Here is a 137,855-nt window from a genome sequence, read left to right on the forward strand (position 1 = left end):
TCCTCACCTTAGTTTTCTTCTAAATAAGAATAAAGAGGAAATAAACTCGATTTTTTAAAACGATTTTCCCATTTCGAACTTTCCATTTTTAGAAACAACATCCAGCAGCACCTGTTTATGGAGTAGACAACGCACAGTTAGTATATCATACGGCTTAGCTCTCTTAATTAATTTGCTGCTCTTATCAAGAAGCTATTACATTAAGGGATTTAAAGGGTAAAGTTGAAGTTATTTTTCGACATTTTACTGAAGACATGATTTGGTAGACTACAAGTATTATACAATTAGCCAGGAGTAATTTCCATTCGTCGTCGCTTCGTTAGAACATACTCACCCCTTCTCGTCCAATGAAAAGTCCGTTTTTCACCCTCTAATTTTCATAGTACACGGTTTTCCATGCACTATGAAATGCTATACATGAATGACTTTTCATTGTCAGTTAATTATGAAAGTGAACTCTTAATAACTGCACTAATGAAGTGTACAATCACCTGAGGCATTTTCCCTTGGAAAAGAGCCTACTGATTAAAGATGAAAGAGCAAAGATTAAAATAAATTATTTTGAATATTGCACATTTTCATAAATGTTCTAATGGTACACATATATAGAATAAACAAAAACAATGGGGGTAAGGATGTAAGTAAAATAATATTTATTTATTATAAACAGGGCATTTGAGGGAATTTTTTTTCTTTCAAGAAAACAATTTCAGGCTGCTAATATATAAAGCAAAGGATTTTTTTACGGTGAACACAATACATATAAAGTTATCAATAAAAAAGTAAGCATTTAACGTTGAACGGTCTGAATTTAAATGCTTATACAGAGTTTTATATTTATAAAAAAAACAAATTTCAAAAAGGGGATTAATATAACATTCTGTTGCTTTTTAAAATAAGAAAATCTCAAGATATATTAGTATTAAATTTTACCTGAAGCAGAAGAAAAAGAAAAACAATTTATCCGTTCGGTCCTCACAAACTATGTCAGTGCTATTTCATTCCATCCATTGAAATGATGATTATCTATGTTTTGGTTCATTATAAAATGTGAACTCTTTTTAAGGTTTGAATATTACAATGGGAAAGGCTAATTTTGTAAGGTCACTCGAAAGTGTGAATATGTTCTAAATTGGTCAGACAATACTTGGTCATGTTTTATGAAGATTTAAGCCCTCGGCTTCGCCTTGGGCTTAAATCTTCATAAAACATGACCAAGTATTGTCTAACCTATAATTAATTTCCTCTTAACCTCTTTATGAGTATCACTGAATGCGGCTTATCATAGTTTTTAAATGCATTAGTGAATGAAGTTCAGTCTTCGATGATCAATCTGATCGTTACATCAACTGAGAAGTCTTAACAATATTTTATTTTGGGATGTTCAGTCTAAAAGTTAATTTTCAGTCTTATCCACTGTGGTCAATTCAGTACTGTTCCGGTCATTGTATTGTGATCAATTCTGTTGTGTTCAATAGCTTTTCATATAATTTAGTAGAGTGTTGATGTGTACAGGATTGATAGATTGATTGAATGTTGAAAGGATATTTATTGACTGCAAGCAAATTATCTAAACAGCACTTAAATTGCAGCTATGGATATGTCTGAAAATTGACGGAAAGACAAATGTTTTAAAATCACCAAGTGTCTACTTAACAAATGACAAGTGGTGGTTTAGATCATTAAATTAACAACTAATCAAGCAGGATAGATGAAAAACTAAGCATCTTTATTTTGTGAGAATGATAGATTCATTCTGGTTTTCCACTTATTTTTTATGACTCTATAGTTGGCCTATATTGTGTAGCTTCTGCACCACCGGTTTCATTTGTCTCAATTTCGCAATGGATATCATATTGTGTGATTAACATCATTTTAACAATATTTTTTAAGAGGTTTTGTGTAAAGCGTTTGAAATGACATTTTGTTTTTTAGTTGTTTTATCAGTTTTTATTTAGATTTCATATTTCTGTTTGTGTTGTCAGGTCCTCTGTGACCGACGTGTAGTCTTAGTAGTCCAACAGCTGTTTTACCACCCTGGTAAGACTGAGGTTATGAATTCGAACCCAGCACCTGGCTGGTGCATTTAGCTATATCTCTATCGACTTTGTATGTACTTTTTAAGCCTCATTTCAGTGGTTCTTTCTAAGCACTCCAGCTTCCTTTACCAATGAAAACTTGCCAATTTCTAAGTGGAGAAAAATAGCACCAACTATTTGAGTAAATGTTGGATTATGTAATTCACTCATTTGAATTCAGTGTAATAAAGTGTGCCATTACAACTACCCATGCTATGTTGGATTGACATGGACGGTCAATTGAATTGAAATGCTTTTCTTATAATTTGAGGTTTAACTCTCTGCTTTAATTTGATTTTTGACAGCTATATTTTGATTATATATGGACAATGATTTTAAGAATAAATCTGAGACTTAATATAAAAAGTGCATTTAAATGAGGACATATGGTTGGAACCCTAACCTTATCATGGGAACACCCCCACCCCCCTTTTTAAAATTGCTGGATCTGCCCCTCTTACTGTTTACATTTGTTAGTTGGGGTAAAAGTTCTCTCAAAGATTATATTAGATTTCCAACTGAATTTTCATACACAACAGGCGTTCATAAGTGTTTCTCTTTTTTTTTTTTACAGATTAGACCATTGGTTTTCCTGTTTGAATTATAGTTTGCTGTTCCATGTTGAAGACCGTACTTTGACCTATAATAGTTTACTTTTTACACATTGTTAGTTTGTGACTTGGATGGAGAGTTGTCACTCATACCACATCATCTTATTTCTAATTACAGAAGTATTATAATTCAAATCTGAAAGTATTTTGACAAGTAACTACATACACTTGACAAATTGAAAGAAAGGAACTGCCATTTTATCATGACTCAGTCACAGTGGTAATAAGCATAGAAAAAAAAGCTCTGGATTCATTACAGGTTCAAACAGTCACTAATGCTATTTTTGATGTGATTTTTTTGCCAGTTGAATGAGCAATGAGACACACATATGCAAGGTCATATCTTCTAAAATGGCAAGAAACAAACCATATTTTTAAAATCTATACTTTTTTTAATATTTAATAACAGAGGTTAATAACAATACAAGTAGCATTACTTTTACTCCTATACATTCACAAAAAATAAATAATTGGTATGGTCATAAACATGATAAACTTTGAATAATTGTGCAAATTCTATCAAATCCATGTTTAAACCTTTCTGCTTTACTCTTTTAAGAGACATTTGTCAAAATAGCAACAATAGTGACAAATTTTGTACTACATACAACATTTTACTCATTTTAATATTCAATGTACAACTACTATACAAAAAATATTCTGGACGGAGGCAATGAAGACAAAACTAATACACCATTTGATGAGAAAAATACATATTTCTAAAATAACTGTCTAACAGTTGCTTGATGCTGAAAGTATGGAATGCAAAAGTTCTAAATAATGAGGGGCCTGATGGTGCATTTTCGCTATAGTGGTCCGTTTTTCTACAGATTATTTTTTTTTTATATTTTTGTGATCCTTGATCATGGAAATTTATTTTCTGTGAATCGTGATTGACAAAAAAATCATCTAGTGAATCGTGATGAGACCCCCCATCAGGCACCTCAATAATATATGACTTTTTACACAAATTCATCAGTAATTTTTCTTTTTAATTTGGTTAAAAAAAAACCAATTAGTTAAAAATCTGAGCTAAAGAGCTTACATGTTTTCTTGTAATTGAATGCCTTTTTACCAACTTAAAAACAAATTTTATTTTGATATGATTTTGATATTCATTTGAAATGTTATTTTAATTTTTAACCAGAAATGTATTTAGCATTGGGCCTGACTCTTTTCTTAATAAGTACTGTTCATGCATCAAATTTCTTACACAGTATGATTTGAACATGACATTTTTAACTTTTACCAAGTGTTTATCAATCAAAAATTATTCTTAACTAATTGTTGATAGATAACAGTGATGAATGAATCCCTGATAATTTCTTTCCTGCTCACTTCTGAAATCATCAAAGATAAACCAACATTATTTTTCCAACTTTTCTAATTCATTTTTTTTTATATATGACCTTCAGATATCATCAATTATAAAATGGTGTCGTATATTTGTGATTTTCTCACATTCAATACTGCTATGAGTAGTCATATCTATCCTGCCAATATTCATCATCAGTTATATTTTCTAAGTCTGTAAATTGTTTTAAATGGAATTTCGTAACTTGATAATTAACCATTGTTCTGATAGCAAAGTAGCCACAAATTGCTTCAAACACTATAAACAAAGCTTCTACAATATGTACAGCACGCTCAAATGGTAACAGTAATGGCTGAGTGTTGAAAAGTAGAAGTAATATGAGTGGTAACTGAATCAGTACTGTCAACAACCAGGAACCAGCCAGCTCTGGTACCTGCAATAAATAATTGTATCATCAAAACAAAATGTTTTCACTGTAATTAGCTAACATGTTTTATCTTAATTGCAATTTCTAGCTTTTCAAAGGACGAAAGTTTCCAATATTTATTTTTTTACTCTAGTTTTATTTCATGAATGGTTGGTTTTCTCTTGTTTGACATCTAGACAAATATATTTTAATTCATAACTAGAAAAGCTTTGGGTTGTTGTCTCATTAATCTTCATGTTTAGTTCATATTATATATTAAAAGTGTTTGAAAAATTATGACAAATGGGCAGAAGCCTGCAAAATAAATGAAAGTATTATGAGGTTTGACATTAATTTGATCTTTGTGAGGTCAAACTAACTATCTATCAACAGAGATTTTGTCTAGATTCTTACAGTACATTGTGCAGACGAAGTCAATACATAAAAAAATCTTCATGTTTAATGTATGATGTTTGGCAATTTAATGTGAAAGGGGATGTCATATGTCACATATTTTTATTCAATCACCTAGTGAACAACTATGATTTTGCCCATTAATTTTTGTAGTGATTTGATTTTTGGTGTTTTAACGCCAGGTTTAAGCACTATATTTAGGCTATTTCCTGGCAGGCAGTTTTATTGGTGGAGGAAGCCGGAGTGCCAAGAAAAAAACACCAACCTTCGATAGGAGAACTGACAATCCTAGTCAATTAAGATGGAGTGGAGTGCACCTGCACGAGTGGGGTTCGAACTCACAACCTCAGTGTTGACTGGCTAGTGATTATAGTAGTGACTACTCAGAACACTCAGCCATTGAGTGAAAATGGACACTAGATTATTCTCAAACAGCAGGGATAACAACAACATTTCAGTAAAATTTTTAAGTCTGAAGGTATTTTAAATGATTTCTGTATATTACATAAATCTTACCCTTTCTGCTAAGTTGCCAACAAAACCAACATATAATCTGACGACCTCCATTATGGTAAATACTACATATATGGCTATCAGTAATATCAGATATAAGGTGGACAAGTAAGAAAACTGAAAAAAATATACCAATCACTGATTTGAAACATTTACGTTATAATAAAAATACAATCCATGGCAATATTTATAACAGTATAGTATAATACATCAACAAGTTCTTTGATTTTTTCAAATGATTAGGATTATATACTACATTCACATTTTTGTAAATTCAAATATCTTCTATCTAGAAAAATATGGCAAAAATTTGTATCTCAATGAAGTGTTTTCCTATAAATGAAATGCTGATTTCCATCAAATAGTGAAATTGTGAATACTGATTGAAGATTGATTTTGCTATCATGATTATAGCACATAAATTAGATATTTCACAAACTAATGCAGAGTTTGCATGGTACCAGTTCATTATACTGGCTTCTTGCCTTTCTTTACTTAGTTATTCTTGATTAAAAAAAGTACATGTACACTGAATCACAGAAGAATAAACATACATTTTGCCAACAACCCCGCCGCATTTTTGCGCCTGTCCCAAGTCAGGAGCCTCTGGCCTTTGTTAGTCTTGTATTATTTTAATTTTAGTTTCTTGTGTACAATTTGGAAATTAGTATGGCATTCATTATCACTGGACTAGTATATATTTGTTTAGGGGCCAGCTGAAGGACGCCTCCGGGTGCGGGAATTTCTCGCTACATTGAAGACCTGTTGGTGACCCTCTGCTGTTGTTTTTTATTTGGGCGGGTTGTTGTCTCTTTGACACATTCCCCATTTCCATTCTCAATTTTATTTACATCATAGAATAAAATATAATTCTGCAAGATAAAAAATACTATATACAAATGATATAATAACAGTTAACAAGTAACATAAACAGAGGTACAGTAAAAACATGACTAAATTAATTCAATTATACCATATAACTAGCTTTCTAAAAATCTCAAAATGCTTCTTCTCCTGATATTGAAATGATGCTTTTATACACACTAACATTTGGTTAATGTTCTGCCAAATAGATATCGATGGACAATGTCATGAACAATACTACACATGTAGAAAGACATACAAGAAGAAAATTAGAGAAATATGCATGCATACCCTTGTTATCTTACTTAATTCGTGAAAAAAACATTTTGTGCAAATAGAATATCAATATTGCAGATATTTACCTTTACTTCAAATGTGACCAGTGTCGCTGTTAGCCAGAATGGAGCATAGAAAATGTTAAAGAAAAGTGCCATCTGTAGGGGCAGGTTTGTAACATATTCATTCCCTGAAAATTAAAATAAAAATATGCTATAGTAATACTTAATTTGTTCAACATGTAGGGCTGTTCATTGTATTAACATACTGACAATCAAACTTACTTTCAGGATTAACAGCATCATAAACCTTATTGCTAGTTGTTAGCTGCAACCAAACTCTACAATAATCAGAATATTAAATTCATCACATTTTGCTTCTCTAAAGGGGGTCTCATTGGGGACACTGGAGTGCCGATTTTTTGTAAGCGTAACATGTGAAAGTCAAATTATTGTGTCTTGAAAACGGGAAATGAGTTCTAGTGGGACCCAGGAAATGACAAAAAAATGAGAATTGCTTACATACATAGTGTAAGCGGGATACTGGAATCTGACAAAACAGTAAGCAGGATCCAGGATCCCAACTCCCCAATGAGACCCCCTCTAAGATGGCTTCATTAAGTTCATTAACACCTGAACCTAGTCAATCAAACGTTCATGTAGATGAGATGAAATCTAATAATTTACATAAATAAAAGGGTACATATTTACTATAGTGCTGGTCTTTCAATCCTAATTTACAAATTAAATGATTCAGATGCTTATTTGTGTTTAAATCGGTGTCAGGATTGGAATCGAAAGTTGTTATGAAATTGTAATACACAGAAATGAATGCGGCATGCGGAGAATCAATGATATTAAAGTCGGCACCATTGGCCTTCAGAAGACGAAGTCTTCTTCCACCAAAAATTACACCTCCAGCTAGACCCTTTTGTTATCGACATAATTGATGTTGCCAATAATTAACAAGTTCCAGGTCGAATCTGATACCGATACCAATAGTATATTCACCTGTTACCTATTACCTTATCTGTATGTTCCGCATCTGACAGGCGCACCACCAAACAGTGTATTTAGGATTTTGCTATATACACAGGTCATAATCACAGGGTTGACACTACTAAATTCAATCATTGTCAAATTGTTCCCTATTATAGTATTTTAATCAGTAATACTTTCTAAGATAACAATACGAAAATACTAAAAATCTGGACTTAAATAAGGCGTATAGGTACAGTTTTCAATTTGTTAGCAGGCATGACGTAAAACAGCGAATAAAAGAATTCAACTTTATTTACAATGCTGTTGATTAAAAAATACTCCATTCCAGGACCTTTTGTTTTCCAAATAATTAATATTACCAATAATTGATAAGTTCCAGGTCGACAGGTTCAAACAGAAAGATTTTGAAAGCAGAGAAAACTGTGTATTTTATAATCTGCATAACTTTATCGGATGACAATGCCAATACTAAAATAAGGCTTACGAATAGTCATATACTTCAATTCAGTCATGGACCCGCGATATCAAAGATGTGTTCTAGTATACATATACTAGAACACACCCGCGAAATCGCGGGGAAATAGAGCGTATGTAAACTGTAAAAAAAATTATAACTTGAGAATATCAGGAGAGGTATCAAAAGTCAAAGGTACTTGGGGACTGGGCACATTTTTTTTTGCCCTCCCCCTATTTCCAAATACCGATTTTTATTCTTTCTCTTTTTCTGTATACTATGAACAAAAATATATCTACTATAGTTACTATATAAAACAGTCACTGATATATTAAAAGTCACCTCAGTAAACTATTGGAATTTAAAGTAAATTATAGCAAACTTATACAATTTATTCATAGTATATATGTATCGTGGCAGATCCAGAAATTTTAAAAAGTGGGGGCCAACTGACTGCCTAAGAGGGGGCCTGCTCCAGTCACCCTTCAGTGACTCCCTATATAAGCAAACAGTTTTTTTCTCAAAAAGGGGGGTGGGACCCCTGCCCTCCTAGACCCCTCCTCCTAAATCCGCCTCTGTGTGTGTAGTATACAGAAATATTTCAGTGACCGCTTTATCTATAGTATATGTATGATCATAGTATACAGAAAAACACAAAAAAATAGTGTTCTGTCTCAAGTACTAATTCAAATTATGTTTAATTTCAAAACAGGCCTAAAGGGCAGCGGAAGTCTTTTATATTTCTCAAAAAGTCAGTACGATGACGGAAACAATATATGGATGCATTTATTTTCGTTTTCCTCCCAATATAACCCAAACTGAAATACTTTAAGCAAGGATGATAAATGCTAGAACACACCCGCGAAATCGCGGGCATCCAAGGGTGGTTGAAAGTATGTAAAGTGTTGTAGGTTGAATTTTTGTAAAAAAAATAATGACTGGAGAATATTTCAGGAAAGCTGATAAAAAGTTATAGGTACTTGGGGACAGGACAATTGTTTTTCAACCCCTGCTCCTTTTATCCCAAAATTTCCATTTTTTTGTTTTCTATTTATTTCAATATGAACATACGTTTAGTATGTTATGAACATACATTACTATAAATAAAGTGTGTTTGCTTTTAACTATCAATTCTCAGTTAACTAATCAATCCACGGCGGTCATTGATATATTATATAGACCCTCTTTATTTAATATACTTAGTGACCCGATGAATTTTTGTAAGAGACTTTATGACTGAAGAATTTCAGAAAAGGTATGAAATGATTTAGATACTTTGGGACATGACAATTGTTTTTCTAGCCCGGCTCCTAATTTTTTCCTCAGAATTTCCTATAATTGCTCTTTTATTGATTTCAATAATGTAAGCGTTTATCTGTATATTATGAACATACATTACTATAAATAAAGTGTATTTGCTTTTTACTATCAACTCTCAATTTACTAATCGATCCACAGCGGTCATTGACATATTATATAGAACATCTTTATTTAATAAACTCAGTGACCGCAGTGGATAGTTAACTTGAAAATAAATGCAAATACACGTTATTTAAGTCTTTGGTACATTTATGTACAAAGTACAGAAAAAACGCAAACCGGATGTCTAGTCTGACTTAAAATTTCGTCCAATGACCGGACAATATCCGGATGCCTTTTTTCTTGTTTTTCTCCCAAAATAACTCAATCTGAATAATCATATAAATGGATGACAAATGCAACTATGCACTGTACCTATAAGACACAGAGGCGTGTTGATTTATTTATTGTAGAAGGAAGAGAAGCGACACACAAAATGAGGTCTTCTCGTTTAATAGTTTAGATATATATATATGTGCTGATTTACTTGCAACACTTTTTTTGCCTACTGCATCCTCTGATTTGTTTGGTATTGTTTCTGCATATTACTTGCTTCATGTCCAGTGGCAAATATTTCAAACATGTTCAAATACAGTAACATGTGCCATAACTTTGTAAATTATGATTTATTTTGACATAATTTTAATAACAGTGCATACATGTAAATAATTTCCAAAATAATAACCCAATGTTTGATTGACTAGGTTCAGGTGTTAATGAACTTAATGAAGCCATCTTAGAGGGGATCTCATTGGGGGGTTGGGATCCTGGATCCCGCTAACTGTTTTGTCAGATTCCAGTATCCCGCTTACACTATGTATGTAAGCAATTCTCATTTTTTTGTCATTTCCTGGGTCCTGCTAGACCTCATTTCCTGCTTTCAAGTGTCACGCTTACAAAAAATCGGCAATCCTGTGTCCCCAATGAGACCCCTCTTAGAGAAGCAAAATGTAATGAATTTAATATTCTAATTATTGTAGAGTTTGGTTGCAGCTAACAACTAGCGATAAGGTTCATGATGCTGTTAATCCTGAAAGTAAGTTTGATTGTCAGTATGTTAATACAATGAAACAGCCCTACATATTGAACAAATTGCCACCTTGAGGGTAAATATATATCAAAGGTAGTAATGGGGTACCCTACATGAAAATTGATGATATAAAACTATGCTATAACTTTTATGAGAAGCATTTACCTAAGTTGATCCTAATGATTGTACCAGAACGAGATTGGACAAATGATGATAAAAGAAGTAGAACAGTAGAAAGGTTCCTTTGTTGTGAAACGTAGCAAATATTGGGAGGTGTGATGATAAATGCCGAAATAGCATTCTTACTACATTGTATCATGTCATGATCATCTGTTTTGATAATGGTTTAATTGAATAAATTGTTTAGTGTATTTGATAAAAATCTGTAGGAAAGAAGTTCGAAAACAGAAAGGACTCAGGAGTAGAACCAGTAGTTAAGTATAGATTGTGAGGTAACCTGCTGCTGAAATCAATCTGAGTGTTGTGTTTCAACATGATTTTTACATGAAACTACTGTACCAGCTAAACCTTCACAGAATAACAGGATTTTAACTAAGTTTATTAACCTGTCTTTTTCAGTTGGTATTGTTGTGGATCCTGTGCATCTTTTGATATGGGAAACAACACGTCAGTGAATGATGTGACCGTTTTTCTTAGAGATCTCCCCAAAAGTGGAGAATCCATGTTTACCTTTTAGCGGGGTATGTCACATGATGTAAACATCCGGTTTGCATTTCAATATTTTCGTAATTTTATTCAAAAACATTTGCTTTTTTAGTTTACAGTATTTGATATTTTCATACTGAAAAATGATTTCAGAAATAAAATTCAAAACTTTGGAAGTAAAGTTTAATTTTTACAAAACTGTGAGATTTTTCTAATGACCAATCAAAATTTCGCACCAAAGTATGTTAATACAATGAAACAGCCCTACATATTGAACAAATTGCCACCTTGAGGGTAAATATATATCAAAGGTAGTAATGGGGTACCCTACATGAAAATTGATGATATAAAACTATGCTATAACTTTTATGAGAAGCATTTACCTAAGTTGATCCTAATGATTGTACCAGAACGAGATTGGACAAATGATGATAAAAGAAGTATTTGATAAAAATCTGTAGGAAAGAAGTTCGAAAACAGAAAGGACTCAGGAGTAGAACCAGTAGTTAAGTATAGATTGTGAGGTAACCTGCTGCTGAAATCAATCTGAGTGTTGTGTTTCAACATGATTTTTACATGAAACTACTGTACCAGCTAAACCTTCACAGAATAACAGGATTTTAACTAAGTTTATTAACCTGTCTTTTTCAGTTGGTATTGTTGTGGATCCTGTGCATCTTTTGATATGGGAAACAACACGTCAGTGAATGATGTGACCGTTTTTCTTAGAGATCTCCCCAAAAGTGGAGAATCCATGTTTACCTTTTAGCGGGGTATGTCACATGATGTAAACATCCGGTTTGGATTTCAATATTTTCGTAATTTTATTCAAAAACATTTGCTTTTTTAGTTTACAGTATTTGATATTTTCATACTGAAAAATGATTTCAGAAATAAAATTCAAAACTTTGGAAGTAAAGTTTAATTTTTACAAAACTGTGAGATTTTTCTAATGACCAATCAAAATTTCGCACCAAATTTCAAACAAGCGGAAACCTTCACACGAAAACGTAAACACATGAAACAGGTCGATAAATAATGTCATAGTCTGCGGTAAAAAAAAAACCAATCACAAAATAATCTGGTAAAATTGATTAATGGTGATAATGAATTATAAGTGATATAAGCCTATATGTTACGAAAGAGTGATGGGAAAAGCCTGTCATGCACCCCCTTTAATATTTTTAATTTTCATATAACTATGTTAAACAAGTGTGTACTCATACCAATAATCTTACATCTTGTGGTCTCAACTCACTTGCCTTCTTGGTATCTTATTTCTTAAAATATCCCAGTAACACATCTTATCACTCCTTGCTGACCTAAGAAATATCTGTCCCACTCGATCTATACACCTTATCGCTATTTGTCTGCCATTACTGGATATCACACAGGTTCCCGTAAAATTTTGACGTCACAATACAAAATATCTGACGCCACAATGGAAAAGTGATTGTTATCATGGTTATATGCGTCAAAAGTTCAAGCGGCCGGGTCAGGCGGGATTAGTGATAAGGTGTATTGACGTCATACAACAATCACTTTTCCATTGTGGCGTAAGATATTTTGTATTATGATGTCAAATTTTACGTGAACCTGTATAATGTCCGGTTATCGTAATGGCAGACAAAGGACAAGGTACACTAAGGGCCGTATTTGGCCCCCTTTTTTGTCAATTTTTTTTCATCATGAAATAAACGAAATTATAATCGAAAATAATTTGCATATATCTGTTCTTTAGAAGCTCATGCGGATTTTAATTTTTGGTAAAGCAGAAATCTGATTTTGAGTTGCTTAAAGTTACCTAATTACACCAAAAGGTAGCAAAACGTTGATTTTTGGACTGAAATTCTTCGTTTTTAAAGGCCTCCGCCAACGTGAGCCACAGAAAAGAATGGTGATGAGGATAGCATTCAAACAGAATTTTCAGATAATGAAGAGAAACTTTTGGCTCACGTTGGCGGAGGCCTTCAAATATGTATAAAACTATCTCCTAAAAAAACAACAACTTCGCCGTAATAGTAAAATCGGAGCGAAATCGGAGAAAGGGCTGAAAAACTCCGCATTCAGCTGTGATTACCAGACACCACCAACTACATCAAGAATATTTCCAAAGGTGAGGTTTTTAGTTTTGAGATTTGGCAATCATTCTTCAAATTGTATTTTTTTTCTTTTTATCAATCTAGATTTTGTTTATCCAATTTGGATCAACAAACAAATGGTGAAAACGTATCATCGGCATTTGACACACACAATAAACAGCCATTTGCATGTGTATCTGAGACCGGTTGAGTCATGATATATATTAAAGCTACAAAGAGTTTGAATGATTAAATAATTTTTCGTTTCAAGTAAAAAATATACTCAGAATATGTGAAAATTGGGAACAAAATATCGGTCCGGTTGCGGACGACTTTGAGAAATTGACTACCGCCGAAAACAACATTTTTTGCTTATCCTTAACCGGAGATTTTTCTAATGAGTTTACATGAAAATTTAACAATTTTTGCAAGTAAAATAATTTCCAATTTCCGTATGAATTCGACTACAAATAGAATTAACTGAGAACATAACAAATAAAAAAAAAACAATAGTGATAAGTATGTCGTTTTACACAATATTTGTCATGATGACAACGTAGTCTAATGGGAACACCGTTGCCTTTTGTCCGGGCGTCCTACGTTCGAATCTCATTACAACCATTACTATTTTTTTTTCATTTTTTTTTACTTGTATCATTTTATCATTTTATTTTCTTTCAAAAAAGAAAGAAAAGCAGAAAAATGCTCGAGTTCATGATATAATAGCCAGCATTTTAGTCTGATTTCTAAACATAAAGTTTTAGTCACTTCAAATGGTATGCAACAGATTTTTATTCTAAGTTTGAGCCTCATTCAATTTTTTTTGCCCTTGGAATCATTTTTTCAATATGGGACGACATCAAAAGATCAATGAAGTATAGCAAACTTATATCAAATAACTTGGGGAATGATAAAATGGCTGCTATTTTTGTTTCTTTGACTTCGATTTAACATGTATCCCTATTGGTCAATCATTTTTCCCAAATTAAGTTAAGGGAGTTGGGGAGGGGGGGTGGGGGAATCAGTGGAAAAACTATGTGAATTTTTATCCTACATTGAACTTTTGATTTCGTCCCTGAGAGAAGTTGAATAGAAGTAATTTGAAGAAATAATATTACAGCCGATTTCATTGAGTGTGTAGCCAAAGGTAACAGTGGCGGATCCAGGGGCTAGGGTGGGGGGGCGGGGGGTTTGAATCCCCTTTTTTGGACGATCAATGCATTTGAAAAGAGGATAGTACACCTGACCTAATAATGACTGAATGGTTCAGCTAACAAGCAAGCTTACCAAAGATATTACCTTTGCCTACACACTCAACGAAATCGGCTATATATAAAGGGAGTTCATATATAAATTGTGGATATAACATAGTTGTTTCAGACATACACGAAATATTTTAAGGTTTAACTTCTATCAACAGATAACAGTAACATGTTTTTAAAGATAGATTTTCCGGCCCTTGGTTTTTAAAGTAAAAATGAAAAAATAAATATATATACATATATCATAACATAATTAAACGTTACACAAATGCTCAGACGACCTGATGTGCAAGGTTTCATATAATATATATTTTTCTGTCTTATTACAGATATAGAATTGACATCCTGATTATGTAAACCATGGACACCACATAACATGCATAATGAAATTCATGGACGTTCGTATGCCTGTTTTCGAAAATGGTATAGTTATTTTGTTAAACTTGTATAATATATAGATATAGGAAGATGAGGTATGAGTGCGAATGAGACAACTCTCCATCCAAGTAACAATTTATAAAAGTAAACCATTATAGATCAAGGTACGGACTGCGACACGGACATTGGCTCACAGCGAACAGCAAGCTATAAAGGACCCCAAAAATTACTATTAGACTTAATACTTAATCACTTTTGTTTGAAAAAAAAATTCTCTCATATTTCAATTTGGCTCTTATAAATTCGATATCAGCAGCATGACTGTTGTAGTCTTCGGTCACTTTTTTATCAATTGTATTATAATTCAGAATGTGAAATACATGTCTGTAGCCGATGCCTCCTTACTATATATTTTACAAGATAAGATAATGTAGCCTTTTAAGGCTTTTTAATAAAGATAAATAATTTTGCAGCCGCTCATTATATATTAGACATATATTTCGATATCTATTTCAGGTACATCCATAAGGGGTTACAGTATTTACATTGATAAGAATGAAGAAACATAAGGAATGGTAAATATATACAACACTATTTTTTTAATTTTTTTATACATATTTAACAAAACTGGTTGCAAGGGTCTTCTCGGCACAAGACCATACAATAAGCACAAGTGTCCGCTGGATTGAAATGATTCGGCATTGAAGGTGATCTGCTATTGAAAAGATGAACAAAAATAATGATATAAGGGAAACTTAATGTTGGGTTAATGTCAATAAGAGCCACCATTCAAACATCACAATGTTCTAAGACTGTTACTGCATGTTTAAATATATGCTGCATGAATATGCATCTCGTATGGCATACTAGACACTATACAATTAGTCTTATACAGCATATCACACCCGGTCTAAAAGAGGAACTATATTGCATTCGCCTTGTCCATCTGTTAAATATTCAAACTACCGCGACTGTATAATAGCATAACGTTCTCGTCATTATACTTGTGTATAGATACATTTGATTTCTGTTGATATGGGTATATTACGGAAAATATTGTTCCGAGCTGGGTAAAAAGAGGTATGAACAACTTCCACCCTCTTTTTTGAAACTGGCTTAATCTGCTCCTGTTTTTTGCATTATGGTTCACAGGAAGATAAATTATACAACTAAAAATAAAGGTTAAATTAGAGTAAACGGTTTTTGATTAGATAATTAAAATAATTTCTCCTTCATTTTCATTTTTAGGTAATGCTGTGAGGATGCCTACCCCACGAAATTTCAGTTGCATTATATGTATGAAAACGCATTTAAAAGAGACAAACCGACGAGCAATATTTAATTCTGGATTACGGAACTATGTAGAGTCAATTTTAAAAAGACATGTGTACGAACATGACACAATTTGCTTAAAATGTAGAACAAGAATTCAACGAGAAATTCAGGCTAACAAATTAGTTAACAATGTGACTGTTGCAGAAAAAAATAAAAGCAATGAAAAAAAACAAGCAAGCTCTGGAGGCGTCCTTAGTCCAAAAACCATACAACTTCCAATATGTTCTACCACAAAATCACACCGTATGTGTATTGTTTGTAAGAAGCAGAATTCAAATAGGCATAAACTTATTGTTGTTCCCAATGAAGCCAAGACACAAACATTTATAGACAAGGGCATCTTTATTTCCACGAACACTAGGTGTTGTTCTGATCACCTTGTTGGTAAATACTTCAAGCAAGAGGCTCTGAAAGCATTAAAGCATACTTCTTCGTCGACATTCTTCAACCGTACGGATGTAAACAACTTGTTGGATAGAACCAGGTCAATGCTAAAAGATGTTGGAAAACTTAATTTCGATGTCCAGATAGCTATGTCAGATGACGATTTTGTTAATCTCACTGGACTCACCAAACAACAGTTTGACGTTGTCGCCACACATGTTACAGACTTAAGAAACTCTGAAGTACGCTCAATAAGAACATGTCTTGCTATTCTCCTTGTAAAATTACGCACTGGATTATCGAACACAATCTTGGGAACTCTTTTCAGCCTTAAGTCCTACAATATACGGCGAGCCGTACACTCAGCTCGAGAATCTCTAATCAAAAATTTTGTTCCATCATTTTTAGGATTCAACCATATGAGTCATTCCGTTTTTGCCCAGAGTCATACAACTCCAACTGCCAAAACATTGTTTACAGGAAACAATGAAGACACAGCTGTTCTGATCCTAGATGGGACATACATATACATACAGAAAAGTTCATACCACAAGTTCCAGAAGAAAACCTACAGTATGCACAAAAATCGACCTTTAGTCAAGCCCATGATTATAGTTGGATCTGATGGCTACATTTTGAGTGTCTTGGGGCCATATTATGCCAATGGCCACAACAACGATGCCTCAATTACCAAGCATTTATTTAAAACCAATGCTGAAGATATAAAGAAATGGATAAAGGACGATGACGTATTAGTAGTCGACAGAGGTTTCAGAGATGCTCAAGCTTTCCTTGAGAGTTTGAACTTAAAAGTAGAGATGCCTTGTTTCATCAAAAAGGGACAAAAACAACACACTACCGAGGAGGCAAATTCTTCACGACTTATAACAAAAGTTCGGTGGGTAGTTGAAAGCGCCAATGGACGCATTAAACAGTGGCGCTTTCTCGACAAAGTCGTTTCAAACCACTTCGTTCCCTATATTGGAGATTTTGTCAGAATTGTTTCTGCATTTATTAATTGCTTCCGGGCTCCACTGATTAATGATTTTTGCAATGAAGAGATCGGCCAAACTATGCTGGATAAAGCACAGCTTGGTAACCAGGTACAGAAGTATGTCGAGGACAATAATTTAATTCGCAAAAAGGCTATTTATTCTGAAGTAAATGGCACGGAAAACGTTTTAGATTTTCCTAAACTTACTCTCCAACAAATCAGAGATATTACAATGGGAGTATATCAACTGAAGCAAGCCCCAAGATATACAGAAAGCCATCTATCTGATGACAATTACATGCTCCAGACTTGCCGTGACCGTCCTAATCTATTACGAGTAAAACTAACATCCAGACATTCGTCCTCAAGAGTGTACAGCCTATGGATTGAATTTAGTGGAGATGAAGTCACTGGTTGGTATTGCACCTGTAAAGTTGGCGCCCGGGTGGTTGGTTGTTGTGCGCATATTGCATCTACAATGTGGTACCTTGGTTATAGCAGGTGGGAACTAGAGACACCAAGCACGTGTAAATATGCAGATTCAATTTTGAATGCAAAAGATGTGCCACTTGAAACAGATTCCGATTCTGATAGTGACGGTTTCATTGAGGAGTGAATCTCTGACACTCATATTTATTGACAGACGTTAAGATGTAAATGCATATAAAAAGTGAATTTATTTAACAGGGGTGGGTTTTTTTTATTGTTGTATTAACAAATGATTTTTTTTTTCGGAGATCAGCATCCGATTAAAATTGTTCTTGTCTTGCGGAATTCTTTTAGATTTTAATGTTGGATACGTTTTTTCTCGCTGATCGTACATACTCTACTGTTAATTATCTGCTCACTAATTAAGAATAAGAATGTGTTTGTACACATTTTTAGTCACATGTCAGATATATAAAAAAAGAAGATGTGTTATGATTGCCAATGAGGTTAGATCCACGTGAGTTTTAGTCATAGCTTAGGTATCAGTCTTTTTGCTCTTACTGAACATACTCTACATTAAACAATATTTAAATCTAAATAATGAACTACAATTATACTGAAATAGAAGATAGTTTGGTACACCTTGTCAGCAAATCTGGTTAAAGTTTTTCCTCCTTGGAGCTGATTGACGTGTGATAATCACGTGTGATGCTATGTGTCTTTAATAAACAAGACTTTGGTCACTTTGGAGATTAACCTGTTTATGTGGTATTACGTACATATATACAAAAAGAAATGTGTTGATATATGATTATGCACTATGATAGGTTTATCTAATTACCTTCACTTTTAATACAGACATCCGACAGTTTTGATTCAGACCAATGGCGTACATTTTGTTGTCCATATAACACTTTATCTTAAGATGCTTTTTACACGTTTCTGCGTAATATATACTTAACCTAGTAAGTTATACCTATTTGGCGGTTTATACTCTATATTCAGATTGTTGTCTCTTTGACATGCACATTCCCGATTTCAATTTCATCTATATGCAGTGGAACTTTTTACAAAGGATGATTTTCATTGGTTCCACGAACATTTACAGAACATTGTGTAATTTTGTCAAAGAAAACTGCCTGTTATTTCATTATTTATATAATTGTTTGATCATTGAATAAATCAATAGTTCTAGTAATGCATTCTGGTTTTTTTAACTTAACTGCTATTGTACAAGGACTTAACATAATACTTATGATATAATGATAAGAAGGCCTTGAGGGTCATAATAACTTTGATTTTTTTAAATTTTTTTTTTTAACTTTTTCGTAAGACTTTATTATTTGTTGGTTGTTTTTTTTTTTTTTTGTTTTTTTTTGGGGGGGGGGGGGGTTGGATTTTTTTTTCGTTTAGTAAACACCAAGCTTCTTCCATCCATAGTTGGATAGTGATAAATGTACAAAATATCAAAACCGTATAGATGACAAATTAACATGAGAAATGTACAATATCAGCGTAAATCATATAGAGAAAGGTCGTTGCTACGCAATGGATACGGTTGCTAGGTAGTTTCTAAGCATTAAAAAGCTAACAAAATGTAAGTTATTTACAACTATCATGTAACCACCTAACAATAGATACCTAGCTTTGGTCAACACATGAGGGGTTGCATAAACCTTGAAGAGAAATTAAAGGCTGTGGTTGGTTAGTATACAGTGCTGTTGCTAAGGGTCATTCTGGTGGCTAAGATATGATTAATACTCGTATTTAATAATTCAGATAAATGAGACATTATAGTTAGAGATTTCCATATATGTATTGTACAATGATACATTTTTATTCATATAAAAAAAGACACATTTTTAATGAATATGGTTAAAAAAAGACAATAAATAGCAGATTTTAAATCTGTTGCTAGGCAACCAACAAATGATAATTACAAAAAAAAAATGGTCATTTTTTTAAGCTTCTATATTTAGTCTATTAAAATTATAAAATTCAATTCATTTGGAGAGGGGGCCAAAAATGACCCTTATTGTACCTTGTCCTTTATAGGAATACACCTTATCGCAATTTGTCCGCCATTACTGGATATCACACAGGTTCCCGTAAAGTTTTGACGTAACAATACAAAATATCTGACGCCACAATGGAAAAGTGATTGTTGTATGCGTCAAAAGTTCAAGCAGCGGGGTCAGCCAGGATTAGCGAAAAGGTGTATAAGGTGAATGGTAGTCTGATCTGTAATTTTATCCATTGTGTCCTATTAAAAATTTGACATCTTTACTGAGTTAATTTGCATGGCGGTTGATGCATGCATAGCTGGAGACGCATACCTTGTTCATTTTCCTGGTTGCATATTCCCTCAGTGACACCTGGTGTAACTGTTGATTAGGACGTAAAACTTGTCATGAATATGTTGCCATTTTTTTAATTGTTTTACAATCAAGATGACAGGATTCCGGTTGAGGCATATGTACAATTTTTGAAAATTGATATAGTTGGCAGGTCTACATGGTCTCTTTAGGTAAAATGTTGCCCTTTATTTACCCATACATGTACAATGACAATGTATGTTTGCGCCACAACACAAAATATCTGTAAATCAAATTAAAAGTTTACATAAATACATGTATGTATGCATTTTTTCACTGAAAAGAAATACCCATAAATGAGCATGATGAGGATAGTTCCAGAAGTAAGTTCCCTATTATAAAGTTGCAATCTATTGATTTACCCTTACATGTATGTGGGAATTTTGAAAATCAATCAGAACAATCACATCATTTTAAAACAGATAGACACTTAAACAATTGACAACAATCATTTTTCATTGCTTGCGTTATATATTTTCCCCAATGACCTCAAATTTTTGCAGCCCCTTTAAACATTCATGAGGTCTGGAAATGATAGACAAAATTTTATAGCTAGCCATAAGATGTATTTTGATTGATGCTATAAGGTATATTTAAACCATGAATAATTTCTTTCTTCATGTACATTGTACTACATATACTGATATATGTAGATTAATACTTTTTGGGATTTGGTGCCGTGGTGAGTGATTTTCTGATTTGGAACTATTCAGTTAAATGAATCCAACACAGAATCTCAAAAGAGATTATTTGCTGGTCTGTTCATATCCTGATTCCACCTGTAACCATAGGTCAGTCTTATCAGGCATTTTCCCTTCAGTGTACTAATTAAACTTTTATTTTATTTTGCAAACCCTGCATTTTTATTGTCTCAAGTGGAGAAGTATTGTAACATGCTTGATGTAGTACTATCTCTATGTAAGATATCAAACTTTATCATTATTGGAAAATCAGTTCAAAGGAGTATGTTCGATAAGGTCCTAAAATGGCCCACTTTTTTAGCGTAAATTTTAAATTCGGATTTATTGACCAATATCACGATAAATTATAGCTAATACATTGACTAGATAGGATATAGGAGCGCATACGTCGACAACAAAGATCTTTTAAAATAATGTTTGTGAAGACATTTAACATGTCTTATTTGAATATTAAGCTTGTCGACGCCTGCGCTCTATGTTTCCTGGTCCTTTATTTGGTTGAAATCCCGCTGATTTTGTCAAATTTCACCAAAATCCCTTATCTTGACCGTTTTGGAATGTAAAAATCGTTGTGTTAGAATTAAACTTTGACAAAAACAGCTCTGTTTAACTTTTTTACATGTCTTTAAGACAACTTAAAACAATTATTGTCTTGTAACCATGAACTTTATAATTGGGGCCAAATATGGCACTTACCGAACTTACTCCTTTCATGTCATGTGTATGCATGATGCAGTTTTGCTGCATTATAAAATATTCAGCTATCAAAATTCAATACTTTTATTCACGATGATGATGTTTTTTTTCCAGGTTTTGAGTATACTCAAAGACAAGACAAAATGTTATGAAACTCTGAATATAATGGAATTACAAAATAAAGAAAATGTCTGCCAGTTTGAAAAGGTACTCATATTCATTTACAAAGATCTGGACATTTTTTCACCTTATTTCGGTCATTTTGAGATAACTTAAAAGTTGGTGCCCTTCTTCAAAAAATGATTGTCAAAATCTCATAACTGAGTATACTTATACTCGTAGCCTCAACGAACTTGTTCAACTGTTGCATTGCATTTACTTCATGAATTTTCCTACCATTATCCTAAAATCCTTCAAGAGCAAGAGCTTATAGTTTAATAAGAAGGGAACGCAACAGTTTGAAAATGAAAAAAAATTAATGACTCAAAACTATAAATTTGTCAGACATTGCTAACGTTTCTTTCGATTTTGAAAACAAAATTAAAACTGGAAGTTTTGCGAAATACTAAACCGAGTTATTCCTGACTCATTTCCAAGATTAGTTTTGTTTATAAAATTCACAGGAAATCATCAGCGTTTTAATTTACCAAATACTAGCTTTTTTATTGCCTAAAGCCAATAAACCTTTTGTTCAATACATGTATTTAATTTAGTTTAAAGTTTTCAATGTATGTCATTGATATATTACCTTTTTTTTTTCTTAGACTGTTATGGACGTACAGAAAATAACGAGGACTCCATTGAGGACACCTCTTCATGATGTTAGAAATCAGGATGTAATTAACAGAAGTTTAAAAAAGACAGTTCTTAGTCATGTGATAGCATCAGAGCCATCTTTGAAGACACCCACCAGAAAATCTTCCAAGTGTGTATTTAAAATGCATTGATAACAGTATACCAAATGTGTCATAATGTAAAAAATAGGGGGATTATTGTAAAGTATTTTATCAAGTTACATGTGATGAAAGTCACAAAATGTAAGGAATAGGGAGGCTAATTATAAAAAAAGAAGGTGTGGTTTAATTGCCAATGAGACAACTCTCCATCAACTCTAGATCTCCATAAGAGACCAAATGACACAGAAATTAACAACTATATGTCACCATACGGCCTTCAACAATGAGCAAAGCCCATACTGCAAAGTCAGCTCTATAAAAGGGCATGAAATGACAATTTAAAACAATTCAAACAAGAAAACCAACTGCCTAATTTATTTACAAAAAATGAAAGAAAACATATATATGTAACACATAAACAAACAAAAGTTCATACTTCAAACTTTAATCACTTTTATATCATTTACAGATAATCATCTAAAATCAATCTTGATATTTGTTGTTATGAAAATGAAATATACATTTTTAAATTTTAAAGTTTAGGTTAATGATGATATTTTTTCATGATTTATTTTTGTAGAATAAGGCGGTCAATTCTTGTGTACCAAGACAAAGAGAATCAGCCTGAAGAAGAAATAAAGAAATTAGCTTTTAAGGAAGTGTCTAAAGTCATCAACAATGCTCAGCATGTAAGTCATGTAGGGCATTGATAGGTCAGACTACTACATCAAGGAATATTCAAGATAATTTATATTTTGAGCGTGAAGTATTGCATAAGGTGCAAATTTTCAAGATATACCCTTGTTATTGTTACCTTTAGAAGCAAACGATTGGTTGATTTTGAAAAGACCATATCCATCTATAAAAAAACTTGAATAAAAGTCCATCTTGACTTATATCTACACAATAGTGATCCATTTGATTTGTGATTAAGTTCAAATCAAAAATGATAGAATTCGAACAGACAAGTGATGAAGGTGGTGTTTGCAGTGACTCTTTTACTTTACTAAGTTGTTATTATATGTAGAATTCTAATTGAAAACAAGCAATATGTAATTACTATATAAAACTAGAAAAGTACATTTTATCTGTATAACAAAGAATGAAAGATAATCATGATAATGTAGATAGTTAAACAAACTTATAATGATCTGAACTGAATGTGAACATATTTATTTTACAAACTTGCTCTATAATTTGTTGTTAACAGATCAATATATTTTCAAAATTGGGTTAATCTTTTTAAACTTTTCTATTTACTTACAGTTAATTTGTCCGCCTGTAGTTAATGTGGTACCAGCTACACCAATATGTAATAAAACAGTATCTTACAGTCCTGACAATGTCAGAGATCTACAATTTGACGATTGTCAAGTCACTGAAGATCTCAAATCAGCAGATAATGATCAGGAGACTTCAAGCAGAAGCAAGATATCTATTAACACATCACAGCCAGTGAAGACAGATGAATCTGAGGAACTGCAGCCAACAAATATTGACAGTGATTTATATGCAGAAAACAATCATCAGATTATTGTTGACAGTGATATTTTGATTGGTCTTGAAGAAATTTATGGTGATGTTTACACTGACAGTTCAGATGTATTATCTGAAGCTGTCAAAGACTTAAGCAACACTGAGTTATCTCCCTTGCAAAATTCTGTTACAGACAAGAATGGAAGTGACCACACATATGCTGGGTTCTCATGTCACATGTGTAGTGTTGATGACAAACATGATGTCAATGAGTGTGGTACTTCTCCAATGACACCTGTTTCTAAAACAAGTACTGAAACTTCTACTGAAATGCCATCTCTGCAGGAGACAGGATGTTCACCTCTTGTTAAAGAAACCAGAGACATTGGTTCTTTGGTGGAAATTAGTACACATGACATGGCATGTTCACCCTGTCACACCTGTAGTGTGGAGCAGGAAACAATGACGGAGCCTGTCACACCTGTCAAACTACCAGAGATGTGTGACATATCAGTCCAGCATTTGATTGACACTGTCACATCTGCATGTTCTCCAATACCATGTGACATGAAATCTACAGCATGTTCTCCAATAAGCAATCAGTTTACAGCTCAGTATAGTGATGACAGTTGTTCTGTTTCAACAATGACAAATGCTACACCTGTAAAACATGACATGGCATTACAGGTATTTATTGTTTTGAATTTTTTTAAAACCAGTTGTTAATAAAATAGTGTATGACAAATTAAGATCATGAAGATATGATATATATATCATGTATATCACAACATTTTATCATCTTAGTTATCCTTTTAAGGAATAAATATCTTATAATAGGAATAATAAAGTACCTCTGAAAAAGCTCTCTCCAAAAAAGAAAAAGAAGCATGAAAAAGATGTTGACAAATGATTCCCATAAAAAACTTACAGCGTTTGAAATTAAATTAAACTTGGTTTTCAAACATGTAAAAGTATGTTCTAATGTGTACACTGATACCTTCAAGCTCATTGATAAATACAAAGATGTATCTAATTTTTTGCATTTTGTATAAAGCCTAGTTCTGTTTTCAGGCAGTGCCAGATACAAGGTCTGTTTTATGTTCACCTCTTCAACCACTACAAACCAAGGACTGTGGAATATCTGCCACGTCCACACAGTCTGATGTGATGACCAACACGGTCATTGTGGAACAGATGGATCAAGGTGTGGATGTTCGTCCAATGATGAACACAGGATCTACGATGACAGAATACCTCTTAGTTAACAGTGAAACATCAATGACACCTGTTAAACTTCTCAATAAGAAAGGACATAGGTAACAAATCAGCTAATTAGAATCTGTTTTATAACTGGAAAACAGTGGTATTTTTATCAAATGCATGTGTATTGAATTATTAAATAACTGCTTAGATGTACAGTCCATTCCGGTTATTTGCATAGCCTATTTGTCAGACGAAATTATGCAATAAAGCGGAGTATGCTTATATCCGAAATGCCAAAATACGGAGTCAAATATAAACATCGATAGAGGAAATCCTGAAGAAAGATGAACGTCCATAATCCACTTACAACATATTGAATGATTATTTATTCTAATAAAAGTTATTTGTCTAGTGTTGTGCATTTTTATTTCATTGTTTATTCTTTCAATTAAGTTTATAAACACATTTAGTTAGTCTTTAGTTTTAGTTTATTTATGTACCGACTTTTCCTTTACCTGAGGTACGAAAATAAAATTGTTCTAAAAATAGATTTGTTTCTATAACCCGGATGTACAAATTATATTTTTACGCTTTGATTAAAACAAACTGTTGAACAATGCTACACAGTTTACAATCATTTGATACAATAAATGTGTAATGAACTGCCTTTAATGTGCAGTATTTACCGATTGCACAGTGATGTAACACTGTTACAATAACCTCGTTAGTTTTGTATACAGTATGCAAAGCAGTTTTAACAGGTAATGGGGCCCTGCACGGGTTATTTGCTGGACACGAGTGTTGAAAGTGAGAAAATATAATAATTTTAAGTTTATAATGTTCTTTTAAAAAAATATCAAAAATGAAAGATTGATGTATGAAATTCTTCAACCATATATAAATGCCCTGTAATATTTAACATAAATGTAGATCATCCCATGCCAAATTACGAGATTGCACATTGGATAATGATCGATAATTAGCAGGCGTTATTGTTTTAAAAATACTCCCAAAATGTAATCTATGAACAATGTTTGAAATGCAATCAATAATTAACACCTTTTGAGATAGAAGATCATAGAATGGTTGTGTTTTTACAACAATCAGCTGATTGACATCTTTATGACCTCGAGGCTTAAAATAGAATATGGGAAACTTTACCTGTGTACACATCGAGGCCTTTTTTATAATCATATAAACACGAAAGAAACTGTTTTAAAACTTTAATTAAATAACACAGAAGTAAATGTGAAATAATATAAAAAAAATATGATGCATTCAAGAAAAATATACTAACCAAATTGCTGTTTCCGGTCAAAAATCTCGTCAGTTTTAAATAAGCATATCTAGCTGGCGATTATTTTCTATGCAATTAACCGAAATGCCACTTGAGGGGCTATGCATATAACCGTACAATTTAACATTAGATGAATGGGAAATGGTTCTGTGCAGGAGAAAAGTATGCAATTAACCGAATTATGCTATTAAGCGGTATGCAATTAAGTGGAATCGACTGTAATTGTTACTGGCAAATGGTTTGACTTGCGACATATCAAACAGGGTTTAGCATCATATTACACATGGCACTAACAGTAGTTGTAAGTTGGAAATATAGCATGTTGTTTATATAGGAATTGTAAATTTTTTATGCAATGTTATGTTATGTACGCAATTTTTACAGTTATATAAAATGATAAAATAAACATCAACATTGTATTGTATTTTAAAAACACGTTGTCACATAAAAAATGTTGAGTAATAGTAACACAAATATTTTCAACGATGATCTTAAAAAAAGAATACATTTCTATAGACTAACACACCAACGGCATCATCTTAAATACATGAAATAGCACTTTTTATACTCATTACAGTAGGTGAAAAACAAGAGTTACTCTATATGCAGTTTGAAAACTAACACACTGTATTTAGCCAACATTTGATCTGCAAATTGGTAGCCAATTATGTTATTTTTGAAACAAAAGTCATCAAACTTGTAACAAAAGAAATTTGAAATACTTGCACAGTTCTTTATAAATTATTACTAATTATTTTTTATTATTCTTCCTGAGCATGTATGAAATATTTGCCACTAGATGTTAAGCAACCAACAATCATCAATCTTTATTTATAGGATAACAGCTGATGAGATTAGGAAGCAGCATCCAAGAATCTTGGCCAACAAACTGGACACTTATGCCCTGGAAGCTGAACGTTATAAACTTGATATAGGGAAAGTAGAAAAAGAAAGAGATCATTTCAAGTCTAAGATATCTGAACTAAAGGCAGTGATTAAGGAGAAACAGAAGATTGTAAATGATAACCAGGGGAAAGTGGATCTAGAGAAAAAGAATTTAAAGGTATAAATACTGTTCATTTATTTACAATCGTGAATTTATAAAAGAATTTGCCAGTTTTTGTTATTATGAGAAAGTCTTATTAATAACGTTATTCAGGTCTGTCAGAGAAAAAAATTGCCTTATCCAGCAATATAGGTTATATTTTAATTAGTTAAGGAATAACTACTGTAGTTGAAGAGTTGCCACCGTCAATTGTAGATTTGACGGTCGCAAATGCAGTTTTACTGGCGACTCTTCAACTACAGTACTGTTATTCCGATTCTTATGCATTACAAAAAGAAAAAATACGATAAAACTTGAAAAAATGTCTAAATTTGTCAAATAAAAAAAAATCCGCGAAAATTCATGAATGATTTTTGCACAAAGACGTCATGGCTAAACGTGACGTCATACAAATGAAAACTTACAAACTGGAGGTTATTACGTTACCTGTACGCTTCAAATTCGGATAAAATTACATTAAAACGGCGAATTTGAGGTAGGTGTTGTTTAATTTTCTATTATATAGTAGTAATCGAACATTTGTTGATTCATCAATTCAAAATGGCGGGTCCCTCCTTATTTACGCCTGGTCAACTGTGGATTAGACGGCAACTTTTAGCTAATGAAAAAAATTGTTACATCCAAATTGCATTAGAATTTCAAATATACTACAATAATTATTTAGAAAATGTTATTGTGTTTAAACATTTTTGTTGGTTTAATTTACATAGAAATCCTAAAAAAGGTAATATTGGAGGTATATTTAAATTAATCTTAAGAATTATGATCAGTAGAATGAAATTTTAAAGTACTGATATTTGGAGATGGATGCAAGGTAGAATACTCAAGAACTAGATATTGAACGATTTTGGGTTAAAAGCCTAAAATATATGGAAAATATGATCTTTAAAATAAATTATTATGAATTTTTTGACAAAACTTTTTATTCAGACTCTACATACATAATGATTTAGATTTATCTAAAATAGAGATTGAAAAACTAAATTGTGCTTCAAAGTTTTATTCCCATATTCATGATAGTGTTGAACATATTCTGCTTATTCACCCTTTCTAGGAAGAGTATGAAGAGAAAATAGAAAAATTAACCAAATCCCTTCAGGAAAGTGAACAGATAGTTAGAGTTCAGAAAGAAGAAATTTTTCAGTTGAATGCCAGATCTTCAGAAGAAAAAGATCAGTTTGTGTCAGAAATTGAAAGTCTGAAAATAAAGTGCAGTGGAATGGAAATACAACTGGTTGATTCTACAAAAAACAAAACCTTTGAGGTATTAACAACAACAAAATATTATTCATCCATGATTTGTAATGTAACTCTTAAACAGTTGTTTGGTACTTGAAGTTCAGTAATAAGCATTCATACATACAGAAAATGTATCTGACTTTTAACATACTATTTACCAGCTTGCAACTGATAAGTGATTCATCTAGCATGAACTATGATGTAATTTGACAATCATCTATTTAAAATAAAATTAAAAAATTAAGAGGGGAGATAATTCAGGTTATATATTTTTTTTAAAAACAAATTGAATAACCTTCTTATATTGAAACAAATTATTAAGTTCACTGTTAATTAAGTGGTTATTACATACTTTAATTCTAAATTTTTCAGCAGTCATGTGTAGAACAGCAATATGTGCTTTTTAAAGGTGGAATAATTGTCAGAAAAAAAATTAATGCAAATCCATATTTACAAGGGAGATAATTTACAATTGTTGTATATAAAATGAAATGTCCTGAAAATTTATATTAAATTGGACGAACAAAAAAAATGACAAATCTAAATGTATTTTGAAATAACAATGAATAAACTGAGCCTGTGGTTTTATTGCAAGTTACAGATAATATTGGAATTAAAAAAAAAAAATTGTGAAATTTTTCTTGAGAATGTGTACACCTTTCTAATGTGAAGGGTGAAAAACTACTGTTATTAATTTTCCTCAATTTTTATATTGAAAATGATCATACAAATACAAATTGCACTTTTGATACTATCAGAATAAAACGAAAAGGCTATGCTGCATGATAAACATATATAAATAACTACAATGTCATTTATGAAATATTATCTTTTACTGAAAATAGCTGGATATATATATATTTGAGTTTGATGCTGGTAACTACGGTTATATTTACATGAGTTTAACAGCTTTTTTATTATTTTAATATTGCAGTAATTGAAAGATTTATATAATTATAGATTGCCACTTTAAAAGAAGAACTAGAACATAAACAGAATGATCATCAGATGAGAAGTGCTCATAATCTGATCTTAGAATTACAGACTGAGTTAGTAGAGTATAAAGAATTAACTGACAGTCTCAAGTTAGCAGAACAACTACAGGTATCATTATCATATGGCTTTATAGTTCTTGCTTATAAATGATGGTAAAATTCTGTCATTAATTAATAATCCAATGTCTTCTTGAATGATTTAAATAACATTTAGATTTATACGATGAATTATGCTAAGGAGGTTCGCTACTCTGTTTAAAAATCACAAGCTTCGTAAAAGACTGTTTAAATTGATTGTTTAAAAAATAAAGAAACTAAAAAAGCAGAAAAAAATGGAGGGTCAGTGTACTTGTTTTCGAGATAAAAGCCACTGAACATTTGGCGGGAAATAATTCTCTCTAGATTTTTCTTACATTTAACATTGTCACCTTTTTTGTTTAAAAAACTATGAAAAAATAACAAGGATTTTATAAGATTTCATGGCTTTTTAAACTATATCATATGTAATAAAAATATGAAAAGAAAAATAGGGGTTAGTAGGCATTTTTTTTTAATGCTAATACATGGATAAAACCATTCCAAAAATCTGGAAAAATTCAAAAAATAGAGGAGCAAACATCCTGTGCAACCAGGTCTTGGAAGCTGACTTGTTTAAATTTTGTAAGGCTTTTTCAGCTGTTTGCCCAGTTCTGAATGTCTTATAAGTCCGAAAAAATAATAATAGCTATGTGTATGCTTTCATGTGTATCCATTCGATGTATAGCATTCATTGTAATCAATAAACATATAGATTTTGCTAATGCAACTAGTGTGATACAATATTTATCCACTAGAAACTGTTAAATTTTCAAATTTTAAACATGAGGCTCTCTGAGCATTTTCGATATTAAAATAAAAAATAACTGTCAAGAATGGATGAATATCGTATTGCACAAGATTTGGTGGTGGAATCTGTGTCTCTAATGATTTGAGACAAAATGCAGAAAATCTTAAAATCATTCTTTTTGAAAGACCTGCAAGAAGATGTGTTCTTTGTACGTGATGTCATCAGGCATGGTCACCTTTTTTCATGATGTCACAATAGGAATTTAAGAGGAAAGCAAGAAAATCTGATGTCATAACCAAATTTTGACCAATGAAGAACTGAGATCAAACGAACCACAAGTTCTATAAAAATAATAATAATCAACAGGTCAGGAAAGGATAAATCGAGTAAGAATAAGAGAAAGGACTTTATAACTGTGCCAAAAACATTTTACAACACATCATTTGAGATGGAAGACAACTTAATCATTTATAACTGGTAATTTTATGTCAGCTGCCAGGTAGATCAAATTGCTATTTTTTCACCTAGTTTTTCTTTGAACATTAGTTGATGAAAATGTTTATATTTCAGAGTGAGATACAGAAAGTTGTATCAGATAATTACAGAAAAGTCAGGTCAGCAGCTGACAGATTAATGAACATGAAGAGAGGAGTAGATGTACAGGTTTGTATAGTTAACTTCTAAATATCCAGGAATAGGAAAGTGATGTTCTTTGAGTTCACCTCTTGTCAAAGGATGTTTAGTTCTGAGGTGATAGGCAGATTTTTTTCTCTCTAAATAACTGAAACTTTGCTTGGCATACCATCATTAACAGTATGATAGTAACTTTCTAGAATGGATTAGCTCCTTATTCATGTTTTCAGGCTGTAATACATTTTAAAGATACAAATTTTTAATTCTGATACTTCAGAACAGGCTTTGATGAACTTTCTTTTGTAGCATTTTTGATAAACATATTCCTCCTTAATAGGGACAAAAATTATTATATAGTAAAGATTGCAGATTTTTTTTATAATATTTACATGGATTTTTGCATTAGAAATTTTATTGATAGTGTATTTATCACTACTTTTATTGATTTTGATACGGAGTTCCTCATTCTAGTTGCATGCAATTTCATAAAAATCTGTGTGCCATTTACATACTAGTTGCCTAAAAATACATAAGCTAAGGAACATGAATCCTGAAGCATGATGAATTCAAAATAAAACATAAATATATAAGAAACTAATTAAAACCTAATTCTTTTAAAGAGACTTGAAGTTATGCAAAAACAATGTGAAAATGAGAAAGAATGTGAGAGGTTTGCTACAGAGAAGAAAAAAATGGCTGAAAATTATAACAGTCTGAAGAGTACTCTAGAAACCTCTAGGTCTAGTATGATGCAGGTAAAAGAAAATGATTAAAAAAAGATTTGGGATTTTTATGGCCCTGTTGACTTAGGTTGGGTCATAAAGTTTGACCCTTGTATGTCATTTAGATAAAAAATTTAGATATAAGAAGATTTGGCATGAGTGCCAATGAGACAACTCTTCCTCCAAGTCACAACTTGCAAAAGTAAACCATTATTGGAGCCTCACTGAACAGCAACCTATAAAGGACCCCAAAAATTGACTAGTGTAAAAAAAAAAAACCCATTTCAAATAGTTTGAATATTTTCATTTGATAAATGTAAAATCTTTAAGCTTGGCATATTTTATAAAAATTTAAGTACTAGTAATAGATAATGTCCAAAAACATAATTAGTTAGTAGGCACAGCTACATAATCTTAATATCCTCTGCAAAATTTATTTTGGTAAAGAAAATTGGTTCTAATGAATGTGAATTTATACATTTACATGATACATTATAATATATCATCAATTTATTTTCAGATTGAAACATTGTATGAGAGTACATCAGCTGATCTGTTAAGTGCCTCAAACCAAGTACAGACCCTGAGTAGAGAATTAATGACCACAAGATCAGGTATGTTTTCATCTTTGTGGGTTGGAAAGTACGATTTAAGAAGGATTTATTTTGAAAATTAGACTAATCACATCAGTGGCTGCAATAAACTCATCTTTCAATCCAAACTATGTAGGTAAATAACACATCTATAAATGAAAGAAGTCTTGGATATGTATAATCTTTTATTCATGCAACTAATTGTGAGTCATTGAAGTTTTAAAGCAAAGGTAGTTTGGAATTTTAATGAATTTTATGGAAGAAAATTAATATATTCATTTCTTACTTTTGTACTAAAAGAAGACTTCTTGAAAAAAAGGATTTCAATATTTTCCTGAACATGTACATAAACGCACATATATCATGCTTGACCCTAATCTTTGTTGTAATTTTTGATTACAGCATTAGAAGAAGCCAACCAGGTAAAACAGTCACTAGTAGAACAGGTAGATGACTTACAAGAGAACGACAAGGCTGCAGTCCAGGAAATATCAAATCTCAGGCACATAAATGAAGCTCAAGAAAATGAATATCAAGACTTCAAGAAATGGTTTGTTTTGGGGTATTTTTGCTCCACTTAAGAGCATAATGTTTTTTGGTCTGTGCTTCTATTTGTTAGTCTTTTTAGTTAGATATTTTGTGCATCCATGTACTGTGGACACATTCAGTGTTCTCCCCAGGCCCTTAAAGGACTGCTGGCCAGCAATGTATAATTTTCTACCGTGGTGGTATCGTTCTTGCCGCAATTGCTAAACACACCTAGATGTACATTTATGCAAGTTAAAATCAATCTTGAAAAAAAAGTAGGACAGCACAAAAAAAATAAGTCCAAATTACAAAATCACATTATTTGCTCAAATAAATAGCCTCTAAAAATTTGCAGAAAAGAATAATAAATCTTGGACCAAATCCCGGGGGGTTACTTCGTATAATTTTAGTGGTATGAGTGTGCCGCAAAAACAGGGTCCCTTTTTCATGCACTGCTGGTTAGAACAGAGTCCCTTTTTCATGTCCTGCTGGTTAGAACAGGGTCGCTTTTCCATGCCTTGCTGGTGAGAACAGGTTCTTTTTTTAAACAAAGGTATTTGTCTAGTACAGGATCGCTTATTTAACTGTGTAAGATACAGTCTACAACCCAGGTCTAGAACAGCTTCTATTTTATACGGTCTACAACAGGGTATACATTTTCTGAGCGTGTCTAGAACAGGGTATGTTTTTCAATATTTCTGTTTAGAACAGGGTATGTTTTTCATTGTTTTCTGGTTAGAACAGGGTACGATTTGGCAAGTGCTGTCGGCACAGTTATACCCAAAAGGATAGTCAGTAACCCCCCGGGGACCAAATGGTCATTAAAGTATTTCAAGATTGTCAGTCCCAGATAAGGCCTAAAATAAAATTTCATTTGTTTGGCATTGCCGCCCGACCCACTGAAAAACTTGCCGCCCAAATAATTTTATTTGCGTTTCAGAATTTTTTTTTTTATTTATTTAAAAAAATCGAAATTGTGCCAGAATTTGATCATATCCGCCGAGTTTGTTCCTGGCTTTACTTATTTCAAATCATGATCTTAAAAGCGCTTGCCTTACACTGTATTGGGAGCAAACATTTAAATGACATGGAAAAGAAAAAGTCTGCCAAAAAGTAATGTCAAAGAGGCCGGCAGGGGAAGGCATCTCCCTATGCTGCAATGCATTGGTTAAGGGAGATGGATTTTATCAAAAATCAAATTTCAGCTATTCTTTGAAAAAAACGTTCTGAGAGACCTTGTAGAGGACTCAATTTTATCTTTTGTAAAGCAGAAACAGATGATTTCTGCTTGACTTTGTCGCTTCATGAGATAGAAGTTTTTCACCGGGACATCACAGAACAAATATGCGTGGCTCTTACATTTGTTGAACTTATTAAATATTTGAAATTTATCATTGACAAATTTTCCCTTGAACCAGAGAACAAAGAATCTACTATAGTCAGAACCACAATGATGCATTCAAGATAATTATGGCTGTAAGCACCAAAGCTTAAAGACCATAATGATTTACAGGTTTATAGTAGTTTTGTACCAGTAGATGCTAGCCTGGAACAAAACATACATATTTTAAAGACTAGCATCTTGTGTCAATTGAAGTTCTTCCCCCTTTTCTTTCCTTTCTTCTTAACATGAATAAGATAATTCTTAAAACATAAAAGATACTGACAGAAACATATTTATAAATGTATCCAGTGTACTAGTGATGAATAAAATCCCCTCCTTTTCCACAATTCTAAGGGCTCATTAATTTATCTGTATTCATGTAATGCATGTCCAGATTTCTGTTAATCAAACAAGCATTACAACCCATAATTTATTTATCTGCAAAAAATGTCTGTCCTGCTGCATATTTCCATTTTGAATTTATCATACGTGTTAAACCTATCCCTGAAAAACCTTGCACTTGGATAATATTAGTATAAACACCATGTCTATTTGTGCCAACCTTCCAAATTTTTAATATTTTGCTATCCTAATTTGGAACAGATCCTTTATCCTCAAAACTTATCAGGGGAAGTAGGCATGTTTGTATGGTAGTTCGTCACACCTTACATGTATGATTACTAGCCTCCAGGTATTGGTTTGAGCCCTAGTTGGGCAGTTGCAAAATTAAGGTTTGATTTTCATGTCAGATGTGATAAGGTTAGTCAGTTTCCTCCCACAGGTTGGCATTTTCCTTCAAGTACTACGGTTTAGTACGGCACTAAAACTGACTGCCATGAAATTACCCATATGGTGTAGAAAGTGATGTTTATAAAACCAAAGCAAAGTTTTAAATCTTTGTCCATTTGTACAAGGAGCCGTAGTGGTTGAGCCATTTAACTTATGGTAATTTTACCAAACTGTGACCACAACTTCAAGATGTGACATCAGGCCTCTGTTCAATGGGCAGTCCCACAATAAAAGTTCAATTTTCACGTCATACATCTTATATGGTTAATTTGTCAGTTTCCTGCCTCAGTTCTGTGGTTTTTTTCTGGGTACTTTGGTTAACTTTGCCAATAAAACTGACTGTCTTACGTGAAATTATCCATATGATGTAGAATGTGACATTGATGGTTGACCCCTTTCAAAGAAACCACCAGCATGTACACACAACAATGCTGCAATGCTTTAGACAACATTGATCTGGAGACTTCATGATTTACATGTATAAGGCTTTTAAATGTAAAAAAAAAAAAAAAAAATCCTACCTACCTACCCACCTGCTGATAGTGTGGGTCGGCAATGCCAAACAAACAATTTTTTAAGGGTGGCCTAATGTAGGGAATTTGCTGTCTGCATCAGCATGGTGTTTAAAAATAACTTAAAATTGAAATAAAGTGCAGGCATCAATATTATATTTATAATGCCCACATGCATTATCATGACAATGCCTGTTGAATTTCCTACTATAGATTGAAAACGACACATGATTATTTTACACAAGAACAAGTTGACTGTAGATCTAATCTGACACAATATGTATTGTAGGTCAAATGACAATGAAAGGAAATTGGCTAGTACATTAGTTATGTTCCAAGAAGAAAAAGAGAGGTAAGAATATTGTTAGTCATGAGAGTAATAAATGGTAAAGTAAATGAGATGCTCAACAGTTTTTATGCTCCCATTTATGGGCATTATGTTTTCCCGTCTGTGCATCTGTTTGTCCATTCATCCGTTCCTTCTTTTGTTCCTCCGTCCGTTTGTCCCGCTCTAGGTTAATTTTTTTTGTCAAGGTAGTTTTTGATGAAGTTGGAGTCTAATCAACTTGAAACTTAGTACACATGTTCCTTATAATATTATCTTTCCAATTTCAAAGCCAAAATTAGAGTTTTGACCCCAATTTTACAGTCCACTGAACATAAAAAATGATAGTGCGAGTAGGGCATCCATGTACTATGGACACATTCTTGTTAATTCTGTTTTCCTTTGCATTGATAACGATTTTTGAAATAAGAATATTGTATGATTTTTTGCAACTCCATAATCATAACCATGGTTAAGATTACGTAACAGTCCATTATGATAGAACAACTTAATTGATGCAACACATGAAGTTAGTAATCAGGTAGCAGTATGCAGTGCATGCCTTTTGTCAGAATAAATTGATTCTGATAGCAAGATTGTACTTGAAGGAAAAAGTCAATTCGGTCTGAAGACAACTTGGACACTTTATAAAAAAATGGCTTTACATTTAAACTCTTGTATCTTTGTATCTGTGAATATATTGAATTAGAATTTTATATTAGTTGTTCGTGAGTTAAACATGTTAACACTTTCCAATTTTGCACATTTGTATTAGGTTGCATTAGAGATTCTCCAAAATCAAAGTTCTGAATAATTTTATCTGGTATCGGTCTGTTGTCTTATGATGATAATTTTAACGATTCATCTACACTAATAATAGTAACTTGTTTAATTTTCCATTTGATAGATTAGAGCTACTATCAGTGAACCTCCAGCGTACTGTGGACTCATTAAACGAAGACATAGATACTTTAGAGAATGATCTGTTTTCCACCAGAGAATTTTCATCAGAACAAGCCTCCCAACTTGTCAAACTAGATGAAGATTTATCCCTGGCTAACCAAGAACTGAGTCATACCAGGCTGGAAAATATGGAATTTAGAGTAAGTATTTGACTATTTCCTGCCTGTAGTGTATTTTAAGGTAAATTAAGTAATTGAAATATGGATATAGATACTGAAGTTAGGGTTCAACTTATGAAAATATGGAGATGTGGTTTAATTTGGCAATGAGAAAACTTTCCACTCCAAAACAAATGAAATGGATGTAAGCAATATCTTCTTCACTGCAATATAAATTCACCTTTGATGACTAGTATAATATTAAAATTACATCACTATATCATGTATATAGAGCATATTAGGAATATTGACACAAGTCTTTTAAAATTCCTTCTCTGTGTTTATGATATTGTTTATATTTAGCAGTCCTAATCCTGTTTGACCTAAAGCTGCAAGAGACTAGTTATAATAATGATATTCAATAAAAAAGTGTTGCCACCACATAAAAAAGGAAATTTAAGTAAATTGGGAAAACATCAGGAAACTTTGGAAAACATAGTAAGAATGTAAACATGGATACACAAAATAAATGGATATGACCAAACTTTGATATATTTGTAAATATATTTTCTTTAGGATAGTTTGGCTGTGTTCAGAGGAAATCAGGACTATTTGCAGTAAGTTTTAGATAAATGTGACATGGTTTATTATGATTCAGTTTATGTAAGATTGGGAGAAATCACTTATCATTGGCTCATTATAATAATGTGCTCTTCATGGTGTATGTTTTCATAAGCAATGCAATATTTACTTAATTTTGTCACCTCATTTATATAGTTTTGCTACAGACCAATTTCTTTGCTATTATAATTTCACAAAAATCAAGACAAAAGGTAGTGGTTACCTCAGGCATAGATAACCTTAGCTGGATTTGGCAAAACTTTTAGGAATTTTGGTCCACAATGCTGTTCAACTTCGTACTTTATTTGCCCTTTTTTTAACTTTTTTGGATTCAAGCGTCTACTTTTGTAGATGAAAAGTGCGTCTGGCGTATATATACAAAATTTAGTCCTGGTATCTATGATGAGTTTATTCACACACACCTATACTGGAACCTCTAATATTTACACTTATCAGTCACTTCAACTCACTTGTAATATATTTCCTTTGATCTTGTTGACTGATGTTATTTTCAATATTGTAATGGTGAATTCTGCAACCAAAAAAACAGACATTATAAAAAGGAGATTCAGTTTGACAACCAATGTCAACCTCTGAAGAACAGAGTCCTTACTGGTACTTTGAGAATATGGTGGGGTTCAACAATTTTTTGGTGCCCTACCCATCCTCTTTTTTATGCCCCACCTACGATAGTAGAGGGGCATTATGTTTTCTGGTCTGTGCCTCCGTTCGTCCGTCCGTCCGTCTGTGCCTCCGTTTGTCCGTCCGGTTAAAGTTTTTGGTCGAGGTAGTTTTTGATGAAGCTGAAGTCCAATCAACTTGAAACTTAATACACATGTTCCCCATGATATGATCTTTCTAATTTTAATGCCAAATTATAGTTTTGACCCCAATTTCATGGTCCACTGAACATAGAAAATGATAGTGCAAAGTTCAGGTTAAAGTTTTTGGTCAAGGTAGTTTTTGATGAAGTTAAAGTTACATCAACTTGAAACTTAGTACACATGTTCCCTATGATATAATCTTTCTAATCTTAATTCCAAATTAAAGTTTTGACCCCAATTTCACGGTCCACTGAACATAGAAAATGATAGTGGGAGTGGGGCATCCGTGTACTATGGACACATTCTTGTTCTAATCTGAGACAATGGTGTTACAGCACAACATGAAAACAAACCAAAAATCAGTTTGAAAGTGTGACTAGTAAGATTGGCTCTTAGCATAAAAAACAAACTTACCAAAAAAAAACTTTTATGAATGGTAAAGACAGCTACTAGAGAAAAACAGTTGAGCACTATAAGAGTATAAATTTAATCAAGAGAAAACCATGAAGAGCAGAAAGTTTGACAGTCTTACTTATATCAAAAGTATAAAAAAGGGGCAATCACGCTACCTACAAAACAAGAAAGCCATACCAGTATAAAACAAACATTTATTTGAACATGTATTACCCTTGAATGACATTGGTATTCAAACAACCATCTGTTTAGATGTGTTCAAAATCTGAACAAGTGAATTAAATATTTTCAAGGATTCTAAATTTTGTTATATCATTCATTGGAAGTGGTGTGTTGATAAACTATTTTTAAATGAGTTGTCTAGTAAAATCCAAATTCTTATTTAAAAACTCATTCTTGGTTGTCTGTTCAAACCAGAATAGGTTTTCAGGCTGTATGAATTTAAGATGTAAACTGTTTACTAAAGAAATCTTATTCTATTTGGTACTTTTGTGTCATTGTAGACAGGGTATTGATCTAGCAGAGAGTGAGCTCCGAAGAAAGTCCTCTGAACTTGAGACCCGGAAGGCTGAGCTAAGGGAGAGCACTTTCTTATTAGTGGAACTGGAAAACAAAATGGCTAGTTTGTTACAAGGTTTGAGGAGCAGAGCAGGACTTGATAGATCACATATAAATGTATGATTGATTTTATTTGTTTTAATGATACATAAGCTATGAAGTTGTTCACATAGTATCATATACATTTAATACACTGGAAGAAGAAAAAGAAGTAAAAATATGTCCAAGCAATTTTATTCATATTCCGAGTTTTTAGTATGGTGACAATTACTTATTTAGTGAAACACTTTAATTTGGAAAAGGCTGACTCGAACTTTTACCTTATATTTGCATAGATATTATTTGGGTCTCAAATCAATACAAATAAAATCAAGAATCTGCTTAAATTTTGGTAAATTTTAAGTCTTATGTGAAAAAATAAATGAGGTTATGGGGCAAAATATTTTACCTTGTATGGTAAGGAAAAACACCTAAGGAGTCCAAACATTTGACACAAATTCCGAAACCTCACCTAAGTACATCCTTAAGATCACTGTTTAAAAAAAAAACTGACCTACTAACAAATAAAATTTCCACAATGACATGAAGACATGTACTTGTAAAATAAACAAGATTTTTTTATTTTAGTCAAGTCCACTAACCAGCTGTATGAAACCAAGGTTAAAACCATCAGCTAAGAAGTCTGCAAGAAAGACACTAACAAACAATATATCAGACTCTTGTCGTAAAACCCAGGATCGGTCATTCTTATCTATGGTCATTAAAGCAGCAGAAGGCCAGAGTGACAGTGAATACGAATCTTGTAAATCTAGTCCCAGTGACAAATCATCTAGGAGTATCTCACCCTACATAGAGGGTGTCACTCCATTTGATGAAATGTCCACTATTTGTGAAAAACTGAAAGACAGAGACTCCATTGAGGAAAGTCCTAGCGCCCAGAGTAGGGATAGGTTAGGTTTTTCTAGGAGAAATAGTGCCTTTGCCCCAGTAAGAACTGGGAAAAGTGTAATCAAATCGAAGCCTGGACCATTAGATTCTACGATGAAGAATATCAGTGTTATGTCACAGTCACAGTTAGAGGATACTAACCTAAGGTTGGCTGAACAGATAGAATGTATTGGTGAAACATTTAGTGAAATTATTAGATGTGCTAGTATCATAGAAAAGGCTTCAAGGCTTTCTATCGATGATTTACAATTAGAAAAGTAAGTTTAACTTTTACATGTGTTTTACCATATTTATGAGAAAAATTTAATGTTTGTCTCAAAGCTAATTTCTTATATAACACTGTTTACTTTACCATTATTTTTTTTTATTGTAAATGGTATACTAAAGATAAAATGATATAAAATTGAAGGTTATACACAAATAAGGAGACGTGATCTGATGTCCAATGAGATAATTTTCCACCAAAGATCAAGGATAGGGATGTGATACTAAAGGTTACTATATTGTCTTAGATAATTTAACAATGAGCAAAACCTACACACTATAGTATGGTATTATGACTAGGGGTAGTGAAAATATTTTTTTACTCTCTTTTATGCTTTTCTCTTTCTTATTGTACATTTTCTTTGTAATTTACAGTAAAGAATTGTGTGAACAATTAGATATATGCCAAACATCAGAACAGAGAACAAAAGAAGAATTGTCCTTGAAGAAAACTCATCTTACTGAAGCAGAGGCAAACATTTCCACACTGACAGAAAACATTACAAGTCTGTCTGACAAGATAGGATTCTATGTAAAGCAGGAGGCAGAAATTAGTGTAGGTGTTAGCCTAATATTTATTTTATTATGGCTGTTCCATAAAAATAACCTGTTCCCCCCGCCCCAGGGAAGTCATTTTTAAAATTTTATGTGGGTGGTTGTACTGGGGTTATTTGAAAAACCAAAATGCAAAGGGAGTGGTGCTCTAATTTATTTTTATTTCTGTGGGTGGTGTGGGTAGAAAAAAATGTGGTCCCTTGGGGACATGGCTATTTCTGGAATAGCCATAAGAGGTTATACAATCAAAAAAGAAGTAATACACATTCTTGATTTGATCTCTTAAGGTGGCTCCTGGGTACAAAAATTTCAGCAAAAAATTAAACCTTTTTTTCATAACAAATTTTCTTTATTACACTGTTAGTTATTACTTTATGATATGGTACAAAATCAACCCAAAAAATCGATTCGGTTTGGCCCCAGATGACTTTTAAAATGTATATATCATCGAAAAGCTCCAAATTATCTCCCTTTGGTGAAAAAAATGCCAATTTTTGGCATTAAATTTAAAATATCTTTTTTAACTCATCGGTGACCTATATTTTTTATTATTGTTTTCAAATTAGCTGTACATAAACTAAATAATTGTAAAATTTAAGCGATTTCTGTAATTAGGTTATTTTTTTATTTCGATATTACCTCTATTTCTCCTATTAGTTCAACAGAAAAAAGAGACATTAACAAAAATGTCTGCTTTTTCTGGAGGCAGATTGTGAGCTTAAATGAACAGTGACCCCATTTTCTTATTTCATTTTTCTGTTAAGTATATGATAAAGTTCATTTATAAAAAAATATAGCGAAATCCTATATTAGAAAAAAAAATTGATTTATACACAGGAGCCCCCTTAAACTACTTTTTATTCGTCAAAGAGTTCTTTTTTCATATGTTTGATGAGCCTCAGTCATACTTTGTGTAAACAGAATATTACAACTTTCTCAAAATATTAGTCAAACTGATATTTTAGGCTTCATTCAGTTCAAAGTCCAATTTAATTTCTCCATCCATTTCATTATTTCATTTCTTTGATAAAATTACCATGTTAAACTAAAAAGGAAACATCATATTGTATGTATATGAATTTCAATTTTGACTAATTTTGGTCAAACATTAAAATAAATATTTATATATATTTTATAGTATTTGAAATCCCACCTTTCCAATGCAAAGTCACAGATTGAACAGCTAGAGGCAGAAAAACAGATCTTATCTGGTCAGTTGAAGGCCGTACTGGCAGGTGTGACAGGAGAACCAACTTGCAACTTTGCTAAATATCACAATGATATTACTACTCTTAAACTGAAGGTAAACATAAATAATAAGTAGCTAAATACCTTAACCATGTAACTACACATAAACTGGAAGTCAACAAATAAATCAAGTCGCTACTGTTGTGTTTAGGATGAATATGTTGGGTTTTATTTGTGGATTGAGGAAAACTTGCATTTTCTTGGATATTAAAATGATTTCATGGTCTTGCCCAATTTTGCATACATGCCTTTAGAAAATGTGTCATTTGTTGTACATGTAATTTTCGTGGTTCACCTGTACCCACAAAATCCACGAAGATTGGTATCCAACGAATTATAATGAATTCACAGTAGATTCCAGCACTACAACAAGTGTGTTACAATATTTTTCCGCTGGAGACAGTTATTTTTTTAACATTTAAAGCGTGAGGCTTGCCAAACTATTTAAATGATTAAAAATAACTAAATTGAGAGTGGAAAAATATTTCTATATACACAAGTTAAACTGGTGGAATGGGTTTCTCTAATGACTTTTATCCTCCCCTTTCAAAGATTTTCAGAAAGTTGTGTTCTTTATATGTGACCATCAGTCATGTTCGCCTTTTTTTATGACATCACAATAGGAAAATTCAGAGGAAACCAAGAAAATCTGATATCATATAATTAAATTTGGAACGATCAATTGCCGAAAACAGATATTTCACAACTAAAGAAAATATTTTTCTCACATCAAGTAAATGTCAAAATTTGCAAAAGTTAAAAGCATAAAAATTTAACGATTGTAATTAGTAATTCTTTTTTGGGTATGAGCAGTAGACAATTATATATGGTTTATATAAATGGAAAAGATAATCTTTTGCATTGAAATGGAAATAAAAGTATTGTATTTGAACACTTTTGCCAAAAAAGCAAATAAGGTTTTGGTATATGATTGTCAAACTATCCATCAAAGACAAAATAAATAGACAGAAGATTAATGTCCATCTGGGTTTAAAAAAAATCAACACAAAAACAACTACAAGTAAAAACCTGATATAAGAATTCAGTCATTTTTTGGAATTGATATTTTCAAACATATATTCTTAAGGTGGTACCCAACACTTTCACTATAATTAATTTGGCTCGTTTAATTTTCATAAAATTTTGTCAAAATATTTACTTTGACCCTTTAACAAAAATATAAAAATTTAAAAAATTTTGAACCAACCATTTTGTCAGAAAAATTATACTGGTTATATAGCAGTTTGACAAACACCAATTTTGATCATTGAGAAGCTTAATATTCCCTTTACAACACAACGTATTTAAACGTTAAGCTGACTTTACAGAGTTATCTCCCTGTAGTGTTAGGTACCACCTTAACTGCTTTAGAAATACAAAGCAATAATAACTATTAAATGAAGATGAAAATTATATTTAATTTATTTCAGATTCAGAAATTAAAAGAAAAGGTGAAACAAGGGGAAGAATACCATGAAACTTTAGCTATAAAGGCTTCTAAGAGGGTAAGCTGAAACAGAAAATATCATGCATCTGCTTTGAAGTAGAAATGTATTGAATGTATTTTCTACAATCAAAAGTGACAATTAAAATTGTGAATTAAATGGGGAATATGTCAAAGAGACAACCTGACCAAAGAGTTATACATTTAGTGGGAGGTGTATACTTCCATGACATTGTCTGTCTATTCATACTTTTGACTTTTTGTCACATATTTCTCAGCTTTTTAACTCACCTGGCCCAAAGGACCAGGTGAGCTTTTCTCATCACTTGGCATCCGGAGTCGGCTTCGTTAACTTTTACAAAAATCTTCTCCCCTGAAACTACTGGTCCAAATTTAACCGAACCACAATCATCATTCGGGTATTTAGTTTAAAAGATGTGTCCAGTGACCTGGACAACTAACCAAGATGGCTGCCATAGCTAAAAATAGTACATAGGGGTAAAATGCAGTTTTTGGCTCATATCTCTGAAACCAAAGCATTTAGAGCAAATCTGAAATGGTGTAAAACTGTTTATTAGGTCAAATTCTATCTGCCCTGAAATTTTCTGACCAATCAGGCAACACGTTGTATGGTTGCTACCCCTGAATTGGTTATTTTAAGAAAATTTTGCAGCTTTTGGTTATTATCTTGACTATTATTATAGATAGAGGTAAACTGTAAACAGCAATAATGTACAGCAAAATAAGATCTACAAATAAGTCAACATGATCAAAATGGTTGCCGTTTATCATGTTTATAGTCAATTTTTAAAAATTTTCATAAATTTGTGTAAATTTTTGCAAAGTATTTCCCCCTGTTACTACTGGGCCGAGTTCATTATAGAAATATATAATTGTAAGCAGTAAGAATGTTCAGTAAAATATCAGTAAGTAAGATCTACAAACACATCACCATCACCAAAACACAATTTTGTCATGAATCCATATGTGTACTTAGTTTAATATGCAAAAAGACCAAGGTGAGCGACACAGGCTCTTTAGAACCTCTAGTTATATTAAGGAATGATTCAGTATTTGGTCTACATCTGAATTTTCAGCTTAACAAACCTTCACTACCATTGATAGTTTGGATTTTCATTATACCCACTAAACATCCAAATTTTTGTAAATGTCTAATTAGTAATAACATATATGGTATAAAATTGAGAATGGAAATGGGGAATGTGACAAACACCAACAGGCAAAAAACAGCCAAAGGCCACCTATTTGTCTTCAACACAATGAGAAAATCCAGCACTAGGAAGCATCCTTTAGCTGGCCCCTAAACAATTATGTATACTAGTTCAGTGAAAATGGATGTCATACTATTATTAAAACTTCAAACACACAAAATGAACTATAACAAAAAAAACATTCAAGACTAACTGAGGCCAGGGGCTTCAGACTTGGGACAGGCACACAAATGTGGCAGGGTTAAACTTGTTTAGTGAGATCTCAACCCTCCCCCTATACTTTTAGCCAATGTAAAAAAAAAATAATCAAAGCAATACACAGTTTAAAAGAAGTTTGAGCCCGATTTCAGAATAGGTAACAAAAGAAAATAGGCAAAATTACAATGATATATAAATAGGAACACCTTGCAAATTTTGTTATTAATAATAAAATTTATATGTTTTTAGATAAAAACTTTAGATGAAAATTGGAAGAAAGCTGAAGAGGAAGTGTACAAGTTTGATCAGTTAGTGGATACAATCAGGGAGGTAAGTCAAAAGAGGAAATGTACAAGTTTTATCAGTTAGTGGATACAATCAGGGAGGTAAGTAAACATAGGAAGTGTACAAATTTGATCAGTTAGTGGATACAATCAGAGAGTTAAGTAAACATAGGAAGTGTACATGTTTGGTCAGTTAGTGGATACAATCAGGGAGGTAAATAAACATAGGAAGTGTACAAGTTTGATAAGCCAGTGGATACATTAAAGGAGGAAAGTCAAAATAGGAAGTGTACAAGTTTGATCAGTTAGTGGATATAATCAGGGAGGTAAGTCGAAATTGGAAATGTTACACGTTTGATCATTTAGTGGATACAATCAGGGAGGTAAGTCAGAATATAAAGTGTATGAGATTGAGGGTTAATTGACTTGAAAGACTCATATTTTGTTTTCAAGAATGTAAGTATAATGTATAGAACATTGATTCATGTGTTTTATAGGTCATTCAATTTTATTTCTTGTGGTTAATATTTTTAAGAAATTAAGAGTAGTCTTTTAACAATTTCTCAATACTTCATTAAAATTGTGAAAATGAAGCAATTTTTATGTTTTTATTTTCCAGACTTTAATAAACTCAGGATTGATACCAAAACACAAGGAACCATTAGCACGTATTATTAGAATGATTGATGGATTTGAAAGTGTGCAACCAAAACCAGGTCCATTGAAGCCAGTAAAGACAGCTCTATGGTAGTTTACTGGAGTCATCTAAAGACCTTGGAAAGCCAATAACAATATATACCTCAGATCATCATCATTTAAATTTACTACATCATTATAGCTTTTGTAATATAGAAAAGCTTTCAGTATGATTAAGGTGAAAGTACTTATTTGATAGTTACATGAAATTGAAGGACCTAATTTTTCTTGGTTAGAATTATTTTCTGACACTAAACAAACATTCAGAAATTAGAAATTTTATATTTTTAGTAATTTTAAAATGTAAATTTGCAAAGGGTCTGTTATGTTGATATAATTTTAAATGACTTTTTAATCTCTGAAATTTCATGAGTGCGTCACTTGTAATACTAAAACCATCAATTGGTTGGGTTGTTGTCTCTTTGACACATTCCCCAATTTCCTTTCTTAATTTTATTCCTTTATTATGTAATAATTACATTAGATGTATGTTTCATTATAATATTTTATTCTGATTGGCTAACTGCACATCACGTGTTATTCCGTAAGCAGTTGCATTGCTCAATACAACTTTTCTCTCATGATAACACATGCTCCAACAATAAAGTGCACAGGTGAATTAAATAATGAAATATATAAAATTCGTGTTTTCATGATCATAGCTAAAAAATGTAATTATAAGTATTGAATGCTTCTTTTTGTAACTTTATAGGGTTGTAAAAGCGTTGACCGTGCGTACATTTTTAGAATGAAGCGCTTCTGCGCTTCATACAAAATGTATTTCGGTCAACGCTTTTACTGTTTACACCCCAATAAATTTACAAAAAGAAGCATTCAATTCTTAACACAGTTTTTATCATAAATTACTATAAAGGATGTATTGCACTTTTATTAAAACATTATTTTTGGTGTTTATTCACAAAAGGTAGCTTGAACAATTATAGGAACTAATCAATTAAAATTTTGTGCATTGTGCGATTAAATTTTGCATGTTTCATTGGAATTACAAATTAGTATAGTTTTTATACAAATGAACAAGATTATGTTATTGTTTAGAAATGCATGTCACTGTTCAAATTTTTAATTTTTGTTGACTTGAGGGACACAATTGATTTCTTTGTGTCAAACAGGAAATCTTATCTAGTCATTTAAAGAAAGAGTTATGCAGTGATCTGAAAAAATGGCACATAAAATACTTCATATGTTATGTAACTATAAAGTTTCAAATATTCAGTGAAATATATCATTGGAAAAACCTTAGGATTGATATATGGAATTCAGGGAAGGCCAGAGTAACGCCTATATTATAGAAACAATTTTGAAGAACGGCATGTATTTCATAGTTAAACAGCCAAACATAGTGCAAGTTGTCTTCCCTTGGTTCAACGTCGTTTTAAGGAACAGTCCTCACCCAATATATCCTTGTAAATTTGATGATTTCCATTTCAATCTACACATCCTTGTACTTCAAGCTATAAATGAAAGTAATATAATAGTTATTAATAGAAACCAGCCCCCAAACCACATGTTTATTTCTTTATGTAATAACCTTTCTTATTTCGTGTAAATACTTGAATACTACATGTATGTATGACTTTCTTCAACTTTCAGGCAGTATTGTTCATATAAATGTAAATCTGTAAATTATTCAAAAGTATTTAAAATTAGTATTTTGTGAAATAGTGTTTAGTTATTCTTAGGTATTCACACTGTCAAACAACTTATATAAACATATTTTAAAGGTATTTATTAAAAAGGCTGTTTTCTGCTCTTTGGTCAGATTGTTTTCTCTTTGACAAATTCCCCATTTCCATTTCCATTCTCAATTTTATCATGTTTACGTTTTAAAAACTTTTAACATTCTGACATTAATGCATATTATTTTTGTACAATCATGATGTAAATATTTATTTTTACTGTGTCATCATCTGTCTTTTGTCATTAAAATGAGATAACCTGTTGTAACTTATAGAAATAAAATATCTGCATTGTAGTCAAGAATCTGTTTTATTTATAGAAGGAGCCTCTGTGATTGGGTGGTCTTTGTTCATCTGTTTTATTTATAGAAAGAGCCTCTGTGGTTGGGTGGTCTTTGTTCATCTGTTTTATTTATAGAAGGAGCCTCTGTGGTTGGGTGGTCTTTGTTCATCTGTTTTATTTATAGAAGGAGCCTCTGTGGTTGGGTGGTCTTTGTTCGTCTGTTTTATTTATAGAAGGAGCCTCTGTGGTTGGGTGGTCTTTGTTCATCTGTTTTATTTATAGAAGGAGCCTCTGTGATTGGGTGGTCTTTGTTCATCTGTTTTATTTATAGAAGGAGCCTCTGTGGTTGGGTGGTCTTTGTTCATCTGTTTTATTTATAGAAGGAGCCTCTGTGGTTGGGTGGTCTTTGTTCATCTGTTTTATTTATAGAAGGAGCCTCTGTGGTTGAGTGGTCTTTGTTCATCTGTTTTATTTATAGAAGGAGCCTCTGTGGTTGGGTGGTCTTTGTTCATCTGTTTTATTTATAGAAGGAGCCTCTGTGGTTGAGTGGTCTTTGTTCATCTGTTTTATTTATAGAAGGAGCCTCTGTGGTTGGGTGGTCTTTGTTCATCTGTTTTATTTATAGAAGGAGCCTCTGTGGTTGGGTGGTCTTTGTTCATCTGTTTTATTTATAAAAAGCCTCTGTGGTTGGGTGGTCTTTGTTCATCTGTTTTATTTATAGAAGGAGCCTCTGTGGTTGGGTGGTGACTGTCTTTGTTCATCTGTTTTATTTATAGAAGGAGCCTCTGTGGTTGGGTGGTCTTTGTTCATCTGTTTTATTTATAGAAGGAGCCTCTGTGGTTGGGTGGTCTTTGTTCATCTGTTTTATTTATAGAAGGAGCCTCTGTGGTTGGGTGGTCTTTGTTCATCTGTTTTATTTATAGAAGGAGCCTCTGTGGTTGAGTGGTCTTTGTTCATCTGTTTTATTTATAGAAGGAGCCTCTGTGGTTGGGTGGTCTTTGTTCATCTGTTTTATTTATAGAAGGAGCCTCTGTGGTTGGGTGGTCTTTGTTCATCTGTTTTATTTATAGAAGGAGCCTCTGTGGTTGGGTGGTCTTTGTTCATCTGTTTTATTTATAGAAGGAGCCTCTGTGGTTGGGTGGTCTTTGTTCATCTGTTTTATTTATAGAAGGAGCCTCTGTGGTTGGGTGGTCTTTGTTCATCTGTTTTATTTATAGAAGGAGCCTCTGTGGTTGGGTGGTCTTTGTTCATCTGTTTTATTTATAGAAGGAGCCTCTGTGGTTGGGTGGTCTTTGTTCATCTGTTTTATTTATAGAATGAGCCTCTGTGGTTGGGTGGTCTTTGTTCATCTGTTTTATTTATAGAAGAAGCCTCTGTGGTCGGGTGGTCTTTGTTCATCTATGGTGATCTCCAGCCTGCCAACACTAAGATTATGACTTCAAATCCTGATTGTCATATAAGAGAGACCTGTGAAAGATACAAAAGGGACATTGAAACTCACAATTCAAAAATAAACTGACAATTGAACAAAAAGAAAAAAGACAAACAGACAAACAACATTATACAAAGCACAACATAGAAAACTAAAGACTGAGCTGAGCTATCATGTACTTAAGAAGGGGTAGGTAGATCCTGCTCCAAATTAAAAGTAGCACCCGTCATGTTAGTACAAACCTAGTAATAAGTCTAATTTGTGATAAGGTGTATTTAGATCTTATCTTTATTGACTTGAATTGCCAGTCATCGGTACATTTTCACTTTGAAACTTGCTATTGACTTCCATTCTAACTTTAGAATTGAATTGTTTAACAAATGGAGTGTTGCTTGCAGATTACACTTGGCCATAATATATCTCATCACAATAAACCAGCAGTGACACTTCCATTTTCATATAAATTATTAAGAAACCAAGGTTTCAACTCGCTCAGGCAAAGTTGACCTTGGTTTGCTTTTGCTTTTATTTTTATATGCTTGTTCTTACTCTCTAGTAAAGTTTTGTGTGCATAAATGTACATTGTATTACTAAATAGTGACAGCCTCTTTTCATATATTTGACCCTTTATTCTTTCGAATCAATGTGTTGGTAATGATACTAGTTGCATAATTCCATGATGGATTGGTATGTTGCTCATATACCCAGGGACAGGTCCTGGGATGTTGATTTGCAGTTTGTGAGGAGTCTTCTTTGGTGTCTGGTTGAGGGTTGTCTTATTAGCAATGAATCATACCACATCTTCTTATTTTATTATTTTAAAACCTTTATGAGTTGTGATTAATCAGGAGTCGACCATTAAAAATCTGCCATGAACACCACATATTAAAAGAAAAATCACTGATGAGGTTCTTAATCTTGGAAGGGTACATTCACATTTGTAAGGAATGCTTCAGCTAAGTTCATAAATCTCAATCCTCCCCATTTAAATCAGTTGAATGACATAAGGGTATATCAAAGATCATTCAAAGTCAAAAATATTGCAGATGTATTATTGACTTGCAAGTCAATAATTCAACCTCATTTGACTCTGTATTCATTTTTGTTTCATTTGACCCTATTTTTATATGATTATGTAATCTTTTACAAAAATATTCTCCTCTGAAACTACTGGACCAAATTTAACCAAACTTAGCCACAATCATCCGGTGACCTAGCCAACCAAGCAAGATGGCTGCCATGGATAAAGATAGAACATAGGGGTAAAATGCAGATTTTGGCGTGTATCTCTGGAACCTAAGCATTTAGAGCAAATCTGACATGGCATAAAAATGTTCATCAGATTAAGGGAGCTACCATTTGATTTTTATGGGGGGGCTAGGATGAAAAATTTTGTCCTGCATTTTTTTTTAGCTGTAATCTCTGTCCTGCCTTTTTATTTTTCACTCTGTTCGGTCCTGCATTTTTTTTTTTAGTTTATCCTGACTTTTTTTTAACCTAAATTGTCGTCCTGACTTTTTTTTTTTGCAAGTGTCTCATCCTGCCTTTTTTTTTTACTCGAAACTCCTGTCCTGCCTATTTTTTTCAAATTTCATCCTAGCCCCCCCATAAAAATCAAATGGTAGCTCCCTAAGTTCTGTCTGCCCTCAAATTTTCTGACAAATTTGACAACCCGTTGTTGGGTTTCTGTCCCTGAATTGGTATTTTTAAGGAAATTTTTGGTTATTATCTTAGATATTATTATAGTTTATAATAACTAATACTATTAATTATGTTTTCACTTTGTTTCACATGATTTGCAAAGTATCAGTAAGTACACTGTACAGGTGAGTGACACAGGCTCTTGAGAGCCTCTAGTTTTTGTAATCACACAGCTATTTAATTCAAATTTGATCTGCATTGATGAAATCGCATTTACCTTTTCATCAGCTATGAGTTTTATTTTTAATTTTTTTTTTACTAAAATGGGTTTATATATTTTTGCGGGAAATATTACCTCCCCTATTCCAACCGGAAGTGACAATTTGGAAAGATCATCCGATCGAGAAATTCTACGTAAAAAGACACGTTGTGTGCCGGTAAACACTATTATTTAACTCAATGAAAAGGTAAACAATGAATTATGACCGTAAAAGCCTGCGCCGCAGTTACGAGAAACTGTCTATTAAGCAGCTTAAACAAAAACTAAAAGCAAAAAGCCAGAGAACGAAAGGCCACAAACGGGATTTGGTAAGATGGAATCCAACTTGTTTGTTGTTGACTGTTGTGCTTTCTTTTATAAATAGCTGTGTTTTCAAGCACTAAATACTTTGTTGCTTGGACATCAGTCATGCACGTGTATCGTCATTGTTTATAGTTTTTTATTTCAATCTTTTTGTGGTAGAAAAAGAGCACACACAACAGTCACAGCTCATCTGCCCCCGTATAGTCTCAATATGGAGCTATATTTATGATGATGGTTAATGCATAAACATTGATGCCCCTTTACAAAATCCTGGATCTACACCTAACTAAATTATGCAGACTGAAGTGTCATAAATGTATCTTTTCAAAATTCTTGTCTGTATGTATGTTAAAACGAACCATGAAAAAGGGTTAATCATTACAGCAGTTTAATCAAATTGTTGGGTTTTTAACCGGATTTTTGTGACAAAAATGTTGGTTATTGATTTGGGGATGTACGGCGAGCGGGCGGTCGGTCGGGCGGGCGGGCGGCAATCAAATGTTGTCCGTTCATTAACTCATGAACCGTTCAACCAAAGCTTTTAAAATTTTAATATGTTGTTACTGACAACTAAATGAAGGTCAAGTTCAATAATGGCGATTTTGACTTTTACTGTTCAGGAGTTATGGTTCTTGAAAGATTGAAAAATGGAGTTTCCTGTCGTGTCCGTGCATTTACGCATGAACTGTTCTACCTAAGCTTCCCAAATTTTAATATGTTGTTACTGATGACAAAATGGAGGTCAAGTTCAATAATGGCGATTTTGACTTCTACCGTTCAGGAGTTGTGGTTCTTGAAAGATTGAAAAATGGTGTTTCCAGTCGTGTCCGTGCATTTATGCATGAACTGTTTTACCAAAGCTTCCCAAATTTTAATATGTTGTTACTGATGACAAAATAGAGGTCAAGTTCAATAATGACGATTTTGACTTTTACAGTTCAGGAGTTATGGTTCTTGAAAGATTGAAAAATGGTGTTTCTAGTCGTGTCCGTGCATTTTCTCATGAACCATTCAACCAAAGCTTTTGAAATTTTTATATGTTGTTACTGATGGCAAATTAGAGGTCAAGTTCAATAATGACGATTTTGACTTTTACCGTTCAGGAGTTATGGTTCTTGAAAAATTGTGAAATGGCGTTTCAATTCACGTTGCATTTACTCATGAACCATTCAATCTAAGCTTTTCAAATTTTAAGATGTTGATACTGATGACAAAATGGAGCTCAAATTTGATATTGACGATTTTCACTTTCACCATTCATCAGTAATGGTTCTTGTGATATTGCCAGGACACAAATAAATATTAATAAATCCGGTTTGCTGTCGTTGTGACAGCCTCTTGTTTCTAAATATGTCAATTTGCTGGTTGGTATGATAATTTTCAAAGGTCCTTATTTTTATACAGTATGATTGACAACTGCCATATTCATGTCAGACCAACAAACAATTAGAATTGAGGTGAGGCTTTGATTGGATATCAATCTCCTCTTAAATGCTTACCATACATGCCATATTGACCAAATTATACCTTTTTATACTCCTACATATTTTAGCTGACACTTTATGATGCAACTCAGTACACAACCCAAACCTCAATGTATGTTAGATGTGTGATGTGCAGTAAAACCTGCCTCGAATATGTTTAATGGCCTCTTCCAGACCCACAGTCATCTGTAGACTTAGGCGGCTCACACAGTCAGCAGGCTAATTGTTGCACAGATATTGTCATGTCAACTTTTAACAATGGTCAAATGAATGTCTAACTACAAGTATAATCATGACCATCAAATAATCAGCACCCAAATTCAAAATAAGAATTTGAATCAGAACCAGTTTGCAAAAGATACTGTGTAATATAAGAATAATTTGTGAACACATTGCAAATTTGAGGAAGTTGTTGATAATTATTGGGCATACCGTAACAGTGTAATTGAATCATATTTAGCTATTTGTAAATACTACAATACATCCAGCTGTCTTCAACAAGTTCAAAACTGTTAATGATGTTTTGGTTTGTTTTGTCCACATTTTTCCTATAAAATAGGATTTGAAATAAGTCAAAGTAGTAATCTAATTTTTCTACTAGCAGGTTCAATTTAATTTAGTGTTAAATATTAATTATATTAGCTTAGTATTTATAGGGACTGTTGATATTGATGTGTGGCTTCTTGTGGCACCTTTCCCCTTTGTAGACCTTTCACTTCCTGCCTCCGTAGGAAGCCATATACCATGAAATACAACTTAGGCTCAATATTAAATAAAAGGAATCAGCTTTCTCTGTTTGTTAAAAAGTCAATTTTGAAAAAAGAACATATTCTATTACGCTTTTATTAGTTTATATATCATTCCTTTGGTTTTTAAAAATTATAAATTTACCACTAACATATATAAATAATCTGATACAAGTATATTATGACTTTTTTTCTATGCATTAAAAAACTCCAGTTTAATTACTTATTGCATACATGTATATATACAAAGTGACTTTTTCCTGTGCATTCCAACATACTTCTGATAAATAATTTTACTTAAACATATTGTGACTTTTTTTCCTAGGGATTTTGTGACTTTTTTTCTGTTTACCGGTTCAATTACTTTTATTTGTATTTTGAATAAAGATTTTATCCAGTAGATTTAATAATGAAAATGTCTCTATTTTAGCAGAAAAAAAATCATGTTAGCTTTATACATGTTATATTGCATTCTGATTTATGATTTTTCAGCAATTGCCTGTACTGCAATCAAGGTCTTAAATAGCCTAATTTTATACTCCATGCTTCCTAATGCAAGATACTCCTCCATGTGTGCTACTCACCTTACATTTTGTAGATGAATAGAAATCACTATTTTTTAGTAGATCTTATAATCTCCCTATTACACAGTGTTTTCTTTCTTGTTTCCATCTGTTGCATTGATGTTGTAAACTTATTGGAGTTATCATAAAATTCATAACATTGCATAATGCTTTATTTAATCATTCATGTGTGTGCATGGTTTGTTGTAATGAATCTGGTACAGTATTGTTATAACTCTTTATTTGTCAACTTACACCTGTTAATACTTATGTCTGTATAGACTTCTTATCAGTAACATGTGTTCTATACCATGTATACCATGTATACAAGATATAGCAAAGTTTGCATTTTTGAAGTTAAAAAAAAAGAGAACAGAGAGACAATGAGAGAGTTATAAATTCAATTCACAAAAAGAGATGTGTATACATGTATATCTTTCTTCAGAGATATGTGTAGATCTTTCTTTATAGATATTCTTTGAAAAATGCATATGCAAATTAGATGCATGCCAAAAAATCTCTTGTAAATATTTTAAATATTTTATTTTATAAGGTTAGGGATAAGTATATATTTGGCAGTCGTAACACTTGTTTGATGCTTGTCTTTGCTTGGATACTTTTTTGTGTTCATTTTATCACAATTCGTAAATCATGTAAATTACAATATATAGATTACAAATGTACTTGTAGGTTCTATATTAACATATACTAAATTTCATCTGATCATCTGATCAAGCATGGCTTGAATTGAAAGATTTTAACAGTATGAAATGACACATTCGTTGATCATGCTAATGGTTAATGTGTATTATCCATACTAACAAAAAAGGATTTTATTATTTTTACCAAAAAAAGTAGGTAAAACCTGATCAGGTAAAATTTAATAGTACAATACTTGCTTTAATTGTAATAGATTAGTCCAAATAAAAATGTATGTGTGGTTCCAGTTACATCTGAAAAAAAGTTAGGGTAGGTAGGTACGTTTTTTTTTTTATTTTATGTTGTTTGTTTTTTTACTATGCATGGGAGCAACATTCTGACTTTAACAGTACTTAATGAAAAATGACAATAAAATCTTTAGGGTAGGCTTTTTTTAAGCCGAAAAAGTAGGGACGGTAGGGTTACTGGAACCACACATATATTTTTATTTGGCCTTAACAATTGGTGTGGAATATTATTTTTCATGGATATGTATGTATTGTAACACAGAAAATGGACCAAATACAAATTTCCTGTAGTCTAGCTTGACGGAAAATTTTAATTGAATTCTCAATCCATTAGAATTGGTTCCCATGAAAATTAATGAATCCAGAGCACATATTCAATGTTTTCCACAGTATTTTTGAATAGCTCTAAAATAATAAAAACTCATTTAGTAGATCAAGGAATAATGGAATGCAAAATATTCATTTTAACTTAATGATTTAAATTTTGTTTGAAAATACATGTTTGAATGGGTGTAATTTAATTTTGAGTTGTTTTGAATTATAGTATATCTTTATTTCTTTGACTGCTGTGAAGATTAATTGTTTAAAATTGTCAATTCTTTTTAACATGTTTAATGTAATAATTTGTATCCTGTATTACTTTTGTTTTCAATCAAGATAATATTTTGTAGATAGAAAGGCTTATTGACGCCAGTTTAAGTGAAATGGACAAAAAAGGGGACAGGAAATCTCCCTCTGAAAACACAACCCTCAAACAAAGACATTCTCATTCCACTAACGGTGATGTTAAAGATAAGTCCAATCTACTAGACATTATGCATCAAGAAAGACAAGATCGAGAAAAAATCGTCCTGTGGAGAAAGCCATTGAAGACTATACACTTCTCCTGTCTGGAGACTGCCTCACTACTGAATCAAGCTGGAAAAAAGTATGTATTATTGTTGTACAGAAACTTACACACATACATTAATTATCTGCACATTGGTAAGAGTTGCAGACACATCTACCATTGTCTATATAAACATGATAAAGCTGTGACCATTCAGTCTTTACCAATTTGTCATAGACTTTTATTTCTAAAAACAGTTCCTTTAAAACTTTTAGATTAAGCTTTCGTCTTACATTTTATGTAAATCTACCCATTATCATCATTATTGATAATTTTACAGGATTTTCTCCCTATATAAAAAAAATGTGTCACTTAATTGTCATCTTCCTGGTAAAAGTTCACCATAACCATGATTACCAATATATTTAGTTTTCAACAACGAGCAAAACCCATCACTGACTAAATGGCAAAAAAACAAGCAAAAGCGACAGATGATATCAAAGGTAGAACAAAACACTTAAAGTCATGTAAGTCGAAGTAAGACTAGCAAAATCATGGAAAAACAAAAAAAAGGATGAAAAATCTGAACAAAACAGTACATAGTCTCTTTTGGAGAGTTGTCTCATTAGCAATCATACCATATCGTCTTATTTCTGTATAAACAACTAGACTGAGAAACACGGAATATTATTTGACAAACCATTCTAAGGAATAGATAACTAGTAAAAGTATATTTGATAATTTTCTTCTGATGTAGGATGGTATATTTAAAGAACATATATGCTAATAACAATGTTTATATTGAAAGGTTATGGAGACGGAAGGTCGCTGTGGTAACTCTATTGTTGATGCTGTTTACATTTTATCTCGTCTACATTACTCAGGGAACACATCAGCCAGTAAGTTCTTCTTTTATGCCCCATTTATGGGCATTAAGTTTTTCGGTCTGTGTGTCTGTTTGTTCATTCATCCATCCGTCTGTCCGGCTGACTCCGAGTCTCCGGCATCAGGTTACTGTCTTTGGTGAAGGTAATTTTTTTTTATGAAGTTAAAAGTCCAATTAACTTTAAACTTAGTACACATGTTCACTATCATATGATCTTTCTAATTGTAATGTCAAATAGAGTTTTGCCCCTTATTTCATTGTCCACTGAACATAGAAATTGAAAATAATGATGCAAGTGGAGCATTCATGTACTATGGACACATTCTTATGTCAAAATTTGTAAAAACCTAGAGAGAGAATGCCTGGTTCATTTGTAGATTATCAATGTTCTTCAAATAAAAAGGAATTTCTTAGCTGAATCTTGTTGAAGTGCAAGTACCCTGAAATGAAATTTAGCCAACTAACATCCTCAAGTAGCACAATTTTGAACACTATAACAAGGAAAAGATCAGAAGAAAATTTGAAAAAATAGCAATAATTTTGTATATATCAATGAAAGTTGCTGAAGTTCAAGAATGAGAAAGGAAATCTTATATATATATACCTACAAAGATAATTTATTAGGCCTAAATAATACATTTCATATTGGCGCAAAGTAGAATTGATTCATGCTACCAGAATTTGATTAGGAAATACTTAAAAAATCTTAGTTACCATTGAATTTTATTAAACATGTACTTTTTTATTTTTTCTTATTTTTTATTTGTATAAATGAAATGTTCAGCTTAAAAGAAATATTAGATTTATTAAGAAGAAATCATAAGTATTTATAACCAATGATATTATGTCCTTATTTTTCAGTATGTTGCAAAAATAGAGAAATATGTATTATGGTGTGCCTATTGGTTAGGTCTTGGTGTACTATCATCTGTAGGTCTGGGGACAGGATTACATACATTTCTATTATATCTGGTGAGTATATCTTGGTGTATTGACATGAGTATGTCATTTAACATGATTACAAACATTTTTTGAGTATCTTGGGATTGACAAGGATTACATGCAGTTCTGTTGTGTTTTGTAAACTTGTTCATTTTGTCTTATCTCTAAGTTAGAAAAAAGTTAAAAAGATTACTTTGTGTTTTTCAGAAATTCTAGATTCAGAGTTTATTTTTACAGGAATTTAGATGCCATCCTCTACAACTCCATATACACAATATCCCATGTTAAATGTTATTTGTATTATTTCAGGGACCACATATTGCAGCAGTAACGTTAGCAGCTTATGAATGTAAATCTACAAACTTTCCAGAACCTCCATATCCCACAGAGTATGTATAACTAGATATATAAGAAGATGTTGTATGAGTGCCAATGAGACAACTTTCCATCCAAGTCACAATATGTAAACCATGATAGGTCAAAGTACTGTCTTCAACACAGAGCCTTGGCTCACACCGAACAGCAAGCTATAAAGGGTCCAACAAAAATCTAATATAAAACCATTCAAAAGGGAAAACCAACTGTCTAATCTATATAAAAAACCTGAAACACTTATGATCCACATCAACAAATAACAACCACTGAACATCAGGTTTGCACATACTTCCCTTATATCTGAATTTAGAGCGATATCAATGGAATCAAAGAATGCTTTTTAAAATTTTAATTTAAAGTTTCTTAAAGACTTGCTTACTCTTGAAATTCATAGAATAGATTGATTGTGTTAATCTTCCTAAAATTTTAAGCTTCCAATATAAACGATATCTTTTAGTAGTTGGAAAGTTATTTTTCATTTGATACTTTTCTTCTTCAACAACAAAAAGTTTTGTGTTCAGTAATATTTTGAAGATTAGTTTTGCTGTTGGAATTGTTTTATTTTGTGAATGATAGGAATCAATCTGAATTTTATAATTTTCTGGATTTTTTTAATCAATTTCTTTTGTTAACATAGCATTTTTCTTCAATTTGCTTGTGTTTCTTTCCCTATTAGTTGTATGACATATAGTTTCTTTAATATTTATTATAAAGAAGATGTGGTATGATTGACAATAAGACTACTCATCTCAAGAAACCAAAATGATACAGAAATTAACACCTATAGTTCACCGTACGGCCTTCAACAATGAGCAAAGCCCATACCGCAAAGGCCCCAAATGACAATGTAAAACAATTCAAACGAGAAAACTAACGGTCTAATTTATGTAATTTATAAAATATATTGATGAACAGATTTGATTTTTAAACTGTGTTAACAAATAATGTCATATATGAATAAATGTACATGTATATAGATCCCTTATTTCATACACCAGATTAAATTTAAGTAATCTTGTATTTTTAGAATTGTTTGTCCGGAAGGTGTTACAGATGGCAGCACTGTATCACTATGGGCTATAATGAATAAAGTCAGACTTGAAGCTATTATGTGGGTATGCCATATATTCAACCTTTATGAAAATGATATTGTCTCCTAAACTATCATAGCAAATAAATAAACTCATCATAGATATTTAGATACAATTGAGAATGGACATAGGGAAATTGTTAAAGAGACAACAACCCAACCTGAGAGCAATATTCACCAAAGGCCACCTATGGGTCATCAACACAAAGAGAAAAATCCCGCACCCATGGCATGCTTTAGCTGGTCTCTAAACAAAAATGTGTACTAGCTGAGTGATAATGGATGTTAAACCCTGAAATATATAAATGAACTCAAATTAAAAATCATACAAGACTAACGCAGGCCAGAGGCTCCTGACTTGGGACAGACACAAAAATGCAAGAATATTTTTTATACCACACCATACAAGAAGTACTGTAAGTTCAGAAATTATTGCGAGGTTTTTATTATTGCGAATAATGCGACGGAGTTGTAAACGCATTAATTAAAACTCGCATTTTGTAATATTTTAACTGAATTAAGCATGACTTTTCTCAAAATCGTAAAAATTAAAATCGCATACAAGTGTAAAATGACAAAATCGCAATAATAAATGCACGCAATAATTTCTGAATTTAAAGTACTAATTATTGGATAATTTATATTATAGAGTGAGAGATTAAAAAAATATATCTTTATGTTTCAGGGTGCTGGGACAGCACTTGGAGAATTGCCGCCCTATTTTATGGCAAGGGCAGCCAGGCTGTCAGGGGCAGATCTTGATGACGATGAGTTTGAAGAAATAGAAGAACTCATTCATGAGAAAAAAGAGCATCCTGAAGAATTAGTAAGTCTAACAGGTTATGGTCCGAGTGAGAGCGTGTACTGTTATTTTTGGCCTTTCATGTTTTTGTGGGTGCCTTCTAGTAATCACTCTCTTTTTTTATGCCCCACCTACGATAGTAGAGGGGCATTATGTTTTCTGGTCTGTGGCTCTGTTCGTTCGTTCGATCGTCCATCCGTTCGTCTGTGCGTCCATTCAGGTTAAAGTTTTTGGTCAAGGTAGTTTTTGATGAAGCTGAATTCCAATCAACTTGAAACTTAGTACACTTGTTGCTTATGGTATAATCTTTCTAATTTTAATGCCAAATTAGATTATTACCCAATTTCACGGTCCATCGAACATGGGTAAGGATAGTGCGAGTGGGGCATCCGTGTACTTTGGACACATTCTTGTTCTGTCTATTTTATAATTTTTACTTTTGTCCTTTGTGCATTTTGTGTCAACTTTTGTGAAACCATTGACACGATTTAAAACGTAAGTGGCCTTCTATCATTTTTAAACTCCCCTCCCAACAACTTAAGCTTTTGAGGTTTAAATCTAGGAATCAGACTGCCTATCTGTCTGTTGGTCACTTTACACAGTTGTAGAACTCTACCTGACAATGTTCATGAAGGAATATAATCTTGGTCGTATTGTGATAGGGGAGATAATTGAACTTACTTCAATATTACAATATGTGGCCCCGTATTCAGGCTTGCAAAATCAATAGTCTTACTGCAAAACTCAAATTGCTGGGCAGCAGTGCAAATTTTGAAGTACTTAAGGCAAAAATTTTGTGATGTTTGCTTACTTTGCGAAATGTTCTGAAAGAGTAGAGGGCACCTTTATTTCTTTTCAAATTCATTAATGATTATCTGTTCCATACTAATACATGTAATATTCAATTTAAAAATATTTACTAATAAATATCAAAATGTAATATAATTCATTAGAAATTTCTTATTTCTATTAATAGCATTGCATAATGATGTATAAACTACATTTTTACGTAAGAAGTTATTTATTGGATTTGGTGTTTCAGACAGCTGCTGGCGGATAATTTGGCTACGGTCATCACACGTTCAAGCCATGAATGAATTTAACAGTAATTTACTAAAAGCTAACACCTAATATCAAGTTGTATTTTTTCCAAATATTTATTATGGATGGGATTTCACATGTGCTACATACTTACAATGAAATTGTTTACAATTTACACAAAAACTTTCCAATATTTTTTTATTTTGTGTTAATTTAGAATCCGTACAGTCATAACAGTGTTCTAGAATCCTTTTCAACATTTTGAACTTTAAACATTTTAAACGACCATGATCTTGAAAGTTCAAGAATTTCACTGAGTGACAAAAAGGTTTTCCTGAATTCCTGTTGCAAAAACAGACAGTAAACGGGTATTTGCGACCATCAAATCCCCAATTGATGCCATCGGAGCTTAAAATACAATATTGTTATCTCCATGAAACTGACAGAAAACGCAACGTTTAAACATGTATTTAACATATGTCATATGCCGTCTGCGCTTGCGTGTATGTCCCATAGCATCAATTGTCAATTGATGCCATGTAAATAAGTGACGTTATCCAATCAAAATGAACGTAACAAACATTGTTGCATTAGAATTGACGGTGTAAACAAAGGAATGTTATCTTGTTCTTACTGTCCGAGTGAAGATAATAATATTTATGGTTTTGGGGATATCCATTTTAAAATTCACTAACAGTGAAGGTATTATACCTCCCTTTTTAAGCGAGCAGTATATAGTAATTGTATGTTTAACTTGTTTGTCTGTTTGTCTGCTTGTCTGTTCATTCTCATGTCTCATATTTGGACTGAACTATATCTTCTTAAGTTTTTAGGCATCTTGTTTCTGAACTAGCATTGAAAAAGATTTCATTTAAAAAAATTAAAGAATGTTTCTTGCATAATGATATTGAGCACATAAATAACCATATGCTACGTCTTAACAAAACTCATGACTTTGCTTCTTTGTTATGTTGGCTTGATTTGTCACACTTTTTACAGTGCTTAGAGGGTATGACTTTGTTAGCTTTGTTCACTGTGTTTGTTAGTTTTTACTGTGATTAATAACATTAAAGGTACCAATTTTTCTGCACCAGATGTGCATTTTGACAAGAAATGACTCTTCAGCAATGCTAAGGTTAAAATATTTGAAAATCCAAAACTTATAAAAAAAAAAATAAGAGCATATGAACTAAAACGAGAAAAGTATAGCTAGAAGCAAATTAGCAACACAAAAATTATCCATTATTTTAAATCAGTTCATATTTCAAGTAGATCTACAGTTAACAATGGTTAAATAGTAGAATTAAATGTGTCCAAATCTTTTAAATAGGAAACAAACAAGAAGAACTTGAAATTTCTGTTATCTCAAGCATGATAATTGGAAAAGAATTTTTAATATATTCTTGTCTATTGTTTTATTTTTTATTTTCAGGGATTTATGGAAAAATCTAAATTAGCTGTACATAACCTTGTACAGAAAGTTGGGTTCTTTGGTATCTTAGCCTGTGCATCAGTAAGTACTGACCTACATAAACATTACTGGGGTGTCTATGTAAGGTTTAATCTTAATAAATGGTACTTTTAATTTGTGTCTGGAATTCTGCTTGAGAAAGTATAAATCTTAAAAACATCACTTCTGGAAAAACTTTTTCCAAACAACAAAACATTTGTTCTATAAACATGGTCAAGTTGTCCATTATCAGACAAAAAAAACATGCTTTATTTTAATCTGTGCCTCTTTGTTCTTTAATTCTATTTTTAAATCTGTATAAGAAGTCTGTCAGTTTAATATAAGAGCTGCAGACGCTCAGTTAAAGGTACATATCTATTGATAAAATATTAAATCTAGGCTAATTTTGGAAATTGGTATTGTAATCTTTTTTAAAAACATTGAAAAAGCATACAGTCACACTAATAGATTTTATTTAAGTTTACTTCATTGTAAAACTGGATTGCCTCTGAATTTGTATAAATTCAATTTTGATTGTCTTGATTATAAATTTTACTTTTTTTTTTTACAGATACCAAACCCTCTGTTTGATTTGGCAGGAATAACATGTGGTCATTTTCTCATTCCATTTTGGACATTTTTTGGTGCAACATTAATAGGAAAAGCTGTTATTAAAATGCATATACAGGTAAGTTCTATTTTATGTTGTTGGGTAGCTATCTCATAATGAATACTCATTTATTTTAATTCATACACATTTGCAGTGTACTATAGTAAAAGGAAGTACTTTAATTCGTAGGTATCATATTTCTGGTTTTTTTTAGCAAAAGTTACATCATGTACATGTTTGTGAGTTATTAGAATTCATGGGTTCTAGTTTACTGAAGAAGAAAAAAAATCGAGCTAAAAATTGATACATAAAATTTATCACGGTAGTATTTGATTTTATTTGTAAATATGCTACTATAATTTTATCTTTTCTTTTCAGAAATTATTTATTATATTCATGTTTAGTGCACATCATGTGGAAACTATAGTCAAGTTTATAGGGTAAGTGTACAGTATAAAAGAGAAAGGGTTTTAAATTGTATCTTTTTCAAAGGATTGTGACATTTATTTTTTCAAAAAGAAATAAGGAATTTAATTTGCTCCAGTATTAATAAGGAAAAACAAATGACTTTAATATCACAATCATACCATACAGTAACTGTAAATTCAGTAATAATTGTGTTCATTAATTTTTGAGATTTTTTTCAAGAATGTACAAAATTCCGAGATTAGTTGTTGCGATTTTGGAAGAAGCTGATATGTATTTAAAAAAAAAATATCAGAATCTAAGCTATTATTGGGATACCCATCCAGTCGCATTATTTGTATTGATAGTAACCTCAAAATAATTTCTGAATTTATATTTTGGATGAATGTTTCAATATTTTGAAAAAGTAGAAGTGCCAAAGTAACACATTTAAATTTTACTTATTTTACAAATATTTCTTCACAACTATTTAGAGCCAAGATATTAAGATGTCAATTTTTACAGTAGAACTGCAAGATGACAAATTGTTTTAGTTTAAGTGAATTTTTAAATGCATTTTAACTTTTTTATTTCAGAAAAATTCCCTCCATAGGTATATCTTTACAGACGCCATTTAAAGAATATTTAGAAGTTCAGAAGAAAAAGCTTCATCATAAACCAGGAACTCATGTCAAATCTGTAAGTAATACCTAACAGGAGTAGGTCTGAGTAAGGGAAGGAATTGACAAGTATTAGCTTTCTCAAAAGACTGACTTTTACATTTTATAAACATGCAAAGATAGTAAACCAATTCATAACATGAAGCTAATTTATTGTCTGTAAACATTGAATAGCAGGGGAAAGTTGCATACTGTGGATTCATTTATTTTCGTGGATTGAGGAAAACTTACATGTTCGTGGATATTTGATTTCGTGGTTTTGCCGAAGTCTGCATACAAGCTATGAGAAAATTTGTCATTCGTTGAACATTTAATTTTTGGTGGTTCAACTGTTCCCACTTAATCCATGAAAATTGGTATCCAACGAATAATAATGAATCAACAATATACCCGTCACATTATGCTTCTCTCTAAATGTTATTTCTGTATATACATTATTTTTATTTCCACCTAAGGGCATTATGTTTTTTTGTGTATGTGTCCTCTGCTCGTCCATCCGTCTGTCCCACTTGAGGTTAAAGTTTATGGTCAAGTTAGTTTTTGATGACTCAACTTTAAACCTATAATATGATCTTTCTAATTATAATACTGAATTAGAGACCATTTCACGGTCCACTGAACATATAAAATTATCTGTACTACGGACACAATCTTTTATATAACCTAAACAGTAACCCAACATTACAGAAAACCATCTGGAGACAATATAGACTGATGTCATCTAGAGTAGAAAAAAACATATGCACTTACTTAAATGAGGACTTTTGACATAACACTTTATAACTTATTCTTTGTATTTCAGGATTCCAACCTGTTGGGATGGATATTTGAGAAAGTTATTATTGTAATGGTTGTTTATTTCGTCCTGTCAATCATCAACTCCACAGCCCAGAGCTACCACAAAAGACTGTGTAAAGAAAAGCACAAGAAATCTCAATCATGATTAGAGATATTATGTGTATAAAAAAACAGTGCAAATATTGTTTGTAAAATTGTACTACTGTTTGTGTGTGTGTATTTGTGAGTTCAAACCATATTAGGTTAATTCTTTTATACAATGTAGCACATATCATTTCAGTTGTGTAGTTTTTCAATTGAACTTTTCATTTACTATAGTCATGTATTAAAGGATGGAAATTCTATTTTCTTATAATTTTCAATTATATTTTTGTTAATATTATTTGTTTGATTTTGAAATATTTTGAAACTTCACTATTTAAAAGTTGTTAAAAGAATTAATTTATCATGGCATATTTATTGTATTTGAATGTTTGTAATACGAATTCTGAATAACTTATTTAAATATATATAGTTGGCTATATTAATGGAAAACACTTTATCGCTAATCCTGGCTGACCCGGCCGCTTGAACTTTTGACGCATACAACAATCACTTTTCCATTGTGGCGTCAGATATTTTGTTTTGTGACGTCAAGTTTTTAAGGGAACCTGTGTAATATCCAGTAATGGCGGACAAATAGCGATAAGGTGTATGCTTCAAACTGTGTTAAAATTAATTTCAATGAAAATGATATCAGACAATGCCGTTGTTTTCAGCTCAATATACATAGCAAAAAACTATTCTTGAAGTTAATTTTTCAATGAAAATAATAATAAAGAGATGTGGTTAGATTTATGCTGGATTTCAAATAATGTTGGTACATGGTTCACTCGTTGTTGAAGGCCATACATTGACCTCTAATTGTTAAATTCTGTGACATTTGATCTCTTGTAAAAAGTTGTCTCATAAGCAATCAAACCACATCTGTTTATTTATATAAATATATATGCTATTTAACTCACCAATGATCACATTTTTTTTGCTTTCAGAACATGATTTAAGACCATATTATTTATACGATATATATTCTCTTCCCCTTTGAGGTGAATTAAGTAAATATTTAACAGTGATAACCCTGTCAGAATTTTGTTATCCTAGAATGTAATTTCAAAGTTGTAAAGTTGTGCAATTTTTAAGCTAAAATGCATATTGTCATTTATTTAGGTTTTTTTCCCCACACATTGTAATAATAATCTGGGACTAATACTGTAAATTCAGAAATTATTGTGTGCATTTATTATTAAGATTTTTTAAGAATGGACAAAAATGTGGAATTAATTATTGTGAATATTCAGGACCATACATTTATAAATATCAGAATGTGATTTCTAATGCTTGCCATACAAACCTAGTCGCATTATTGGCATTAACCCTTATTAATTTCTGAATTAACAGTTCTTAAGTATATAATTGTATTAAGTAAAAGCATTGACTAAGCATATTTTGATTTAAGTGCTTCATACTTACAAATTTGCATACAAGACAAAAACATTTACAACCCTATAGAATTACAAAAGTAAGCATTCAATACTTATAACTAAGTTTTTATGCTTTAATTATGAAATTTCAAGTTAAATAACACTTTTATTTGTTTCTTTATTGTTTTGATATCAGGAAGAATGAGACATTTTTAAATTTTTAAAATGTGAAATAAAAATATTATTTTGGAATGCCTTGCCATTGTTGTCTGCAATTTGCACCAAAATCTTTTCAAGCAACTAGTCAGAATATTTTGACAATTTTCTTATGTTTATAAACAAATGTGTTCAAATACTTACATTCAGAATAATTTTTACATACCCCTACATTCCTTACCTGGTTTGAAATTTATTTTTAATAAAGGTATACATTAGTAAATGTAATAATTAGTACATGTATATGTTTCTAGTTCTTTTGAAGCTTTTTTTTTTTATCAACATGACTGGTAGATTTAACTATTGTTTCATATTTTATAACCTAGTAGTGATACCATCTTGTGAGTCTGAACACAGGGCATTATTGAGCATATAAAAAATTTAAACTCTAAATGTATTAATTTTTCAAACATGAAATGAACAAAACAAAAATCCATCAACCTAAATGATTTTGTGAAACTTGTACAATATCAAATGTACCCTTGGCATTGTTTTGTTGTCTAGTTTTAAGCAGGCTCTCATATATTTCTAAAATCATAATAAACAGCAGAGGGTTTCAATATAAACAAAGGGGTCACATTGTTTAAGTATTCTTAACTACTGTATCACTAGCCTATCAACACTTGAGGTTGCAAGTTCTAACCCTGCATAGGGCAAGCGCTTGACTCCAATCTGAATTTACTGAAATTATCAGTTTTCCTACGGAAGATCGGAGGTTCTCTCTTGGCACTTTGGTTTCCTCCACCAATAATAACTTGCTGCCACGAAATAGCAAAATAGTGTTGAAAGTGGTGTTAGAAAACAATCAATTGATATAAGCAGAGAAATTTTAAGAATACCATGTATTTTTTAAATCCTTTTTTGCTGGTAATCTTTGTATGTCAATATTTAAGCTATTAAGGGACCTCAGTGGCCTAGTGGTCTCAGTAGTTACTACTGTAATCACTAGCCAGTCAACACTGGGGTTGTGAGTTTGAACTCCGCTTGTGCAGGTGCACTTGACTACAATCTTAATTGACTAGGATGGTCAGTTTTCCTATCGTTGGTTTTCTCAAGGCACTCTGGCTTCCTCCACCAATAAAAACTGGCTGCCATGAAATAGCCTTAATGCCGTGCATAAAAGTGGCGTTAAAACACCAAAAATCAATTAGTATAAGCTATTAATGTTAAACTCAAAACAAAATGTACAAAAATTTGCATAACTTTTATGTTAGTCCATCTAATCCAGTAGGAATTTCTCTATGATGTTTACCATCATCAAATACTACTGTCTGATTCAGTAATAGTTTCTCTATGATGTTGACCATCATCAAATACTACTATCTGATTCAGTAATAGTTTCTCTGCAATGTTTACCATCATCTGATATTACTCCTACAATGTTGGTACTCAAATCAGTCACATACACATTCCCCTCATCATTTGATGTCACATATCTGTAAGAAAAAAATAAAATAAATTGTAGACCATATACATGTTAAAATTAAAATAAAAAAGCTTCTAATGTCAAAATGATCTATGTAGGCATATAATATACATATGACACTGATATAAATACAAGGAACCGCTGTAGTGCATTTTTATGCTGAAACACTACAAGCAAATACAAAATGGTCATCAATCTAAGAATTATATAAAAAAACTTCAATGTTGGCAAAGCATGTTCCAAATGTTCAGTTACTGTTCTCTCTATTATGCTATCATCAGATATTACTTCTACAGTGTTGGTATTCCTATTAGTCACATAAACATTCCCCTCATCATCTGATCTCCCCAATCTAAAAAAAAAAAAAAAAATTATCTTTTGTGCATGTAATACCATATTCATGTTAAAATTTATAAGAGACTATTAATACAGTAAGCATACAATATACATATGACACTAATACAAAAACCAGGAACCTCTCTAGGGCATTTTCATTGTGAAACTGAAGAATTATAAAAAAAAAAAAATTTATTTTCAACTCCAGCTTTGTATGATAGCAACATCTCAATATATAAGTGTTTGATCAAGGGCAGTAGATGATAGTATCATGTGATCATAGCCGTAGCCAGGGTCCGAACTCCCCCTTGAAACCAAATAAGCACTGTTAAAGTCAACGTTTTGTTCAAATTGTGACTGTTAAGTCGAGTTCATGAGTCCAAATACCCCCCCTTGGAAATTCCTGGCTACTGGCCTGGTGATACGATACAACTACTACACTGTCTGTTTTAGTCCCATATCTGTAAAAAAAGAAATGACCATATATTTGTTTTTTTTGTGTTTTTTTAATTATTTAAATTCGAAATGATCTCTGTAATACATATACCAAGAACCTATACTAGTGCATTTTTATTCTGAAACCATAAAAGTTCAAATGGTGATCAATTGAAGAAATAAAAAAAAAGAACTTCAATGTTGACAAAGAATGTTCCAAGTAAACAACCCCTGAACTATTAACTAGCCTGTTTATCTTTAGCTTTGTAAGAAAGCTACATGTCAATATATAAGTGTTTGACCAAGGGCAGTATAAATAGACGATAGTACCATTTAAAGGTCAAACGCTATTGCTTTCAGTTTGAATTAAAACAAGAAATTTAGGGATAACGTTCCTTAGATAATTTGATTTTGTTAATTTTTGACTAAGCTGATTTTTAGAAAAGAATACTTTTAAGTACAAAAAATGTACTGTATATTCAGAAATTATTGCAAGGTTTTTATTAATGCAATAATGCAACTTGGTAATTATCGCAGAACTCACATTCTGATGTCTAGTATTTATATCTGTATCTGAAATCTAGCATTTTTGTCAATTCTTCAAAAATCATAATTATAAATGCATGCAACAATTTCTGAATTTTCAGTACTTGCTGTAACAAATTAAAATGAATGTTATCAGTGTTAAACAAATACACATTTTTTCCATCTTTATTTTTAATGCAAATTATGAAGAAAAAAAACCAGATTGCTTGCTGCAACTATTTCAGATGATATTTCTTCATTATTTTGTCTTTTTCAATGCTTTGATATAAGCACATGTAAAAAATGTGTTGGTCATAGATCATAGTCAATATATAAATGTATAGTTTTGTATAAATTTTATTTTTGTAAATATTGATGTATTTATTTCTAGTCTCAGTGCTTGATTTGATATTGTGCAATTTTGAAAAACAAAATGTCTGTCCAAGATGTTAGTTTAACATTTTTGTTTCAGAAGTGACAATGTAAAATATTAAAAGGGTATGCATTTTGATACTGTTCCCAGATACTAATCTGGCTATCTGTTACAGCAAAATGCCTTGAGTGTGTAGGTAAAGGTAATATATTTGTTTAGCTTATCGTGTATACTACCCTCCTTTTGAAGTAGTCTAGTCCTACAGACAGACAGATTGGTTATCTGTCCCACTAACCAACTCTTAATGGTAGGTAGTGTACCTAACTTGATAATGACTTCACAGTTCAGCTAGCAAGCAAGCTAACCAAACATATTTCCGTTATCTACACACTAAGGCATTTTGTTGTACACTAAACAAATTTCATGTAAGAGATACATACATGTGACAAGTAGATCTGCTGTAAATCTAGTAAATGTCCAAGGGTAAGGAAAAGCAGTATCTGTTTACAATATCTCAAGTCCATTTAATTGATCAAAGAAGCTATATAGACATAACGTAAATGATCTCTTGATTTATTTCAGTTAAACAAGTTTGAAATTTGCCTACACATTAAATGTGCATTACTTGATGGTCCTAACCAAGATCTCTTGTAAATCTACAAATTCATGTTTCTATGTGCTGTGGGGAACAGGGATATACTTCATTCTATTTTTATACTGGGGTAATTCATTTTTGAGGTGCTGTCTCATATAACCCACATATTCTAACTTTTCATGAAAAGTTCAAGATTTAAACATTATGGACTCATTCACATCTTAAAATAACTCACCCTGTTTTGATACTTAGATTATAAAGGACACCTTTTAATCAGGATTCATCAGATTATAATTTGTTTAATACTTTTGCTTTAAAGAAGTAAGATACCTTAGTTGAAATTGTTTTGATTTAAAAAGTATCAGGAAAGAAATGTCTGTAATTTCTGCTCCATATTAATACGTCCTGAAATTCAAACGTTTTCCTTTTAATTCTGCAGACAGTTATTGTGTACACTGAGAAGAGATAAATTTTTCTTTTAAAGAATAGATACTGCATTATATACAGTTGATTCATGATAAAATTTGCCCACAACTTGCTTATATAGTTAATTCAAAAGAATAACAGTTCGAAATAGGCATGGTCTTATGTATACATTGTTTAAAGACATTTATCTATCAAGGTTTTTAAGCCTTTAAACTATCACATTTCTATCACAAATAGTTGTAAGTTTGTTAATGAATCAGGATTCAATACAGTGAAAACAGAACATATTGTGTGCACCTATTTATTGACATTTTTTAAGAAATGACAAAAGGTGTGAGATTAATTATTGCTTTAATTTGCTTACACATATACATATAATTGACATCAGAATGCAAGTTCTCTTTATTGCGATACTCATTTAATTGCAATTTATGCATTAATATAATCATCCCAATAATTTCACAATTTTACAGTATTATACAATTAACAAATATTTATATTGATTGACTGGTTGTTGTTTAACACCACAACAGATATTATTATATTAATTATGGTACCATAGTGTAAACAGTATACCTTGTTGTTCATCTTCTGTTGTTTTTATCCATAACCTAAATAAAACTTTACATTCCTAATGCTGTATTTATTTGTATTTAGTTTTAAAAACTCTTGTGTGAACATTATAATTTTGTAAACAAGACATGTGTTTATAGACTACAGAAGACTCATCAGTACTGTTTGAATCAAAAGGCCAAATAAAGTACAAACTATTCTTAGATTGATTGATAGGTTGATTTTTAACACTACTTTCTGCACTATAGTGCTATTTTGAGACAATCAATTTTTTTAGTGGAGGAAGCCTTAGAGTTACCAGAGAAAACCAACAAGCCATAGATAGGAAAAAATTGACACTCCTAATCAATAAACACCTTTGCCTCCAATTCCACCTGTAGTCCTGATGGCAACCACCATTCTTTGATGGCCCATATGACCCTCCATACTTTTTTTAAGAACTGCCCAGCTGAACAGTCTTGGGTGCAAGTCTTTTGATGGCCAGAACATTTCTGGTATGGGTTGTAGGAAATTAACTTTTATCATGAATACATATATAGGTGGCACAGGAACACCAGGGGCGAATCCAGCCATTTTATGCTCCTATTCAAATGCATTGATCGTCCAAAAAAAAGGGGGGGGGTTCCAACTCCTGGACCCCCCCCCCCTCCCTGGATCCGCCAATGAACACAAGGAGGTAAAATATAGCCCAAATAAATCTTGGCTGTAAAATCTAGGTCTCCATTATGTCGGACATCTGTAAAAAGAAAGGACATTTAGGCAGACCTGGCTTGCCAATAATAATTCTACAGGAAAACACTCAAGTTACATTTACTTCCATGCAGTATGGATGGACTGCTGGAACAAAGAGGCAAAGAAACACAGTTTGGTTAATGTTCATCTCTCAAGGTCATATTAGAATCGAAAAATAGACAGAAAATGATAATATTTTAGTAGGGATGGGATCATACTCACCAGAAAATATGAAAATTAGGTCAAGGTCAAATGAAACATGTCGGACTGACATGTACACCAAACTGGCTGACCTTATAATATCTGAGAAACGAACCTTATCATGTAACTTAAACCTTGACTGAGTTCAAGGTCAGGTGAACCCTGTCTGACAGACATGATACCTTGCAAGGAAAAGTGGTTCTGTTGCTTACAGTATATGAGAAACATTGACCAATGAATCATAAAAATAAGGCCAAGTGTATATGAATCAAACTGAATTTTGGAAAAAGATCGGACGGGTCGGAGTAGGCGAAGAGAGAAGGAAAGCTATACCGATGTCTGTGCAACTACCGGATGGAAGTATTTCACATGATCGAGACGCTGTCCTGAATGAATGGAAACGATCTTTCAGTAGTTTGTTGAACCCAGAAGGTAGTATTGATAACCTTCCAACGAACACAAGTACAGATAATGGTGCTACGATGAATTATGACATTACTCATGAGGAAGTTAAACGAGCAGTGATCAGTTTGAAAGTTAACAAAGCTGTTGGGGTAGATGAAATCCCATCGGAAGTCCTCAAGAATCCACGTTTGTTGAACTTCCTACTAAGTTTGTTTAATAAATGTTTCTTCAGTGGTACAATTCCAACTATCTGGCGAAAAGGAATTATTAATCCAATACCTAAGTCGTCGACGTCGAATCCAAAAGACCCAATGTGTTACCGCGGTTTAACACTTGTTCCTGTTTGCTACAAGCTGTACTGTTACATATTGAATAATCGATTGCTCGAATGGGAGGAGGAAAATAATATTTTAGATGATTGTCAAAATGGTTTCCGGAAGGGACGTAGTACTATTGATCATATAAAGTCATTATCGTCAATTATTGAAACAAGAAAGCTAAAGCGTTTGTCGAGTTTCACAGCTTTTATAGACTTCCGAAAGGCGTATGATGGGATAGACCGTAATTTGTTATGTCAGAAATTGCTTGATATTGGAATATGCGGGAATATGTATAATGCTATCGTGTCGTTATATAAGGCAGTAGAGTGCTGTGTTCGGGTAAATGGTCAATTAACGGACTGGTTCAATGTTCAATGCGGTCTAAAACAAGGTTGTTTGCTCTCACCATTACTTTTTAATGTGTATGTGAACGGTCTTGTTACGTATATATGTTCATTAAATGTTGGAATAAATATTGACGAGGAAAATGTGTCGATTCTACTTTACGCTGACGACCTTGTTTTGTTAGCTGGCTCGGAATCAGACTTACAAGTTTTGCTAGATGGGCTTCAGCTCTGGTGTGCAGAGAATAAGATGACAATAAATCATAACAAGTCAAACGTTGTTCATTTCCGACCAAATTCGACCCCAAGGACAATAAACAGTTTTAAATGTGGCGAACTTGACATAAATGTGGTGGGAAAATATACATACCTAGGTTTAGTGTTAACGGAGAATTTGGACTATCAAATAATGGCGAAACACGTAGCAGCATCCGCCAACCGTGCCTTGGGACTAGTGATATCTAAATATAAATCCTTTGGAGGACTACCGTTTGATTCTTTCACAAAATTGTATGACTCGATTGTTTGGAGTACAATCAGCTACGGAGCGGCAGTGTGGGGTGATAGAACATTTTCATGTATAAATTCGATACAAAATAAGGCAATTCGTTTTTATATGGGAGTCGGACGGTATACACCTAATGTAGCAGTGAATGGAGATTCAGCCTGGAAACCACCTTGTGTAAGGCAGTGGCGAACTGTTATAAATCAATGGAATCGTTTAAGGTATATGAACACTGATCGACTAAATAAAAGAATTCATAACTGGGCGGAACATAGTTTTAGGCGTTATAAAGCATGTAAAAATTCAAATTATAGACTTTATCAGCAGTTTGAATCGTGTAATATTAGTGACTGGTATAATGACACGAACATTCACAAAACTATGGTGTTAGCGAAAATAGAAGATAAACTTTTAACCGATTTCAGAAATAAGTGGACGGAAGATCTACATAGAGTTTCTGCAAGACGTATGGATGGTGGTAGTAACAAATTAAGGACATATAGAACATTTAAAACCGAAATTAGTTGTGAACTTTATTTAAAAACACTATTATCTCCTGCTCAACGTAGAGCATATTCGCAATTCAGATGTGGGGTTGCACCCATACGAATCGAAACCGGGCGCTTCGAACGTTTACCAATGCATGAACGGACTTGCTTTATGTGTGAAAATAAAACTGAAACTGAGGAACATGTACTAATTGAATGTCCACTTTATGACGATTTAAGGAACGAACTTTATGAATATATAAACAGTGTAGATGAGAACTTTAACATGTTGACGAACCGTGAGAAACTGTCTTTTGTGTTGGGATGCCAAAATGTTAATGTAATTTACAAATGTGCCAAAACCTGCAAATCTATTTTAGACAGAAGGAGACGTTTTTTATATCGATAAATTTTTTTAGACTTTTAAATTTTTGTAATTTGTTTTAGAAATTTTAATAAGTGCATGTACATAGTTTTATAAAGTCCTTTTATTGTTTGATGAAGTTTTACTTTTTGTCTCTCATAATTCTTTTAAGAATGGCATTAATATATATTTATGTTTTATGATATATGTAAATATTGTATTGTGTATATTAATGGTGAGACGTTAATAAACTATCTATCTATCTATCTATGAAACCCGCCAGACAGACATGTATACCCTACAGTCATTACATAATCAAATAAAAGAGATATTGACTTGACCAAGTCACTTTAAACTTAATCAAAGATCCATAACATGAGGTCAAGGTCAGATGAACCCTCCCAGTGAAGGATACTAATATACCAAATATAGTTATCATATTACTCCAGCATTCACCGAACCATATAAATGAGGTCAAGAACAATACACATATGACAGACAGACAGACATAATCATATACATTCTACATCATTTTGTCTCCAGTGGATAGTTGTCTCTATCATTGGCAATCATCCTAAGGCTCGATCATTGGTATACAGTTGTTTGTCCGTACGTCCGTCGTCAACATGTCGGACATTTACTCAAAAACACTTTAACCAATTTGCATAAAACTTTAGGGAATTGTTTATATCTATGAACGTGAGCTCCTTTTCGTTTTTTTATAATTTTATGTTTCCGAGTTATGGGGTTTTATTCATTAAAAAAGGGTGATTTTCCAGTTTTCGGACAATAACTCAAAAATGCTTTCACCAATTAGCAAGAAATTTTAATGACTTTCTTAAACTATCCTTGATTTCTACCAAACTTGGACAGAAGCTTGTTTATGATCATAAGTTAATATCCAGTAAACAATTTTGTAAAAATAACCTGTCTAATCTTACTTATAAATGGACTTATTTTTATCTGCCAATTAGCATTACATTTGTGTGCATTCACTCAGTGGTTAAAGTTTTAAAATTTTTAATAACTTTCTTAAACTATCCTGGATTTCTACCAAACTTGGACAGAAGTTTGTTTATAGTCAAAAGCTAGTATCTGGTTGGAAATTTTGTAAAATGGCCATTTTTGACTAAAATTTTACCGTGATTCGTCAACATATCTTTATCGTGATTGAGGTCTCAAATAATCACCATTGCCGTTAATTTTGGAAAAAAATAAAAACGTAATTCGTCAAAATCAGTCCATTTTTTTTTTATCGTTTTAAAATAAGTGTCCATCGTCATGCACCAAAAATTACCGTTAACGTCATTTGGCAAACTGTTTTACCGTTTTTCGTCATGAAGGTATCCCCATTTAGACCCTCTTGAATGGATAGAATGAATATAAAGTGACTATAGTACATGTTTGTCAAACAAGATTCTTCCTACCATGACCTAACTTGCATGGCTTCTTTATCAACATTTTGTTTTGTAGATCAGATGATATAAATTATAGGTCAACTTTATTAGAAGGATTGTACTTGGTGAACATATGTTGTTCCAATGAGGGACATCTTAATTTTGACCTTTTCTTCAATTTTTGGATCGCATTTTAACTAAGTTCTGATAATTCAATTAGTGAGTTTTTATATAATAACTCACTAATTGAATTAAGTAATTTCTCTTCTTTGTACCCGGTTCGCAACAACTTAATCCTCAGGTCCGTTTAATCCTAATTGTAAAATATACTATTTTTGTCATTTATTTCAAAACGGATGTAATTTTTGTTTACATCACAACCATTCAGGAATTGATTATGTTTATAAAACTTTGAATCTTGAAATCTTGAGGAATTGAAAACCGCGCGTTCTTTTTCAATCGCTATATAATAATAGTATACTAAAGTATCTAGATACATCTTACCTAACGAGTGATACATTAATGTTAAGTATGAATCTGAAAAGGACATTTCACATTATTAGACGGACCCTGCAGATTGCAAGTAAAATAAAGCAATACGATGCCGTCGACACCAAAAGGATAACTTTCCAAAGAGTAAAAGTTGATGACTATTACAAAGTGTTGTCTATAAGATCACCTGATGATGTTTATGAGGGATACGATTACTTACCAGACCGCTTCCATAAACTAATTAGTAGTTCCTCAATTGAAGGTTATGCAGCCTCTATCGACAACAAATTGGTAAGTCCTGTAAACGTATTAAAAAAAGGAGACATACGAACTGAAACAACGCTTTCATTTCCGAAAACGCTCCGTTTAAAACCTTTCGAGGTCCTCTTGTTTTGTCGGATTATACACACCTTCAAAAATTTGTAAGCTGGAATTTATCGGCTGATATAATAAAAAACAAAACAGAAAGTAAAACTGAGTTGTTCAAGATCTTTTTAAACAAAATGCTGAATTTTTATAAATGTCTAATATGTGTCTCGGTTTTCTTGTCCCGGATAACATACTATACAACATATATTGCACATATACTAAGTATACCTTATAATGCTTATTATAAAGTACTGGTCTATAGAAGATTTTTAAAATTTTATGGTATAAAAAGCAGTATACGACTCTCGTTTTAAAAGATTAATATTTAATTTGATAATTATGCTCTGCTGAATTTGAAAAATAAATCAGTTTGAAGTTTATCTGATTTGGCAAGATTTAGAAGTACTAAAAAAGAAGCATCCACTGAGGCATGTAAACATGCACGAATCAACATGACGGGTTATCAAATATGCATTTGAGATCCAATGGATATTAGATCATATTAGCTTAGTTCTCACAGATATCTTTTATACGTATTAATGTTTATCCATTGTGTCTCATACTTCTCAGTCACACGTTCTTTCTTAAGTAGACCTTATTATACGACAGCTAAAATAATCTCTTAATTTTCCATACTTTTATTCAATTTAAATTTTTAACAGATTCTAAATAGCATACTTTGTGATTTTAATAGTAGATACAAATTCATACAAAGTAGTTTGAACTTCCAGTATTAGGAATATGATTAAGACATTTGTCCATTATTAAAAAAAACATAAGCGCACTAATTTTCCATTACAACATGTCCCCCGGAAGGTCAAATATAAATAACACCTGCACAAAAGAAGAAACAAGTGAAATTAAGAGAAACAGAGATTCGAACTTTGCCTCCACGTGTTAATTTTAACTCTTCAACTCATCCTTGCCACGCGTCCACCAACTTACACTATACAAACGTTTTTACGATATGAAAAGGCGCAAGTCTTGTGCACATATTGTACCGTATGATATCGGTACATGAAAAACAGTCATTTGAATATCATCCGAATGGTATATATTCGAGATTTTTCAACCGAGGAACTTCGAAGCTATATTCAGTCGATCATGACTAAACAAAATATACAAAAGTCATTAGATTGTTGTGTAAAACAAATTCAAATTGTAAACAGAAATAAGTAAACTAGCCAATTCAAACTTTATAAAATCAAGTAAACTAATTGAATAATTCAATATCATAACTCGAAGACTTCCTTTCAGTGACGAATTAAAGAAGCATTGATTCGGGTAGAATCTGTTTTAGCGGACCTCGGATGTGATTTACTAGCATATAATTAATTTCCCGTAGCTTCTTTTTACAAAGTAACGTCAGTTGTTTAACTGTTTTCATGTTTGTTGAGATTGCAGATCTTTGTTTACTTAGAGGGTATGGATGGGGGTCCTTCATTTTTGTATCATTCGATATTTTCGGTCATTATTCTTTATCTTTTAAAATAATACAATAATTCTTTATATTTTAGCGCCCCATTATTCTCTATTCTTTATATTTTTGCCCATTTTTCTCTATTCTATTATTCCATACCCCATGCTAGTATTTTGTTTTCGTGCTGATTTATTTGGATTAATGCTTTTATTTAAAAATGTTTTTTAAATTTAGGTTGCTTTCCAACTAGTAAATCTTTTGGATGATGGTCGCACGGTCTTAAAACAAGCTGGACGAGTGGATAAGGAGTATGAAGGAACAGGACTATATAACGCGCTTGATTCATTTACACAACAAAATTATAATTTATTGGGCAGACAAAGGACCTTCTCATTTGACGCACACAACCAAACTTTGATGAAACATCTTTATGCTAGAAAAATGGAAACAGTTATGTCAAGAGTAAGAAACTATACAATTCCTTAACAATAAAGTGTCAATATGCCTAAGAATCATACAGTGGTGAACACATGACAAAATAAGCCATCTCAAATTTAAATTAAGTTCAAAATGTATAATGCGTTTAACTAACTTGGTTTAACATTTGTTTCTTTTTCCGGTTCTGGTAATTCAAGATATAATTTGGTTGAAATGCACTAGAAATTGACTAATATAAGAGGCGCTACCTCAGTAATTAGTGATCATTCTAACCTAAACTAAGGGAGCTACCATTTGATTTTTATGGGGGGGCTAGGATGAAATTTGAAAAAAATAGGCAGGACAGGAGTTTTGAGTAAAAAAAAAAGGCAGGATGAGACACTTTGCAAAAAAAACAGGCAGGATGACAATTTAGGTAAAAAAAGTCAGGATAAACTAATAAAAAAAAAAGGCAGGACCGAATAGAGTGAAAAATAAAAAGGCAGGACGGAGATTACAACTAAAAAAAAATGCAGGACAAAATTTTTCATCCTAGCCCCCCCATAAAAATCAAATGGTAGCTCCCTAAGTAATAAACTTATTTTAACAATTGAAATTTGAAAAGGAATTGATAGAAATGACCCCAATGAAAAATGTAGGGAGTGGGGTGATAGTACGATTTGCATGTAGAAACCGGGTGGTCTCAGACGTGAAGTGGAAGAGATATGTATACCTTTGTCTATTTCAACAAAATTCGTATGTTAGTATGCCTGAACTTTTATACTTTTATAAATTGTAGGATGTAACAGCGTATCATGTGAAGTCTCACAGAGAAATACTTAAAAACAACGCAACTGGACCAAACATCAACAACACTATATTCCCTGTCCATCTTAAGAAAGTCTTCAAATCAGAGAAAACGAGTAGCGAACTGTTCCCAGAAGGCAGAATGCTATGTTTCTATGTTCCATATAAACTAAAAGATTCCAACATACCACTGATATATTCTCAAGGAACGAAAGTTCTAGGGTCATTTACTGATGGCTCCCTGTTAGTCACAGCAGGGACAAGCTTCCAATGTAGTAAAGGACATGTATTTGTACTTGACGTATACGGGACTTTAAACAATACATTTGTAAAACACCTACTACAACATTTCCGACATGTGGACCTACGATTTTTTAATGAGCCAATGGAAATAAACGTACATTGTATGGATTCTGGAAACCATTATATAACTGATGCTATGAGTCAACTAGATATTCAGAAAGACGATTGCTTCAGAGATGTTCATCATGTAGCTACCGCTGAAATGAATTAGAAATACTTATTTCAGTGGTATTGACGAATTTACAAAAGCATGATATAATTAAGTAGAGACGAAATTAATGAATATAAAATGTTTTAGTAAAATAAGTTATGATTGAAACAACCCATTACTCTTTTAACTAATTCGAAATTATGAAGATTTGAATTCATACGCGATTGTTAAATGATGTCTACCATAACCTGAATATCCATCTGGACTACTTTCATATTGCTATATTATAATATAACTATGCATCTCCCCAAAATAATACTTTTTTGAACGATATGGAGCTAATTGTAATGAAAGAACCTTCATGTATTCTGGAACATTGTTGTTGAATTATTTGTCGTCAACTTTGATAGAAAGAAAAAATGTAAATGTTTTAAAATGTTAAAACAAAGATGTCAAAAACGACGTTTCGTAGTCAAGTTATAATTTCATATTTTTACTTTTGACATATGTTTTTGTCTTATTTGTGCTGTTCACTGTGTATTTCTAATTCTATGTATGTATAAATATGGTAAAAATTAGCCACTCCAAATAATGTGAAGCGTTTAGTTAGTTCGCTCCGCTCACCCGCAAAAAAGATTGACACCGTGGCTGATATTTAACAACTGTGTGTTATCTTACATGGTGATGAAGAAGGTCAATGGGGTAATAAATTGTTTTGTTGTAAAATTTATTTTTATTTTTATTTTACCAAGCAAATTTTATGTTTCTACCTTTATCATGGAATAAATATTTTTTACTTAACATTTCTTAATTTCGTAATTGTATTTTTATCTAGCACTACTTATTTTTTTCTAATTTTGGTTGTATTTATTTTTTATTATCTCTTATTTGGAATCATAATGCCACACATGCACTTTGCTCATTGTTAAAGGTCGTATGGTGACCTATAGTTGTTAAATCAGTTTTTTTGTGGATAGTTGTCTCATTGGCAATCATACCACATCTTCTTTTTTATATTAACATCTAAACATTGATAATGACGGCCAGTCCTATCATGATTTCCTTGATACAAGGTTGCTGCTCACGTGGGAATTTTACCTAAAGTTTCCAGTGGTGAAGTTAAAGTAATCTCGTCGTTAGTTGTACGGATGCAAACACCGAGTTGATTGACCGTTATGGGATATCTGTTTCACAAATGATAAGTGATATGTTCCTAATATCGTAACTTTATTCACATTCCCTTTTCCATAATGTTACCTATCGAGTTAGACTAATTACCAGGTTTGTTCTAACATGAGCAACACGAAAATTGCCACATGTGGAGTAGGATCTGCTTACCCTACTAGAGCACAGGAGATCACCCCTGTGGTATCTTTCGTCCCTCTTTTTTATACGTTCCTGTTAAAAAATGGCGATACAAAAGCTCTGGCTACTATAGGAGGAAGGCGTACCATTAATGTATTTACTGACGTTCACCAGCAGCACTTCTGTCCTGTTTTATCCTTATAGTTTTAATTTTTTTTTTTTCATCATACATTTATTTTATTGAATGTGACCCAAACTTTTATTCAATATTGATGCATATAAAACAGGAAATGGCAACTTTCCATTTCATCTAACACCCCTACACTTTTCTTTTTGGAATATTTTACGAGGGTCTTTTATAATACAAAAAACTCCTATCGTATAGATGGGTAAATTTAAATATCTTGTTTGAATACAACAGTATTGCCAGTAAAAGACTTATTTTTGTTAACAAAGTCACGTGACGGAGGACCTCGTTTCTTACTTTGAAGAGGTTCAACAGATAGTCCGATTTGATTCAAGATAAGTTTATTTGTCATATACATTTTCATAAGATAATCGAGTAAATCACACAATAAAAACGATTTTCAATAGAGAAAATATAATACTATGATGAATAAGACAGCTGTTGCAGTTTTATATTGACCATACATAGATGACGTGATATATTGTTCATTCATCACAGGAAAAAGAAATATGAACATCGTTGGTTTACTTGGATTTTTTCTGCTGTTTGAGTCATTACTTTGTAGTTCTGACAATAAAATATTCAAAGGCATCGTGACTGTAAGTACTGACTTTTATTTGTAGAATTAAAGAAAAAAACTTTGGACGAGAGCAGCTTAAACGATTAAGGAAAATACCTAAAAAAAAAATTGTATTGTCTTCATTGCACATCACACAATTTCATCAGTTTACCCTTGATATTGTCATAGTCAAAAACATGGTTTGAGATATTTTAATACGTTTTGATGTTTCTGTTTTTAATCAATTGGGTAAAAAGAGATGTAAATAGGACTTATTTTTGTCTTATTATTATATCGGTTGACCTACTTGTCAATGTATTCTTTTGCAACACCGAACAGGACCTATACTAATCTGCTTAGATGAAGATGGTTACATTTGTTATGTTTTATAATGCAACCAGTTGTTTTTATTTCCTAATAATTACATTAGATGTATGTTTCATTATAATACATCATTTTGATAGGCTAACTGCACATCACGTGTAATTCCTTAAGCAATTGTATCACTCAATAAAATTTTTCATTCATGATAACACGTGGTTCCACAAAAAAGTGCACAGGTGAATTATTTTTTTTTTTTATAAAATTCGTGTTTTCATGATCATAACTAAAAAATGTAATTATAAGTATTGAATGCTTCTTTTTGTAACTTCATAGGGTTGTAAAAGCGTTGACCGTGCGTACATTTTTAGAATGAAGCGCTTCCGCGCTTCATACAAAATGTGCTTCGGTCAACGCTTTTACACCCCGATAAAGTTACAAAAAGAAGCATTCAATTCTTAAATCATGCCACACAGCTTTATTTTGTGCAATGTCAATTTCATCATGGAACACTTTTTCCACAATCAGGGGTTCATTAAGGAGTGAGTTCGAAATTTGTGTAACAATTTTAAAAATAGCTATCAATGTTGCAGTATACAAACAATATTAGCCTCATACTAAAAAGTTTATATTTTTCTGACATTAACATGGTTATCCTGCAATTTGGTGTTCTACTATACAGATACAGCCCTACTTATATCGCTATGCTGTATATGTATACTATACTGATATCGCTATGCTGTATCTGTATACTATACAGATATCGTTTTAAAGCTCCCCCCACTGCCGGACTGTGTATTGTATGAGCCTGCGTGACCTCAGAATGTGTATTGCAGTCCCATTCCAATGACGTATCAATTGCGAATTAACGATTACTTTTTTACGTTCGGTTTGTTTTCAAACATTTCTTTAGAGCAATAAGAATCCAATTTTCTGATAGCATACACACATAAACAGCAGTCTTTTCTATACAATGACAACTATCGATTTCAAAACTTGAATGTGTATGATTGTGTAAAAAAAACATCCATGTCAATTTCAGCATGCATGTTTAGTGAATGTCGAGTCTGAAGCGTAGGACAACTCGTACACTTCTGTTTCAAGTTGGACACTGTTTTGTTATTTGTTTTTACTGTTGAAATTAGTTGTTATGTTAAAATAGATACTTATTCACCTTGAGCGATGTATTATTGTTGAATATTCGAGATTCTTTTTTTGCGAACCCGTCTTCAGCTGAATGTGTGATTACTGTATCGTATTACAGTGAAACCTGTCCAAACCGAACACCCACGGGACTTTGCGTTTTGTTCGGTTTTCACAGGTGTTCGGATTGTAGAGGTAAACGGAAGTCGACACCAAAAATTTCTTAGCACTTACTGACAAGGGATAATATGTGACACAACAGACGACTATTTATTTTCGTGATGATATAGATGTAAGCGTAAAAATATAAGTAGATATAAAGATAGACCTATTGGTACATTTTTGTTTATAAATCAAACGCCACTCCGTCAATCACGCTCGTCGTTATGAAACTACAATGTATAAATCGTTCAATGATGTCCGACGTGGAGCAATTTTGCTTTTTATAATTATTTTCTAATCCATTAATTCACTGACCACTTCATATTCCAAGTCACTGTCAAATGACGATTCCGTAGTTGAGTCGAGATCGTCATTGTACTCACGAGTTCTCGGACTAAACTTGCCTACCGCTGACTGATACTTCGCAACACGATAAGAGTGAAACAACAGCAGGGGTCCAGTTGTGTCCAGTTTATTCTCGGACTTTATCGTTGTTAAATAGCGTACAGAAGTCTTTAGGAGCATCCGAATCAAATATATAGGGCCTCTAAAGGGAATCCGGCAATCGAAAGCCATTGACCTTGTCGTGTTGCATGACTTCCTAATCCAGTGAAAGGCTTTAAAACTTTAAAACTATTACTTAATTAAACAGTTTAGCTACAGAATGGCAGTCACGATAATTATTTGAGTAACGTGCATTTAATTGATCTAAGGGAAAGTTCCTTTCTTGTCATTTTCGGCGATGATGGCAGCTCACCAGTTTAACGTTTCTTTACAACATAAATCATTTGATCACTGAATTCATGGACACAAACATGCTAATTAGTTTGTCATAACAACTCACTAGTTAATTTAACCTCAAATACCCTCGAGGATACTCTGTCATCTTGCGTTTGTTTAATGAAATCATGAAAATAATTAAAAATATTTTTTTGTTTTGATTGCTATCGATCGATTTTGACAGGTAATTTTTAGATACATATTTACTATCGAGCCTTCAAAAATCGTTCGGAATTCGGTGTTGACAGGGTTCGGTTTTTTCAGGTTAGATTAACGTTAATTGATAGGGAAATTTTGTGGGACTTCGAAAATTGTTCGGTTTAAACTGAAATTCGGTTTTATCAGGGTTCGGTTTACCCAGGTTTCACTGTACTACACGGGCCTCAAGGGATTTCAAATCGAAAATAAATGCAAAACATGTGTTTTTGTGTCTTTCAAACCATAAATAAGATACAGAATTAATTGCAGGATATAGACAATAACTATTTAGTGTCTTTAAATATCAGTTGTATTTGTACTCGGCTCGAAACAGGTGTAGTAGCTCGCTAAAATCCCGCATACACCTCCCAGCCTCGTACAAATACAGCTGATATTTAAAGACACTAAACAGTTATTGTCTATGTATATGTACTAATTGACCACGAGGACAAAACAGTCCGAGTCTGGGTAGATAGTGAATGAATTTGAACACCATCAAAGAGCTGTTTTAAATATTAAACTCGTTAAAAAACAAGTATATACAAATAAAATAAAACTATGAGTTCAGAAAAAAGCAGGAAAATCATTTATTCAGTAACTGACTTTAGAGGTGACAACCACATATTGGTCTCAGTTGAGCAGACACATTTGTATAACTTTATAAAGAACTAAAAGAATGAATAAAAAATTGGGACGCAAAACTCACTTTTCAATATGAATTCTTACTTTTTTTAATTTTTATTTCAGTTGAGTAACAAATGATCTTTTAAGAAGAAGTACAAACACGTTATGGACTGGTTCCACAAGGAAGGACTTTACTAGTATCCACTAATTAATACTAAATATCTCTTTACTTATATATAGATTACCCAATATAAGATACTGACAGATACAAATTTGGTTCATCTAAAATGGTCGCACACACAGATAACTTAAAAACACAAACCCCACTAAAGGTAAAAGGTGAACTCAGATGCCCTGATGTATTTAGAGCTTGTGCGTCGTCAAAATTACGTTACTGTTGGACTTAATCTAAATACATTGCTATTAATCACACCATATAAAACTAAAGACTATACAATATCAACCTAAACAAAAAACGTGGGTGAACCCATAAAAAAGGTTACTTGAATATAAAAAAAACTTGCGGGCTTGGCTATAAACGATGGCTTTGTTAGGAGCTAACTATCTTGTCAATTCAATCCCGAGCTTTCGAAATCCCCTAAGTTTTGTAAAACCGTCTTTCAGATTTCATAAGTGAGTATCAATATGCTGAGTTTCATCTAAAAATATTAGATTGGTTACACAAGACCGTGATAATTTCATAGTACAAATGCCATAATTTTTTATTGAGTTTTTATATATGAAAAAGAAAATGTGGTATGATTGCCAATGAGACAAATCTTCACACGAGACCAAATGACACAAAAACTAACAACTATAGATCACCGTACGACCTTCAATAATGGACAAAGCCCATACTGCATATTCAGTCATAAAAGGCCTCGAAAAAACAAATTTAAAATAGTTTAGACGAAAAACTAATGGCCTAGTTTATGTACAAAAAATAAACGAAAAACAAATATGCTACACATCGATAGACGATAGCGACTGAATTATGTACAGGCTTCTGACCATGGAAAAGCACATACAGAACTAGTTAGATGGCGCTAAACACTCATCCTGACCTCGGAGAGTGGTTTTATAGTAAATAAAATCATAAGAACAAACTATAATGATTAGTTATAAAGGTTAAACTAATCAAATGGATACAAATAGAAATATATCCAACAAAATCACAGAGTGGACGAGTACTTGTACATCCCAACAAATGAAAGCACAGATATGACAGTACTCGCAGTTACTGACAGCTAGTTCAAAGCCAAACACAACTATTAAAAATCATGCAACTAAGACTACATTATCAATCATGTAATGTCACAGGAAACAGGTAAGCAAAAAAGCTCCCACGTTTGTTTGTTTCTGTTTAGAGATTATGCATACACTGTTATTCCTTAACCGTAATAGTATACCACAGTTAAATGTAACAGAAGCGAACAAGATACCAGAACTTATATTGTACAATAAAGATGACGTGGAAATATTTGTAAGTTAGTCCTGGAAGAAATTTTTAAATACACAAAATGTACTATTAAGGGAGCTACCGCGTTTGATTTTTAGGGGGAGGGGATTATGATGGACAAGTTTGTCCTGCCCTTTTTTAAGTTGAAATTTCTGTCCTCCCTATTTATTTTTCAATCTATTCGGTCCTGCCTATTTTTATTATTTTCAAGTTTATCCCTCCCAAAAGTGTCTCATCCTGCTTTATTCACTCAAAACTCCTGTCCCGACTCATTTTTTCTTCAAATTCCATCCTAGCCCCCCTAAAAATCAAATGGTAGCTCCCTAAATAGTTTTTGCGTTTACAGTACTTTGTTATTAATTTACTAATTTGCAATTAGACTATACATATCTATTTACTATGTTCCTGTTAAAGAAACATATTAACATGATTCTGTGATATAATGTTTCAGTTCCAATTCACCAGTGTAGTTAAAGAATTAAACTGATTCAGCAGAACTATAGTTATGTAGATTGCCATTCCTTTGAGACAACTTTTTAAGACACATATATTTAAATACACTGTACAAAAAAAAAAAACCACCCCAACAACATACATTGGATCTGTAATTTTCCTGCATCTTACTGTCATATTAATGACACAATTTGACTTTTATATTTCAGAGAATACCATTGGACAAAACGACCTATGACAAATTAGATAACCTGATTAAAGATTTAGGATTTTACCGTCAAAAAACGTTCAGTGACAATCTTCCAGCAGAATATGAAAACGGCCCAGTTCCCCCGCCAGGTGGCGTTTCTATCGACGATCTCCTCGCTGGATTTTCCCTTTGTGAACGATATGGAATACAAAGCGAATTAACTGCAGAATATTCTTGTGGAAAATAAATTTACTTTGTATGAAAATCGAAGAAAATTAATTGCAGCTTGATACTCAATGATATGTTTATTGAAACAATCAATTTGAATATAAACATGGATATCTCGTTTCATGCTGTAATTCATAAAGATCAATATTAAAAAGTTATGTTATACATACACATTTGATATTTGATTAATTGATATGAAATATTGTCTATTGTCTATTGTCTATGATTGATATTTCCAATACTAATGATTTTTTTATATTTCATTGTCACGGCGGAGTTAGGACAATGAAATGAATATTCAAAACAGCAATGCTCATTATCATACAACTTCGTAGGTGTAACAACATGGAACAGTTAAGTAGTCAGCACTTTTTGTGCTGACACGAATTATCATTGATATTGTTATTGGATTCGAGCGTCACTGATGAGTCTTTTGTAGACGAAACGCGCGTCTGGCGTATATATAAAATTTAAGCCTGGTATCTATGATGAGTTTATTTAATCAATGTACTTTTAAGTATGAGATTGAAAAAATCACTTCTTTTTTGTGATGCTATATTAATACTGTACTCATTTCGGTTTACATTTTGAATACTATGAATTCGTTAATACTATGGTAGAAACATTAAACCGTTTTAAAAGAAAAAGATATTGAAATGTTACATCCAACTCAAAACAAAAAAGGGGGCTCAATCTAATGTTCCTGATGCGGTTTCACTAGAAAAATAGAAATCAGTCAGGAGCCTGTTATTCATTGGTTGTTGTTCGTTGGTTTGGTTCGTAAGTGTTTCTTGTTTCTTATTATATTTTAATATAGATTATATCGTTGGTTTTCCTGTTTGAATTATTTGACACTTTGTTGGGCCTTTATACATTGCTGTTCGGTGTTATCCAAGGCCCCTTGTTGAAGACTGTATTTTGACCTATAATCGTGACTTGGATACAGAGTTGTCTCATTGGCATTCATACCAAATCTTCTTATTCATATTGCCATCATAAAAAAGGAACCATTCACGTTGTTCACAAACATAATTGTACCAAATAGCTCTCGTTGTAATTAGAAAAAGCAAAAAAATGCTTCATATTCTATGACTTTTCTTTCCCAAGTCATAAGAGTATATCAAAAATTCTTTGATGTTTGAAATGAACGTTTGAAACTAGTCTTCTTTATTACGTATATATAAAATAAAACAGCACAAAACTATTGCCATTCTCATTTCAAAATCTGTTTGTATTCCTAACCTTAAATGTACCACTTTAAGACGTGTAAGGGTACTTTGTTATCCAACATTAATATATTTAGATATGCTATTGTATTTGTAATTCTGATCGGATACTGTTAAATGTGTTATCTTTTGTAGTAGTAATCCATTTTTTAAATATTCTATTCGTATGTTAAAAATTAAGATAATTAATTATCCAGTTCATTTATAAGATTTTAGTTTGGGCTAACTTCGCGTATCTGATTTATTTGTTTTACAGTTTGATTTAGAAGAAATACCGACATAACTAGATAATATAATTAATTATCTAAGTACTAACTCAATTCTATATTAATTAAACCTCATTTGCTTTATTGTACATCAAAGACTATAATTACAAACCGAATTTAGAACTATGTCAAATTCTAGAAATTTACCTGTAACGTCACTTTTACCTGTGACATATCTTTGTAGCGTTATTCAGTCGGTGACAATGCATTGTTCTTTTGTGTTATTCTATTTTGTTTTACGTGTTCGTTTTTATTCTGTGGTTAGTCACCACTTCGGTGTTTACATTAATATCAATTATATGGTCATGTTTATAAATTTACTGATTGCAGAACTAAGAATTATTCTTAATACTTAGGATTTTCTTATCTCAGGCATAGATAACCGTAGCCATATTTGGCACAACATTTTAGAATTTCGGGTCATCAATGCTCTTCAATTTTGTACTTGTTTGGCTTTCTTTACTATTTTGATCTGAGCGTCACGTGTGAGTCTTGTGTAGACGAAACGCACGTATGGTGTATTTAATTATAAGCCTGGTACCTTTGATAACAATTAGCATGTCGAAGTGTCCTATTGTAATGTTTATTTGTGTACTTCTCTATCCTGAATGTTATTGCATTTATTTGTCCTATAGTCCTGTCATGTAATGTTGTCATTTTAGTGTAGTATTTAACATTGCCATAAAAACGCAAGGTTTGGCTGCCCGCCAAGCCACGTTCAATCCACCATTTTCCTTAAAATGTCCTGTACGAAGTCAGTAAAATGGCAATTGTATTACAGTTCGTTTCTATATGTGTTGCATTGTCGATTTTTGGTTTTGTTGCACTTCAGTGTTTCTGTTATTTCGTCGTTTTCCTCTGATAGTTGACGTATTTACCCCAGTTTTAGTTTGTAACCCGGTTTCTTTTCTCTCAATCGATTTATGACTTTCGAACAGCGGTATACTACTGTTGCCTTTCTTTGACCTAATCAATAAATGAACATTAATTTGAAATTGTGTCCTTCAGACACGCGTTTCGTCTCCCTAGACTTACAAGTTACACACAAATCAAAAAAATTAAAAAGGCTGAAAAGTACCTAGCTTAAGAGCACTGACCACTATAATTTCGAAATGTTTTGCCGAAAGCAGCTAAGGTAATCTTTTTTTGGGGTAGATGAACTCATCATAGATACCAGGATTGAAATTTTATATTTACGCCAGACGCGCGTTTCGTCTACCAAAGACTCACCAGTGATGATCGAATAAAAAAAAAATGTTGAAAAGGCCAAATAAGTTATGAAGTTGAAGAGCATTGAAGACCAAAATTTCCTAAAAATTTTGCCAAATACAAATCCTTTATATTTTGGAAATTAAAACTTTTGTGAAAAGTTAATGCTGACCATTTCAATGAGTATTTATGTCAACACAGAAGTGTTGGCTACTGGAGTTATGATACCCTCTGGGAGTAAATCTATTGATTGTTTTCCCCAGACAAACGTTTTTTTCCATTTCGAAGAAAAACAATCTTTTTTTTTGGCGACAAGTCGAAAACATTTTTATTCTTTCAATTTTAGCATTATATATAGTGGCGGCTGAGGGTGAAACAAACACTTTTTTTTTCTTGGGGTCAAAAACTAATTATTTTTTTCTCAAAATACTGGAAACATAGCCCCCCCCCCCCGAAAATCAAATGGTTGCTGCCTTAAATAGTTTTGAATGGTTTTATACATGAAAATCTCGAGGAATTCATATTTAGTTTGAAATAAAAAAAAACCCAACAAATTATTGCAATACCGTTGTTAACAATTTACTTCACTAGTCCATAATTCTAGTGAAATGGGAAATAATAAAAATATTTACTTAAGAACGAGGGGAAAATATATTTGTTTATTAAAATCAACCTATTTTCAATTTATTGGAAACTCACAAGTCCACACAGAAACAAAGCTGTCTGACTTGGTTCCTTCTAACAATAAAAAAAAACCCAGAATCAATGTTTACATATTCATTTTCATATCAATTTTTACCCTGTCTCCAAGGAAGTATTTGTCATTGTATGCAGTTTGCTCTCAGCTCGTAAAACAACCATCCTAACAATGCTCTCAATAAACATTTTTTTCCATATAGATTGACACATTAATCACGAAACCAACCAAGCTTAAGATATCGTATCACTTTCAGATGCATATATAAAACACATTTATATTTATGATATGTCTTTCTTCTTTTCTGCATTATTTTAGTTTGAGTATTAATGATTTTATAAATATTTTGATATGAGCGTCACTGATGAGTCTTATGTAGACGAAACGCGCGTCTGGCGTACTCAAATATAATCCTGGTACCTTTGATAACTATTATCCAAGACATGATTTGAAAATTGTAATTCATATTAATTCATATCGTTTTATACTATGATTTCTCTATTTTTTTTAACTGTGTATTTTGGTTTATTGTATATTGTTCAACCCATCTGTTGGATTTAGTGTTATTTTATTTTTATTTTTTTTTGAATTTGTATGATAAATACGCCAGTGGACGTTGTGCAAACAGCACCCAAAGAGTTATTGTTGTATAGTCAAGTTGGGAATAATATAGACCTCAGATAACTTTAAAAAATCTGTATCTTATTTAAAAAAGGCAGAAAACTTATATTTTCATAAAGTATAGCACAACAACATTTTAAAAAGTGTATTCATGAATATATTGTACGTTGGGATATTATAATGTGCATTGTTCCAAGTATCTAATTTTGTTAAGTGTTTAAAGTCGATCGATCTTAATTTAGACTTTACAAATTCAACTAAGTGCTTGATCAATTAGATATAATGTCAAGGTTTGATATAACATATGCATATATTGATAGAAATTGATTGGCGAAGTTTCAAGATTCACTGGTATGTTAGTTAGATTTGTTTTAAACATTACTGTAGATATTAATGCTTGTTGAAATTTTACCATCTTCCAAGAATTGCATTTGCTAAATAATTATCGTATCGGCGACGCTACTTCAACATATTTTACAAGTAAAATGGCACTATAAAAGCTAAAATATTTGAAAAAAACATGCACCATTCTTTCAACTTGAAACCTTTACATATAGTTTCTGTGTGTGTTACATTGTAGTGTTGTGTCGTTGTTCTCCTCTTATATTTAATGCGTTTCCCTCACTTTTAGTTTGTTACCCCGATTTTGTTTTTTGTCCATGGATTTATGAGTTTGAACAGCAGTATACTACTGTTGCCTTATTCAAATATTTTGTTTATGCCTCAAAGCTAAAGTAACGAGTGTTACTCTGAACATCGTTTTGTTGACATCTTTTTTCAGATGATAACCAAATTTTCTAGTTTTCGGAGGATATCGGAAAAATTTTGTCAAAAAGAAACTATTTTGATATCAGTATGTTTTTGCCGGTTTCTATGGTTGAACATATGACTACGACAGCCAATCTAGATGGAGGCGTTGAACATAAAACATATCGCCGCAAGATGAATTAAATACATCCATTAACCAAAAGATTGAAAACGAAATGGGTCAATCTTAGAAACTAATTCGTGTTCATATTGACATCCGTGTCTTTATCCGTCGATATACATATTAATACAAAGACATATTTGAAGTGTCAAAGATAGGACAGAAAAACAGCAAAAACGTCTTCACACGAATACGAAGCAAACAGAACAAAGTGTCTAATAAGAGAAGACCACCAGTTTGCTCCCGGGTATTGAAGATATAACTATGAATACACAGCAGTGGTAAGAGGAGCATTAGAGAAGGTTGGAAATTCTAACAGCAGCTTAAAGCAGATATCAATCAATTTTACTGGAGCCAAAAATAGAAGAATTTGTTTTCGCAAATAATTCGCAAGGTGAGAATATTATATTACTTTATGACGAATTTCTTACATTGCATACACAGTTAAACCCACACTATAAGCTTTACGTATAACAGAAATTAATCCCTGCTGAATGTCATATTTTCTTGTTTTTGTTTTTTCTGCTAAAATATAGAACTTATACAATGATTTATTTTTAAAATTAAAATCTTTCAACTTTGAATATCCCGGAGAACTGAAGATGCATCTAAATTAAGAAAAGTGACATATGAGCTATATGTCGCCTCTGCTTTTTACACACTTACTTATCGTATGTGATTTGTAATATTGATAAATAAAGGCAACAGAAGTATACCGCTGTTCAAAAATCGTAAATCTATGGACATAAAACAAAATGGGGGAAACAAACTCAAACTGAGGGAAACGCATTAAATATAAGAGGAGAACAACGACACAACATTGAAATGTAACACACATAGCAACGGACTAAGCATTAGACAAAATCCGATGGGAATAACCAATATATCACAATTAACAGTGATATTTTGCATGGTTTTTTTTTCAAAATGCAGAAACCAAAACCATCTTTGGATGATCAGTCCTTCCCCGGATCAAACCAAATAGTTGTGTTTACGGTTCACTGGTTCGTTCCACCTTTCTAATGACAACCTGAGGAATTATAAACCAAACACCTGTAAATGTATACATTAAGGTAGTGTAGGGGTATAAAAACAATTACAGACTATGTTCACATTTTGTGGACTTTAATTGTGTTAACATAAAGTGTCCATTTGAATTTAATAAAATTTAGAACGTTTTTTAGATACTATTTCCAGATGCAAAAGTTGATTTTTGGGATTTCCAATGGTAAACATTTTATCGACTATTTAATGGATAGTAAAGTAATATTAATAGACATGCAAATGTCCTATGAGAATATTTTCTATTATTCATCAAACTAACTCTACGGGTTTTCATGATAAAGAATGAATTGATCTAAATATGTGTGCTCTAATATAAATCTCCTTTTTGATTACTACCATCATGGCATCTGGCATAAATAAGACATTAACCCAAGAAACAGGCATAGATCAATGTGGGCTGTATGATTTTGTTTTTCAGTGGACCTTAGGAAAACAACAATAAAACAATGAGTTATCGTTTTTAAATTCAAGTAGGGACTCAAAAATACTTGAGGCAACTTATAAAAAAATATATATTTAAGTAGAAAGTATATACTAGTAGTTCTATTTCATGAAGTCTAGTACAACATAACGTTGATTGTTGTGTTCGTAATTATTTAAAGTCAATCGATTAAAATTAATTAAAAGCTGTTCAAATTTAACAGACTGCTTGATCAATCAAACATAATACAAAAGTATGATATAACATATGCATATATTGAAAGATATTGGCATGAGGTTGTTCCGAATGGTATGTTGATTTGGTTACTTTATATATTACGTTAAATATTTTATTCTTGTTAAAACTTTACCAGATTTCAAAGAAGTGTATTTTCTTTAAGATTTTACTTTTTATTTAGCTTCTTGGCAACACTGCGTTTGCATATTGCGCGACTTCGAATACACGTTATATTCACTCCTTGCAGAACATTACATTAAAACACAATGAAAGGATATATTCAATACTGTTAACTGTGAATGGAGAAATGTTAATGATGTTTTCCCAGCACTTGGCGTCTGTCGTCTGTCGTCGTCTTCCATAGTAGTGATTGATAATATATTTTCCTTTTGCATATTGTTAACTCTTACAAAGATCATTTTCTGAAACTAATAGGCAAATTTAACCAAACTTGTTCATAATCATTAATGGGTATCAAGTTTATCAAATGTTTGATGATCCCGCTTTTTTACCGACTTGACTTAACACAGAAAATATGGGTAAAATGCAAGTTTTGTCTATAATCTTGAAAACCGATATGAACCAAGAAAATCTTACTGTGTTAATAATGTTCAAATGGTTAAGATCTACCTTTGGAAAATCGGTCCAAAACTGTTAGACGACTTCTTATATGAGGAATTGATCTACAAATGTATGTTTGGAGAGTCGTACTCACTGACAAAAGTCTGAAACGGATGGAGAGTAGTTACCGATTATAAAGCATACAGCAAAGCAGACGACATGGAAGACGAAAACGCAATATACAAGGAAAAGTCATCGTTTATAACCACTTTAAAAATAAAATAAAAGGAAAAACACACTGTTCTTAAGGGAATGAAATACTCAAAACTCATTTCACTCTAATGAAAATAATCTGAATTCATGTATTGCATTACAGCATAGTTGTGATTAGAAAATAACAACATCATTACCTTAAGTTCTTTTCACGTATCTTATTACGACTACATGTTGTGTAATTTTGAATGGAAGAAATTTGTTTTAAACTAAATAAAAAAATATTCACTTATAGGAGTAATTAAGCAGTCACAGAATGCAAGGAAGCAAACTTGGCCTGCACCAGCAGCTTATAGCAGATAAACCTCTTGAACTTGAGGCAATTATAGTAAAAATTGCTACCGGAAATAAATCACAAGGTAGGTATCTAACATTACTTAATTATTATGTTTTTACACTGCAGACATACACGACAGAACACCCATATCCAAATTGACGTTCATTAAAAAAAATCCCTGACCCTTGTAGCTTTGGTTTTTTTTCGATTTAAATAAAGTACTGCTACAATTTGACATATATCAGAATCAAAATCGTAGATTGTAGATATTCGGATGGATTGGTAAGATGCATTAAATTGTAAAATTAAAAGATTTAAAGTAATTCAAGCGTTAATACCAACAAATGATATGTCAATTTCAGAGGCTACTGTTGTTCATAAAACATTAAAATGATAATAATTGTTTACAATAACTCCGATGGAATTGCAGTTTCCCGTTATATGCAACACAAATTCCCTTACGAACAGGTATATTGTATGAGATTTCACATGAGAAAACATGTATCGCGAGGTGGTAATGCAGTACTAAAATGGCAAAAGAGAAATGCAAAAACATAACAAAAATAACTGTTCACTAAAACAATACGCATAAAAAAGCATTAAGTTATAAAAAATAATTAAAAACAAATAGATTAAAAAGCCAAAATAAAGCACGAAGATGTAATACAAAATCTTATTATGTAGAACTTGTACTTTATCCAATAAACGTTTTGGGTAAAAACTCCCGTATCTTGTTTATATCTTGTAGTGTTGGCACCTGATTTAGAAGACACAAAGAAAAGATGGTTAGTTGTTGGTATATGTCTCCAAAACGTTTTAACACCAGTATTGAGACAATATGTTTCAAAATCTATGAACCAGATATATAACTCACTTATACAAACCCCTAACAATATAGATACACAATGTTATTCAAACTACTTGAAAGCCTATCAAGGGAATGTCTACCTCAACTACGAATCTGTAAACAACAACAAAACAGTTCGTTCTGGAAAGTATAAAGATTATAGGAACTACATCTATAAAATACAGAATCATGTGGACTTCTCGAAGTTATTCTTGACTACGAATATGGCACAATACGTTGGTTTTGACGAAAGCTGTGACTCCTCGGCACTTCTTACCATAATCTTGTGCAGTGATAGATCTTGTATTGGTCAGCTAGCAGATCAAGTAAGTTCCGTTTTAACAGTTGAAGACTTATTCCTTTGAAAACCACTATATATGCAAAGAATTGAAAATCGACTGAAATGCAAATAATAAATAACAGGTGTGGTATAATTGCTAATGAGACAACTGTTCACAAGAGACCAAAACTAAACAGAAACTGACTATAGGTCACCATACGGACCTCAACAATGAGCAAAGCCCTTACCGCATGGTCAAATTTAAAAGGCCCCGAAATGACAATATCAAACCATTCAATTACGAAAACTAACGCATTTTTTTTCCACAGGTGACATGCAAATAATGAAAGAAAGAGAGACATCATAATGTTGCGTCCATCTTTTTTATTTGTAATGAAGCGTTTGATATGAGTTCACATAGAGACGTGATCAGAAGAACGATTCATATGGAATACAATACAAACGATTCGAATTTTTCTTAAATGAAATACAGCAATCATTTGTTACACAATTTTTTTTATAAAGCAGTACTGCAATTTGGGATTTGTGTGATTAAGGTTGTTATGTTAAGCCCCCTATAAACATAATAAATACCAAAGCCATTTGTGAAGAAAGAATTACAGTCCTTAACCAGTTTGTTTGCCAATGACAATTCATGTGGGCATTCTAATCGTTGAGTTTAAACCGTTATTTCTGCAAAATTCGTGTATATATTTAAATCAAACAATTCATGATGTCTTTAAATCTTGAAATAAAACCGGGATTACGTGACCGTTAAACTATAAAAACCTTTGAAATGTCCAATGTTTATGGCAACATGCGCGTCAGTGTCTCTGGTGGTAGTTGTCTCATGTCTCATTGGCATTTCTTCTGCATCTATTTCTATCTAACAGCGAGAAATTTACAGGCTTACCAATATTAAAAAACCCACAACTGTAATATATTAGGACTAGATCGAACGTATTAAATGGGCGATATCGGTCAGAAATGTCGAATTATTTCCAACGATTAAACAATATATTATACATAAGTATTGAGCTATGTTCACTGATACAGATAACATACGGACATATTTTACATACACATATATCTATTACTTTTCGATTTCGAATACTAGTATTAATATTCTTATATTTCTTGCAGCTAAGAACTGAGGTGAGGAACCCATGGGCACACTGTAATTTCAACGAATGGACGGCTATAAAATACTTGTCATCCATACAGCTGATGAAACAGTTTATCAAACATCTACACATGTCTTCTGAAGTACAAGTACTGGATGACTTAACTCACTGGGAAGTAAATGGTACAGTATACTTTATGTTCTCTGTTTTTTTCATTGTTTTGAACAAACATGTTTTGGTGATTAAAAAACTATTATAAAATCTTAAAATGATCAATTAAGTTTGGTTTACCCTATGATTAAACGGTTGTCTTCATAACAGTTCTACCTAATCTTGTGAACAGGTGTTTTCATATTTCCTCAAATGGTCGTTACAATAATATCCAAATATATCTAAGGCTGATCATATTTCTTATTTGATTTGCATTCAGCTTACGAAAACTGTAAGTCATCATCATCATCGGCGACTAAGTAGTAGAAGTAGTATATATGTAACTAAATGGTCAGTCTCTGTTTTTCCATTTTAGTCTGTCATCACTTTTTGGGAAATTACTAAACCTTTCAAACTAGCATTTACAGAAATTTGAATTCCTCGAGATCAACAATCAAAGATAAGAAACGGGATTGCTAAAATCACAGTTTTACAAACTAAAAATGAAATTAAAATTAAATTTTCCAAGACTCTGATCTATGAAAATTTAGAAAATAACCATATTACAGAAATAGTTTCTTGCTGAAATTGAAAGTAAATTGCTGAAATATATTGTTGGAAGACCGCCGACGACACTTCAGTCTTGAAATAAGGTCGAATTCTTTACCTACGATTGTCTCGTGGATATCTACAGTGACAAATTCGAGTTAAAATAAAATCTTATTTTTGTGTTACATTCTAATGTTTTGTTTCTGTCGTGTCGTCGTTTCCTCTTATATTTGATGCGTTTCACTCAGTTTTAGTTTGTAACATGTAACGTCAATGCCATAATCAATATGTTAATTTCAGGTATCAACTTCTTGCAAGGAACACGATTAGGGTTAGAAGTAGTAGACGAAGTTAATAAGCATATTCAAAGTTTGGCACATTATGTACTTCAACTCAAAGATGATTCCAGTTCTTACTCTGATCAGGTTCACGATTCGTTAGTACTGATATCTAATGATATGAGCAATGCCTGTCAAAGAATGGATCAAACCGATAGAGATGTATCACAAATAACAATCGAAGTCAGTTCACTAAGGCTTCAAACCGATCAGATCGAACAAACTGTTAAAGAAAACGTTCAAGATATCAAAGATATAAAAGATGATATAGAAGATATAAAGAGGTGTAACTCACATTTGAGATCAAAAGAAAAAGTATTCTTTTATCCACCAAATAGATTGAGCGTCTTTATTGGTAGGGAAGACAAATTGTCTGCATTGGAAAAGAAATTTTTGGAGAAAAAAGATAATCACCACATAGAGGTAATATGTGGTTTAGGTGGATGTGGTAAAACTTCTTTGTCAATTGAATTTGCATGGATGTTTCGGCAGTTTTATCCAGGTGGTATCTTTTGGGTCTCTGCAGAATCAAACAAATTACTAGTGAATACAATCACCACATTAGCGATAGACGTTAATACATATAGTGAAAGTAGTATGGAGACTTTTAAAAGAACTCTAGCGTGGTTAGCATGCTTAGAAAAAAGATGGTTGCTAGTTGTCGATAACGCAGATACAGATTTCATTTCCGGGAAGATAAATGAACTTCTGTTAGGAACCTGGAAACGAGACACTAGAGGTCATATCCTAATAACAACAAGACGTGAACCACTAACAGTAGAAGAAACTTTACATATTGGCCCAGATAATTGCAATTATCTTGAAACATTAAATGAAGAAGAAGGCGTTCAATTTATGATAAAACGCACAGAGAAGTTTGACGAAGGATCAAATGACAGCTTATCAACATTAGTAAATGAGATGGGCGGTCTTCCATTGGCTTTGGAACAGGCTGCTGCACTTATCAAAGGCGCAAATTATTCCTTTGAATGTTACCTCGAACTATTTAAAAAGCAACGAATAAAACTATTCGAAAAGAAATCAAATCCTCCGTTTAAAACAGATCTTAATAGGCTTGCCGTTACAACAACATGGCTATTAAATATTAACTACGTAAGGTCTCAGTCAGAGCACGAGGAACTAGGAACGTCTGCAGTTGTCGTTATGAAAGTAGCGTCTTTTCTTTTTGCGGACGATATGCCAATTGAAATTTTCAATAGCGGCGAACCGACAATATGTGACGAAGAGGCAGGTGAAATATTAACAGACCAATTTGCAATCAGACAAGTACTTGAAATTTTAACCAGGTTTTCTTTATTTCAAAGATACCGATCAGAAAGCTTATCAGTTCACAGATTAGTCCAAGAAGTGATCAGAAGTCACCTTCAGGAAGACGAAAAATACGGCGTTCTTCAGTGTGCAACACGGATGATTAATAAAGCACTCATATCAACAACTGCTCCACACACAGTTATCGAAAGTGAATCACTGGCTTGCAGAGGATTACTTAATGTATGGAACAAATTAGCGGCAAATGCAAATACATTAAAGATTCATCTCAATGTAAGCAAAGAAAACAAAGAAAACAAAGATATATATGTCAGCTTAGAATATGTTAGAATAATGCAAGCGTCTGCAATTTACAATAGTTTGTTCCAGAGACAAGATGAAGCTTTAAGGGACCAACAATTGATGCTCAATATAATAGCGTCCTTAGATTTGGACAAAGATACTTGTAGAGAGCTGACTAATATCAAAGTTCCACTGTTAGGAAGAGATCGAATACGCATCCAAAATAGCATTGCAACCGTTTTACAAATTGATGATAATGAAAACCAAATAGAAAGTGCTGCAAACATTCCACTTTCCACAGAAAGTTTGAGAGTATTTGGTAATCAAGCGTTTAAGGAAGAGCGATATGAAGATGCTCTACAATACTACACAGAAGCGTTACGGTCCTGTTCCAAAAATACTTATGACCAAAGGATACTGTCGAACAGAAGTTTAGTTTATCTGAAACTGCATAGATATACTTATGCTCTGAACGATGCAAACGCCTGTATTGAAATCGATCCTAGTTGTTGGAAAGCTCATGTATGGAAATCATACGCGATTGCAAAACTCACAGGTACAGACAAACTGCTACCTGAAATGGAAGGTTCAGGTAGATCAAGTGCTTGCATTGCATCCTTTTTAAAGAAAGAATGTCTGCTTGAATATAAAATGAAAGTAAATTATCCAATATTAGTGTATAAAATAATTGACGGTGAGAATATGAATAACAATTTACGTGATCGCATCATGTGTTTAGTTGAAAGTCCCTTTACAACATATATGCTAAAGAAAGGGCGCTACACATTCACACAACTGTTAAAAACATTGAAGAGTTGTCAAGTTATAGGAGTTGAACCAGGAGTAGAAATCGATATAGGAACTGGGATTTACATTTCCAGACCTTTAGATGCTGATTTTAACATTAACTTTGAGCGAGAACGAGAAATAACTGTTCATTTTGAAAATATATCGTTCTTTTCTAAAAATAGTCAGGTCAGAGTAGAAAAGGGGGGAATTGCCTCTTTCTATAGATGTAGCTTTTCCAACCAATTTCCTATAGATGAAGCAAAATTCAAATGTGACGAAAACATCGACCTGTTTTATCCTATGTTTTTAGGAATCATAAATAACATCGACAAAAATTTTATTTCAAGCATCACCTCACTCAACGGTAGCAAGATTGTTTTAAACGCATGTGAAATAAGAAGTGATGGTGGTTGTGGTATAAGTGTACAAGGGGGAAATTCGCACCTTGCTATTAACAACTGCAATGTACACAAATCATTGATCGGAATTGCAGTTGCAAATGGAGGATCCATGGAAGCTTGTGACAATCAAATAAGCAATAACACATTGCATGGAATAGCAATTGGTCCAAATGGTAATGCTACTTTAAAACGTAATATCATTTCGCAAAATAAAGCTGAAGGTATTTGGGGTGGTGGAAATTTAAGATGCAAAGAAATAAATAGTACGCCAACTTCAGTCACTGCAGTTGACAACATTATACTTCAAAACGGTCTATCTGGCATTTGCCTAGAAGGTGGAACATTTGAATTAAAGAATAATTTAATTTCCGAAAATTGGGCATGGGGGATTTTTTTACACAATAGATCTTCACTTTTTGCAGAAAACAATGAAATTTCAAATAACAAGTGTGGTGGCATAAGAGTCGGTATAAATTATTCCGCCTCCGTTTACATTGATGGAAATACAATAAAAGATCATAGCGGGCCAGATATTGTAGCTATTAATGAGTCAAGGTATATGGTAAAGGCTGAATATATAGATGAAGTTGAAGTATACTCAACCCAACCATTTATAACAGACAGAAACCTCTTATCAAAAAATAATAAACCAGTACAATCTCCTAGAGATGCAGTCAAATCGGTAAAAACATGTTGCTGGTGTCAGAAAATGTCATCAAAATTGAAAGCATGCGGTAAATGCCGCATTGCTCAATACTGTTCAAAAGACTGTCAAAAAAATCACTGGGTAAGACATAAGCATATGTGCTCTATCCTTTCTGACAATTATACGATAGAAATTCAAATAAAAGACACAAAACGAAATGAACCACGTATTTTCCATCCCTCGCTCATAGGAATTTGTGAAGGGCATAAGCCGGATGTCGAATCAACTAAGAAATTTATTGTAAAAGTTCAATCTGACCATTATTACGTACCATACGACCCAAGAAAGTCGCTAACACTCTATGATCAAAGTGTAACATTGAACTTAATATTTAGTCATCCTGAACTTTATCATTTGTGCAGTGAATGTGGAAAACTCAGTGGTGATAAAACTACGGCAAAAAAGATTTTTTGCTGGGCTTCATATAAACAAAAAGGTGAAATTCTTTGTATCCATACTGACGAATTCCCGGATTTTCAAATATGGTAGAAATTTGATCTCATTTGAGTTATTATCAGTGATTAGTATTCATATGTATAACCTATGATTCTGAGAGGACCCATTGTCGATTAACTGTCATCATCTGGAATGGCACCTCCGAATGAAAATAAAACTTGCCAATTTTTTTTTTATTCAAGTGTATATTGAAACTTAATTGCCATTATATAGCTTGTCCGCATCTAGTGTTTATGTAGTTGCTAGCTTAAACATCGTGTTTAACAAAGCATACCGGCACTGACAAGAATACATTTAAAGTAGATTTAAGGTACACTGCATCATGGAGAAAATAGACTAGTTCTAAGGATTTGACAAACATTAGAAGCAATTGCAAGTAATTAAAGGGAAAATTCGGGATTTTTTACTTATGGTTTAAATATGTTCATTATGACATAATATATATATTCACAAAGTTTATCGCTATATGTGCAGTAATAAAGGAGAAATTCAAAAATTAAAGGGAAATTCCGCGATTTTTTACTTATCATCTAATTATGTTCATCTTAACATAAAAAACACATTTGCAAAGTTTTAAATTTATATTCCTTCTAATAACGGAGAAAATCAAGTATTTGTAACTTTTTTGGTTGAATTCTCGAGTGGGTCGTGACGTATTAGCCCGATTTATTGAATTCTGTGAAAAAATAAAATCTGTTTAACTCTTATAGCTTATCGACAATATACGTAATTAAAAGCGCACAGCTGACGAATGGTCGTAGTTATTAACCACAATATAATAATGAACGAAAATGAATATGCATATACAGTTTTGTATTGATTGAATTAAACTCCTATACAATTATCTCTAGTAAATGTTTTTGAATAAATTTAATTAATTATTGTTGAGATTTTATTCATAAAATATTTATTGAACATTTTTACTGATATTGAACTGAAAATATTTCAGTTCTTTTTACCGTTATTGTTTTGATAATCATTTCAATGCAACTAATGTGTGAGCAGAGTGTGTATATTATTTTGTAAAGGTCACTGTATATTTCTCGGCTTGAGGTCAATTCGTTTACCTTGTAGCTATTTAGCCGCAGGTGTGAGTTCAAGCGTACACAGGTATAAATGTTGTTATTTGGAAAGGATAAACAGAAAGGATTAGAAAGAGTATGATGTCACGATGTTAATACACTAAGATTTAATACACGATGAGAATAAAGATTCAATAATTAAATTGTGTAAATTAATTGAAAATAAAATTCAGATTCGTAAATCCGAAAATGTATAAAAATAAAAGGAAACAATTTTTTATTACTTTCTTAGCGGCAATTGGCGTAAAGATTCAAATATGAAGTAAAAAATAGTAGTTTTAATCTTTAATAAAAACTAAATGCAATATTACCCAATTTGATATACCATTGTACATCTGTTTGATATCATTGTCTTTACCGGAATTTCTTAACTTGAATTCAAATTTGGCTGTGTTTAAATGCTAATAAAACTATTGCAATTTTAAAGTTTTTAATTGACAAAAAAATACAACATACATGATTTCTTTTTTAGTTTCTTTCTAAAATTTTATTCTTACATAATTAAATTCATTTGACAATCATTTACACGAACTTTTTGTGAAAAAATACCAATTATCTAAGCTAAATTGCGCTATAGTTCCGTAACTTTCTATCCAGTCGTATAAACAAATCGTTGGCAAGTTCGTACATTTTTTTAAATTAATGTTTCTGGTATGTTCCAATCCGTCCTTCACTTTTGACAATGAGTATATATTACATTTTTCCAAATTCACCCTTGGAAAAAATATTTAAATAGATTTTAATTTCATCAAATCTTATTTTTTGGGTATTATTTATATTTTTATGAATAATATTCTTTACACCAGAAATGTTATTTATAAAAATGCGTATGAGTTTGGTAATGACAAGTAAGACAGAGTTGTATATTATACATCTGATAGTTCAAAATGGAAAGTTAAATGTTAACAGCCGTGTACACTGATCAATACCTGCAGAAGTGAAACGATGCGTGAACTTGCAAGCCCGACAGGAAATCGCTTGAATACCTGGACGTGTCACCTCACACCCCTCACAATACCTTTGGAAGTAATACCTTTAGCCATGCTGGTGTTCAGAAGAGGGAAGATCAAAATTTATTTGAAAACAGTTTATTACTTTAAAGAATTATGAACAAATTATATTTTCGAAAACAATTTTCACGGAACACTTATTTATGATTTCAACTTTGACTTTTCACCTAATTCCAATATCAAGTTTAAAAACAACAGACCATGGTTAGTTAGTCGGATAAAACAACCGTACGATTGACAAGATATCGACACGCAATTACGACTACATCGGTTACTGTAGTTTTGTTTCTTTGTGGTTTATAGACATATCGTTTCATTAATCGGGAAAGAACACAAAATAGCGGAGAGGCAGAGAATTGATACTCTAAATTTAAAATCGATGGTGATCGCTTATCTAGCGGAATAAAACTTTAATATCTATGAATTTGAGCATTTTTATACAGAATGAACATAAAATCAATTTTTGATTTTTTTGCGAAGTTTCCCTTTAATGAAAAAATATTGACTACTTCCTGTAGGTCGTGACGTTTTCTCCTGTTTTTTGTATGCCGGGATTTAAAATACAATCATTAAAAGTCTTGGTTTTTAATCATATTTATTGTTATCGTAATCAGTACGATATTTTACGTTTGAAGTAAGATTCAAAACAAACCGGACATAGCTTTATAATATAGTTAATTGCTACCTTAGTTTGCTATTTATAAATATTAAAATGTGCATTGTTATCAAATGCAATATTAGTATTTAGTTCAAATATGATCTTAAATCAATCCTAATCCTATCTTATTCATTAAAATGACGTCATTTTCCATCTTTTGATGATCTGTTTAACAAATTCAAATGACGTCATCATTTTTTTGTCATTTTTTACAATTTCAAATATGACGTCACTTGGCGTTGAGTTTTAAACTGATTCGGATGTGTCTACATTTTGTGTTGCAAATGTCTGGTTATGTAATGTATTCCAGTTGTTTCCTGTAATTAGTTAATATTTCAGTTCTATCATGTACAGCTTTTGTTTAGTAATTTTATAAATTTACTGTATGCAAAAGTATAAATTATTCTAAATAATAAGGATTTTCTGGTAACTAACAGAAAACCTTGGCCGTTTTTGGCACAACTTTTTTGATCTTTTGGTCCTTGATGCTGTTCGACTTTGTGCTTGTTTCGGCTTTCAAACTTTTGTATCTGGGCATCACTAGTAGATCTTGTGTGGATAAAATGTACTTCTGGCGTATTAAAATTTTCAACTTGTTGCCTTTTGTTGGCTGTTGTTCGTGTGTTTCTTTGTCAATTGTATTCTCCAATTTATTTATATTGTAGTCCTGTGGTGTTGAGTTGTCATTTTAATGTTATATTTCACATGGCTATAAAAGGGGAGGTTTGGCATGCCACAAAACCAGGTTCAACCCGCCATTTTTTCCTTTAAAAATGTCCTGTACCAAGTCAGGAATATGGTCATTGTTATATTATAGTTCGTTTCTGTGTGTTTTACATTTTAACGTTGCGTCGTTTGTTTTCTCTTATTTTTGAGTGTAAATTCACATTGCGATAAGACGTGTCACGGTACTTGTCTATCCCAAATTCATGTATTTGGTTTTGATGTTATATTTGTTATTATCGTGGGATTTTGTCTGATGCTTGGTCCGTTTCTGTGTGTGTTACATTGTAGTGTTGTGTCGTTGTTCTCCTCTTTTGTTTAATGCGTTTCCCTCAGTTTTAGTTTGTTACCCCGATTTTATTTTTGGTCCATGGATTTATGAGTTTGAACAGCGGTATACTACTGTTGCCTTTATTTAAAGTATCGTAAGCGCGCCGATGACTAATGCTATATCTAATAACCATTCAATAATAAGAAAATAAAACGCACAGGATTGATACTCTAAATTAAAAAAAGATGGTGATCTCTTATCTAGCAGAATAAAACTTTAATATCTATGGAGTTGAGTATTTTTATATCAATTTTTTGATTTTTTTGCGAAGTTTCCCTTTAATCATTGCATTTACGAAAACTTATGTCCGAGTAGCACATGTGTTTATCTATGAAACAAATATAATATGCAGTATTCCTCCAGATAATGACGATTACTCCTTATCGCTGAAATACAGTGTTTACCACTTGTCATTCTAAATATATCAAAACACTAAACCAATAATAACAAAGTAAGAAGAACATCATTTGATGATATTAATGTGAATTGAGTACAGTAAAGTACTTGAGCTGGCTTTCAAGTACCTTGGTAATTCTTTGATACGGAATAAGTTTTTGTTATTATTCATGTTTGGCTTTTTAACTTTGTAGTTAACTTTCTTACCATTACACAAAGTAATATAAATAAATGCCCATATGTAGCGAATTTAAACTTAGATAAAGTGATTTAAAATGATTAATAAATAAATGCATTGCTTGAAGCACATTATTTTGCTATAATTCTTATATTATAGGGTTATTGCATGAATATTGGGGAATATTGTCCCGAGTAGAATTTTATATTGCACGAGTTTGCGAGTGCAATATATGTTCTACGAGGGACAATATTCCCCAATATTCATGCAATAACCCTTTTATTGTATAGCAATATAATATTTGGAAGTAAAAACTGGTTTATACTAAGATTTTGACGTTGATGACGTCATGAATTTGAAGATTTATTGCACTAGTGCAATATTGGAATTTATTGCACTCTAACTTTTGGTTACTTTCTGTGGGAAATATTATATTGCTATACAATAAATAAATAAATTGCATTAATAAAAATCACACCTTTGTATCATTTTGCCATTTTTTATTGTCATTTGTATGAAAATTTAATGAACGGTCCATGTTGTGTCTTAAGAAGTGTAATTGAAGATCCAAAAATTATTTGCTTGAATATGTATATACACTGGTACGCGAAGAGCTGAAATGTCGGAAGAACATAAAGAATTAAAATATTTAAGCACTTCGTGTTGGTGATGCTTTTCTGAAGATTTAAAAACTCTTATAAAGTAAAATAAACAAACATTTTTTGGCAGAAATTGATAAAAAAAGTATATTTCATGAATTTATTTCAATTTTGCATTTTTAAAATTCATTTTATTTTATTTTCGACCACCCCTTCTCTCTATTTGATATTTTTGCTTTTATGATTGTGATTTTTCTGGTTTGTTTTTCTTTTATGAAATAAACTTTCTCAACAGTTTAATTATTCATTCCATACAACCGTTTATGTTTGCTTACACATTTTGAATATTGCATTGCATATATACATGAGTATTATAATATTGTTTATTTATTGAAGAAGACCTTTGTGACAATTGGGACATCTTGAGCTTGATTTTTAGTGTGTTGTGCAATAAAAGAATGAACGAGAATTACGATATTTGTTTATTACTGAAGGGGACCTTTGTGTAAGTTGAAACTACTTGTGTTTAATTCTTTTGTGTATTTCGCATGCTTAAACTAGATCTTTACTGGTAATTTTTATCTTGATATCTTGAATATTAAAGTAGCATAATGACTCAGATGATGATAACAATTTTTAACCATATGTATGTTCATTTTTAAAATTCATTTTATTTTATTTTCGACCACTCCTCCTCTCTATTTGATATTTTTTCTTTTCTGATAGTCATTTTTCTGGTTTGTTTTTCTTTCACGAAAAAATCTTTCTCAACAGTATAATTATCCATTTCATACAACTGATTATGTTTGCTTACACATTTTGAATATTGCATTGTTTGTTATATTGAAAACATCTATGTATCGAACTACAGATAAAGGATAAAATAGGTACAATTAGGTCTGTCTTATATCTTGACGTACATCTAGAAACTGACAATGAGGATGGGTTTAAAGCATAAAACATTACGAAAAAAGAGATGATTTGACGAATTTTTACGAATTTGACCTACATAATTAGACGTATTACCGGGTGTATCCTAATATGAGCTACACGACGGGTGCCACATGTGGAGCAGGATCTGCGAAACCTCCGGAGCACATGAGATCACCCATACTTTTTGTAAGATGTTCTTGTTGTATAGTCTTCATTTTTCTATGTTGTGTTTTGTGTACAATTGTTTGACGTCTGTTTTCTTTTCTTTTATTTAGCCATGGCGTTGTCAGTTTATTTTTGATTTATGTCTTTGAATGTTCCTCTGGTATCTTTCTCTGCTCTCTAAGCCAGTTTCCCTAGTTTGTCAATATCGATATTTGCCTTATATTATCAAAATAATATAAAGGCTATAGTATCAGATAGATAAATATTCTACCACTGCATCGAGTATGATACGAGTTCGTCGCGCGTATTCAAAATTTAAGATTTTACTGTCAAGAGCTAGAGTGGATAATCATTGTGTTCCATGAGATTTGGTGGGGTATCTGTTTTTCTCAAGATTTTAGACGCTATATGTCTAACTTAAGTTTTCTTTTCGAACGATCTACAGAAGAATATGTTCTTTCTATGCGTCGTCTTTAGACATAATCGTCTTTTTCATGACGTCAATGAGAATCAGATGAAACCAAAAACATTTTACGTAACAATCATTTATTTTTTATCTATAAGAAATCAAGATCAATTAAACCACACGATACTTATCAAAAATAATAAACAGGTTAGAAAAATATCAGATAAAAACTATAAAAGGGATATTTAATGCTCTTCAACTTCGTACCTTATAGTTTATTTGGCCTTTTTAACTTTTTTTTAGATTCAAGCGTCACTGATGAGTCTTTTGTAGACAAAATACAAAATTTAATCCTGATATCTATGATGATATTAATATACATGGTACCTTGAAATAGCATTTAGCAAATGCCAGATCCTTCCACTGTGACTTTAGTCTTATCACCATTTTATTTGTGCTTAGTACAAGTCTAAAGTGTTAGGCCTATCTAACTGAAATCGATAATTTGAATTTAGATATTGTTGTTAAAAACAACAATCCAATGTCTAATGTAAGTGGAGGGGTAAGGGTTTTCGGAAATGTATAACTCCAGCTCATAATTTTAGTGCCTGCCCAAAAGCAAAAATCTTGTAAGCCAGAGATTGTTGTTGGTCATTTCCGCCAAATTATGTTATTAGCAATAATTCTATTAGTTTTCCGTTCTTTAATTAATTGATATTTCCCCATCCCAGTACGTACTATGTATTTATCAATTTGATTATATTTATGTACAACGCCACATATGGAATTGACTTTTTTCTTCATTCTTTGGACATAAAATTTGGAATCATTCACAAAAGATTATATTTATTCTGACCTCATAAAGTTAGGTGTAAATATCTGTCTGAAAGGCTTTATTTGACCACGAATTAATTTTTCTAAATTGTTTAATTTAATATTGTTAAGTTTTTGCAATAATTGTTTTACTCAAACTAATATCAAAAGTTTTAATCATAAAATGATATATCGGGAAAAAGGATGTGCACTATTGTTTTAATATGTTACCAAAACCTATATGTTCTGATAATGTTACATACAGCAGTGTTCATAGAGTGCAACACCATTTGAGTATATCTAATTATTTATTCAAGCAATCACATGAATGGGTTTTCACAAGCAAAGGCATTTTTTTTCTTATGTAATTCAAGGTCTGAACTTTCAGAATAAGTTATTTAACTATACACGTATATTGAAATTGTGAAAATTGCCTTCAATGGCTAAATCATATTTTGTTCTCCTAATATCTACTGCTTATTTTTTTCACTGTATTGACATCCGAGTGAAACAAATACATTGACATTCAGTCATGTCTTTTACTCCTTGAAATATGGATACATAATTTCGATTTCCATTTCCATTAAAAGTCTGGCAAAAAAGTAATTTCCCATTTAATCTTCCCAAATTGTTTATCATTATTCCGGTGTATTTTTAAGTTTATTGTATAGCAATACAAAACTTATAATATTGAATCATATACACATGGAAAAAAGTATTGTAACACCAAATTGAAATTCTAACTAAAAAACACTCTTTATGTTTTTGTGATATAATTTGTTGAAATAGAACAAGTTAAACATTATTTAAATATCACCTAAGTTTAACCAATACATATCGACTCGATAAGTTCTTATCTGAACATGCAGCTACTGTACTCGTAAACAATGAAAGAGATGTTTTTTTATCCTCATTGTTATCAGCACTTCAAAAAACCAAGTTTACAAAGTTATGTGATTGACGCCTTGTAATAAGTCATCCACATGTCGTTTTGAGAATAAAAATCAGGCAACAAACGATGTTAAAGACCTTCCAAGATCAAGAAGACCCCCTATATCATCTGTTAGGGGAAATCAAGCATAATGAAGGTTGGTCATAAGGAAACCCATTACAAACAATACAATCCTAAAAAGAGAGTGATGACCATACAGGGGCCTTTAAACAAGAACTGTTCGAGATCGGCTCATCGCTACTGGTTATTGTGCGATAAGACCATGTCAGGGACCTTTGCCTACGAACAGACACACAGTTGCCCGTATCCAATATAATGCAGAACTCGCCAAAGTTGGAAATTAGCATCGTAGAGGAAGATCCATTGTTCCAATGGAATTCGGTTTATCTTCCTTGGCCCGAATGTAGACCGAATTAGGACCATATACCGAGCATATATGGGACACTATTGGGTGTAAAGTGCACGAAAGGACACCGCAGTTCAAACACGTCATGAAGTAAACCATACCCTTCGTCAGGAATGGTTGCTGCTACCTTAGCAACAAATAAGTCGACTTATGACAGGAATCAGAAGACGTTAAGATGCGGTTATTCGTTTGAATGGAGGCTACGCACAAAGTACTAATTCTTTGGCGTATACGATCAACAATGATGTGAACAATCATCTAAAGATTAATTTTGAAATATCTGACATTGTAAAGTTCACTACAGCAAAAGTTGTAAAATGCATTTTTTTTGTACAAAAAACACTTCATTTTGTTATAAAAAATTTTGGTAATTTCAAACATTTTTTTTCATACATTTTTTGTTCGTTTTAATGCCAATGTTATCATTAACTACGTTTCACTATTATTTTACAAATATTTTATCATATCCCATCCAAAATAAAAGGCTGATTTTTTAAGTTATAAAAATTCAAGGTGTTGCAATACTTTTTTCCATGTATATAGATAGATTTTTTTTTGTATCGAATTACATGTATATTCAATAACGTATTAATACAGTTTTGTAGTTCATTACACATAAAGATCATATCTATCTACTTTGTTTTCTATATTAAAAGAATCAATCGACTGTATATAACACATCAAACCGAATGCACACTAAATTTAAAAGAACATATACATGAACTGGAACAATTATATGCGATCGGAGTTATCAAATTTTTATGTACAGAATTAATTGCGTATTTAAGGTAAAGCATATGTTATTAGTACAAAAACAAGTGAAAATATGTATGTTCATGATACAGAAAATTCTTTTACAAACAGAAACAATTTAACAACATATTTGACTAGAAATAACAAAATGGCTACTAACCATTACATATTTAAGTAGGATTCGTGTTACTAGAACTTTATTTCTGTGTATGGTTTTGTTCTCTGTTGTTTGTGGCTCTCATTGGGGGGGTCTGATCCCGGAACACGCTTACTGTTTTGCCAGATTCCCGTATCCCACTTACACTATGTTCGTAAGCAATTCTCATTTTTTTGTAATTTCCCGCGTCCCGCTAGACATCATTTCCCGTTTTCACGGCACAATAATTTGACTTTCACGCTTACAAAAAAACGGCAATCCCGAGTCACGCTTAGACCCCAATGAGACCCACTTGTTTCCCATTTCGTGTTATTTCCTTCCTTTAGTCATTGTGTTAGGTGTTTTTTGTTTTGCTGTTTTATTTTCCTTTTGTATCCCCTCAATTTTTGACAATGCCTCTTTAAGATGTTTATATGATTTGTATTTGAGTATTAAATCTATACCGCCACCTTGGATTGTAAAACTTCCCATGCATAGGTGATATTTCCGTCTCCTTAATGGTTGCTTAAGCCGGTATGTTTTGTTTCTTTTGCTTTTTCTGGTCTTTTACAGTTGTAATTACTTTATGAATATAACACTTATTGTATGATGAAACATAATTTCTTAAATAGCTTAGAGGAGTATGTTAATATAGCTTATTCGATGTCTAGACATAAAAGTAAAATGATTAAATATAGATTCTTACATTGATACTAGTGGATTATCGGATCTATACAATCGAGATAGTTAAATTATCAATTTTAACTATCGAGACTGGTTAAATCCGATAATCCACGATTAACTATGTAAGAATCTGTTTATCTAATGATGAAAAAAATAATTTATAATTTTTGGTTAAACTTAAATCCCATTCTAGTGCCTCCCACATTCCAAACAGTCGTCAATTTCACTAACACCTGTTAGCATACTTTGATTCATCCAGTGATATTGTAAAGGTTATGACCCTTAAATTCATCCAATCATCTTCTGAAAAAGGTATCAATTACCATAGAATTAGAGAAAGACTTATAACAACTTTGCAGTTTGAAACGTACAAGAAAGACAAAAGATATTGACAATACATTCGTCTAAAAAAATTTCATCAAATTATTATATTGTTGTAATGTTTTTTTTGGTTTTTTTTTGTTTATCTTATTGAGAAAGTGTTTGCTATAAACGATATGTAACATCACCACACAATGTGTTGTTTTTGACGTCATTGTTTGACTTATTTATATTTTTGATGTCATTTTAAGTAAGTTGTGGGCATAATGGGGAAACGGTACTATTTATTCTGCCATAGGCGACAATACTAACATTTTCTAAATATACCACTTTTTATAATAAAAACTTGAATAAAACAGTTATGTGTGGTGTTAGCACTTTTTTATTCTGTTTTAAAAATTAAAGCCAAATAGTGTCATGACCAACTTCCAACGGAACTTGTTTATGTTATCCATGCCAACCGACATTTTACAAAAAAATTGTGAAATTTTAGAAGTCTTTTCGAATAATTCTCTAGAAAATATTTCAATAGGTTTCAAAATTTATAATGTAAATATACACACTGCAGTTATTGATGGATAAATGAAAAAATATATTGTACCCTTACATCCAATCACAGCGCTCCTAGGTCGACTTCCTTCACCTGTCTTGGGTACACAAAACGCCAACCTAATGCTGGTATATTGGAATAGTACCGTTTTCCGTATAAATCATGTCCCTTGTATTTAGGGAATCAAGTGTATAAATTACTAACATAATCTGGATGGTACTATAAACAACTGTTATTCAAGTGAGACGTTAAGATACATATACAAACTATTTTAACCAACACATGCATAAATCAGGATTCTGGCAGTTGTTTTTCAATTACTCTGTTGATTATAAGCAATTGATTTTTACAGGTTGATAGACGTCATCTTTTTGGATTTACCTTGTAGTTCAATATTTTTCTATTATTATACCCCAGGCATCATTTTCTGAATGAAAAAAATACATAGTAATTTCACTTTTTTCAAATTTTTCAAATTGCAAGTGTTGAACTAATGGACCGATCAATAGTTTCCATGTATTGGACCTCTATGTAATTGTTTGAACCCAAATGTCATTATTTATTTAGGAATTTGAAATGCAGCTACGGGATTGCAGGATTTTGAAAACACCACGGTAGTTACGTCGTCTCGTTTTACCTGTTGTATCTAGGGTTGACGTCAGTGCAGGATGTAGCCCTAACATTTAAGAATATTTATGAAGTAAACGTTAAAAAGTGTGGTTTGGTTTCTGCTTTTTATATTACGTTAGCTGAATTATCCCCGCCATTCATTGTCTGTCGTCTTTTTCCTCAGGAATAAATAGCCTTAGCTGTATTTGGCAAAACTTTTAGGAATTTTTGGTCCTCAATGCTCTGCAACTTCGTACTTTTTTTAGCCTTTCAAACATTTTTTGTTTCGAGCGATACTGATGAGTCTTTTGTCCTAACATTAATCCTGGTACCTTTGATAACTATTGTAGACGAAACGCGCGTCTGGCGTAAGTGTAAAATTTTAGTCCTCGTATCTATGATGAGTTTATTTTTGATATAATAAAACACTTACTGACTGGCTTTTCGTGGAATAATAAATTTATTGTCCCCTCGAATACAACTTTTGCCCTCAGCTACGCCTCACGGCAATAGTTGAAACTCAGGGACAATAAACTTCTATTCAACTCTCCCAGTCAATAAGTATACAACACTTTTTACCGTCATTTGTGTTATTAATCTGGTTAACACCTTATTTCAATTACAGTTCAGTCTGATGCCTGACATCAACAGTTTGCACATATGTTGAAAAGCAGATGACATCAAGAATGGCAGAATTTTCACAATTTAAGCGTATACTAGACACATGTGTCCAACAAAACCACGATCCAGCAAGGGTGTACCAGAGGTGGCATGCAGACTTAACAAATGAGATGATATCCGCCTTCCGAAACTCTCCTACCGCCCTAAAATACAAGACTGCACGTGAAATGTTCAAGAAAGGGCAATCAATCCTATGTCGATATACAAAACCTAAAGTGGATACTGACGATGACTGTGATTTCCTTCAATCAGGTTTTCATAGCTATGCTAAAGGAGAAATGTCTGATAATATCTGGTATGGTAAATTCAAACCTCCCAAAAATGCAACTGACCTTGTAGATCAATACCTTCAACATAGACCGGATGATGTATTATCGGAATACTGCAAGACCATTTTTGCCTATCGTTCAGAACTTGACGAACAAAATGAATCTGCATTGTCTAAATTTAAACATTTGCACATAGCTATTCGTACAACGGAAGTGTTTGCAATGAAAGTAAGGGAAGCTACTACAACATCAGATATTAAACATCAAATTCTATCTAAACTGTACAATACGTTAGGTTCGTTTTATGCCATAACAGACCAGGGATTTCGTGCAGTTGATTCCTTTCAGAAAGCATATGATATTGACAATAACGATTATGATTCTCTATTTGGCGTTGCGTGGTGGCAAAAGGAGGAAAACCCAGATGAAGCCATTAAATTGTTCCATAAGTATCTAGACGTCGCACCAGAATGTGATAAGAAGTATTATGATGCGTTTTATTCACTCGCAGTTGTATATCTCACGTCGAAGAGGGATATACCAAAATTTAAAGAATATTACAACAAGGCACTAGACGCCGAAAAAAAGCAGTTACCGTTTTATCCGCTTTACGATACATCTTCCAGACAATGTGCCAACATGATGATGGAAGTTTGTAATAATATGTTTATGCGAAAACAGTTACACAATTAGACTGCAATATTGTGTTGTTCAACAATTCTATATAAAATTTGTTTAATAGATACTTATAATTTACATTAACAGTCGGAAAGCTGACCCCGGTTTGACCCCATTTTCTAAAGCAACAATGGAAGTCATGTGACTACCATATTGAGGCATTTTTTTGTCGTTTTGTCTTCAACTGTAACGAGTCTGTTTACTTAAAAAAAAGTCATATCAAATGAAATCAAAGCATGCTGTTTGTTATAAATGCAAGCTGTGTATACTTCCCAGAAGTTCTAAGATACAAATTGTTTTGCAAAAGTCTTCTCCTGAAACAACTGAGACAAATCTAATCAAACTCGGCCACAATCAGCAATAGGGTATCTTGTTTAGAAAATGTGTATGATGCCTGCCTACCAACCAACATGGCAGACATGGCTAAAAATAGAACACATGGGAAAAATGCAATTTTAACTTATATCTCTGAAACAAAAGAAAAGTATAACGGTTGCATCAATTCGTAAAATTTTGTAATCTTTTACAAAAGTCTTATGCAGTTTTTGACTTATATCTCTGAAACTAAGGCAAAACTATAACAGTTGCATTATTTCATTCACCAATTGTAAACAAAAATATCAGGTGAGCGATACAGGCTCCTTGTAGTATCTAGTTTCACGATCACATGGTTTGTGTATGAATTATAAGAAAAAGCTGAACATCTCAAAGAAAAAAAGGGTTACGCTGTACAAAATATACTAAATATAGTAAAGTGTATATTTATGCGTTCATAATTATAAAAGAATTATAAATCTCGTTTGAACTATTGTGAAAAATTCTTTTGAATGAGTCAATTTTCGTCTTTTAAAAACTGTAACATAGTTTTGACTCGAGAGAGTTTTAGTTCAAACAAATATGTATTGCATTGCATTCCTCATCATAGCAAACTTAAAGAAAATGCGGCTGAGTTACCATTGCTTTATCAATTATTCAGTTATACTTTTTATGGATGTATAGGCTAAGAACTAAACAAAGGAGTTAGATGCAACATTTGTCTATTATCATGTAAACTGTAATAGATGAAATTCGTATTCGGATTTAACAAATCTTAATATCATACTTTAACGATACTTGTGGCAGGATCTGCTTACCCTTGTGGAGCAGGATCTGCTTACCCTTCCGGAGCACCTGAGATCACCCCTAGTTTTTGGTTGGGTTCGTGTTGTTTATTCTCTAGTTTTCTATGTTGTGTCATGTGTACTATTGTTAGTCTGTTTGTCTTTTTCATTTTTAGCCATGGCGTTGTCAGTTTATTTTAGACTTATGAGTTTGACTGTCCCTTTGGTATCTTTCGTCCCTCTTTTGTAGAAGTTATTGCCATAAGATTTTATTTTTCATTGGGGCAATTAAACTTGAAACTATAATAAAAGCAAACAGAGAATTTTAAAACGAACCAGCAGAACATGATCAGTCGTCAACTATTGCCCAATAATGGATCTTATCCATGTTTGGTTGCTGTTTGCCAGAAACAATTAGGCAATTCCTATTGCATTGTATCAATTTTATTCAAGAATTTCAAGTGAATAAAGCATGATCATTGAATGCTCTAGTTCATGGTTGTGACCTGAAAGTTAAAACACAATTAATAAGACGAATACACAAGATCTACAAACATGTGAAATACTAGAAATCATCAGTCAACATTTTATAAGCATTATGTCCTTAAATGATTGTTTTACCTGTTGCCACGCCATAAAGCAAAAATAATCAACACGACAAGACCTTGAAAACTATAAGAAATAGAAAGGAACGTTAAAGGGGCACTAGCTGTCAAATTCATGGTCACCGATTTGTCTCTAATTCTCATATTTGATTTATAACAATATAAAACATTTATCCAAACTATCAAAAGTCTAAAATAAACAATTTACAGAGCATGGGGTAGATAATATATAACAGGTTCGTTTCGTGTGTAAGTTAGTCCAGACGCCATCTAATTAACTATCGATGTGACCTCAGGTGACCATATAAGCGATGTAAACATAAATAAAGATATGAATAGATTAAACCAACACGTGCATTTGGATTTTAATAGGTCTGTTTGATTTTATTTTATAGATTAAAAATATGTTTTTAACCGTATAAGAATAATTTTATGTGCATCGAATTAGTAATCAAATGATTAACCGTAGTTTAACTTTCATTGTTGACATTCTTTTTCTTTAATTAACCAGTAAACGTACAATGCATGCGTTGTCAATCTCTAGCTAGGGGTTAAATTGAGGTTCATCTGAATACGGATTTAAAGAGGTCGACTTATTCACTTGCAAGTGAATTACTTATTATCAATGTTTCTTAGCGTAATTTAACAAAATTAAACCTTTTTGGTTGCAAAAAGCGAATTTTTATTTCACTATTTCACTTTCATTATTGATTGAACAGAAAAAAAATCAAACTTTAGATTTTTTATATATCTCGTAGCTAGTGCACCTTTAACTGCAAACAATCAGCTATACAAGAACTACAAAAAAGTCAGAGTAACATAAATTATCCAACGACTTCTTTAGAAAGTAAATTAATCAACTTTCAGTGAACATTTCTTTTCGATTTCTATATGATTGACGCAAAAACAAGAAAATTGATATTGCCGAAGGCATAAAGGACTATTCCTCCCACTAAAAGACAGAAATGGTTAGGTACAAAATTGCCATCAATTAATTACTCAGAAAAGCCAACCTGTCCAGAAAATATAATGTTACTGTATATTCTTAAATTGAATTCCTAATTGATAGCAAAATCTACATGTTTACTGTCAAATTTGCGGATTTTTTTCTCCAGGAATCTTAAAATACACGGTTGCTAGGCACTTTCTTCTATAAATTTAATAATTGCCAAGCTCCTGAGTTTTGAATTTGGAAAAATATATAATATATTGAGGATGCGCAATGACTGCCAATGAGACAACTCTGTAACAGAGACCAAATACAAAAAAAAAAAACAAACAAAAAAACCAGCAACTATAGGCCACTTTACGTTCAACAATGTGCAAAGCCCATACCGCAAAGTAATCTATAAAAGGCCTCGAACTGACAAAAGTAAAACAATTCAAACTAAAAAACTAGCAGTATGATTTCATGTTCAAAACAATGAACGAAAAACATACAGTAACAAACGACAAACCCTGAACAACAGGCTCCTGACTTTGGACAACACATACAAACAGAATGTAGCGGGATTAAACATGTAAGCAGGACCCAAACCTCCATCTAACCTGGGACGTTGATGTAACAGTACAACATAAGAACTATAAAAATCAGTTGAAAAGGCTTAACTCATCAGATGGATACAAAATGAAATACATCTTACAAAAACACAGAGTGGATGTGGCCGGATATCCCAACAACAAAAAGACTGAGTACTCACAATTACTGACAGCTAGTTCATAACCACTAACAACTAATAAAAAAATCATGCATTGTCTGTTGAAAAAAAGTTAATCCTTCCTAAAACGTATCAAATATGGTGTCAAGAAAAACAACAAGCATTTGAATGGTGTTTGTTTTAGATAGTGTATAATTGTTTGAATCAAAGTATTCTATTTTTACAAAGAATTTATGGTTCTTTCCTAAAACAATATAGATATGTATCTACGTTAGTCTTCCTAATATGTAAAACACAGTTGCATGTATACTTTTCAATTTTTCCTAACCTTTAGAATGGGGAATAATAGTGTAACAGGTAGATAGATACGTAAGTAATTATTTATATTGAAAGATAGGAGAGACTATAATTGATTGCACAATAACAGTTTTGAAGTTTTTATGTATCCATATCTGATCCACATCATCCTGGTGAAGGTTGATTGACACTAGATATGAAACCTTGACTACTTATAATATAGATGCTGATAATGTTGAGAGAGGTTTTGTGGATAATTTAGCATACCCAGCAAAAACACGTTTTTCGTAAGGAAACGTATGCAACGTTCATACCCGTAGCCAAGGGGGGGGGAAGGGGGGGGGGGGGGTTGGGGAAAACAAATAATGACTGTTAAAGTCAACGTTCTGTTCGAATTGTGACTGTTAAAGTCGAGTTTTTGAGGCCTAATAACCCCCCTCTGGAAATTTCTGGCTATGGGCCTGACGTTGGTATCCTGTACAGCTAGGGAAGATCTATAGAATTGAGAATGAAAATGAGGAATGTGTCAAAGAGACAACAACCCGACCATAGAACAGACAACAGCAAAAGGTCACCAATAGGTCTTCAATCAGTGGCGGATCTAGAACTTTTTATAAGGGGGGCCCGCTGACTGACCTAAGGGGGGAGATCCAGTCATGCTTCAGTGATTCCCTATATAATCAATCAAATTTTTCCCACAAAAGGGGGCCCTGGGTCCCCTTTCCCCTATGGATCCGCCTATGTCTTCAATGAACGTTTGTTTATGATTTTTGTTTTGTATAAGTGTCTTGCAATACATAGAGGTTCCAGTGGACTGTGAGTATCTTTAATGTGATTTGCTATTAAAACAATGTTGTTCAGAGTTTATTATTTGCGGACAATAATATATATATTAAATGTTTAACAACATGTGGGTTTAGGGATATAGATCTAGATCGTAAAATCATTAAATGATTTAGTTTTTATTTATAACATATATTTTACTGCTTGAATCCCTTCAGAAATACTATCTACGTCTTTTTTTTTTTTTTTTTTTTTATCGCATTTAGCCTTAATATTTTCTTTACTCGCTAATGCCATAATCAAAAAGTTAAATTGATGAAGTATCTTTTTTTTAAATTCAAAATGAGAGGAGTTACATTAAAAAGCTGCTCATTATCTTAACATTTTCTTATTTTCATTTGATTTATATATTTGTTCTTTTGGGTTGTTTCCCGATTTTCTGCTGAATTTGCTAATTAATTATTATTTGCTGTTTAACAAGAATATTGATAGATATTTCAGTTTAACTGTTGTTTGAGTGTCGTTTTTTAAAACGTTGATCGGACCACTTCTATATAATATAACCTTTAAAAATGTTTCATCTTATATTTCTTTTTACAGAAAACCTATTTGTTGGATTTGTTGGATTTATTGTTTATTTGTTTTTTATCCTGAAATATTTGCCACTGAACGCAAAACAAACAACAGTCAATAGATCCACTGTTTTTTTTATTCAAAAGAGATAAAAAAAAAACCCGATGCAACTGTGAAAAAAATACGTTCTTAAAACATTGTGATTTTGATGGATAGTTGTCTCATTAGCACTCATACCACATCTTCTTTTCATATAAAGGTGGTACTAAACACCTTGATTAAAATAATTTTGGATCGTTTATTTTTATAAAATTTTGACAAAACAGTAACTTTGTCCCTTCGACAATTGAACCACATACTTTATCAGAAACATTTCGGTGATATAGATACAATGGGTAAGCGTTGATTCTTGAAAAAGAAACCATGAGCCCGGAGGGCGAATGGTTTGTTTTTCATGAATCAACGCATATCCATTGTATCTATAACTTAAACTATTGTGTTAATGCCTTTTAAAATTAACGCCTATTCTCAATTAGAAGGTATTGTAAGTGAGTTTAAATAACCATATATTCGTGTCAAACGATCCATTACAATAAATTAAATATCAAAATTAAATGGTTAAAAAAATACAAATATATTATAACACAACACGTCTGACCATAAAGATCTTCATACTAGCAGGCATTTGAATTGTGTCTGTTTTTACAAAATAAGATATATTCGAACTTATTTCTACTAAAATTGAAAATGAAAATGGAGAATGTGTCAGAGATAAAACAACCCGACAAAGAACATATATATAGTGCATATACTAATTAAAAAAGAAGATGTGGTATGATTGCCAATGAGACAACTGTCCACAATAAGTATGTTTTCGAAATGTTTAACAAAAAACTTAATTCAAGGCACATCACGATTTTCTAGCATAGTAATTTACAAACTAACAGTTGTCAAATTATGTAGTAAAACAGATGAAATCATATTATATTAATTTATAAATCAAAAAAGGACAAATCGAATGTAATCATTTTTGTTTCAACCATGTGGAATAGCCAACAATAATCCGATAATAAACGACCAAACTCGCTTTTATTACACAAAATTTCTACCATAACATACTAAACAATAACAAAAACAAAAACAGGAAAACTAGAGAATATGGACAACAACGAAAATTCAGGGATTCGAACCTAAATAGACAAGTCCATACATTAAACCCATTTATCTTAACCATGCAACCTTGTGGCTACCAATTCATACTATAAGTTTGCCTATTGTGTATATATAAAGGTACAAGCTCTGTATGTCTGTTGCACATATACTCATTTATATATATAAAATAGACCATTAAATTGTAACCGATTGGTAGCCCAGAGGTTTTGTCGAAATGTTGATGTCAGTAACAAGTAACATAATTCATGGACGGGTTCGATACCCAGTGAAGTCAATTCAAACTTAATGAAATTAGGCACACAAAAGAAACAGAAGAATATAATATGGTGAGTCCATTTCAGCGACAGATTTAGAAAGCGTTGATTCTAGAAAATGAATCCACGGTAAATGAATAGGCTGATGTCACCACAATGGTTTAATTTTATTTATTACATTGGTTGCAATGAATTACATTGATTTCCCAGTGAAATAAAAACCGATAATTTCACTTGTGAAATAAACGTTTTTTTTACTCCTCAGACGTCATACAACAATAGGCGTTGTCAAGACGTCGATTACGTCGGATCAAAACAAATTGTGAATGCGTAGAAAAAGATATAGTTCCTTACATTTTCTACTTTAATTTCATAAAAGAAAGCCATTTGCCAATGCACTAAAAAGAAGACTAATCAAAGAATACAAATATCGAAAAATATTCAACTCGTGACCGAACAACACTGATAACTATCTCATGCGCTACACGCATTCGTGAATTAATGTGTTGTTCGGTCACTCTGTAAATATTTTTCTCTATATTTGACTTCTTCGATTATTTATTCTATAATCAATCAACGTGTGGTTCTTTTGATTCAAGTTCTTCTTTGGTCAAAAATTCGATTATGACGTCATATTTTCTTGCTATCCTCTGAATTTCCTATTTTGACGTCATGAAAAAAGCGACCATGCATGATGGCGTCACAAGGAAAGAACACATATATTTGCAAATCATTCGAAAAGAAGGATTAAGATTGTTTGTATATCGTCTAAAAATCATTAGAGAAACAGATTCCACCACCAAAGCTCGTGTAATGCGATATTTATTCACTCTTGACAGTTAAATTTAAATATTTAAAACGCTCGGTGAGCCTCGCGTTTTAAATTTGAAAATTTGACTGTCTCGAATGGATAAATATCGTATCACGCTTGATGCAGTGGTAGAATCTACATAATTTATATAAAAAAAAATCCTAACTCCAATGCAAATTAACTAGAGGCTCTAAAGAGCCTGTGTCGCTCACCTTGGTCTATGTGAATATTAAACAAAGGAAGCAGATGGATTCATGACAAAATTGTGTTTTGGTGATGGTAATGTGTTTGTACGTCTTACTTTACTGAACATTCTTTTTTTGTAATTTATTTTTATTTCATCTGAAAATACACCAAGTATATATTGTGATATATAATTATATAATTAATTCATAATACATATAATGATATTAAATTTTTCAATAACAGTCTAAAATTAAAAAGTTAGTTATGCTAATTGTTCTAAATTTTCTACTGGATCATACACATCCTTTATCACTCTGGATTAGAATACCTGAATATGCTGATAAGGTTAATGATTGCATCAGCCCTCTCCCATAGCCACATGCATCACTGCCTATACAGTGATGTAAAACATGAGAGGTACCAGGTGAGGCCACCAGAGATCATTAACAGATAACATATTGGACAACATGTTGGACAGTCACATAATAAATGTCAACCTAAGTCAAGGGGAGATAATTCAGATACAATCAAACAAAAACTAGTATATCAATATATATATACAACAATAGCAATAAACATAGATAGTACTTTTAAGATGCACACAAATCACTGTCCAGTTGTGATGTGCATCAACATATTATTAATTCTACATGAACTATTATAAAGCCTTAAGTAAGTACATACATAGAAAGATCTCTCCTCACATGTGAACTAAGTTTTTAATTAATTCCCATTTACTATCAAATTTCTCTCTTGCTCTAGGGGATCTGTAAAAGGAGGTAGATATTTTTTCTATTTGGTAGGAATTTTTAATCATAGTTATGACACCTTTAAGAGTCGGTAATGAAGTATTAAAGCGACATGTATAAATATAATATTTAACCAGAATAGTGAATAAGTTTAGGGAAATATCCCAAGACTCTGACCCAAGAACAATATTTTCCACATTAAGAATTAAAGTTAAATTATTTTCAACTAGAAAAAGTGCTGCAATTTCTAACCACAAATTTCTAACTAGCATACATTCCCAGAAAAGGTGACTTATAGTTTCTTTAGTTTCATTACAGAAACTACATAAGTTAGTTTCTTTTAACCCGTATTTCTGCAATAATGCATTTGTAGCGAGAGTTCTATGTAAAATCTTAAACTGGAACATACTAAATTTGTTGTTTTTAGTGCAACAAAAAGGTAAACTATAAAAGAAATCCCAATTTTCTATATGAGTGCCTAGTTCCTTACACATTTTGTCTTCTTGTTTTGTAGGACGTTCTGTATACATTGACAAGAATTTTTTATAAAAGAACTGACATGACTTTTTATTGTTTTTTATAAATTCAAATTTATCGTTAGATATGTGAGTAATTTTCTCTGAAGTAGTGATTAAATTTTTCCAGTCTTTTGGTATCATATGCAGCAAAGAATGGTATTCCAAGAAATTAATATTAAGATTATATTTTTCGCAGAATTCTTTTAAAGTAAAAAAAATTACTGTTTTCATCAAGTAAATCACCTATAAAGAAAACTCCTGATTCAACCCACCTCTGGTAAAAGACAGTTTTATTATTAATTTTCAAACTCTTGTTTAGCCATATGGATTGTTTCATGATCCCTTCAGCAGTGCCATTAGTCACAGTGTTTAGGATATTCCAGTTTAGTAAAATATCTTTCCAGAAATTATTAAAATTTGAAAAAATCTTTTGGATACCATCAGGGGTCATCAACCATATTTTTGTCTGCTCCTAATCTGTTGTATTGATCTATTAACAATGTTTTCCATGGGGATATATTCAAGGGGTCTAAAAGTTTATTTATCCATGTCATCTTTAATGAATAACAAAAGGATCTTATATCTGGCATTTTCAACCCCCCATTTTCAAATAACCCTATCATAACTTTTCTTTTAATCTTGTCTGGTTTTCCTGACCACAAGAAACTAAAAAAAATATTTTGAATTTCTTTTATTTTATCATCTGGAGGATTTGGCAAAACTGTCAATGATTGAATTAGAATAGGAAGAGCTAGTGATTTAATGACAGTGATCTTTCCCATATATGTTAAATCTCTATAAACCCAGGAATTTAGCAGGCTCTGTATTTTTTTTTATTTTTTCTTCAAAATTTACAAGCGTTTTATTTTCACTGAACAGATCAAATTTTATTCCTAAAAGTTTAAATTTTCCTGAATGATTCCAGTTCAAATTTCTTGTAGTTGTTAGTTTATCCCTTGAGTGAATCTTTGACCCAATCCATATGGCTTCTGTTTTATCAAAATTAGCCCTAAGTCCCGCACACTCAGAAAATTTTTCTAAAGTATATAAACATTTATCTAAAGATTTCTCATCCTCGTCTAATAAGAGACATGAGTCATCTGCATACTGGCTTAGTAGATACTCAGAATCATTTATTTTCATACCATTTATATCTGGGTTATTTTTAAGTGCAGCACTCATAAGCTCTAAAGATAATATAAAGAGATATGGAGATAGAGGATCACCTTGTCTAACACCCCGACCAATATTAAAAAATTGAGAGCAATGTCCATTATTTATAATACAGCTCTGAGATTCTGAATATAAGGTCTTGACCCATCTACAGAAAATAGGACCGAATCCTAGAAAAGACAAAGCCAAGTCTATAAATGACCACTCAAGAGTATCAAAAGCTTTCTCAAAGTCTAATAAAAGTAAAAGACCTGGTAGATTATCATCTTCTGCCTTTTCCATAATGTCAAAAATAAGCCTGGTACATTCTCCAATATACCTCCCCTTTATGAAACCTTGCTGTGTTTCACTAATTATATCCCCAAGAAAAGGTTTTATTCTATTTGCTAATGCAGCTGATGCAATTTTTGTATCAACATTTAATAAAGTGATAGGTCTCCAGTTTTTTAATTGAAATTTTGATTTACCCTCTTTTGGAATGCATGTTATTACTCCTTGTTTATGACTAACCGAAAAAGATCCAGTTTCTAAGCTATAATTAAAAGATTTTATAATAAACTCATGGAGGTCTATCCAAAAAAATTTATAAAATTCTGTTGTAAATCCATCCATCCCTGGAGATTTACCATTTTTCATATTTTTCAATGTTTTTAAGCATTCATTAGTATTCAAATTACCCTCTGCCTGTAACCTCTGTTCATCAGAAAGTTTGCGGATAAAAGGATTATTTTCATCAAAAAATAGATTTTTATGTTCTTGATGAAGAATAGGATTTGTTGAGGAGTAAAGTTTTTCATAAAATGATTTTTGTTCTTCTAAAATTTCACTTTGGTTGAAAATTTCCTCCCCATTATCATTAATTAATTTTGGAATTATCTTTTCATTATAATTTCTTTTTTCAAGATTACAAAAATAGTTAGTACATTTTTCACCTTCTGCTACCCATCTTGCCTTTGCTCTTGCCATAATACCTGTTACTATTTTCTCTCTGTGTTGAACAAGTTCATTTTCTAAAATTTTAATTTCTGAATTTAATAATTCTGAGGGGTCTATTTCATAATTTTCAAGTAATTTAGCTAGCTTGAGTTCTAAATCATTTTCAGTTTTTGTGTTTTTCTTTTTTATATAACTGGCATATGATATTGTTTTCCCTCTTATCATACATTTTAAGAGTTCCCAAAACATGTGTGGGTTTACTGATAATTCTGTTTCTAGGTCATTCCCAGGCAGAGAGTATTGATTTATAGTTTCCCTAATGCAATTTTTTATTTCAGTTACATATACCATATCATGTATTAAGCTATTATTAAACTTCCATGTGCCTTTACCTTTAATTTGATTGTAAAACTGTAAGGTAAGGTACACTGGAGAATGATCAGACCTGTAACTTATATCCATGTCTACATTTTTTACAAATGGTTCAAGATCAGATGAAATCAAAAAGTAATCCAAACGGCTTTGCTTAAGCCCAGGACCACGCCATGTAAATCTTTTTGTATCTGGATTTAATGCTCGCCATATATCAACAAGGTCCAGGGACTCTATCATATCTAAAATTTTATCATGTGCTCTTATATTATTTTTAGCACTATAATGTGAGGTGTCCTTATCAAAGTCTTGCACCACATTCCAGTCTCCAGCCATAATTATGGAGCTATTTTTTATACCAGATACTAGACCTTTTATATTTTCAAAAAAAGCTGGAGAGTCCCCATTGGGACCATATATTGCAACAAGAGAAAGTCGATAATCTTGAATGGTCATATCTAGAATGATAAAATTGCCTTCCTGATCCTTTTTTTCTTGGTGAATAGTAAATGTAAAACTATTTTTTATTAGAATTGCTACCCCTCTTGAGCGGCTGGAACCAGAGCTAAAGAATGCCTTATACCCCCACTCATGTGCCCACTGCTTTTCTTTTTCTTTAGTACAATGTGTATCTGTTAATATAATTATATCATATCTTTTCCTATATCTTGAAAAAAAATCTCTTCTCTTCACCTCCTCTGACAGACCCCTACAGTTAAGAGATCCTATTTTCAAACTAGTCATTTATCAAACAGTTCAATAGGTGTGATATGTAACTCTATCCAACAGTCAAATGTTTTAAGTATACTATGATGGTATGTCATTCCTGATGTTTTAACATACTTACAAATAAAAAATATCATACATTTAGACATCTGTAAAAAATATATAAAGTAAATAAGATCACAATAAGCTTGGTAGCAATTCAGGGTTTTCAAAATAATAACTCCCCACCCTTTTGAATTCCCTCCCTTTTTACTCCCCCCCTTCCGGGTCATTATAAATAGTAACCAAATTTGCAAGACCATGAATAAGTTGTTCAAATTCATTAAGTAATAGTTATGGTCCTGGTATAGTAAGAATTTTGATAACAGATCTGCAGGTAAATCATTTTCTCCTCATAAACTGTAGAAAACTATATTGCCAAAATTAATTAAACATATATACAATTCCCCTAAATCCCTAATATTGTTGGTATAACAAAACACAAAATTCACTTTATAATGAATGTGCAAATTTTACAAGCCCCTTAAGCATTTGTTACGGCCATGATTTAACAACTTTTAAACTAAACAGTGAATACATGTAAAATATGGACAATACACACATGTAAACAGAACTTTACTACTACTCGTCATACAAACAGTTAAATAAATCATAAGCATAACATGCAGCAAGCAAATAAACATATCAAGCAACATGCTATCACAAAAACAAAGCTTAAACTAAAGCAGCAGAAGCAGAATGCAGTAAACATATCAGCATTTTGTCAACATGAAAACACAAGATAAATAATGCATTTAAGCATCAAAAGCAGTCAGCATGCTCAACTTTGGTCTAAGCTGCCATTCAATGTAGGAGTTGATTTTGAGAAAGTTCTAAATGTTTCTAGTTACTTAAAACTATATATTATGGTTTTGCAGCTCACTCCAAAATTGGTAGCATAATGCGTAAATAAACGGAGACCATACCTTGTTACCTAGATTAAGTTTTATCCGTAATCTGATTGTATCTAAAACAAATAGATATTTATCTGTTTATTATAGTATTGAACAAATCATATAAATATAATTAACACTTATTGTATGAATTCGGGATCTGAAATTTGAAAAAAATAAATAAATCAAAAGATGCATGTGTAGGACTTAGGTGGAAGGGTAAACCCTGTTCTTATTGTTTTTACCTGTAAACAGCACTTATGTGACGAGACTTGTGATTAAATAATAACATGTGTTTATCCACGGAGGCTTCCATTGTGTTGTGTGGTTGTAGCAGAACAAGACTATAGAGAGATTCCGAGTATCCAAATGTTTACATTATGAATACACAAGACTCCGCCTACAGGAATGTGAAATGTACAACTATGCCACACCCACTATTTACGTTAAAAAAAAGTCAATACTGAAAGGAGAACTCACGATTAACACAAATAGTGTTACATATAATTTTGCCTGGCGCAGTACAAAACTAAATAAAGAGAAAAGGTACATTTAAAATAAAAATATAAACAAGCTAACAAAAAAAAGTAACTAAAGGTGAAAAAAAAAGAAAAAGTAGCATCATTTTTATTACAATGTTCCAATAAGTCTTGTGAGCGATAATTATCTCGATTTTCAAAACGATCTCTATACTAGACGCGTAATGTTTATGATCTTTTCTTTACGAGTTGGACGAAAGGTGGATCTTTCAAGTACACAAGTCTGAATTTTCTTTTTTCCTCATTGGACATCTTGCTTCTCTCTGCCAGGAGTTCACCGCGACGAGCTGCAAGTGAGGGTGGGAGGTCCGGTACCACACTGTATCCGCACCCCCTAGGCAGTTTTGTGGCAGCACTAAGGATATCATCCCTATCTATCAAGTTTGATAGCCTAAGGATTATATTGCGTTTCTTTTCAGGACCATTCGGCAATCTATGTACTGCTGTAAATAGCATACCTTTCACCTGCGGAGCAGTAAACACAAGCCCCTTTTTGTCATTATGCAACCATATACGGACGATGTTTTCAGTGACCTTAGGGGATTCACCGACTTTCCCCTCAATCCCACGGATAACCAAATTACTGAACATTCTTGCTGCTTACAAATATTTCTATCTATAATGAACTTGGCCCAGTAGTTTCAGTGGAAAATGTTAGTAAAGATTTACAAATTTTATAAAAATTGTTAAAAATTGACTGTAAAGGACAATAACTCCTTAGGGGTCAATTGACCATTTAGTCATGTTGACTGATTTGTAAATCTTACTTTGCTGTACATTATTGCTGTTTAAATAAAATTGAGAATGGAAATGGGGAATGTGTCAAAGAGACAACAACCCGACCATACAAAAAACAACAGCAGAAGGTCACTAACAGGTCTTCAATGTAGCGAGACATTCCCGCACCCGGAGGCGTCCTTCATCTGGCCCCTAAACAAATATATACTAGTTCAGTGATAAAAAACGCCAGTTTATCTCTATCTATAATAATATTCAAGATAATAACCCAAAACAGTAAAATTTCCTTAATATTACCAATTTAGGGGCAGCAACCCAACAACGGGTTGTTCAATTCATCTGAAAATTTCAGGGCAGATAGATTTTGACATGATAAACAATTTTACCCCATGTCAGATTTGCTCTAAATGCTTTGGTTTTTTAGTTATAAGCCAAAAACTGCATTTTACCCCTATGTTCTATTTTTAGCCATGGTGGCCATCTTGGTTGGATGGCCGGGTCACTGGAGACATTTTTTAAACTAGATACCCCAAAGATGATTGTGGCCAAGTTTGGATTAATTTGGCCCAGTAGTTTCAGAGGAGAAGATTTTTGTAAAAGATTACTAAGATTTACGAAAAAATGGTTAAAAATTGACTATAAAGGGCAATAACTCCTAAAGGGGTCAACTGACCATTTCGGTCATGTTGACTTATTTGTAAATCCAACTTTGCTGAACATTATTGCTGTTTACAGTTTATCTCTATCTATAATAATATTCAAGATAATAACCAAAAACAGTAAAATTTCCTTAAAATTACCAATTTAGGGGCAGCAAGCCAACAACGGGTTGTCCGATTCATCTGAAAATTTCAGGGCAGATAGATCTTGACCTGATAAACAATTTTACTCTGATTTTAGCCATGGCGGCCATCTTGGTTGGTTGGCCGGGTCACCGGACACATTTTTAAAACTAGATACGTTTTGATATGTTTTTTTTTCTTAGCTATTATCATATGTCAAAATATCCTAAACAGTTAATTGTATTTTCATCTCATCTATAAAATTTGCTAAGTTTTGACTGTTTAAAATTGAGGTAATTTTAATTGCATATTCAGACACAAACTTTAGTTTCTTCTTAATAGTAGTATTAAAAATTATCCCATGATATTTTAAGCATATAATACTCCATAAAACTAGTTACTGATAAAAATTTCGGAACCTAGATATGAAAAAGCCTTACGAAATCAACGGAAAAGGAATGGAATAAAAAAAACTTCAATTTCAACACGGAACTTAATCACATTTTGTGTATTAGTCAATAACTTGCTCTCAACTGATATATGAAATTACTACCAATATACAAATATTTTCAAACAACCACAACAAGGTCAAAGCAAATTTAACATAACATTCAGTAGTAAAATAACTATTGGAGAAGCAATATCAGCTGCTAGTTAATTTAAAGCTGACCTCAAAATCTCAATGTCATTGTTGTAATAGACATAAATAACGGACAGATATTGCATTCCGCAGCAAGTATACTTAGAAAAGGCATCGAAACTTTACAGATTTCGACAGAAGAATACCCAACGTCTGATGAATTGTCTCTTCCTTCTTCAATTCAGTCAATGTCTTCGTTTGTATTGCAATTCATTTCATGGTTACTGGATGATAAAGCATACAGCTAAGTCTATACTCGGGAAATGGCACCAGAGAAATTGCGTAAATGCTTGGCAATTGTTGAGTCAACCGTTTCTGTGACCAAATAAAGGCAACAGTAGTATACCGCTGTTCAAAACTCGTAAATCTATGGACAATAAACAAAATTGGGGTAACAAACTAAAACTGAGGGAAACGCATTAAATATAAGAGGAGAACAACGACACACCATTAAAATGTAACATACACAGAAACGGACTAAGCATTAGACAAAATCCGATGAGAATAACAAATATAACATCAAAACCAAATACATGAATTTGGGATAGAAAAGTACCGTGACACGTCTTATAATAATGTGAATTCACACTCAAAAACACTCAAAAACAGTTTTACTCCTTTTCATTTAGGATTGGCTTTACAAACGTATCATGAGTTTTTGTCAACACACCTTGTTGAAACATTGAATGACAATGGATTTTGTGCTTCGAGAGTGAAGTGCGACGCTATCTAACAAGTGTTGCCAACCATGAAATTTAGCGAATTCAAGATGGTGTGCAGACAAGCATATGGATGTCATCACACCTTCCTAACCCACCTATTAGATCTCCGTTAAATTTTGGATGGATTGATAGGGATGTTTTGAAGCCGGTATTTTTCGAGGGACAAATGTCTTCGGGCTTCCTATAAGTCCTTGTCTGTACTTGTAAAAGAAAATCTGTGTGCTCAAAAGAATGTGTTTGCTTTGAGCAGAACCTTTCATGTACAGACCTGTTTCCATTCCAGGCAAGTGAAATGTGTAGAAATATTAGTACACGTCTTGGCGCGCCTTTAACAATGTTTAAGATAGTTAAACCGCGCCACATTCTATATGTGTCTGTGTCAAGTCATGAGCCTGTAATGCAGTAGTTGTCTTTCTTTCTACATACTATATTTGTTGTTTTCTTATTTGATTTTGTACATTTATCAGGCCGTTAGATTTTTCGTTTGTTTTATATTTGTCATTTCGGGAATTGAAGACTATGTAGTATGGGTTATACACACTGCTGAAGTCCATACGGTGACCCATAATTGTTAATTTATGTGTCAGTTGGTCTCTTTTGGAGAGTAGTCTCATTGGCAATCATACCACATCTTTTTTTTATATGGAATATCTTTGAAGTTTGTGGTACGTTACAAGGGGGAAAAAGGGAGGTATAGGTACAAAACCGATCATATAATAGACATTAACCAGAGTAAAATACACAACAACAGATAATATTATGGAAGCAGCAATAATTGTGAAAAAACAGAAGCAACGAGTAGTCTATAAAAAAACAAGAAATATCTGCAAATTCAATTTGACGTCATATTTGACTGTTACGTATTATTGCTTTGATTTAGTACCTCAACAAATATATTATTTTAAAAAATAATTTTGAACTTCATGACACTTGATTTTTTTACCTGAAATTTAAATTATTTATAAGGTTAAGTGCTCTAAACATTTTATGAGGTGAAAACTGGATTTTTGAAGTATTGTTTATAAAACGTCGTTTTAGAAAATTTTTGTATAAAAAAATCTTTATGATTAAGGTTTATATATAATAACAAACATTACAGTCAGGATTCTACTTCGTCAAAATTATCTCCCCATTACGCCAGTTCATTTTCACAGTCGTAGAAATTGAAGCCATTGTAGGGATGACGCGCTACCAATTTTGCTCTTTGAAACCGATAAATTTATCTACATTGCACCATTACGATCCTTATATTATGTCAGTTGTATTTTAAAAGACAAATGTATCAACTAGCTAATGAGCATCAGTTTATGATCTTGTCTGCATTGATTCAACTTAAAACTATTGTCTGATCGGTTGTCAGGTGGAATTTTCGAAAATTCATAAACATTTAAAAAAATTCTAATTAAATATTTCGTGGAAGGGCAGACTAGATTTTTTTAATGGTTGAAGACTATAAACCCTAGTTATCACACACAACAAATTATAATTTTTCAAAGATATGCATTTTCATCATTCAACTTGAAAGACTATCGTCAAGTACTTTCAGTAAAAAAAATAGCTATTCGAACCCATCTACTCTGTTTTAGTTATTCATTAGATAGGTATTTCACTTGACCCATATATTGCATCTTGTAGTACTGTGATTTTTTTTATGTTATAAAGTCAACCTGTAGCTTTGATATAAAAAAATAATAGAATCTGAAGCGAGACGATGTATGAAATATTCTTGATTTGTACGATATCAAGACAAAATATTCAACTAAAACACGCCCTAACATAAAAAGGTGCACTCGATTTTCTCCATTCGATACTATTGTTACTCATTTTTTGAATTTTTCTTGAGTCACATAATGGAAGGGCAGACACGAAAATTACCGAACTGATAAATTGATATGTTTTCCGTCCGTGGTAAAAAAAAAATAAAAATCGGAGGTTATGCATTTTTGTCATCCAACTTGAAAGATACCCATGTTGTCGACTTGATATATAATTTTTCTGCTTAACTATGTACTAGATAAATTGAAAACTTATGCAAATGGTGTTTTTAAAATAAAACACTTCGTAATTGAGAAGAAAATTGTAATTTTGTTTGTTTCTATTAACTTTTAAAATTGTTGTCACTATAGTAAACATTACAGTACACATTTATCGCCTTCTCTAACACAGAGCTTCAATTCTTTTGTTCTATTTATTTCAACCGGGTTTCCGACTGAGTAAAGCCAAAACAGTATCGTTTGTATTGAGGCTGAGATTAGAAATAGAAAAAAATGTCAAAATTGAAACCCTACAAAATTTTCACAGATTTGAACAGATGACCTTTGACCTCAATTAAAAAAAAAAGTGACCATATCAAGTCCTTACGACAGGCATATTGTTATTGAACAAGGTTTCCTCTTTCGAATGATGTACTATATAGGTGTGTGTTCGGTGGGGAGATTAGATTTAAATAAATATGCCTTCAGTCACCGCACTAAAATGCAATAGGTAGGTTCTATAATAGAGGCGTCCGGGATTAAGATCGGAGAAATGTAGATTGCCACGGAAAATGAGAGTATATTGGATAGGAACCGAAATTTAGCCTTGCAACAGATCACCTATGGACCCCTCAAAGAGTTGTTACAAGGGTTCTTAGCGTGTAAAGAGCGTGGCACTCTCTTTACACGAGGCATCGAATTTAACGTCCCCATTCTGCAAATTTTGTACATCCCGCACAGTGATACGGACGCCCCACGTTGGCGAGGGTTTTACTGCCGGTCGGACGGAGGACCAAAGGTGACATTACTTCTATCCCCCAGTCATCCTTGGGGGTCACTTGTATTATATACTGGGATAATGAAGAAAGTATTCATCAATTTTGGTTCCATAATATATTAACGTAATTTTTTTTTTGATTTACAACACTATACATGCTATATGTTACAACTAACATTTACTTCAAAGATATTGAAATAGCTTATAGAAGATTAAAGTAAAATGACTGATGTGATCGAAATGTGATAGCTCTGATGTAGTTGTAATTTAATATTCAATCTTATGTCCAAGACATTTTTTAATATCATGAATTCAAGTAAAAAAACTTCAATACTATCAATTTTCATCATGATATTTGTTATAAAGTTTCATAAATAATTCCTTTGCCTAAATTATAGGTATTGTGAAAGCAAACAATAATTTAAAAACTGAAGATTACTATAAACATATACCCTCTTAAAAACGGCAGGAAATGTGAATTCTTTTCATTGAAATCTTGTTTTGTCTGTTTGAAGTAGATGTGGCAATTGTATACAGCACATTATTAGTTTTCAAATGTTTATTTTGGTAAGTTGTACGTTATAAGCAATATATAGGTTAACGAGTTAAAGGTGTGGCTTGTTTATCATGTTAATTGTACACACTTATGCCGTGAAAGATGAAATAAATGTTTGTTCAAAATTACCACTGACCATTCAAGGGCTATTTCATCTTCCTTTATTTTATTTTCTTAAAAATGTTTTCTGGCTTGTTTATTATTTTTATCAACAACGAAGTTTACTGAATAGTACTAGAATACCATTAATATTTGCAGCATGATTTTGAAACTGTATATTATAGAAATCCATAATACTTTAAAAAATATATGCTAAACTGAAAAATTTGCATTTTTATATTTTGTACCATTGTTTGACATGACATGGTTTAGTTTAGTTTAAACAATATTTTATTCAAATAAATTGAATTGGATTGGGCAACAGGCATAGCCTATGTAAGCCCTCTCCACAATGACATGACATGGTACGCACATGTATCTGTTAGATAATTGGGCTTTAGGGTTACTGTCTCATTTGAGTTTAATCTGATAAATTATAAGTTATATTTTATTTCATTATAATTGTTGAAGAGTTGAATATGGAAAAGTTATATTGCAATGTTCATAAAAATCGAACAAGTGAACTGCCTTTAATGATTGTTGTAATGTAGATCAAAATTATTGATAAATATCTACATTTAGTAGCTTATTTGGCAGTCTCACATTTATATTACACAAAAAAGGGCAAAATATTTTGAGGCCCTGTACCATTGGTCATTTTCCAGCGACTGTCAATTAGTAAGCAATGTTCAATGTCAATTTTTCTGGTCTAATAAGTTTGATAGAAACTTCTTGTGACATATCAATGCTATTTTTTTTTAAAGATATATTTCTATCAGTACACTGTAGTTTATTCACCTCAGAAACTTACAAAACCTTTGAATATACTTATTAAGAAGGGATATAATTACGATACTGTTGTCAAGTCATTAAAGATTGCATATTTTGGCGTTAATATTGAGTCACTGATAAGGTCTTTGCATCGGAACTAAACACATTTATTCTAAAAACAGTTGTTGGCATGACACGGGTTATGTTCTTCTCATATGTTATGATGGTATGATACTAAACCCCTAACGGGAAGGATTGTGCCTGATGTTCATATGATGAAATCATAATCTTTCAGTCAGTTTAATTGAAGTCTGGAGCTGGCATGTCAGTTAACTGCTAGTAGTCTGTTGTTATTTATGTATTATTGTCATTTTGTTTATTTTCTTTGGTTACATCTTCTGACATCAGACTCGGACTTCTCTTGAACTGAATTTTAATGTGCGTATTGTTATGCGTTTACTTTTCTATATTGGTTAGAGGTATAGGGGGAGGGTTGAGATCTCACAAACATGTTTAACCCCGCCGCATTTTTGCGCCTGTCCCAAGTCAGGAGCCTCTGGCCTTTGTTAGTCTTGTATTATTTTAATTTTAGTTTCTTGTGTACAATTTGGAAATTAGTATGGCGTTCATTATCACTGGACTAGTATATATTTGTTTAG

The 137,855-nt window shown here is 32.2% G+C and overlaps 8 protein-coding genes across 13 annotated transcripts; 7 read left to right on the plus strand and 1 right to left on the minus strand.

Annotated features, from left to right (window-relative positions):
• Positions 1 to 3,060: 3,060 nt before the first annotated feature.
• On the minus strand, positions 3,061 to 11,061 carry LOC139528016 (transmembrane protein 17-like). Its single transcript, XM_071323788.1, has 4 exons — positions 10,888 to 11,061; positions 6,564 to 6,667; positions 5,341 to 5,454; positions 3,061 to 4,437 (listed from the first exon to the last, which is right to left on the minus strand). The coding sequence occupies exons 1-4, from the start codon at positions 11,003 to 11,005 to the stop codon at positions 4,162 to 4,164; spliced, it is 612 nt and encodes a 203-aa protein (XP_071179889.1). The 5' UTR covers positions 11,006 to 11,061; the 3' UTR covers positions 3,061 to 4,161.
• Positions 11,062 to 11,903: 842 nt separating this feature from the next.
• On the plus strand, positions 11,904 to 48,446 carry LOC139526521 (uncharacterized). Its single transcript, XM_071321676.1, has 23 exons — positions 11,904 to 12,014; positions 21,737 to 21,829; positions 22,387 to 22,547; positions 23,099 to 23,207; positions 23,785 to 24,681; positions 25,066 to 25,310; positions 27,332 to 27,557; positions 28,615 to 28,824; positions 29,760 to 29,903; positions 31,191 to 31,283; positions 31,874 to 32,008; positions 32,496 to 32,589; positions 32,971 to 33,118; positions 36,071 to 36,133; positions 37,014 to 37,209; positions 37,744 to 37,784; positions 39,530 to 39,701; positions 40,212 to 40,789; positions 41,172 to 41,352; positions 42,490 to 42,654; positions 44,030 to 44,104; positions 45,723 to 45,803; positions 46,377 to 48,446. The coding sequence occupies exons 1-23, from the start codon at positions 11,940 to 11,942 to the stop codon at positions 46,506 to 46,508; spliced, it is 4,314 nt and encodes a 1,437-aa protein (XP_071177777.1). The 5' UTR covers positions 11,904 to 11,939; the 3' UTR covers positions 46,509 to 48,446.
• On the plus strand, positions 15,223 to 18,074 carry LOC139528017 (uncharacterized). Its single transcript, XM_071323790.1, has 2 exons — positions 15,223 to 15,283; positions 15,957 to 18,074. Exon 2 carries the CDS (start codon positions 15,971 to 15,973, stop codon positions 18,035 to 18,037), a length of 2,067 nt encoding a protein of 688 aa, XP_071179891.1. The 5' UTR covers positions 15,223 to 15,283; positions 15,957 to 15,970; the 3' UTR covers positions 18,038 to 18,074.
• A 3,412-nt stretch (positions 48,447 to 51,858) lies between the features above and the next one.
• Positions 51,859 to 67,806, plus strand: LOC139528018 (vacuole membrane protein 1-like). Of its 6 annotated transcripts, none has more exons than XM_071323796.1 (13): positions 51,874 to 51,973; positions 54,812 to 54,834; positions 56,501 to 56,757; positions 57,467 to 57,557; positions 58,406 to 58,516; positions 58,796 to 58,875; positions 59,889 to 59,976; positions 60,637 to 60,777; positions 63,227 to 63,307; positions 63,816 to 63,932; positions 64,233 to 64,294; positions 64,856 to 64,958; positions 65,742 to 67,806. In XM_071323796.1, the coding sequence occupies exons 3-13, from the start codon at positions 56,534 to 56,536 to the stop codon at positions 65,880 to 65,882; spliced, it is 1,239 nt and encodes a 412-aa protein (XP_071179897.1). In that variant the 5' UTR covers positions 51,874 to 51,973; positions 54,812 to 54,834; positions 56,501 to 56,533; the 3' UTR covers positions 65,883 to 67,806. The 6 variants fall into 6 exon arrangements, with proteins under 6 accessions (XP_071179895.1, XP_071179897.1, XP_071179892.1 ...); XM_071323792.1 differs by lacking the exon at positions 54,812 to 54,834 and adding an exon at positions 53,424 to 53,546 and having other exon boundaries at positions 51,884 to 52,488; XM_071323793.1 differs by lacking the exon at positions 54,812 to 54,834 and adding an exon at positions 53,494 to 53,546 and having other exon boundaries at positions 51,905 to 51,973.
• A 9,342-nt stretch (positions 67,807 to 77,148) lies between these two features.
• Positions 77,149 to 80,877, plus strand: LOC139526522 (probable N-acetyltransferase 16). Its single transcript, XM_071321677.1, has 3 exons — positions 77,149 to 77,641; positions 79,374 to 79,601; positions 80,356 to 80,877. The coding sequence occupies exons 1-3, from the start codon at positions 77,381 to 77,383 to the stop codon at positions 80,875 to 80,877; spliced, it is 1,011 nt and encodes a 336-aa protein (XP_071177778.1). The 5' UTR covers positions 77,149 to 77,380.
• Positions 80,878 to 82,779: 1,902 nt separating this feature from the next.
• Positions 82,780 to 88,597, plus strand: LOC139526159 (selenoprotein M-like). Its single transcript, XM_071321292.1, has 4 exons — positions 82,780 to 82,908; positions 86,220 to 86,293; positions 87,501 to 87,579; positions 88,218 to 88,597. Exons 2-4 carry the CDS (start codon positions 86,262 to 86,264, stop codon positions 88,443 to 88,445), a joined length of 339 nt encoding a protein of 112 aa, XP_071177393.1. The 5' UTR covers positions 82,780 to 82,908; positions 86,220 to 86,261; the 3' UTR covers positions 88,446 to 88,597.
• Positions 88,598 to 96,186: 7,589 nt separating this feature from the next.
• On the plus strand, positions 96,187 to 103,588 carry LOC139526523 (uncharacterized). Its single transcript, XM_071321679.1, has 4 exons — positions 96,187 to 96,289; positions 96,956 to 97,380; positions 98,478 to 98,640; positions 99,458 to 103,588. The coding sequence occupies exons 1-4, from the start codon at positions 96,187 to 96,189 to the stop codon at positions 103,450 to 103,452; spliced, it is 4,686 nt and encodes a 1,561-aa protein (XP_071177780.1). The 3' UTR covers positions 103,453 to 103,588.
• Positions 103,589 to 112,746: 9,158 nt separating this feature from the next.
• LOC139528019 (uncharacterized) lies at positions 112,747 to 116,986 on the plus strand. Its single transcript, XM_071323797.1, has 2 exons — positions 112,747 to 112,859; positions 115,750 to 116,986. The coding sequence occupies exon 2, from the start codon at positions 115,799 to 115,801 to the stop codon at positions 116,765 to 116,767; it is 969 nt and encodes a 322-aa protein (XP_071179898.1). The 5' UTR covers positions 112,747 to 112,859; positions 115,750 to 115,798; the 3' UTR covers positions 116,768 to 116,986.
• The last annotated feature ends 20,869 nt before the right edge of the window (positions 116,987 to 137,855 follow it).

This window comes from Mytilus edulis, chromosome 6 (genome assembly GCF_963676685.1).
Source record: "Mytilus edulis chromosome 6, xbMytEdul2.2, whole genome shotgun sequence".
NCBI classification, from domain to species: Eukaryota; Metazoa; Mollusca; class Bivalvia; order Mytilida; family Mytilidae; genus Mytilus; species Mytilus edulis.

Coding starts and splice junctions, on each gene's coding strand:
- LOC139528017 (XM_071323790.1), top strand. CDS start 15,971: ATGCCTACCCCACGAAATTTCAGTTGCATTATATGTATGAAAACGCAT.
- LOC139526523 (XM_071321679.1), top strand. CDS start 96,187: ATGCAAGGAAGCAAACTTGGCCTGCACCAGCAGCTTATAGCAGATAAA. Junction 96,290..96,955: donor TACCGGAAATAAATCACAAG/GTAGGTATCTAA, acceptor TATATCTTGTAG/TGTTGGCACCTGATTTAGAA. Junction 98,641..99,457: donor AACTCACTGGGAAGTAAATG/GTACAGTATACT, acceptor TGTTAATTTCAG/GTATCAACTTCTTGCAAGGA.
- LOC139526522 (XM_071321677.1), top strand. CDS start 77,381: ATGTTAAGTATGAATCTGAAAAGGACATTTCACATTATTAGACGGACC. Junction 77,642..79,373: donor CCTCTATCGACAACAAATTG/GTAAGTCCTGTA, acceptor TTTTAAATTTAG/GTTGCTTTCCAACTAGTAAA. Junction 79,602..80,355: donor TGGAAACAGTTATGTCAAGA/GTAAGAAACTAT, acceptor TATAAATTGTAG/GATGTAACAGCGTATCATGT.
- LOC139528016 (XM_071323788.1), bottom strand. CDS start 11,005: ATGGATTCTCCACTTTTGGGGAGATCTCTAAGAAAAACGGTCACATCA. Junction 6,668..10,887: donor ATACCAACTGAAAAAGACAG/GTTAATAAACTT, acceptor TTTAATTTTCAG/GGAATGAATATGTTACAAAC. Junction 5,455..6,563: donor TGGTCACATTTGAAGTAAAG/GTAAATATCTGC, acceptor TATTTTTTTCAG/TTTTCTTACTTGTCCACCTT.
- LOC139526521 (XM_071321676.1), top strand. CDS start 11,940: ATGACCAATCAAAATTTCGCACCAAATTTCAAACAAGCGGAAACCTTC. Junction 28,825..29,759: donor CAAAAAACAAAACCTTTGAG/GTATTAACAACA, acceptor ATATAATTATAG/ATTGCCACTTTAAAAGAAGA. Junction 36,134..37,013: donor TTCCAAGAAGAAAAAGAGAG/GTAAGAATATTG, acceptor TCCATTTGATAG/ATTAGAGCTACTATCAGTGA.
- LOC139528018 (XM_071323791.1), top strand. CDS start 51,981: ATGAATTATGACCGTAAAAGCCTGCGCCGCAGTTACGAGAAACTGTCT. Junction 52,095..56,500: donor AAGGCCACAAACGGGATTTG/GTAAGATGGAAT, acceptor AATATTTTGTAG/ATAGAAAGGCTTATTGACGC. Junction 56,758..57,466: donor CTGAATCAAGCTGGAAAAAA/GTATGTATTATT, acceptor TTATATTGAAAG/GTTATGGAGACGGAAGGTCG.
- LOC139528019 (XM_071323797.1), top strand. CDS start 115,799: ATGACATCAAGAATGGCAGAATTTTCACAATTTAAGCGTATACTAGAC.
- LOC139526159 (XM_071321292.1), top strand. CDS start 86,262: ATGGACTGGTTCCACAAGGAAGGACTTTACTA. Junction 86,294..87,500: donor CACAAGGAAGGACTTTACTA/GTATCCACTAAT, acceptor TAACCGTAATAG/TATACCACAGTTAAATGTAA. Junction 87,580..88,217: donor AAGATGACGTGGAAATATTT/GTAAGTTAGTCC, acceptor TTTATATTTCAG/AGAATACCATTGGACAAAAC.